This window comes from Tamandua tetradactyla, chromosome 1 (genome assembly GCF_023851605.1).
Source record: "Tamandua tetradactyla isolate mTamTet1 chromosome 1, mTamTet1.pri, whole genome shotgun sequence".
Classification (NCBI taxonomy): Eukaryota; Metazoa; Chordata; class Mammalia; order Pilosa; family Myrmecophagidae; genus Tamandua; species Tamandua tetradactyla.
In genome coordinates this window covers 22,369,021-22,513,199 of record NC_135327.1, presented here as the reverse complement: position 1 = coordinate 22,513,199, position 144,179 = coordinate 22,369,021, and the positions used below count along the sequence as shown (strand labels likewise).

General features: G+C 40.0%; 1 protein-coding gene across 3 annotated transcripts; it reads left to right on the top strand.

Moving 5' to 3' along the window:
* Positions 1–40,782: 40,782 nt before the first annotated feature.
* Positions 40,783–139,343, top strand: CSNK2A1 (casein kinase 2 alpha 1). 3 transcript variants are annotated; one of them, XM_077112055.1, is made up of 14 exons: positions 40,784–40,922; positions 89,925–90,076; positions 103,159–103,365; positions 105,257–105,368; positions 122,677–122,778; positions 123,298–123,348; positions 124,546–124,605; positions 126,456–126,539; positions 131,727–131,837; positions 132,858–132,959; positions 134,120–134,220; positions 134,999–135,147; positions 136,274–136,360; positions 137,958–139,343. In XM_077112055.1, the coding sequence occupies exons 3-14, from the start codon at positions 103,265–103,267 to the stop codon at positions 138,071–138,073; spliced, it is 1,176 nt and encodes a 391-aa protein (XP_076968170.1). In that variant the 5' UTR covers positions 40,784–40,922; positions 89,925–90,076; positions 103,159–103,264; the 3' UTR covers positions 138,074–139,343. The 3 variants fall into 3 exon arrangements, with proteins under 3 accessions (XP_076968172.1, XP_076968170.1, XP_076968169.1); XM_077112054.1 differs by lacking the exon at positions 89,925–90,076 and having other exon boundaries at positions 40,785–40,922; XM_077112057.1 differs by lacking the exons at positions 89,925–90,076; positions 103,159–103,365; positions 105,257–105,368 and having other exon boundaries at positions 40,783–40,922.
* Positions 139,344–144,179: the final 4,836 nt, after the last annotated feature.

The following is a 144,179-nucleotide window of genomic DNA, read 5'->3' as shown; positions in this document are numbered from 1 at the left end:
GAAGGGGTGGGAGCTAAGCCAGCCTGGGGCAGGGAGGATCAGGGAAGACTTCTCAGAGGAGTGACCCCTGGGGTGACATTTGAAGGATGCAGAGGGGATGTCCTGGTAGGGGAGAAGGCACATACACTGCCTTGGAGGAGAGAGGGAGCCTGAAGCAGCAGGAGGACCTCAGGTTCGGGGGTGAGAAGAGAAGAAATTGGACAGCTGGGTGGGGGCGGAGCAGGCCGTGGGAGCTGTGGAAGGGCCCTCACCATGGAAAGGACTGGTCAGACCTGCAGGCGGAAAGAACCTCCGATGGAGGCCAGGTGAGGAGGAGCAGAAGGGCCATTGGGGGCCATTGTCCACATAAAAAGATGGCCTGAACTAGGTCGTCATGGTGGTGGGCAAAGAAGGGAGCAGCTTGGAGTGATATTCAGGAAGCCTCATGGAGATAAGTGCCCCGGTGGGGAGAATGACTGGGTGTGGAGAGCTAGAAGGCCAATTCACGTCCCTCCCTGCTCTGCCGTCCAACGGCCTCCCATCATCCTTACAACCATATCCAAAGTCCTCCCCTGGCGCGCAAGCTCTGCTCATCTCCTTTGCTTTCTGGGCTCCAGACACACTTGGGCTTTGTGGCCTCTGCCTTTGCAGTGCTCTCTGCCTGGAATGTTCTCCTTCCAGACAGCCTTAGGTCTTCCTACAGCCCTTCTTTCAGGTCCTGGCTCAAATGCAAATGTCACCTGCTCAGCAAGGCCAGCCCTGACCACCCCAGCTGAATTAGGCCTCCCTCCACCCCTTTATCCCCTTTCCCCCTTCTTCGTGTTTTCTTTTTCATAACAATTATCATGACCTGACCTTATGATATTGACTTATTTGTTTTTCATGTGTATTGCCTTTCTCCTTTGACTGGAGTAGAAGCTATAAGAGGGCAAGGATGTTGCCAGTGTTGTCTGCTATGTCACCAGCTCCCAGGGTTTTGGATAAATTAACTGATGAAAAGTATCCCCCAGAAAAGAGGGTGTCCGTGGAGGGAGACTGAATCCCTGCACAGTCAGGGCACGTCGCTCCTTCCCACCACTTTTCTACCTGCATCCTACCCCACTGGGCTCCGCCACTTCCCTGCGCTGTTTTATGGTCAAACCTTTGCCCGTGTGGCTCGCCTCACTGGAAATATTTTTCTTCACCTTATTTGTATATCAAAATCCTCTTCATTTTAAAAACCTTGTTCAACTCCCATCTCCACAAAGAAGGGATCCCAGACAAATCTCCATCCCCCTCCAAACCCAATCTCTCTCCTTTTCCAACAGACACACAACACTGTTTCTGCCTGGAATTAGTCAGGCCTTTTTTTTTTTTGGTTGTAAGTGACAGAAATCCATCTCGAAGAGGCTAAAGCAAAAACAAAAATACAAGATAAATTAGTGGCCCCAGAAATTGAGTTCAGGAACTCTGATTTCAGGCATGGCTGGATCCAGGCGATCACATGCAATCATTAGCATTCTCTCTCACTCTTGCTTTCTCTCCATTTCTCATCCCTGCTTTCCTCCATGTCAGCTTCTTAGAGAGTGTGTCTCCGCTTTCTATGACAAAGATGATTGCCACAACTCAGTATTATGACCTATCAATTCAGCAACCTCTAGACAATAGGCCCTTTCCTCAGAGGTTCCAGCAAAAGCCCCTGGGGAAGACCTCCACCTGCCTGCGTTGGGTCACATGCCCAACCTTGAAGCAATCGCAATGGATGCTTCAATCGCAAAGGGTCAAAGTGTTCTGATTGACCAGGCCTGGTCATGTGCCCACCTCTGAAGTTAGTCTAAGGCTTGCCCTAAGCCACAAGGACAAAGAAAGGAGAAAGGGTGGTTTCCCATTTTTAAAAATGGGGGAATGGCCACTGAGCAGGCAAGGACTCAAACGTCACTAAAGGTGTCTCTGCTGGAGCACTTACGCTGCTTTCCCCAGAACTCGTGTCACTTCTGTAGGCTGTGTCTTCCCCATGAATCTATGAATTCCCGAGGGGCAAAATCCAGCACCCCGGCAGGACCTGGTACATGGTCAATACCACCTGGTTTGTGCTCGATGAACCCCAGTGTCTTCCCTCCCTCCATCAGGACCCCTTCAGGTCAACATCAAAAGGTTCCAGGTGGTTTTTGCTCTGGCCTGTGACTTGGCCAGCTTTGAAGGGCCCTGAGCAGCAGATGGTTCAGTGGCCAGGCCTGAGTGCCTGCCCTTCTGGCACACAGGAAATCCCCCACTACAGGGGGACCAAGAGGCCAGGTTCTCAGTCCAGGTCATTGCGTGGCCTTGAGAAAGTCCCTTCCCCTTTCTGAGCCTCAGTGTTCCCTTCTGTTAATTGCGGGGTGGAAGAGGCATGTGACCTGAGAGGCATTTCCTCCTTTTCAGCCTCTCATGTGCCTCTTTATAATTTTTTCCACGTCTGGGGTACCACCTGTGCTGCTAGTTACATTTTTTTTGTCTTTAAATCGGCCCTCTTTTTAAAAACATAAATATATTCATTTCAAAAGGAAACTTTAGATCCCTCCAAAAATGGAAAACCAGTATCTCAGGCCATAAATAGAAAGCAACCATAAAAATAAGTACAATGAAAACAAAACAATGCCATTAAATTCTAGCCAGTCCCTGTTGCCTGCCAAAGGCTCTGAGCCGGAGGTCTACTCTCTGCTAAAAGGGAAGAGGAGCAAGTGTGAATGAGAGAGGTGTTGGAGACACACCAGCATTCGACAGAGACTTTCTCCTTCATGGCAGGTTGAAGGAAAACTGCACAGGGAGGAACTCTCTTGCTCTGGTCTTCGATGTTCTTCAGCCAGATGTGGCTCCACCTAGCAGCAGCTCAGGTGTGACCTGTGGCGCTCAGCCCACCAGATGGTCTCATGTCTCATAGGGGCTGAACTTTCTCCTCCACACAGGCAGGGTGGGGAACTCAGAGCCCGAGCCAGGATGCAGCCCGGGTTTGGGGACCTGCTGTGTGTTTCAGGGTCAAAATGATGACCATGTTGAGAGGGCCAGTAACAGATGGACAGACTAGGTCCTCTGACCTTTCACCACAGTTCCTGCCACCACAGCACAAGCGGCCCGTACCAAGGATGAGCTGCGAGAATAACAATATGGCCAGTTTGAAAGGTTTATGAACCCTAGAAAAGCCAGGTTTTAATCCCTGTCCATCTCGTGGAGGCAGCTGTTTCTTTGAATCCCTATTCAGCACTGTAGGTGGAGGGTTGATTGAATTATCTCCACGGGGATGTGACTCGTCCAATTGTGGGTATTAACTTCTCTGGCATGGCAGGCGAGAACTCTGCCTGTGCGGAGCCATCGTGGCCCACCCAGGGTATTAGCTTTTGTTTACAGGAAGTTGTGACTCCACCCATTTCAGGTGGGTCTTGATTAATTTACTGGAATCCTCTAAAAGAAGAAACATTTTAGAGAGCGCAACCAGAAGCAGAGAGCCACGAGAATCACAAGAGCCTATGCAGCCTTTGGAGGTGAAGAAGGAAAACACCCCCAGGAGAGCTTCATGAAACAAGAAGCCTGGAGAGAAAGCTAGCAGATGGCGCCATGTTCGCCCTGTGCCTTTCCAGTTGAGAGAGAAACCTTTCTTTAGTGAAGGTAACCTCTTGTTGGTGCCTTAATTTGGACATTTTTATAGACTTGCTTCAATTGGGACATTTTCTTGGGCTTAGGAATGTAAACTTGCAAATTAATAAATTCCTCCTTTTAAAAAGCTGTTCCATTTCTGGTATATCACATTCTGGCAGTTAGCAAACTTGAACACAATATATATTTAATTTGCATAAAATTACATTAAAACGGGAAAGATAAGAAACTAATTATATATGGGGTTCAGGGATAGAGAATAGTTCTCTGATGCCCAGTTTATAACAGCCCTTCAGTGTAAGACAAAATCTTTTCTGGAAGAAAAGGCAAATTAAATAAATAGAAGAAGGAAGGAAGGAAAGGAGGGAGGGAGGGAAGGAGGGAAGTAAGGAGAGGGGAGAGGGGGAAGAAAGAAGGGAATAAGGAGGAAGTAAATTAATGATGACAAATGATGTTGCTCTCTGGTAGAAATAAACTGATGACATTCAAGACATGCCCCTCTTCTCCCTTTCACCTTCCCAACTGCAGGCACCATCTGTACTCACCAAAGAGATGATGGAGGCCAAGATGCTTTGTGAGTTGTTGAGTATTCAGCTGAAGGAAGAACGATTCCTTCCTCCACCCACACTGCCTCCTCCTTTCCAGACTTGTCCCTGCCCCTTCACCCAATCCAGCCCTCTTGCAGTCACCTTCCTGTACCTCTCTGCTGTTTCTGGCAGCCTCCCAGACGCCCAGCCTGACCTTTAGCCTCCTCCACTTTGCTCAACACCGGGCAAAGACCTCTAACCCACTTGCTCTGGCTCCATCAAATCATAAAGCTCAACCCAGGGTCTGAGCTAAAAGCTCCCTCTGGGGAGGTCTCACGTGAGAGATGACACATATCCCTTTGAAACCTTCGCACACTGGAGGATTGCCCACGTGTTCTCTTCCCGTCTGTGGCGAAGATGTCAGAGGCCTCTTGTATCCATTCTCCTATCTACTATGGAAATAAAACTTAGCCACATAGGTGAAGACTACATTTCCCAGCCTTCACCTTGCAGCTAATTAGAGGCATTTGACTAACTTCTAACCCAGTGGGATGTGAGCAGAAGTGATATGAGCAGGGCGGGCCGCGGTGGCTCAGCGGGCAAAGTGCTTGCCGGCTATGCCGGAGGACCTCGGTTCGATTCCCGGCCCCAGCCCATGTAACAAAAACGGAGAAACAGAATACAAGAAAATGTTTAAAAATGTTTCCCTTTCTTCCTTCCTTCCTTCCTTCTCTCTGTCTTTCCTTTAAAAAAAAAAAAAAAAAAAAGAAGTGATATGAGCAACTTCCAAGCCATGGCTGCCCCTCTTCCTTTCCTCTTGTCCATTGGCTGTGATGAAGATATGGGGGAGGAGTTTTCTGGGACACCTGGGGACAAGGACAACACCCTGCAGATGGCAGAGCTACAAGGAAGAAGCTGAGACCCTGACACCACTGAGCTACCTACCAAGACCTAAAGAAAAATAAAATTCTATCTTCTTTATGCCATTATTCCTTTGGATTTGGGTTAGAACAGATGAACCAATACCCCCTATATTCTAATTAATCATTCTTTTTCTTTTTTTTTCTTTTTGCAGTAGAATTCAAGAAAAATAAATATTCATTGAGTGCCTACTCTGCCAGGCACTGTTTAAAAGTCTGGGGAGATAGAATATTCAGTAAGATGAGGGTGTCATTAGTAAAAGTTTAATTGTGTCTGAGCTACTTGAGATTCCTCCCTTTCTACTCCTTTCCCTGCCCCCTGCCCCTCATGCTCAGTGACTAGCACAACCACATATCATGCCCAAAGAATGATGAAAGGAAGGCAGCAAAGAGGAGTGGAAAGGACATGGAAGTTTGAATTCAGATGGACTAAGGTTAAATCTCTTCTTAGCCTCTCAAAGACTCAGTTTCCTCATCTGTGTAATGGGGAAAAAAGTAATAACTGCTTTTACGGTTGCTGGGGGGGGGATAGTGCATGGAGTGAAGGCTAAAAGGTAATATTAGGGGTCGCTTTTCTGATCCAACATCACCTAAGAAGCATCAAAAAGTGCTCTTCACCTCACCCCTTCCCCGTCACACTTCCTCTCTCCCAAGACCATTCTTTCCTGTCCTTTATCAAATCTGTCTCAGTTCCTGAGGTGCCTGCTGTAACTTCTCTCTGAATGGAGGAGCTGAGGTCTAAGGAAATCCCCTTCTCCATTCCGTCTACAGCCAGATCCTGAAGCAGCAGCCTTCTCCCTCTGCTTCAAGATAGGTTGTCTTTGTTAGTTGCTTCCCTAGACTTTGGAAATGGAAACAGGACTGGTCCGGGAGGCTGGAGACTTGGATTCAAGTCTCTGCCCAATTTGTCCGCAGTCACTTGCCCACTTGAGGTCACAGTTTCCCCACTGCAAATTTGACTGCCATCCCCTTCGTGAATCCTTCATTTCTTCAGAGTTTGTAGCTTTCTCCTCTGATCTCTCTTCCATGGTGCTTTGTTCAATCATTCTCTGTTATAGCAGCCAGCACGTTATGGATAATTACTTCTTGGCTTGTCTTTCTCTACTAGATTCTGACCTACTTGAGGACAGATTATAGCTTATTTCGTGTGTATCCCTAGCACATTAATCTGGCATATGATATGGAAAATTATACATAAATGGATGAGTAGCTGGGTGGTTGGATAGACAGATGGATAATGAAACTATTATATGAATTATATATGGTTATATAGAATGGAAGTGCATAGGTAACGATAGATGTGGCTACTAGATAAAAGATATTTAATGAGGATACCTACAATGGTAGATCTAAAGAGACAGAAGCTACAATTAGTGAACTGGAGGATGGAACATCTGAATTCCAAAAAGAAACAGAAACTATAGGGAGAAGAATGGAAAAACTTGAGCAGGGGATCAGGGAACTGAATGACAATATGAAGCGCACAAATATACGTGTTGTGGGTGTCCCAGAAGGAGAAGAGAAGGGAAAAGGAAGAGAAAAACTAATGGAAGAAATTATCACTGAGAATTTCCCAACTCTTATGAAAAACCTAAAATTACAGATCCAAGAAGTGCAGCGCACCCCAAAGAGAATAGACCCAAATAGGCGTTCTCCAAGACACTTACTAGTTAGAATGTCAGAGGTCAAAGAGAAAGAGAGGATCTTGAAAGCAGCAAGAGAAAAACAATCTGTCACATACAAGGGAAACCCAATAAGACTATGTGTAGATTTCTCAGCAGAAACCATGGAAGCTAGAAGACAGTGGGATGATATATTTAAATTACTAAAAGAGAAAAACAGCCAACCAAGACTTCTATATCCAGCAAAATTGTCCTTCAAAAATGAAGAAGAAATTAAAACATTTATAGACAAAAAGTCACTGAGAGAATTTGTGACCAAGAGACCAGCTCTGCAAGAAATACTAAAGGGAGCATTAGAGTCAGATACGAAAAGACAGAAGAGAGAGGTATGGAGTAAAGTGTAGAAAGAAGGAAAATCAGATATGATATATATAATACAAAAGCCAAAATGGTAGAGGAAAATATTATCCAAACAGTAATAACACTAAAAGTTAATGGACTGAATTTCCCAATCAAAAGACATAGACTGGCAGAATGGATTACGACCCAGCAATACCACTGCTAGGTATCTACTCAAAGGACTTAAGGGCAAAGACACAGATGGACATTTGCACACCAGTGTTTATAGCAGCATTATCTACAATTGCAAAGAGATGGAAACAGCCAAAATGTCCATCAACAGACGAGTGGCTAAACAAACTGTGGCGTATACCTACGATGGAATATTATGCAGCTTTAAGACAGACTAAACTTATGAAGCATGTAATAACATGGATGGACCTACAGAACATTATGCTGAGTGAGTCTAGCCAAAAACTAAAGGACAAATACTGTATGGTCCCACTGATGTGAACCGACATTCGAGAATCAGCTTGGAATATATCATTGGTAACAGAGACCAGCAGGAGTTAGAAACAGGGTAAGATAATGGGTAATTGGAGCTGAAGGGATACAGACTGTGCAACAGGACTAGATACAAAAACTCAAAAATGGACAGCACAATAATACCTAAGTGTAATGTAACTATGTTGGAACACTGAATGAAGCTGCACCTGAAATATAGTTTTTTGTTTGTTTGTTTGTTGTTTGTATCTTTTGTTTTTGTTTTTTTTCTTTTTCCTTTTTATATATATATATTTTTTATTAGTATTATTATTTTAATTCTTTTCTCTATATTAACATTCTATATCTTTTTCTGCCGTTTTGCTAGTTCTTTTCCTAAATCAATGCAAATGTACTAAGAAATGATGATCATACATCTATGTGATGATACTAAGAATTACTGAGTGCATGTGTAGAATGGAATGATTTCTAAATGTTGTGTTAATTTCTTTTCTTTTTTTTGATTAATAAAAAAAATTTAAAAAAAAAGATATTTAATGAAAGAGTGAATGAAGGGTGGATGGTTAATGGAAGAGGAATGGATGAAGAATAAAGGGGTGGATTGATGATTAGCTTAGATGATAGATATAAATAAATGAATGGTACAAAGAAGGAAGGAATAGTAAATAGACGAGAAATAGATATTGGGTGGACACTTGCATGCTTGAGAAATGGTGGATGGATATATGATGAATAGAAGAACAGATGAATGGATGAATAAAGGATAGATGGATATATGTGTGAAGGATGGATGATGAGGAATGATAGAACTGCATGAGAGATGGTGGAGGCTAATGACTGGTGAATGGATGATAGGTGAGTGATGGATGTATGAATAATAAATGGATGAGAACTAGGCAGACAGGTGGAAGAATGATGGCTGGCTAGCTGACTGAGAAATAGGTGGAGGAGGAGTGAAGGTAGAATGGATGATGGGTGTACGGATAGTGGGGTGGTGTTGAAGGCATGATGATGGATGAGGAATAAATGGTGGATGGAGGATGAATGGACGTTTGCTAGATGGATGGTGAATGAGTGATGAATAAGTTGTTGGTATTTGAATGGATGTATGAAAATGGATAAATCATAGCTGGAGAGATTAATGGATGATATGCCAACAGTGCATGAGCAGATGTGTGTGCTACCATGGACATTCTTTGATAGTCCTTCCAGTCCTGATATTTTGTTAGTCCCCTCTCCTGGGGACTTCAGGAAGGAATGGAACCAGTACCAGGCATCCTAATGGATTCTTAACTTGTATCATCTTAAATAATCATTGCAACCACACTTCAAGGCGGGTTTGTTACACTCATTTTACAAGCAAGAAAATAAAACTCGGGGAAGGGAAATGATTTGCTCAAGGCTGGTCCCACCTTGCTTCTGTGTCTGCTTTCTCGTTCTTCCTTCAGTTGGTACTTCATCCCCTCTGCTAACCATTTTACACACCCTCACACTTTCATTGCCTGCCTCCTCCAGGAGCCTCTGCACATTTGGGTTCTCAGGGATCTTTCTACTGTATGCTCGAGACCTCCTAGCCCTAACCTCCCTACTTTTCACCTGGTTCTTACATGATTCACAGCCCTTATCAAAACAATTATCATTTATAACACTCAATATGTAGAATTTCAGAAACTCTGATATCTGTATCTATAGATTTTTTCCCTCCTTGCTTTAATTTTAAATTGGTTTATGAAACATATTGTACAAACAGGTTTTACAATGATTACTTAGATTTTATTTAATATGCCTATGGATAAGCTAAGATACCATTTTAGGTGGTTAAGATTTTTGTTTGTTAATTGCAAAAATATTTGCATCTTCATATTTTCCTGAAATTAGGAAAATGTTTAGTAACATGGTCATTACTATAGCAATGCAGATATTCATAAGAACTTTCTACTTGGTATTTTGAGAACATTCACAGTTTTGACAGCTGATCAAATGGTATTTAAGTTAGTGTTTAATATTTAGAATTTAAGAACTATGCTATCTGAATTTGTAGATTTTTTTCCTTTTGCCTTAATTTTAAATTGGTTTATGAAACTCGCTGCACAAACACATGTTTTATAATGATTATATGGATACCTTATTTAGATATGCCTGTAGTTAAGCTAAGATGTCCACTGTTGGTGGTTCTAAGTATATTGTTTGTTTTCTTAAATTAAAAAAAATGTAAAAAATTAAAAAAAAACCATCCCATCATTTATTGAGTGCCCATCATGTGCTAGGTATGGAGCTTGTACATATATAACCTCATTTTATTTCCAAAAGAGCCCTAAAGGTAAGTATTATTATCACCATAAATGGGTGAAAGCCAAGACCCAGAAAAAAGGTAATTGCAAGGTCACATTGCAAGATAGTGTTGTAATTCAGGTCCTTCGACTCCGAAGCCTGCATCCTAAACCTTAAGGCTGTATTTCCTCTTGGCTACTATGACGTTTGCTTATCCACAGTTGTTTATTTAAGTGTGTATATAAATGTATGGCTGTGTGTTTGTGTCTTGACAATCCATGGATTGGAACAGAGACTCTTTATCACACTTTTCCTGAATCCTCCTCAGTGCCAGCCACAGAGAAAAACCACAGAAGGTGAGTGCAGAAAGACCCCTTTGGACATCCTGGAGTTCAACCCCTTATATTTCCAGAGCCCTCACAGGGGCTCAGAGAAGCTATGTAACAATTTCAAGGTCACACAGTAAATTGGTGGCTGGTCTGGGACCTGAGCCTAGGCCTTAGTGCTCAGCAAAAATTTATTGATGAAACTCCACCTCCATTCAACCCTCTGGCACTGCCAGGCTGGGGTCCTAGAATAATAATAATAAAATGTGAAGCTGGTACAACTCTCAGCCCACACCCAAAATAAATAACCTCCATTCCACTGGATGGCAGAAATGGAATCTTGGGTCATCTCTGGGTGTCTTCTCTCAGTTTTTCCTTCTTGTGTGCACAAAAAGCATCGTAGCCTGGGGGGACTGTCTGCACAACCATGCAGGCATCTAAACTCTGCTGGAAGCATGGAACTGGAAGCATTTCACTGCTTCCTTAGGCTCAACCCAGGAGTAAGGTCTAAGCACTCTCTGATGCTCTGTGTTACTCGGAATGCTAATTCAGCCATTGTAACAAAAGTCAAACCAACAGCATCCTAAATAACAGAGAAATTCATTTCTTTCTTTAACCAGCAGAGTAACCAGCAGATCAGGCTGATATGGAATTCCATGGTGTCAGAGACCCTGGCTCCGTCCATTTTTGTTGCTCTACATTCTTCTTATGTGGCTGCATTGGGTGTGGGGTTGCTGCTCTAGCTCCTACCACCATACCAAATCCTAGTTGGCAAGAAGGGCTGAAGACAGGGAGGTGAGCACGACCAGAAGTTGCAAACATCATTGGGTTCACATCCCCTTTGCCTGAACCTCATCACATGACCACATCTAGCTGCAAAGGAGACTGGGAAATGTAGTCCTTAGCTGTGTAGCCCCTCCAGCTATAGGAAGAGGGGAAGTCAGATAATGACATGACAACTAGACATCTCTGCTACACTTCCCTTCTTCCTGCTTCATCCAGATAATCTTTATCTCACTTCCTAAAAATGAAAGCCAATTTTGACTCATCTATTCTCACCTATTATTTACAGTATAAATTGTATACCTTCAACTACTCAAGGCTTTGACTAAATTTTCATGATTCTTGCAAATCCAATGAGACTCAAAAGCAATTTCTTCCATTTCTGCCTCATTATCGCCTCTCAAAGGTGATGAAGACCCCTATCAAATAGAGGAAAGGTAAAAGGTGCAAAGAAATACAGGAGATGCTTCAAAAAAATTTTATAGTTCCTGGTATGACTCAGACAGCTCTTTCCTGCTAAGCCTTTTTAATGACTTCCCCTGCACTTAAACTCTTTTAGTCTTGACTTATATGACAGCTCCTCAGAGAAGTCTTCTCCGTTCCCCCACCTCCATGTGTTGCCTTCCTAATGGACATCACAATATGTCATTTGAAAGTAGATACACACTTCATTTGGCTTGTGAACGACGTGAGTGAGGGGACCATATCTGTCTTGTCATCTTGGCATCCTCCCTGCCTGTTGTGGTGCCGAGCACACAGTAGGTGCTCAGCAAATAAATTTGATTGGATGATGAATGCATGTAAAAGGCCCCAAGAGGTGCAAAAGATGGCCAGACCCTTCTGCAGGTGACTGGAAATGGAGTGGATGTGACTCTGTTTACTGTTGGTAGTACAGAAGGAGCCATGCTTCTTGGACACCTGGAGGTTAAAGTATCAAAGTGAACAGGACTTTTTCCAATGGATGTCAGTGTGTGTGTGTGTGTGTGAGATGGGGAAGCAGGCTGGAGGACTAAGTGAGCTGGTATATCTGGAGAAATAGCAGTCACAGACCCCCTCTTTTTCCAACTAGTGCTGCCTAGAGGCCCCTGCCAATCCAGGACTTAGATCAAATCCAAGAAAAAAAAGAAGGGTAAAGTTTCACTCAATCGAGTTCAACTTTACTTGAAATTATTAGTTTTTGTCTGGATTTGATTGAAGTTTGTGTTTTCTGGCATCAGAAAAGAAAAAAAAACCACAGGAGTTCAGTAGAAGCAAAAATTCAGTTACAGAAAATAGAGTGTTGCATTTCTTGTATATCTGAGTAAAGGTGACAGATATTTTGAACACGTTAGGATGACATCATTCTAGCATCACAAACAGGTTAATTTGTGAAAACATGTAATCCCAGAGAGTTAAAGTCCTTGAATCTTAGAATCACATAAGGATAGAATCATAATTTGAAAGAACATCACAGATTGTGCTAATTTGGGTTCCCCAGTGAGCAGGGCCTGAGACAAAGATCAGGTTGCCAGTAGCCCAGAGAGCCCCTGAGGGATCTGGGAAAGTGAGACAAGGAAGGAAGAAAAGGCAATAAAAAATGAGTTACTGAGCCAGTTTCCAATGCAGGCAACCAGTTTCCCATCTCACTACAGACTTTCTAAGCAACCATGCGGCACACACGTCCAGTGGACAGAAGGCTGGGGGCATTCATCCACCAACTTCCATCCTCCAGTGACTCAGGGGTACCCGTCGAGGGATCAGCTGTCCTCAGCTCCTAGCTGAGAGCTCCCAAGGCTTTGGAGAAACTTGGAGAGGGGAGAGGCGCGCCGCCCGCCAGGGCTACAGCTGGAGTCAGAGAAAGGCTGGGGCGAGGAGGTAAGGACATCAGTAACAACTAGTGAGCCAACTTCAACCCTGAACAAGAGCATCCTTTTAGAAGTCCAGACTGGTGGTCTACAGGCTGCATCAGGCCGGCGGATTCGTTTTGTTTGATTAGCACCACACTGAGAAAGTCTCCACTTTGCCATAGGCCCCGCCACTCCCTGTGGCTCACTTGCCTTCACATCTCCATTGCCAGTCTGGCCCCCAGAGGCATTTGGCTTCGAGTCTCCTGCACAGCACCTTTCACGCATGGGTTATGGAGTGCTTAAAGGCAAGGACCTCACCTCTCATCTGTATCCCCAGTTCCCTAACACACAGTCTGGCCCATATTAGGGCCAATAAATGTTTGCCAGTTGATTTAGCTGCTGCTTGCGTATTTTCTTGACTGGGAGCTCATTCCTTTCAAGGCTGCCTGTTGTATTGTCTGCTGCCTCCTCTCCCCGCCGCCCCCCGTCCTTCTACCCCCCCCCCACCCTCCCAGTCATTCCCAGTAGGGACTGGGGGTGAAACTCCCTGCTTGGGGTGAGCAGCAGGTTAATTTCCTCCTGGAGCTTCCCTCGGCAAACAATGAGACAATGGCGAGCCGGAGGTGGCCTGCGTAAGACAGCCTAGGAAGGGAAGTTGTAATCTGCGCGTGAAGCCAGCGGCCGGGCAAAGGGGGCGAGAAAAGCAGCCCGGGCCAGACCGGGCCTCCGCCCAGCTGGCCCCTGGGACCTCTGCAGGCCCCAACCTGAAGGTCACCTGAGCCGCCCTTGAGGAAAACAGCCCCAACCACCATCCGTACAGAGAAAACAAGAATGGGTGGGGCTGGCCCCTCACCTCTTCCCTGTCCAGGAATGGTCCTAGCTCCTCTCTGCATAACCCCATCTGTTCACCTTCTGCACCCGGCTTGCAGGGAGACACCCTCACACAGACCCTTCCGATTCTGGCTGTTTCTGGCTGTGTAACTGGGGCACGTTATTTAACGTCTCTGTGCCTTTGGTTCCTCATCTCTGAAAGGAGGACGCTATAACTGCCTTCCTTTGCCCGTCAGGAGAACTCCATCCCTTCATTCAGCCAGTCAGTGTTTAGTGAGCACCTGGTCTGTGCTTGAGGGAGACCATGTCTCTGCCCTCGTGCCACGCAACCTTAAGCCAGAGACTCTATAAGCAGGCAATTGCACAGACACATGTGAAATTACAACAGTGGGGGGTGTTTCCAGGAGAGAAGAAGGGACTGTTGAGCCCATGCAACATGAGACACAATCTAGTCTGGGGTCAGAGTGGGCTTCCTCTAGGAAGAGGGGGTTTTCTAGCCAAAGAGAAAAGGGGCAGGGTATGGTGCAAAGTGCCTGAGGCTGGAACAAACTTGGCATCAATGAGGAGGATCCAGGGGCCCGTGTGCCTGGGACACAGAGGAGGAGAAGGAGGAGAACGTGACAGTTGAGGCTGGTGAGGTGCACAGGGCCAGGCCCCTCACCCCCACCCCTGCAGGAGTGTGTTTTTTATCTGAAGAGCTAAGGGAAGACACTGATGGCTCCCGAGAGGGGATATGGTCCCGACTGCTTTCAGCTCCAGCTTAGGAAGGGCTTGGCAGGTGCCTGGGCAGGTGGGTATCCTCCTCTTCCAGTGCAGGATCCTGTCCAAGCACTTCACATGTGACAAACCACATTTCCCCAAAATTCAACCTCATTGCCAGGGTTAGGGCTTGCTGTGCCCACCCTACAGATAAGGAAACTGAGGTTTGGGTGGGGGAGAGTGGAAGGTGGAGCACAGCTGTGTGGAGCCCATCCTGAGGCCTCAGGGAATGAGGAGGACCTCTGGCCTCCTCCCACCCTGTGCCTAGAAGGAGAAAAGCGTCATGGACGGCTCAGAAAGGTCCTCATCCCAGGTCATGACCCCAGACACCCCCAAGGACCGAGGGTTCACAGGGTTCAAAGAGCGTCCTTGGCTCTGCCACCAGTGACCTGGCCCTGGGCCAGTGGCCTTGCTCCCAGGAGGCTCATAGAAAGAGTAGCAGCTACGCCCTTCACGTGCCCTTCCCTGCGAATCGTCAGAGGGCTATGAGCCCCTCTCTCCGCCTTCACCGAGGAGGAAACTGAGGCTAGAGGAGGATGACTGTCTCGGCCATGGGCAGAGCCGGGAAGGGGCTGTGCCCAGGTTCCAAGCGGATGGGCCTCCAACTCCAGGCTTTTGTCCCCTACGTATGCCCCTCCTGAAGGACCCCACACAGGCCATTTTTATAGATGTGAGTCAAGCCAGGCCACTGCTGGCTCAGAGCCCTTTGGTGACTTCCCAGGACCTCTCTCTGCTCCTCTCCCCCGACTCCAGCCAGGGCTTTCCTTCCTCACTTAGACGCCCCAGCCCTGAGCTTTGGACACCCACTGCCTCTCCCACCAGGACCCCCGGCTTCCTCCAGGTCTTCCTGCCTCTTTAACCTCTGCTCACACGGCAGCCCATCAGAGAGGCCATCCTCTCCACGCGCAGAAACTCTGTCCCCACGCGGGCTCTTGTCTGACAGCATTCATCACACGTCCCCTCCCCCCTCCCCACGGAGGCATTTATTTGTCCAACCACCTATTGTCTGATTCCCAAGAGGCTGATGCCGACTTGGTCTCTGCTTCACTGCTGAACCTCAGGGCCCCGCACAGGGGTAGGTGCTCAGGAAGTGCTGGCTGCGTGGAAGAGTGAAGGGAGCAGGGTTCCAGTCCCAGCCCTGCCCCGACTGCACCCTCCAAACTCCAAATCCACAACCCCAGGCTGCCCCCAACACCTCACTTGCTGGGTGGGACCAGGTCTCCAGGTTTGGGGACGGCCCCCACATGGTCATCGCCTCCCTGGGCTGTCCGGGCAGCCTGGGGATATACTGACTGTGGCCCCCAGGCCAAGGCAGAGGAAACCAAGGCTCTGAGAGGATGGCCGTTTGCCCAAGAGAATAGGGTCAGGACACCCTGGGAGGACGTTTCACTGTCCCCTCCGCTCCCCCCCCCACCACAGCAGCCCACTCACTGCTGCACGGATGCCTCCCGCAGGGAGCCCAGCGGGATGGGATTGTGAGGCTCCTGCTTACCCTCCCCCTCTTTCTCCAGGCGCAGTTGGCAAGGGAGGGGAGGGGGCGGGGGTTGCTCTGTGGCCAGCGGCTTCCCTCCTCCCAGTGCTGGGACTCCAGCTCCGCGTGTTCCAGGAAATCCAGGCCACATTTCCCTCCCAGAGCCGCCGCCCAGAGGGACCCTCTGGGGAGAGACACAGCATTTTTGAGGAAAAGGGATGGGGGTGGAGGGTGGGAGAAAAAGTCACCAAAAAAAGCCCAGTGGCTGGGCCAGGAATGTGCCGGGGTGAGTGGGAGCCAAGACTCCTGTCACATCCACAGCTGTGCGGGCCAGGCCAGAGTGCAGGGCGCAGGTGGGGCAGGGTCACTCTCAGGACAGGACGCCAGCTGCCAACCTGCTCTTGGCCGCTGGGTGGGGTCCCCTGGCACCAGCCTGGTCAGGAGGAGCGAGGCAAGAGCCTTGGGCCAGGACTCAAGACACAGAGCTCTGCACTCCAGGACAGAATGACCCTGGATCAGTCGCTTCCCCAGCCCGGACCTCAGTTTCCCCATGTGTGTCCTGACAAGATTAGGAGACATGCTGAGATGGGGAGGCTTTTCCGTAAGAGACTGGTTGAATAAAGTGAGGGTCAGCCACGCTTTTCAGTAGGGGTTCTTAACCTAGAGTCCAGAACTCGGATGGGAAAAAATAAGTTTATATTCACCAACCTCTAACTGAAATGCAGCATCTGCTTCGAGTATGAATGCGGCTTGTGAATCCCAGTTATGCCAGCAATGACTTTGTCCCAATAGGCACCGAAGGTATTCTCATTTCACAGAGCGGTCATTGCAGACGCCTCCACCTGGTGTTTGCGGGCACGGTGAGCTGAGCCCACCTCCGCATCTTGTTAGTTAAGGTGTGAATAAAAATAAGAAGCTCATCTATGACTCTACTGCAGACCCTCTTTAATATTGCAATAAGAGTTCTCTGTTATAATTGGTTTCCTTGGATACTCTATGCAGTTCAGTTTATGCGCTTAAAAACATTATTATGAGAAGGAGGCCATCATCGCCAGATGCCAAGGGGGTCCACGGTGCAAAGTGCTAAAAGTCCCTGCTTTATATACAGCCATTTACATTTTTAAATGAGGAAGTGTTACAATACCGATCTGGAACAATCTCAAAATACACCATGAGCAAAAAGTGAGACGCAAAGCAGTGTGTACAGTGAGGCAGCATCTGTGTAAGAGCCAAGGGGGCATGTAAGGTGGTTGGATGTTCATAAAAAAATCTGCAACTCGTAGCAGCAAGCATCTTTAGGGTCTGAGGGATGCCCTTCACTGAGTAACTTGAGCACCGGTTAATTTTTTTTCCATTCTGTGAACCTATTTATTTGGAGGCAAGGTGCTGCTACCCTGGCCGGGCCCGTGGTAGAAGCACAGTTTTGCAGTCTTCTCAAAGCCCTGCATAAAAACAGGCAAAGCAGCTCAGCAGCAAAACTGAAAATCCACGGACAACATTTACAACCAAACTAGGTGACAAGGTGTCCCCACAGACCTCAAAATACAAGTGGGTAGGGACAAACCTGCAGGATGTCATGGTCTACACACGAGAAATAACCAGGCCATCTGTCAGAACCCAAAAGAGGGGAACCACAAAGCACAAAATCTACTATTCCAGTTTTTTTTTTCTTAAATGAATATTTGTTTACTTAGCACCTACTATGTGCCAGGCTCTGTGCACACTCGCAGGATACAGGGACTAAAGTCAAAATCTCAGTCCCCCCCCTAGGAGTCTAGGATAAGGGGGGTCACAGACAATCACACACACATAAAGTTGCAAATGTGATGAGGAATTCTAAGAGTGAGGAGACTGAAATATTTTATAATAAAAAAAGAAAGAAAGAAAGAAAATGGAGAAAATAAGAAAAAGATCCTGGCAGACAGAAGCAATACGCAATAACTCCCTCCCTTGCAGGAACAGCCCAGGGGCCGTGGGTGGCACCTGAGACCAAGCAGCTGCCTGCCTGCAAGGGGCTGGGGGGCTCTGCTTAGCCCCAAGCTTCAGGGCTTCAACGCCCCACTGCCCAGACGTCTTCCTTTGTGATGAATCATGTGTTTATGGATTAAAGACAGGGTTATCCCAGCCAGGAAGTCATGGAGTCATCTGCGTGGAGGCAGCCGCTTGAGCGGAAAAAACACGGTGCTCAGAGACTGAAGACACGGGTTCGAGTCCCAGCCGGGCCACATGACTCACAGTTTAATCCCCCACCAATTGCAGTGAGGCAGAGAAGGTAGCTGCTGGGACTCAGGCTGCAGCCCCTTTCAGTTGGGCGTTCTGAAAGTTTGGCAGGTCCTAAAGGTGATTTTGAGAATAAAGTCCCACCCTTCTCAGGCTCTTATGGTACTCAAGCAGCCCTAGCTCCAGGCAGGATGAGGACAGAGTTCTCGAGACCCTTTTGCTCACTCTCAAGAGCAACCTGGCGGGTATCATAATCCTCATTTTACAGATGGGGAAACTGAGACTCGAGGTGTGGAAGAGGGCCGTCAGAGGCCACCGCGGCATTATGTGCTTTGACCCAGGTGTCCTATTGAGTCACTTGGTTGGGGAGGGGAGCACAGCACCCCCAGGGGCAGCTCTGTCTGTCCATCTGTCCCGGCGACCCCGACCCCACGCCGAGCGTAGAGGTCCACCCAGGGGTGGGGCCCGTCTCCCTGTGAACAGGCCTATTTTTAGTGTCAGCAGCAGGGGCTGGGGGCCAGGCCAGGAGTGACAATGGGGGGAAGGGGGTGGGGCTGCTGGCGGCCGCCCCCGCACTCAGCAGCCGCCCCATTTCCTCGAGGAACCAGGCGGCGCACAATACAAGGAAAGCGGAGTGGGGAGCGGCTGGGGGCTCCCGTGGGGGGTTGGCCCAGCCCATCAGGGCAGCTGGGGTCCCGGAGGAGCCCTCCCGACCCGGGGGGAAATGGGTGATTAGTCCAGCACCTGGCCTGGGCAGACGTGACCTTTCAGGCACTACACACATACACACACACGCTCACACTCATTCTCACTTTCGCACATATACTACTCCTCTCACATATGCTCACACTCATTCTCTCTCATGCAGGCTCATTCTCCTAGATGCACTCACTCATTCTCACACATATACTCATCCTCTGTCTCATATGCACACTTATTCTCTTTCACACACGCTCATGCTCACACATATATCCATTCTCTCTCTGACACAATTGCACTCATTCGTTCTCACACATGCACATTCTCCCTCCCTCTCTGCCTCACGCATGTGCACACACACGCATGCACACACACACACACACATACACACAGTTCCTGTATTAACTTCTGGGCCCAGGCCCGGCCTCCGCTCCAGCTTCAGAGGCAGAGAACTGGGCCTGGGGGACACAGTGAGGTGAGGTCTCCATAGACCAAGCAGGAATTGATCTGGGGGACTGGTTTGGAAGCGCACCCTGCTATGGGGTCTGGCCTCCTGCGAGGAGCCCCCCAACTTGAGGAGCTGTGTGACACAAGCAGGAAGGAGATTTCCCATAACCTGGCAGCAAAGGCTCCTTCCCTGTGCTTCTGAAAAGGTAGGTCCAGTTTTGCCTGGACAAGGGTCCCTGGACTGAATTTGATGTCTGAGGTTCTCGTGTGTTCTCCCATCACTTAGGGGAGATTGCTTTGCCTTCTCCCTGTCCCAGCAGTGACAGCTACCCCAGACCAAACACCTCTCCATTCCACCTCCACACCTTTGATTAGGCCATACCCCCTGCATGGGGTGCCCTCCTCCACTCCTCAGTCCCTCATCACCATTGAAGCTCCAAGAAGGCAAGGACAGGGACACTTTTGTCCACCGTCACATCCCTAGAACCAACGGCGGCACCTGGCACATAGTAGGAGCTCACTAAATACTGTGGAGTGAAATCTTTGACTCCTCCAGGAGGCCTTTCCTGGGTCCAGTCCTCAGTGTTCTCTTCCCCCTACCTACCCCACCATGGGCAAAGTTGTCTCATCACACCTTCTAGACTGCCCAGGGAGGCCAACACATTCATCTGCACTTTAGGGAAGAGGAGATTGAGGCTCAGTGGGGAGACATGACTTACTGAGGATCATTGCACACTGCTTTGTTTTCTGCTTTTTGACCATCTTCCCCACGCGATTGGGCAGTGCACAGGCAGGACCCATATCTAGACCTGGGAGTCCTCATGTGTTCCCACAAGCCCACAAGCACCCGGGCCATCGGCTCCCAAGTCTGAGATTGACATTCCTCACTTGGCCGCACAGGGTCCCCTGACACAGCAATCCAGCTGGAAGGCAAAGGGGAGGGGGATAGGGCAGATGGGATAGACTCCAGGTGGACATTGGAGATGAGGCCAACCCAACCATCTGGTAGACCAGGAGTGGGGGACAAGGTAGGAGGAAACAGGAGGCCCCAAGATACTGGGCCTGAGCAGTTGCATGAAAGGTAGCCCTTCTCTTAAAGCAGGGAAGACTGCAGGAAGAGCAGGTTTGGGCATATCAAGGGGCAGCTGGATGGTGACATCTGGGGTTCAGGAAAGAGGCTGGATCTCCATCTTACAATGGGCTGGGTGACATCACCTGGAGTTGAGTCTACAGAGGAGAGGAGAGGAGATTACTAAAAGGGTAATCAATGTTAGCAAGAACAAGATTAGTTTGTCTTTGAGGGGGTTCACCATAAGAATCCCCTCGGGGTTCCTCTGCTCTCCCAGGACCCAGCCAGAGTTGTGTTCTCCTTTATACAGGATGGAGCTGCAACCCCTGGCCAGGGAGGGAAAGTAAGGACAGAGGGTCTGAGTCATGGTTGGGTGGCGGTTATACTTGGAAAGGTTAAAACTCATCAAAAGGTACACTTAAAATGGAAAAAAATGGATGCATTTGATTTTGGTATTTATATCCCAATACAGATGATTTTAAAAATTGGCACCATCCTTTCAACCATGAGGGTTTTGAGTGTGTACGAGTCAGTCAGCATTCTTTCTGATCCTGGACGGTGCCTCCTCCAGGTCATTCCAGGAGGCCCAGCACTAAGGTTGCATTTACATATCTGCTTAACTTATTTCCAGGAGTGGAGAGTGCAAAAGGTAGGCTGGCTGCTGTTTATTGAACACATATTCCAGGCTGCACTCCTGAGCAACTCACTTTCCCCAACATCCAAGGAGGCGGAGCTCTTATTACCCCCACTACACAGGGGGAGGGAAAAAATGGGAAGTGCTGGTCTTGTCCAAGGTGGGAGGAGGGGGATTTGAACTCAGCAGCCTGGGTCCAGCGCTCCATTCACGGGAGCAGGTCCTGGGGCCCGTGCAGCCTTCCCAGTGATCTTGTATTCCCTGTTCACTGGCCCCAGGCGTTTCCCACGCCCTCTACAAAAGCCAACAAGGGGTGCAGACCTTCTGAGAAGGCAGTTTGATGCTTTCACCTCAGGGTACCTGCAGAGGGCTCAAGCCTATCCCCGGAAACTTGTCAATATTTTCCTCCCCACATCTTGTTGCATTTCTTGGGGCAAGTCACTCCCCATCCGTGCCTCCTGCCTCCCTGTGTTCACCTATAAAATGAGGCTGAGCATACCATCTATCCTTAACGGGTACAGGGTTTTCTTTTGGGGTGATGAAAATGTTTTGGGACTAAATGGAGGTGGTGGCTGCCCAACATTGTGAATGCAATAATTGCTACTGAATCATTTGTTTGAAAATGGCTAACTTTATGTTATGTGAATTCCACCTCAACCTTTAAAAGACAAAATAAAAGAGTCTGTGCAGACACAAATAGACATATTCATTTAAAAAAATGCTAATCACCCTAAAAGGTGTAGGGAGGATTAAAAGGCAGGAAATATCAAACACTTACAATAGTATCTGACCCAAGAAAGCGTACAATAGCTATTTTTATTTCCATGGATATTTAGCACCCCAGAGCCTTGTCCAAGCTGCCACCCTCACTGCCAGCTGCTGCCCGGGCCTCACTGGGCTCCTGTTTCAGCCTGGCCTGCCCCCCTCACACCAAGCCTTTTCTCCAGTGTCAGCCGGAGGGAGGGGAGGGCCTGTCAGATCGCAGTTCTCTGTTCAGAACCCTCCGACTCTCCACATGCCACGGGAGTAGGAGCTGGAGTTCCCTATAGCAACCTGTGGGACCTCCACAATCTGTCCCCAACCCGTGCTCATCTTCCATCACCACCCGTGGCTCACCCGGCTCAGGCGCCCCTGCTTCCCACTGCCACCCTATGCCAGGCCCCCCACCTCCGGGAACGCTGGTCTCCTCAGGTTCGCACAGCTGCTCCCTCTCCTCCCGGTCCTTGCTCAAATATCCTCTCCTGCGAGGGGCCCTCCCTGGCCACCCTACATAAAAGAGCTCTGCTCCAACGGCCTATTACCCCCTCCCCCAGCTTTGTTTCATGTTGTCGCTGAGCTCTCATCTTTTCGATAGCCGGATGTCCTACTGTGCACTGCTTTGTTTTCGGCTTTTTGTCCATCTCCCCCATAAACATGGGAAGCTCCCTGAGAGGGACTTAGTTTCTCTTCAGAGGGATTTTGTTCCCTGCTGGGAGCCCTGCCAGGCACATGGCCGACCCTCATAGGTCTCTATTGAATAAATGAATGAGTGAATGAATGACTTCCTGGACCAGTGACCAGTGAGTGACCCACAGTTCATTCAGCTGGGCTCAGAGCATGTGAGCCACAAGGGTAGGGGGGCGTCCTTGGGTTCACCCCAGTGGCCCCAGTATTGTCTGTGACACAGGAACGATGGAAGCCGCTGTTAAGGGAGAGCTGCCAGCTGGGTCTGGGGCAGAGAACCTTGGCCCACCTCCACCCCACCCCTTGCCCTCTCCCCTGGGACTCTCAACTCTGTTTCCTCCCCTTGCAGCTGCTCCTTCCGCTTCCCAGCCTCTTCCTCTCCTCCTCATCTGGGCCCTAGCGACATCTCCTCAGGCCTTTATCTTTCCTCTCAGCTGCCATGGGGCCCGCCCAGCTCCCTCCTTCCTCTTCTTTCTTGCCTCCCTGGCCTTGGGCTCTAAAGCCTCCCCTGGGCTCAGCACCCCATCCTAGGTTCTCCCTCATCTCCAGCCACTTGGTGGGGGGAACTTAGGGAATCGGGGACCAAAGAGGAGTGGCCAGGGGAACATCATGTCCAGAGGCCTGTCCGCCTTGGACTTCCTATGTGACCTCGGCAAAGTCCCTGCGGCTCTCTCGGCCTCCAGAGCTCCAGCTCTCCACTCAGAGGCCACCTCCGAAATCAGACTCCAGGCCCAGCTCTGCCACTCACCAGCCACATGGTCCTAGACACGTCTCTCAACTTCCCTGTGCCTCAGTTTCCTTGGCTGAAAAATGAGAGTCAAAACAACACCCACTTCAAAGTGTTCCTAGAAATTTGAAACAAGTCATGTCTTCTTAGCCCAGGGCCCGACTCACAATAATTTGATAATTATTTGACTTAACACAAGGATGCAACGGCAGTCATGTAGATTGCCAAGCCCTAACCACCCTTCGCTGTTATTTGTTTCATGTTTCTGCACAACAAACCCAGAGCTCTGAACAATAGCCTCCCAGTAGCCTCCAATCTTTACCAGATTTATCTTCCATCATTATCATTACCATTACTTGTTCTTTAACAGCCTCAGGTTCCAGAAAGTCCACACAGTCAAGGGCCATCTCCTCTGAGACAGGGGTAAGGTCCAGGGAACACTCCAGAATAGCACCCCTCCAGCTGAGCCCACTCTCCCAGGGACTTTGTGATAATCCAAAAATGGGACCAGTCATTATTCTTCCATTTTACAGACCAGGCAGCGGAGCCCAGAGAGCTCCAGGCTGCCTCACTCGAACACCCAAGCCCCATCACTGCCCCTGGCTGGCAGGCGCCGGTCTCTGCCAACCTCTCCAGACAAGCACCCACCTGAGTGCCTCCTGGGGCTCCCTGGGACTTCCTTGGCGCTCCCCCCACTGAGGGAGGTGAGTCCTCTCCCCAGTTGTTTCTAGGCACCTGCCATCCTTTCAGGCTGGGGACGGCTAATACCTGATCAACAACACCTTTTCCTCGATTCCAGAATAGGAGAGGTTGGTGCCGCTGAGAGCCTTGGGATCTGGTAGCCCCAGGCCCAGATTTGCTCATAAAAATGACCAACAGCTACACATGGGAGGGGCCCATATGTCCATTTTAAACTGTGGCCCAGAGAATTTAGGGGACTGATTTACCCAAGGTCACATAGCTAGGGAGTCAAAACCCAGGGTCTGAGTGCAAATTATGCAGAATCAGCCTTTGAATAACTGGGGTAACTCTGGGTAATTTGGTCCCCAGCTCTTGTCCTCAGTTACTCCTCTCTTCAAATGGAGATAATGCTTCATGGGATGTGTTGTGTTGTGAGGGTTCAATTGGACGAGTTTTTAGAGAGCTCTGCCCAGCACTGGGTGTGGCATCGCTGCAGGATTGGGGGCCGTGAGTTCAGGCAGACCTGAGGTCAAGTCCCAGCTGTGCCACTTCTGCTCAGGACCCCAGTCCATTATTTCACCTCTCTGAGCCTTGCTAGGCCCATCTAGAAAACAGGGACTGTCAGCTCTTTCTTGCAAAGATAGTGCTGGTGCCAAAGTTTTTTTAAAAAGTGAAAACATGCTTCATGTGCAAATAAAAAGTGAGAATGTGCCAAAATTATGTGTAACTCGTTAGCATGAACTCATCCCAGGATGGTGAAGCTGGTTCAAAGAATGTAGGAGAGTCTGAAATGTGTTTGGTCAATGAAAGACACGAGGCTGAAGTAAGATTGTGAAATGAATCATAGAACTGGTTAATGTGCTACAGAACAACGCAATTACAACCTTTGGGGTGATCCTTTCTACCGGAAAAATATCATTTGCAATTTAAGTCTTCAAGTGAACATATAACTTGCCCTTGTTTGCATCCTAGTAAATGAATCAACAAGTCAAAGGTCCATTCCCCTAGAAAGTTAGATAACCCTTGGGTGGGCCTGTTGGGCAAGGCTCCAGCGTGGCAATGAACGGACAGGCAGTCTGCCTCTTGCATTGTTTCCAAGTTTGAATCAGTTTTTCCTAACCTGAGATGCAGTGCAATAATGGGTAGCTGAGATTTATAAATTTCAAGGTCCTGAATGCCTCTCGGTGTTTTCTATCTGTGCATTGTCTCTAACCATCAACGCTCTGAGCAAGTCCCTCCCAGCAACCCCTCACCTCCCCAAGTGAGATGGATAGTGAACTAGGAGCCCTCACAAGATTGTAAATTAGTTGCAGAAATGGTCTTATTCATCCTTGTCTCCTTCCAGAGCACACTGAACGTCAGGGCTGGGACTCGGGGTGAGGCCAGCAAGTCCAGCCCTGCTGAACCACACAAGCTCTCAGTGCCCTCTGCGTGGAGTTTCCGCTCACCAACTGACCATCGGGGCAGGTCTTTAGTTTCATGTATTCCCCAACTGTGTCCTCCTTGATGCCTCATTGATGCCAGGCACTGTACTGGACACTTGGGATGAAATAGTAAGTGAGGCAGAGCCAGTCCTGGTCCTCCAGGGCCTGAAGTCTGAAAAACAAAAAGACCAGATATTTAACTAAGACAGAGATTCAATCATTACAAGTCACGATAAACACTAAAAAAGGAAAAGGGATTTATGCTGTAGAGAGGGCTGCCAGGGAAAGCCTTCCTGAGCATGTGACAGTTCAGTTAAGGCATGAAGATTGAGGATTCGTGCCAATGAAAGGGTTGAGGGGAAAGGCACCCCAGGCAGAGGGCACAGCATGTGCAAAGGCCCAGAGGCAGGAACAGGCTTCAAGGAACAAAGAGAACACTGTGGCTGTTGTTTAGAGAGTGGCAGGAGATGGGGTGGGAGAAGAAAGTAGGACCTGAATGGTGGGGCCGGTGGGGCAGGGACAAGAGATCTGGGTTCTATTCTAAATGGATGGGAAGATATTGAAATCCCTTGAGCAGAGGCCGGGTGTTTCCCCACCTGTGAATGGAGTGTGGTTCTAGATTCTACCTCAGGGCTCATCACTTAAGACCGGTTAGAAATGCAAATTCTTATACCCCATCCCAGAAGTTCACATCTGACGCTCCGGGGGTGGGGCCCAGCCATCTGTGCTTCATCCAGCCTTCCAGGTGATTCTGATAAGGCTCAAGTTTGAGACCCGCCCCTCCAAGAATCAATAACCCACAAGCTAGAACACGACCCAGTGTTGCCACCTGGTGGTACTTCCTGAGAAGTTTTCAACTGCAGCCTATTGACTCTAAGGACAGGACACCCTCTGCCCAACAGGCCCAGACTACTGTCATGGATGGAGGGTGGCTTGAGAGTGTGTCCAGACCCTTTTCTCACGTGAGGGCTTCCCCAGTGACACAGGAGGACTTCCCCAGTGAAGAAGTCCCAAAGTTTCCTGTCTGCCACACGGGGGATAAAACCCAAACTCTTGATGCAATCTGACTTCTCTGTCCTCATTTCCTCTCGCCTCTACCTCATTCCCTTGCAGCCACACTGGCCCTTTGCAGTTTCTCAAACACACCATTTATTTGATTTCTGTCTATCCCCAACATGAGACTGTGAGCTCCAATCGGACCAAGATGTCTCTTCTGTTCACCGCTATATCTTCAGTGCAAACAGTAGGTGCTCAATAAATATTTACTGAGTAAATGAGTGCCTTATTCTGTGAAGCAAGTATTACTACGGAGGAGGGAACCAGGGCTTGGTGAAATGACATGACTCACGCAGGTTCACACAGTGATTGAGTGGCTGGGATCCAGATTTAGGTAGGATTTTTGGAAGCTGAAGTGTGATCTTTGCCCGCTATGACACTTGGAGGTTTCCTGGAGCTGGGGAGACTTTTCAATCAGGCTGCCATATCTCCATACCCAGCATCAACAAGCAACCAGATGGCTGCAGGTTCTAAGGGAATGGGGGGTGTGGGGTAATCCCCAATGATGGGGGAGGGGGTGCCCCTGGCATAGAGCGATTCGGGTAGAAAGAAAAGGTGCAGACATCCTGCAATGCATCCCTCACAGTGTTCACATCTCCCTCTGGTGATCCGTGTAGGTGGAAACCCTATTTATAATGATCTGAGCTAAGGTCCGAATTCCGTCTTACAGGTAGTTAGAAAGTGCTTCTTGCTTAGTTTTAATATATAGTGTATCTCCCATGAAAGAGACCTCCACATAAATTGGAGACAGGGAGGACTGGGTTTGGTTCTGAGCTTTCCTTTGGAATATCCCAGCCATGTGGTCTTACCTGGTCCTCGAGCTGCCTATGCAGCCAGCAGAGGCACTGTGACTTGCCTGGAGCCCCGCCCTGCCCACCACTGCCTTATGTCTTCCCCTGTAGTGTGCCTGGGAACTTCGATATTAATTTATTCTAAATTACTTTCATTTTCGTTTCATTTATATTACAAATCAAGTACTAATTATTTTTAAATGATGTCTGCTGGTAGGCTTTATTATTTATGGACCTCACTTGAGAAAAGTAAAAGAAACATTAAAACTATTGTTAAATGGGCTATTGTAAAAGCCTATTGTTTAACTATTGTTAAAGCCTCGGGTCCACTAGGCTTTCAAACCACAATTATGCTGCCTCATAATCACAGCAGCAGCAGCAAGTGCCGATGGGGGCTGGCACCTCAGAAGGCGTCAGGTGAGGTAGATGATGCCTATGCACGACTGTGTGCATGAATCTTACTTCCTCACAGCTCCCTGCAAGGTGTGTAGTGTTATTCCCATTTTACAGAAGGGAAAACTGAGGTGCAGACAGAATAAGACCCCTTGACAGGGCAAGAATTTGAATCCAAGAAGTTCCTACTCCTAACCACTTAGTTGCCCAGCCTTGGGTTTCCTGGTGAGTTCAGCATCCCCAGGTAGGCCTGGAAAAGCCGGGCAAAGGAGAGCAGGGACAAGTGGTGGAGCAGAGCGGTCAAGAGCTTGGCCTTGGAAGCTAGAAAAGCCTGGGCTCCAATCCTGGCTCTGTCATTTACTTATGTGTGACTCTGGACCAGTCACTTCCCCTCCCTGAGCCTCAGTTGTCTCAGCTGTAAAATGGGGGTGACATGGGATATCCCTCCCCATATCACCAGTGAGGAAACTATGGCTTAGACAGGGGAAGCAACTTGCACAGGGTTAAATGGGGTGTATGTGTGTGTGTGCACGAGTGTGTGTGTGATGGGATGGAATGATCCACTAAGGCCACTTTCCAAGCCCCATTCAAGACTCGCAAGTCACCTGGGAATGGTCAGGGTTACCTGCTCTGGCCACCCACCCCCAATCCAATGCCAGCCATGTGAGCCCACAGTACTGAACTATCTGAAAACCCCCAATAGAGCTACGGTCTGGCCTTAGAATCACGGGCCTCAGTTTCCCCATTGTGGACTCCAGCTCCATAACAAACCCCAAATATACTCACTCCTGTCCATCTCCATCGCTTCCCCTCTAGTCTGTGCCACTGATACCTGTCGCCTGGACCACCCCCACCCTCCCTCCTGCTACCCTACTCTGTCCAATTCACTTCCCACCAGGAGCCAGTGAGATCTTTAATAAATGTAACATCACACGAAGTCGCTCTGCTGCTTCAACCTTCCATGGCTCCCTATTGCTCATAAGCCAAACTTCTCTACGCAGTGCACAAGACCCTGCCCACTGACCCCCTCGTCTCTCACATGCTCCCTATTTATCTTTAGGCCGCACTAGTCTTGATGTGCCTTTGACACACTAGGAACTTCCCCATCTCAGGACTTTGGCCCATGTGGTTCCTCCTCCCAGATCAGCCCCACACCACCCCTTCCTGCCCCTTCACTGGGAACAGATCAGCTTTCCTGGCTATGCACTCTCCCATCCCACCTGCTCGCCGCTCTTAGCACTAACCCCAGTTTGCAGTGATGGATTTGTCTGATTATCTTCTCCCTACTTGACTGAGCTCCGAGGGGCCAGGGACACTGACATGTCTCCTGTTGAGAGCCAGGAAGCATCTGCCCCAGCGTAGGTGCTCAGGACAGAACTGCTGAATGGCAGACTGCGGGCAGAAATGCGACAGCCCATCTCCTCCACCCTGTGGGCTGACATCCACGGCAACGTGAAGGGGAGGAGGAAGCTGGGAATAAATGGAAGGCAGAGGGCTGCCTTGGCCCAGTTCAATACGTTGGTCAACCTTAGCTTACATGGGCCAGTTAGACACCATGCTGTGTGCAGGGACAGCGGAGCTTTGCTGGGGAAGTGAGAGAACAAACTCTCAGCCACACGGCCCAACCCACTACTCACTCGTTGTGTGATCTTGGGCCAAGCACTAAACCTCTCTGAACCTCAGGACCCCAGATCTGAGGCTAATCACTATTTCTGCCACCCTCTTCCACTTTTAAGAACACTTGTGATTACACTGAGCCCAACCAGATAATCCTGGATAATCTCCCTATTTTCCTTTTTTTATAAAATAGGAAATATTCCAAGAACTTAGTAGTGGTACTAGTAAATTCTCAACAAATATTAGGCATCATTTCATTAGCAGAGTATTAACTATAAACATTTCTATTATTAAAATTATTTTTAATGTGTGCCTCCATCAAAATTAGCCATGGTTTTATATCGACTATATATTATTTTAATCCACTTGAGTATAAACATTATGTATGTGTGAGTGTACTAGTTTTTTTATCAATTTTATTTACAAACATTCCATATGCACCAAACAAATCTTTTTATTTTAAAATAAGAAAACCCCAGAAAAGCCAGGTTTTAATCCTGATCAAATCTTTTGGGGCCAGACCTGTGGTTTGGGGTGGAAACCTTTGATTAGATTGTTTCTGTAGAGATTGACCCACTCAATTGTGACCTTTTGGTTAGATCACTTCCACGGAGATTGACACACCCAATTATGTGTGTGGTCTTTTAGCTGGAGGTGTCACTCTGCCCATTCAAGGTGGGTCATGATTAGTTTATTAGAGTCCTTTAAAAGGGGAAACATTTTGGAGATTTCTCAGAAGCAGACCCTCGGAGAACAGCTGCTTCAAAGCCGAAAGAGAATGACTCCTTGAGCTGCTTCAGGATGCAGGAAGGAACTATCAAAATTTGTAAAGAGCAAGAAAAAAAAGGAAGAAGTAACTCAAGGATGCCAATTAGGGGGTCAGTAAGGGTGTCTGTAGGAATCCAGAAAGCAAGCAGTTGTGTGGTGTTGGAGAGGAGAGGAAGCAGTTCCACCCTGAACTCCAGCAATGAAGGACTGAGAAACCCTGAACAGAAGGAAAGTAAAGGATTTAGCGGATCAAATCTGGGAGCACTATAAAGTAGCAGCCTTAAAATGAAAATGAATTAAGTTATAACTAAATAAATAAAGAGGGTATGTTCAATCAACTTATCTTCTTAGGTACAGCTTTAGCAGAAGTAGGGTAGATATCCTTCTCATAAGTGACACTCCGAGTGTCCCCCAAATGTGCAAATTCAGATTTTGCACGGTGGATTTTCTTAAAGCCAAGTCACAAACCTTAATGTTTTCGTTTTATTTTTTTTCTGTTGTCTTTTTCTTTCTTCTTCTGAATTGATGCAAATGTTCTAAAAAATTATGAGGGCGGGCCGCGGTGGCTCAGCGGGCAAAGTGCTTGCCTGCTATGCCGGAGGACCTCGGTTCGATTCCCGGCCCCAGCCCATGTAACAAAAAACGGAAAAACAAAGTACAATAAAACAAGAAAATGTTTAAGGATGTTTCCCTTTCTTCCTTCCTTCCTTCCTTCTATCCTTCCTTCCTTCTCTCTGTCTTTCCTTTAAAAAAAAAAAAAAAAAAAAATTATGAATATGCAACTATGTGATGATATTGAGAATTATTGATTATATATGTAGAACGGAATGATCAGATGTTAATGGTTTTGTTTGTTGTTAATTTTTAAATTAAAAAATAAATAAATTAAAAAAAAAGATATGGCCAGCTTTAGGGAGCCAGTGTTCTGCCTACCACAGGGCTCCTTATAGATGAGTCAGGAAGGCAATTCTTCCAAACATTAACTGATATTTGCATTCATAAAAAATAATAATAATACCAATAACTACATGTGTGAAAATGCTATAGAGGAGGAATTGAGGGACTAACAAGGAGAGAGTAACCTGGTTTGGGAGAGTCATGGAAGTACTGAATTGAGATTCAAAGGATGCAAAGGAGTTAACCAGGTGAAGAGAAGGCAACAGAAAATCAACATGTGCAAAGGGCCTGAGGTCAGGGCTCACTGAGAGAAGATGTCCCAGGACTCAGAACAGGGGTTAGGCGTGGGGTCTTGGAAGTGGGGCAGGCCTGGGGGATTCAAGTCTGGCACCTCATCTACTTGTGGGTCCTGACTCAATCTGCCCTGCCTCTCTGAGCCCTAGTTTCCTCATCTGCCCCAAATTTTGAAGTCACCTTTTATATCTTTCCTTTGCATCCCGCACCCAATCCATTAGCAAATCCTCCAAAACATATCCAGAATGTGACCACTTCTCTCACCTCTACCACTTTTACCTGCTCCAAGTCACCCCTATTTCTCACCTGGATGACCACAGCCTCCTTCCCGGGCCCTCTGCCTCCACACTTCAGTCAAGAGGAACCACTTGAATATAACTCAGACCCAGCCCTTTCTCCCCTCAGACCTCTGCCATGGTTCCCATCTCGCTCCAGCCTGGCCCCATGATCGGCCCCTCCTTTGCTCTGTTCCTCCTCTCACTTCTCCCCACACTCTGCCTCAACCACACCGGCCTCCTTCCTGCTTCTCCAACTCGCCACTATCATCCTGCCATAGGACCTTTGTCCTCTTCCTTTTGCTTGGCACGTGTCCCCCTAGACACTGCTGTGACTCCTTCCTTCACTCCAAGGATGTCCCTGCTCAACTGTCCCCTCCTCAAGAGGCCCTCACTGACCACTGGATCCAAAGTGGCTCTGGTTCACACACACTACCAGTAGAAGCACCCTAGCCCCTTTGCTGTGTTATCAGTTTACCCCCTGTGCTGGTTTGAAAGGAAGTATGCCCCCTAGAAAAGCCATGTTCTAATATAAATCCCATTTCATAAAGGTAGAATAATCTCTATTCAACGCTGTATGTTTGAAACTGTAATCAGATCATCTCCCTGGATAATGTGATTTGGTCAAGAATGGTTGTTAAACTGGATTAGGGGACGACATGTCTCCACCCATCTGGGTAGGTCTTGATTGGTTTATTGGAGCTCTATAAAAGAGGAAATATTTTGGAGAATGAGAGAGTCAGAGAGAGCAGAAAATGCTGCAGCACCACGAAGCAGAGAGTCCACCAGCCAGTGACCTTTGGAGATGAAGAAGGAAAACGTCTCCCGGGGAGCTTCAGGAAACTGGAAGCCAGGAGAGAAAGCTAGCAGATGACGCCGTATTCGCCATGTGCCCTTCCAGCTGAGAGAGGAACCCTGACTGTGTTTGCCATGTGCCTTCTCACTTGAGAGAGAAACCCTGTACTTCACTGGCCTTCTTGAACCAAGGTATCTTTCCCTGGATGCCTTTGATTGGACATTTCTATAAACTTGTTTTAATTGGAACATTTTCTCGGCCTTAGAACTGTAAACTAGCAACTCATTAAATTCCCCATTTTAAAAGCCATTCCGTTTCTGGTATATTGCATTTTGGCAGCTAGCAAACTAGAACACCCCCTCTGTGTTTCGGTCTTCTCTTAATCCCCAATCAGTCCCCCCAAGCTCCTGCCTTGCTTCCTAAAACAGGTGTTGTTGGCCCCAGTCCCTTTCCTTTCCCAGGATCATGCCAGTTGCCTATTCCAGGATTAGTTCCTCAGATATCCCAAGGATGATACATAACTAGCACCGTTCCAGATGCAGAGGAGAAAAGTTACATCATCACAGAAAACAGATGCCTCAAGGCATTGGGGTTCATACTCCCTGGTAATCCCCAAGGAACCCACACTTCTGCTTGGTGACTACTGCTGAATTACAAGTTACCCCAATATGGAGTGGTTTAAAACAACCATTTCATCTTGCTCATGGTTTTGTGGGTCAGGATTTGGGAAGAGATCAGCTGGGCAGTTCTGGCTTGGCTGCATGCAGCCTGACACTGGCTGTGGCCATGGCCCTCTGAAGACTGGCTCTCTGGCCAGCTGCTGGCTGGGTACCCCCGTGTGGTCTTCCACTGCGGCGTACTCAGGGTGGTCCAACTATTCCATTCATTACTTGTGCCCCCTCCATTATCCCGATTCAAAGTAGCCAGTTCAATGGCCATCACCTCCTATCCTTCCAGTCCACTCTTTCCAGTTCCCCAACTCCAGCAATCCTCCAGCCCTGTGGGATCGCTAATCCATTGACCCCACCTCGTTTTCCCTGTCCTGCACTCCCCCCATGCCCTCCTTCCCTCCTCGCCCAGATTAGAGCCCCCGGTTTATCATTATCCCCACCCCACTGCATGCTCTGAGATTCTCTGTCCCTTTCTGGCTAAACACCCACCGGTTGGCTCCCACCCTCTGTGTCTCTGTGCTTGTCTCCTGCAGTAAAATGGGGCTGGGTGGCAGGCAGGACCCACCACCACGTAGCCTCCTCTTACTGACAAGACATTTGGCCTCAGTGGGGTCCTCGCACCGCCTGATAATTACGCTACATTGTCGTGATTCATTCATTTTCCCTAAGCAATCTCTTCCCACCTTTTCCTCAAACCTTGGTCACCTCCTTTGCCATCCTCACTCTACGCTGAGACCCTGCTTCCGATTTCACGGAGGAAATTGTAACAATCAGAAAATACTTCCACAAGCTTCCCCTACACAGCTACCCACTTTCTCACATCGGTAACCAAATACTCTGCCCTCACTTCAGAGACCATAGGCAAGCCACCGTGCTCCAAGCCATGATCTGACCCTCCACTTGTGTGGTCCCAACTTTCTCTCTCTGCAGAGACATTGTTTTAGCCACTCCTCCTCATGCATCATCATTTCCCCCCAATCTAGCCAATTATTCCATTAGCATTAAAAAACTGTTAATTTTTCTGCATTTAAATTAAAAAATACCTGTTAAGCCCATTTTGCTCTCTGCCTACCACCCCATCCTCAGTCAGCAAAACTTAAAGATTGTCTCTACTCACAGCTCCAGTGTCTCCATTTCCTCTCCTCCCCTTCTCTTTCCTTAAACTTTACTTTGACATAATTTCACTTACAGAAAAGTTACAAAAATAGTACAAAGAATCCCCATATATCCCTCATCCAGATTATTCCCTACGATTACCGCCTTTTCTTTGTCATTCTCTCTCTCTCTATCTATCTGTCTCACTAACTCATTTTCTTCTGAACCCTTTTACAGTGTCAGGTATGATTTCCTTTTACCCTTAAAAACATCAGTGTGCATTTGCTAAAAGCAGAAAACGTTCTCTTCCATAACCACAGAATAATAAACAAAAAATCAGGAAATCGGGGTTTAATATTGATACAGTACTACGATTTAATCTACACACTTTACACAAATTTACCAGTTGTCCCACTAATATCCTTTATAGTGAAAACGATTATTTTTCAGGTCCAGGAATCAACACAGGATTCCCCATTGCATTTAATTGTCATGTCTCTGTAGTCTTTTTCATCTAGAATTTTCCTTGGTTTTTGTCTTTCATGACCTCAACATTTTGAAGAATGCAAGCCAGTTATTTTGTAGACACAGCCCTCAGAAATAAAACTGAAGGAATGCTGTGTCCTTCTCAGTGCATCACATCAGGAGGCACATGATGTCAGTTTGTCCCATACTGTTATGTTCACTTTGATAGCTCGGTTGATGTGGTACCTGCTGGATTTCTCCACCGCAAAGTTACTATTTTACCTTTTGTAATCAAAAAGTATCTAGAGGGGAGATACTCAATGATTATACAAATACACTGCTTCCCATCAAACTTTAACCCTAGTGTTGCAGCATCCATTGATGATTCTTTTCTGAAACAGTTTTTACTATGATGGTTGCCAAATGGACATTTTCAGATTTCTTTTCTTCTACGTTTATTAGTAGGCTTTCTACTCTACAAAAGAATCTTTCCTCCTCTGTTTGTATGTATATATGTATGTAGATATTTATACCTTCTCCTACACTCTCTTACCCCATCTCAATCAGGCTTTTGCTCCCACAATTATACCTAAACTTTTCCTATCAAGGTGACGACGCTGTCCACTTTGCTAAAGCAGTTCTCAGTTCTCATCCTCCTGGCCTCTCAGCAGCATTTGATACAGTTGATCACCTCTTCCCCCTTGAAATGGTCTCCTTATTTAGTTCCCAGGATACTGACACCACAGGCCACTCCTGTTCTGCCCCTTTTGCTGGTTCTTTATCTCCCCAACCTCGTAATATTGGCCGTCTCATACTCTTTGCTTCTCTTTCTGCATGCTCTCCCTTGGGGACTTTATCCAATCTCATGGCTTTAGAAACCATCTCTCCACTGAGGACTCCCAGAATCACATCTTCAGGTTTCTATATTGTGTGAACATATCTCAATAAAATTACATTAAAAAAAAATTACATCTCCAGCCTGAACCTCTCTCTGACTTGGACTCACATATTCAACTGCTGACGTGGTATCTCTACTTGGAAGTCTCATGGGCACCTCAAATTTAACAAGTCTCAAATGGAACTGCTAATCCCCTCCTCCCCTCGCTTTCCCCACAACAAACACAAATATTCTCTTCCTATAGACTTCCTCATTTGAGTTAGCAGCAAATTCATTCTTTCAGTTCCTCAGGTCACCCCATTCCAGCCCACCAGCATTTTGGCTTTAAAATATCCCCTAAATCTAACTGGTTCAAATTACCACCATCTCTCACCCAGATTATGGAAGAAGCCTTTTACCAGGTCTCCCTGCTTCAAACCTTGCTCTCTTTACTCTAGATGCAGCTGCTGGAGAGATTCTCTTAAGTCACAAAGTTGGTCCTGTCCCCGCTCTGGTCAAAACCCTCCAATATCTCCCCATCTCAGAGCGGAAGCCCACGTCCTCTCAATGGCTTACAAGGTTGTGTAGAACCTAGCCCCTTGGGAATCTCTCAACATTGTCTTCCCCTGCTTTATTCAGCATCAGGCACCCTGTCTCCTAGCTGTTCTTTAAGCCCACCAGGCCCGTGCTCACTTCAGGGTCTTTGCACAGGGTCTTTGTTCCCTCAGCTTGGAACAATCTATTCCTACATACCCTCAGGCCTCCCTGCTTCGCCTTCAGGTGTTTACTTATGTTTCAGTACTTTCTTTGATTAACCATTTTAGAATTGCACCCCAACACTCATGTCTCCCTTCCCTGCTTTACTTCCCTCCTAACAGCTCATCAACATGTAACAATCCATACATCTCTTCGAAGAACTTGAGGCCCAGGAGAATAGGGACTGTCTGTTTTGTCCACAGCCACATTTCCAGTGATAAGAACTCACATTGACTGCGCGCTTGCCACGTGCCAGCGCGTTTTAAGGGCTTTGTTGAATTAATTCATTTAACCTGACAAAAGCTTATGAAGTAGGAATATCAGTTAGTCATTGCTGCAACAATGTCACATAACAAACTACCCGCAAACTGTGCGTTTACAGCAAGAGACGTTGGTTTCTCTCTCTCACCTGCAGTTGGCTGGCTTTGGGCTGACCTGGCTGGGCTCTGTTGGGTTAGGCTTGGAGTCCCAGTTTCAGTTCCTTCTGGGACCGTACTATATAATGCTGGAGATTTGGAACTAATGTTTTCCTAACTTGACACCCGGCATTCTCTTCTTACAGGTTTAGTTTCCTGTCATTCAAAAGAGATGTAGTTCATGAAAAACTACAATGTTAAATTTAATACAAACCAAACACTAAAATGCATAAATACAAAATTATTCTTATTTTAGACTTGACACAGTGACTTTGATTGTTGGGACCCTGTCTCAAAAGCTCTTATTCACCAGTGACTGCCCCACCTCTCATTGAAAGGGTCAGAAGTTCCAAGGGGGACAAATGAAAACAAGAAAGACTCTTTAAGGCCTAGGCTGGAACGTGTACATTGTCACTTCTGTCCACATTCCATTGGCCAAGAAAGTCACATGGCCAAGCCTGAAATCAATGCTACAGGCATATATGTGTAGTGCTGCATCACCATTTTTTCTTTCATTTTTTTTTTTTAATGCATGAGGAAACTGAGGCTCGGAGAGGTCCAAAGATTTGCCCAAATTTACACTGCTAGTAAATGACAGAGATGGAATCCAATCAACTTGGAGTCAAATTTATATTATATTTAGTACACCTGGCCAAGAAGTTTGGACTTCCCCTGCAGGTGATGCAATGCCATTGAGAGCTCTCACACAAGAAAAGTGGCCAGTGAACTTTCCCCTCACGACAGTGTCCAGGACAGACTGGAGAGGAAGGGGAAACAGAGAGGTCTGCAAGGTGGTCACAAAACTTCAGGGCAGAATTGATAAGACTCTGGATGAGGGTGATGCAAAAACAAAACAAAACAAAACCAGTCTAAGTAAAAACGAATAGAAAAAGACAGAAGTGAGGGACAAGCATTGCAGGACATTTTAAAAAAGTTCTTCTATATGGGGCTTTGAAATAAAATTTCATGATTGTGGTAAAAATTCAAACAATGCAAATAGAAGTGCTTAAAGTAAAAGTTCCCTCCACTTCACCTCTTCACAGGCAAGCTCCACTAATAGTCTGTGGCAGATCTTTCCTGACCTTTATCTCAAACTATGTAATGCATGCACATCTACCTATTTTTTAACGTATTCTCTTTATGTGTTCCAACCAAACTGTTGCTCTGTTTCTTGCTTTTTTATTGTGTAGTCTTATTGTTCTCATTCTTTTTCATCTTTGCCACTCACTGCGTGACTGCAGACAAGTTCTTTAGCCTCTCTAAGACTTGGTGCGCTTAATCTCTAAAATGTAGATTATTTCCCTCTCTGTATCTGAGCTGACCATGAGACTGGCTTTGATCAGTAGAAACGCAGTAAAAGTGATGCTATAGCATGAGTGTAGGCCTCAAGAGGTCTTGCTGCTTTTATTCTCTTCCTTTCGGAGGCTGCCCAGTGAGGAAGCCTGAGCTAGCTTTCTGGGAAGAAGCCACGTGGATGAGAACCAAGGTACTCAAGCCAATAGCCGTGGGCAACTGGTGGGCATGTAAATGAGGTCATTTAGGACTAATCAGCCCCAATTGACTTGCTAACTAACTGTAAATGTGGGACTGAACCCGGGGAAGACACAGACAGCAGGAAAGAACTGATTCAGCTGAGATATATCCAAACTGCCAATCCCCGAAAGCACAAGCAAATAAATAACTGCTGTTTTAAGTCACTATATTTCCAGGTCATTTGTCATTTATACAGCAAAAGATAGCTGATACACTTGGGTTCTTATTGCTGTGATTAAGACCCTAATGGCCCAGGTCGATTAGGAGCTTCAATCCTGGCATGTGACTTTGGGCATGTCCTGTGCTCTCCTGTATTCTCTCTGAACCTCACTTTCCTCACTGGTGCAATGGGATCCTTTTGGATCCTACTTCATTAGGTTGATGTGAGTATTAAATGAAACGATGAACACTCAGTGTATAGCACGGGGCCCAGCCTGGGTCAAGTAGTTGCAACATCTTAGCTGCTGCTGTTGTTGTCCAAAGGAAGACTAGCCTGAGAGTTGTTATTGGAGGGGGGAGGGAGATGGTGGTGGTTTCAGGAAGATTAAATGTTAACAATAATAAAGATGGTCTATGAAGGGTCCATAATTGGGTAAGCATTGGGGATTGGGGGCTTCTTAGGACCAGAGACCTATACCAGGCTAGCCTAGGCGATGCAAGGTCAGAGTCTCAACTGTGCCCTGCATGAGTGTGAAGACTGTATGAGTGCACCTGGGCAGGCCCCCTGAACAAGACATGGATGGAGGATGGAACTGGGTGGATGAAGGGCAAAATGATCCTATAGGAGGGGCTGAACTCATCAGAAAAGCATGAGGGATAAGCCTTCAGAAATTCCCCCATTCTACTCACAGGAAAACCAATGGCCCAAATGCCCTGCCTTTCTCTCCTACCATATTTCCTATCCTTCTTCTCCTCACTCACAGTGCTTCTGTCACCTTGGCCTCTTTCCTCAAACTTACCAAGCTTTCTTGCCTCAGGCCCGCGTCCTTGCTGTTCTGTCTCAGAAGAACCTTTAGAACCACTCAAGCAAAGGTCCTCCCCTCTTTTTGCTCTTATTTACAACTATTTAATTTGTTTCCTTTACAGCACTTATTGCTACCTGAAATTATTGTGCTTATTCATTTGCTTACTTGCACATCATTTGTTCCTCACTCTAGGGTGTTTCTGTCTTCCTAACACTATACCCCTAGCACGTAGCACAGTGTCTGGCACATCGTTGTGAGTTGAATAAATGTGAAAAAAAAACTGGAGAAAAGGGAGTGATGAGAGCAGAAAAGCCATGGTCTGAGAGGTAGGTGGAAGACCAGTCACTTCTCGGAGGACATGCTTCACAGAAACCCTGGGTTCATCTTGTCTAACCTCTTCAGTTCACAGATGTGGAAACTGAATCCAGAGAGGATGAATGTCCAGTCTGAGGGCACCCAGAGGGTCAGTGCTATGGAGTCCCAGATGATTGGGTCAAATGCCACACCTATCTGACAGATTGAGGTCCTGAAAGGGTCACAGCACCTCCCCGAGGCCATTATTATTTTTGCACTTTCCCTTCCTCCCCACTCCCCATCACACACGGGAGGAAGTTGTCTCTTTGGGAACAGAGGTGCCAGTCAGCTGACAAATTGTGCAAAGAGGGCTGGAGAGGGTGGGAAGGCCCATCCCTCAGCCAGGTAGCGATTCTGAGGCACCTGGATAATGCACTTAGTACCAAAATAACCCAGCCTCCTCACCTTTGTTCCAGCCCTCACACCTCTGCCCTGCCAGAAGTGAGGCTAACCCTTGAATTCCTCTCTACGACACTTTTACACACCAGCTTTTAGCAGAGCCTGCAGGAAACAGTGTGGTCATCAGACCCAGCCCTGCTCACTGGGGGCTCACAATCTGGCAGTGGAGGCACACTAGGTACCAGTCAGGCTGCTGAGTGGTACCTAGTGTGTTCAAAAGAGAGAAGATTTCCAAAGGAAAGGACCCTGAGTGAGTTCAATGGACATATAGAAGTTAGCCATTCCCTGATGGTGATGAAGGCATTCCCTGCAACAGAAGAATCTGTCAGTGCCTTTGCAAGGAGGCAACACAAATAAGTTCCAGGAATAGTTTGCAGTTTTGGTGGGTGGGAGCATCAGAGATTCATGACGAGAGTGGTGAAATAAGAAGGTGGGAGTGGGGTGCGGGTGGTTTGACCAAATTCTGTTGGTCCTTGAATGCCAAGCTGAAGAGCTTGGGCCCTCTTTTGGTGTGCAAGAGAACCATGGGATAGCCTTGACCAAAAGGATGCCATGAGTAGGTGTGCACGGTAGAAAGTGATTTCTGGTTGCTCTGGGAAGGTCGCCAGGGAAGTGAGGAGGCTGGGCCAGATTGAAGGGAGAGAGCCCTTTATTCAGGATGGGCAACTCTCCCATCGGAGACAGGAATTGAGCCTTGGTTCCTACAAGGATAGTACTGTCACTTCCCAGACTTCGGCGCCACTCTCCTTCCGGGGTCCAACTTTCCTTTCACTTCTTCCAAACTCTAAGTTTGAGCAGAAAAGGATGCTGCTGGAATCCTAACCCTAGACTAGAACACCGACAGAAGAGACTTCAATTCCCAGAATGCTTCGTTCTACAGCTCTACAAGTTCCGCATGCTTATTTTCAAGAAAGGTGGGGCCTGCGTGTAGGCTGATGCGACGCTCCAGTTGGGCGAAGTGCGGAAAACCTGGAAGCCGCCATCTTAACTTAGGTCAAACCAATTATATACTTAATAGTAGGTTCGAGGGTCCTCTCTCGTCAATTCGGAAAGCTGTTGAAATAAAACGCGCCTAATTAATACAAATTTCTTCATTATGCTTTTAGTCGAGAAACCCTCCTATCTTGCGCCTAGTCTGCAAATGAACCCCCAGGGAGACAATAGGCCATCCCAGCATGGCTGCCTTCAGTGAGATTCCGCTGGGGGCGGAGTCGGAAGCGGTCCATCCCGCCTCCTGGTAGGAGGGGGCTTCCGCTTCCGGCAGCAGTGGCTGCAGCCTCGCTCTGGTCCCTGCGGCTGGCGGCCCAGCCGTGTGTCTCCTCCTCCGCCGCCGCCATATTGTCTGTGTGAGGAGAGGGGAGAGCGGCCACCGCCGCTGCCGTTTCCACCAAAGGTACCGTGGGAACCGCCAGACGAGGTCGTTGGGGAGTGGGGGTGGGTCTAGGGTGGGACGGCAGGGCACGACCGCCCCCTACGCCCACTGCAGGCTCCTAGCGGCGCGTAGCTCTCTTCTCCTCCCCCCACCCCCCGCATCAGCCGAGGCTCCTGCAGCCTGTCGGGGAGGCCCGGGGCCACCACTCCAGGGCAGGGTGTGAAGCTTGGGGACAGAGGCCGATGTGAGGGTGGAAACCGGCTCTCCGAACCCAGCTTATTGCAGGAGAGAGGGCTGGTCCGGGGCGGGGACTAGGGAGCAACTTGGGTGAGGGGGGTCGCCTGAAGGCGAGGAGAGCGTGAGGGGTGGGGCCGGAGGGGGATGCTTGCGGAAGGTGCCGAGGGGTGTGGTGCCTGCTGGGTAGGGTGAGGAGAGCCCTCCCGCGAAGGTGAGCAGCACAAGTAGGGACCTTCCAAGGGTCCTTCGGGGCGGGGCTGGGCTTGCCACCTGCAGATTGGCGTGCGAGATGGAGAGAACCCCGGGTGGGGTCCTGGGGAGAATGGGAGAGGGGATCACGGAGCCGGGCAGAACGGGTGGAGTTGGAATTAAGGGTTGGTCGGGAGCCTCTGTGGAAGAGGAGGGTTATATAGAATGAAGGGTTGGCTAAGAGTGTGTTCGTTAGTGACCTTTTGGAAGAATAGGACTTTTTAGTTTTGTTTGTGTTTTGTTGTTGTTTTCTTTGTTATTTGCAACGTTGGAATAGTTCTAGTCCAGGTAGGTGATGGGTGGAGCTTCTTTAGTTTGTTTTTGGGAAGCCAAGTCTGAATCAGGAGAAGTTGTTTCTTGACTCCCCCTTTTGTTGGGAGATAAAGAGTTCTGAAAAGAAAGTGGAAGGTTATTTGGGAAGACTTGGTTACTCCTCAACTCCTAAATTCTATTTAGAAGAAGGAAGTGTGGGGAGAAGAAATGAAAAAAAAAAAAAAACAAAAAACCAACTAGAAAGAGAAGATGAGGAGGTGACCTCATTACATCTAAGGAGTGGTAATAGAGGCCAGTGATTAAGAACTAGACTGCCTAGGTTCTTGAATATCAGTACCGCTGTTACTTAGCTGTGTGACCTAACCTCTGTAGGCCTCAGTTTTTCTATCTGTAAAATGGCGATGATGATATTTTCTAGCTCATAAGTTTATTATGAGAAGAAAATGAGATAGTTCATATTGAGTGTTTACCACAGTACCTGTCAAGTAGTAAGTGCTCAAAAGATCTGTGTGTCGTTGTTAATAAAGAAACTAGCTGGTATATTTGGGGTTCCTCTGTTCCAGGTAAAATTTGTAGTGGTATACAAGGCTTCAGAATATTAATCTTTGTAGGTGCTGCAGTTCTAAGTCAGTTGGCTTAATTGGCTTGGTACATGGAGCTGAAAGACCAGTACTAATAGTAGTTCTGTCCCATTGTCATTTCAGAAAGTTCTCCTGCAGTCTTACCTGGGGAGGATTTCCTTCTATGACTTTGAAATACTTGGCTTTCATCTGCTATTGGGTAGGAGGTATAACTTGGAGAAAGAACGAATCTTGGAAGCAGCTTATGTTGATTTATCAACTGATTACAAAGTTAGGTCATCCTAGGATGACTTTTAAATTTTAAAAAAAGGGTGCTTAATTATGCTTTTTTTGTATAGAATAAAGTGTGGAAAATAAGTATATATTTAAGGAGCATGGGCTAGTTTCTGGGTAATGAGTGCGTTGCTGTTTGGGTATAAAACGGGTGACAACTTCTTTTCCACAGTGTATTTTTAGTCCTCCTGTTGCCTATCCACACCTTCCCGGATGACTTCTTGCTGCTTTACTGTTGTCGCTATCTCTGAACATACACCTTTACTTCCCACACTCTTTTGAAAAACATGGGAGATTTTCCTTAGGAAATGAGTTTAATGCCTTACATAGGGTTTGAAGTTTATAGTAGTCAGAATGCTACCCCACCACCAAATATGTCCTAATAATCCCTGGACTCTGAGTATGGTATTACATGGCAAAATGGGCTTTGGAGGTATAGTTAATGTTAACAAAGTTAAGATAGGAAAATTATCTTGGATTTTTTGGGTGGGCTCAATCTAATCACATGACTCAAAAGAAGAGAACTTTCTCCATCTGGAGTTAGAGAGATGGGGCAGAAGGCGAAGTCAGATTTAGAGTATGAGAGGAACTCAGCTTGCCATTGCAGGCAAGCTGTAGGGGACACAAGGAAAACATAAGAAGAAATGTAGGCAGCTTCCGGAAGCAAACACTGGCCCCTGCTTGAAAGCCAACAGGAGACAGGGACCTCGTTCCTACATCAGCAAAGAACTGAATTTAGCTAGCAGTCTGAATGGTTGAAAACAGATTCTTCCCCATAGATTATAGCAAGGAACATAGCACAGTGGACACCCTGATTATGGCCTTGTGAGGCATTAAGCAGAAGACCTAACTGCGCCCAACCAACTTTGACCTACAAAAACTGATATAATGAATTTGTGATGTTTTAAGTCACTTATGTTTGTGGTAATTTGTTATGGCAACAGTAGAACACTAGTTTAGATTTTGGTACCAGGAGTGGGGGGCTGTTACCTAAAAATGTAGACTTGGTTTTGGAATTGGGCAGTGGATGGAGGCCAGGAAAATTTCGAGGGGTATGAGAGAAAAGACCTAGATTGCTTTGACCAAATCGTTAGTAGAAATAAGGATATTAATGATTCTGCTAGGGAAGGCTCAGCAGGCCATGGTAAAAAAATTTGAATCACCTTAGGAAAATACCTATGTCATGGTGAACAGGCTGTTAGTAGAAGTGTGAACATTAAAGGTACTGCCTATGAAGGTTCAGAAGAAAGTAGGGTACATATTAATGGAAACTGGAAAAAGGAGGATCCTTTTTATTGGCAAAAAAAGCTTAGCAGAATTATGTCTTGTGGTCATGTGGAAAGCAGAACTTGTAAACAGTGAATGTGGATGTTTAGCTGATATTTCTAAGCAAAGTTTTGAAAGTTCAACCTGATTTCCTTTTGTTGTTTATAATAAAATATGAGAGAAATTGTAAATTGAGGGAAGAAATGTAAACAAAAAGGACGCAGGACTTGACGATTTGGGAAATTCTCAGCCAATTCAGATGGTAAAAGACACTGAAATTAAAAGATTGCTTCTGAAAGTATGCCATAGTGAGAAAGGGGAGTGTGTACCTCACAGAAAAGGCTTTTTGAAGAGATTAAGGGTATGACTCACAGATCCTCTTAATCAAATTAGGGTCCTCTAGGAAGCTTAAGGATAGCGTCCCTCACAATCTTGGAGAAGCCAAAGATAGGAAATCTGTTATCTCAAAAAGATTTATGAACATGGCTTCTGTCCAATGGTATGAACCCCTGTGAAATTCATGCCAGCCCACAAGGTTTTTGAGAATTTTGTAGCAGCTTGTATTGAAAGGGACAGAGTAAGAAATAAAAGAAGGCTTTCAGAGCCCCCAAATTTTACTGGCCGAAGGCAGGCTGATAGACTACTCATTTGTAAATACACTACTTTTCATTTAAAAAACAAAAACAGAAAAAGAGGACTCAGAGGGTGGAACCCAGAGTCCAGAAGGCAGAACCAAAAGCCACAGAGATTTTTTTCTAAGAGTTTGAAACATAATGGAGTTTGCCCAATTGGATTTCGAAACTGCTTTGGGCCAGTGACTCCATTTTATCATATATTTGCCCTCTATTTGACTGTTATTCTGTGCCTGCCCAACCATTGTATATTGAGAGCAGATAACTTGTTTCATTAGGAATTGTACCTAATGGGTTATACCTATAGCCTCAGTCACACCTGATTTCAATGATGAGATTTGGGACATTTGAAATGATAAGACTTAGGTGAGATTTTGGGGGAACTTTGAGTTGATACTATAATGGTATGAAACCTTTTGGGACCTTGGGATGCAATAAATATAATTTGCTTTGGGGAGGGGCATAAATCTTTGGAGGCCAGAGAGCAAGTTTTGGTAGTCAGAATGACTCCCCAAAGATGTCCATGCCATAAACCCCTGGAACCTGTGAATATTTTCTGTTACATGGCAAAAAGGACTTTGCAGGTGTAATTACTGTTAATGAGCTTGAGATAAAATTATCCTGGATTTTCCGGATGAGCCCAATCTAATTACATGAGCTCTTAAAAAAAGAGGACCATCTCCATCTGAAGTTAGAGAGATGGGGCGGAAGAAGTCAGAGATTTGAAACATGAAAGGGACTCAACCTGCCACTGATGGAGAGGACCACATGGAAAGTATAAGAAGGAATGCAGGTAGCATCCAGGAGCAAGCCCTGGCCCCGGCCTGAAAGCCCACAAGAAAACAGGGACCTCATTCCTGCAACTGCAGGATTCAGGTTGAATTCTGAATGGTGGAACAGTGATTCTTTGCCAGGTTGAATTCTGAATGGTAGAACAGTGATTCTTTGCCAGAGTTTCCAGCAAGGAACACAGCCCAAAACTTGGTTTTGGTCTTTTGAGACCCAAAAGTAGAGGACCTGGCAAGCCCACCCAACTTACAGAAACTGTGAGATAATAAATTTGGGTTGTTGTAAGCCATTACATTTGTGGTAATTTGTCACAGCAACATTAGAAAACTTGTTTTATTTACTATCCTTAGACATAGTGTGAAGGGGCTAGATCACCAGCTTGCTAAAATGTAAATTCTAGAGTTCTAGACCATTTTGGTAGGACTTCTAAAAGTGTTGATTCTTTTATATCTGTAATAAACTTCTTGGGTAAATGACATCATTTCTTCATTAATTTTTATTAACTGACTAAAACAATGGCTATATATGACAACCTTTTAAAGAAATTTCCTTTTTTTTTTCTTTCTTTTAAAGAAGATAGAAATAGGTGATATGTTATTTGAATTGATATCCACCTTTACAATGATTTTCTCTCTCACATCTCCTACTCCACAGTTGTAAAATCTTTTCTCCCTGTTATTGTTATTTGAGATTGGGAGTCAGATTTGGGAATCATAACTATGGAATAGGGTTTCTAGCTATTAATAAAAGACCTTTTTTTTTTATTTTGTCAACTATCCTATTGATTGAATTCACAAAATACGAACTCTTAAGTTTAGCGAGGAAGATTCAGAAGATAGAGGAAATGAAACAGTTATTTTTTAGTTAATTACCTGAATGGAAAGATGGTTACAAAATCAGAACATTTCAGAGTATACAAGATTTTGAGATTTTCTGTTTAACTCCAGGGCTTAAAATAAGGGAAATTGGGCCACCTGAAAGTTAACCTAGGTGTCCTGGCCCTGGAGCTGACCTATAATCCCAGTATAGGCAGTGAAAACTCATGGCTTTGAACTACATTCTCTGAGAATCTCTGCCTTGCCTCTTTTGTAGATATTAACTTGGACAGATTACTTTATCTCTCCTTGTCTCAACTTCCTCATGAAGTTATTGTGAGGATTAATTGAGATAATGTGTATGATACACTTAGCGCAGTACCTAACACAGTAAGTACCCCCAAAATATTAACTGTTAAAACATGTATGATAGCTGTTACAACAACTATATGACAACGTTTCTTAATAGTATGATTTGTACTGATGTGATTTGCCATTTTCAAGGCTTATGTAAAGGCTTAGCATTTTAAGGTAATAATAACACGTGTGACACTGGATTTTAAAATGAGAACCTGTTCTCACAGTTCATTGAGTGAGCTAGGCCAAGTTGTCCACCATCTTAGTTTCACAATAGTATTAGTGTGTTCATACACCAAAATTTATTTGAACTCCTAAAATGGGTAATCATTTGGTTGTTTCTTAGTAGCGAGAAATCTAGGCCAGCTAACTTTTCATAAGAAGAGATTCCTTTAGGATTATTAAGGAAAAGGAACTTCTCTCATGTTACAAAGGATAGATCTGTATTGGGTTAAAAGTTTAGGGTGAAAAAATTCACATTATCACAGGATATTGCCAGGAGTGGCATTTCATTGGTTTTTACAAATTCTGTGTCTTTCCAGGCTTATATGTAAGAAATCTACTTAGCAACAGTTGCTATAGTGAGCAAGCTTTCTTTACATTAGTGATGATAGTGTTTTCCTGCATTGAATACATTATCCAAAGTGAGGGTTTTAGGGTTAAACATCAGGTTATAGTTAGATTAACTTTTCTTTAACTTTTTATTTTGAAATAATTTCAAATTTATAGGATAGTTGCAAAAACAGCACAAACCCCAACATATCTCCCACCCCCAGGTACCCAGATCCACCTATTCTGACATTTTGTTACCTTTGTCATATCATTCCATCCATCGATCATCTATCTTATCCATCTATCAGTCCATCTGTTTTCTGAATATTTGAGAGCAGGTTGCACACATCATTCTCCTTGAACTCATATTTCCATGTACATTTTCTGAAACCAGGGATATTCACTCTGTAATCACCTTAAGTGCAATTGTCAAGTTTAAGAAATTTAACATTGATATAAAGCTTACATTCTGTATTCCAGTTTTTTCTTATATCCCAATAATACCTTTTCTTCATTTTAAGTTACCATCCAGTATCCTGTGTTTGATTGTAATTATCTGTTTAGTTTCTCCTTTTTATGATTGTGTAAACATATACAACAAAAATCTTCCCATCCTATTTTTGTAACAGAGAAGATAAGACTACCTATAATTATGCCTAAGAGTTACTTCCAGGAAACCTCTTTTGTTGCTCAAATGCAACCTCTCTCTCTAAGCCCAACTCTTCAGGAAATGTCATTCCTTCCCCCTACCTGGGACATGACTTCTGAGGATGAGCCTGTCCCTGGCACCGAGGGATCAACAATGCCTTCCAGACTAAAAGGGGGGAAAGAACATAACAAAATAAGGTATTAGTGGCTAAGAGAGTTCAAATGGAGTTGAGAGGCTACCCTTATGCAAGCTTAAGCTAGATATTGCTAATTGTCAAGGTTTGCCAAATCCCAAACAGCATCATTCCTGTTAACCCTAAAGAATACCCAGGGCTCTATCTGAGGTTCTGCAAAAGTTTCACATACTAGGTTTACTTTTCAGAAACCTAAAACCTTCAGTTGGTTTTCAGGCCAGATAAGTCCTGAAACCCAGAGGTGCCAGTCTCTCCAAGAACATAAAGCAGTTCATCCCCATACTCCATATTGTGAACACCTCTTTTTAACATGAAAAAGTTAGAATGGTCATAGCCCAAATATCCCTAAAAATTGGGAGTAGGATCAAAGGAAAAAGGAGAAGTTATAACAGAGAAGTTAGGATTTAACAACTGAGTATGACTACTAAATCATTATATTGATATTTATTTAGTCTTAAGTGTCTTGGAGCAGCTAGAAGGAAAGATTGTGGAGCTGTAACCCAGAACAAACTTGGAAATCTATTCTATAAGTACTTGTTAAAATGCTTAAAGTTTATTGTTTTTTTTTTAATATGTTATATCTTACAATAAAAAAAGTTAAAAAAAAAAATTCTCAGCCCAATCTCTCCATACTATTCAGAGGGATAATCACATTCACAATTTGTGGTACCCTCCCTACCATCCATTACCAGATCTGTCCCTTCACCCCAAACAGAAACCCTACGCTCATTTTGCATTTAACTCCCCATTCCTTCTACTCCTATTACCCCTCGTAATCTTTACTCTACTTTCTGTCTCTGTGAGTTTGCATATTCTCTGATACTTTCTTTGTGGTTACCATGGGGCTTTTTTTTTTTCTCCTGTGGGGTTTAAGTTTAACATCCTAAATCTATTAACACTCTTGTTTGCTTTGATACTACTGTAACTTCAATAGCTTGCATAAACTATGTTCTATACCTTTCCATCCCCCGCCTTTATGTAGTTCTTGTCATAAGTTACATATGCATGATGAGTTCAAAACCACTGATTTATGCATGTGCCTTTTAGATCCTGAGAGAAGTAAAAAGTAGAGTTACAAATCAAAAAATAGTACTAGTATTTATATTTACACGTCATTTTTTCTGTCAGAGATCTGTTTCGTCTTGTGGCTTCTGTCCATTTTGTAAGGTCTTGTCCTTTCAATATGCAGAACTCGTTTTAGCATTTCTTGTAGGGCTAATCTAGTAGTGACAAACTCCCTCAGCTTTTGCTTATCTGGGAATGTTTTAATCCCTCCATCATTTTTGAAAGACAGTTTTGCCAGATACAGAGTTCTTGATTGGTAGTTTTTTTTTTTTATTGTCAGCATTTTAAATTTGCCTTACCACTGCCTTCTTGCCTCCATGGTTTACGTTGAGAAATTAGCACTTGATCTTATTGAGGCATCCCTGTATATGACATGTTGCTTTTCTTGCAGCTGTCAGAATTCTGTCTTTATCTTTGAGCTGTGACAGTTTGATTAAAACATGGCATGGTGTGGATCTATTTGGGTTTATCCTGTTTGGAGTTCATTGAACATCTTAGATGTATGTGTTTATGTCTTTCATTAAATTGGGGTTGTTTTCAGCTATTTCTTTGAATATTCTCTTTGCCCCCTTTCTTCTTTCTCCTTGTAGAACTCCCACAATACATATATTGATATGCTTGATGAGATACCACTGGTTCCTCAGGCGCTGTTCACTTTTCTTCATTCTTTCCTCTGTCTTCTCAGACTGGATGATTTCAACTGTCTTATCTTCAAGTTAACTGATTCTTTCTTCAGCCAGCTCCAATCTGGGGTTGAACGTTTTATGAGAGTTTTAATTTCTGTTATTCTGGTCTTCAATTCTGCTTGTTTCCTTTTCATAATTTCCACCTCTCTGTTGATAGTCTGTTTGTGGTCATCTGTCATTTTCCTGATTTCCTTTAGTTCTTTGTCCATGTTTCCCTTTAGTTCTTTGATCATATTAAGGACCTTTTATTTATTTATTCATTTATTTATTTTAATAATGTCCCAGGTCTGATCCTCCTCATTGATGGTTTCTACTGTTTTAATCTCCTTTGCTTGGGCCACTGCTTCCTGTTTCTTTGTATATTTTGTAATCTTTTGTTGAAATGTGAACATTTTGATATTGTATTGTGTTATCACTAGAGTTTAGACCCTGCTACATCTGTTCCTTGAACATGTATCCAGCTATTCTTATGGCAGAGCTTTCCTTAAATACTAGGAGCGAACAGAAAAAAAAAAAAGCAGTAAACACCTTTCTGGTGTTTATAAATTGACCTGTGTGAATACTCCCCTTCAGAGCTTTTCCATACACTGAGTTTGGGGAATAGTTCCAAGCCAAAGCATAGGAACCTCCATGATCCTTTCTGCACATGTGTTTTGTCTTGGGAATGTGCATTTAACCCTAGCATTTACATAGCTACAAATGTTACCTCTTTTCTAGGAAATAGTTTCCTTATGGTCCTGGGCTGCAATCTCTTGCCCCTGGCAGCACAACTTGACAGCTCTCCCAAAGCCTTTCGTAGGAGACCTCTGTGGGCCACCTTCTATACACAGGGCAAGTTCTGGAGCAGTAAGTCCCTCAGCCCACTGCTAGGCAGATTGAGCCAGACATACATGTTCCCAGTATGTATTGCTCTGCTCCCTCAAAACTAAGGCAGGCTCTGTGCCAAGCAGGTGAAGGGATTGAGGAGTGACTAGCCAGGGAGGGGCCAGCCCCCAGGAACTTACCATTCTTGATTTAGTTCTCACGCATTAACTACAGTACTTTAACTATTTTCTGGAGCTTTTAGAAAGATGTTTCTGCCAGTTCTTCCTGGTTGTTCATAGCTTGGAGGGGGAGGAGGGGGGCTGGATCAGAGTCCTAAAGTGTCACCATTTTGATCTGGTCTTTCCAGCCTTTTGAGGACAGGGACCATAATGGAGTCTTCCCAGCCTACTTTCAGCACTCCACATTCTTTTTTTTTTTTTTTTGCATGGGCAAACACTCCACATTCTTAATGTATTTTTTATAATTTTATACCTGTCCCATCTTGATCACCCTTATATTGACTGCTTTTTTTCTTTTCTGTTTTCTTTTTTTTGCATTTATTATCTTGTGGATTTTTTGAAGGATTTTGAATGTTTTAATCTGTTTGGAAAAGGGAGCACTTGGAATTTTTCTGAAGCTATGGCTGATGCAATAATGGGCATTTCTCCATTTTCCTCAAGATTACCAAGAGTATTTTTAAACTTCAAATTTTCGTTAATGCTGTATAAATTCTAAGAAAGCTATCTTATTAAAAATGAGTGGGTAAATTATTTTCCAAAAAAACTGGATCATGTCACATCAGAAAGTACAAAATGACCATTTAGGGTATTAGATTTGTAACTAGTCAAATGATATTATTCATTTAACAGACCCTAAGTACGTGTTTCAGGCCGGTATTGTGTTGAGGATTTTCCAGATTGGCTCTGCCCTCAAGTTCACAATTGAGTGACATTTTGTAATAATGGATGTATTGTAATTATTTCTGGGGTGTTTTCTTATGAAAACTCCTATTTGCTTTGTTTCTTTCATATAGTTTCTGAAACAGCTACAGATATTTGGAGGGGAGAATTGAGAATTTCTTATCCTTAATGAAATTCTTTAACTGGATATTGAGGGAAGAAAGGCAGTGGGATAGGGGGAAAGATTTGGAGTGAGACAGACTGAGTTTGGAGAAGATTATTTGCCCTCTCTTCTTCTTTGAGCCTGGGTTTTTTTTTCATCTCTGCAATTGGGTTCAAAACTCCTTTCAGTGAGTTACATATTAACCTGTTTGCTTCATCTGTAAAATGGGGATTAATAGTACCTACCTCGAAGGGTTCTCTTGAGGATTAATTATTAAAGTATCTACAACAGTGCCTGGGATTTGGTAGGTATTATATGTGTGTTATAAGTTAATATTATCTCAGGGGTTATTCTGTATATTAAAGAAGATATTTATAGAGTGCCGAACATGTGGTTACCTGACTAATATTTAAGTTTTTTCCCTTCTTTGTAAGTGAAGACATTATGTTCATGGTCAAACCTTACTTTCATTTTCTGTTGCTAGGAGTTCTTATTTTTAGTGAGGCTTTTTGACTTGTATTTCCTGTTTCTACTGTGGCCTGCCTTGGTGTGTGCAGTACTGAATTTTAGGGGTGTGTAAGTATGTAATTCATGCTCAATTTAGATTGTCTCTTTTACTCTTGTACAGTGGACATTGCTGGAGTAGTTTTCTAGTCTTGGTAAATCTAGAATTCTCTAGTATGTAGATGAAGTGAATCTTCCCATCTTAGACTTGGGAAAAATTTTAGGTTTGCCCACCTTATAGATGTGAATCTGAATCTGAAATCTTATTCCCAGTGTTTCTTTGATCACAGCTTAGGACTGACCTGAATTGTATGTTAGGGTTATGTTTGAAGGAGGAGTTCTTGCATTTACATTTTCTCTACATCCTGTCCTCTGAGGTAATCTACTTCTTTTTGGGGAGGGGGGGCGGGGGCGGGGACGGGGGGAAGGTGCATGGCCTAGGAATCGAACCTAGATCTCTTGCATGGAAGGTGAACATTATACCACTCAACCAACTGTACACCCTGGTAATCTACTTCTTAAACCATTAACTAGTCGGGACAGGGACTTGTTTTTATCAGTAATTTAAAGTAGTTCATGTGTTTTGTGTAGACTATATATAGAATGACTGTATATGGCCATGTACTGTGGAATTGTGTGGCCTGGGAACAGGTAAGAGATCACTGTTGAAACACTCCTTTCCCCCTACCCCTTAACCTCCTGTGCTTGGGAAATTTAAAGCAATCCATTTAATTCTAGTGTTTGTAATGCTGTTAATAAATCAATTTGTAAAATTTGGGGAAGTAATATTGAATTAGTAAAAATGACCTATCCAGGCTTTCCATTTGAAACAGACTTGGATTCAAATCTTGCCTCCACCATTTTAAAATTTATTTATTTATTAATTTAAAAAAATTTAAGAAACGAACTAAAATGTTAATATGTGATCATTCCGTTCTACATATATAATCAGTAATTCACAATATCATCACTTAGTTGCATATTCATCATTTCTTAGAACATTTGCATCAATTCAGAAAAAGAAATAAAACGAAAACAAAAAAAAAAGATTATACATACCATACCCCTTACCCCTCGCCTTCATTGATCATTAGCATATCAAACTAAATTTATTTTAACATTTGTTCCCCCTATTATTTATTTTTATTCCATATGTTCTACTCATCTGTTGACAAGGTAGGTAAAAGGAGCATCAGATATAAGGTTTTCACAATCACACAGTCACATTGTGAAAGCTATATCATTATCAATCATCATCAAGAAACATTTGCCTCCACCATTTAGTTATCATTTAATCTCATTTAACCTCTGAACTTGTTTATGTCTAAAATAGAAATGTGCACCTCATACCATGCCTGGTTTATATGAGACGCACAAATGATAAGAGTATTTAATACATATACTAATGCTAGACTATAGTTTAAATTACTCTGAGTCCCAAATGGAGTTTTTTATTTTTCTATTTTCTGGTTCCAGAGATTGTGACCAGTGGAATAAGCTTAAGACTATTTTGCTTATGTTACCTGTCAAAAAGTTACACAGATGATAACTCCTTCTGCCCTGCATCTGTTATATTCTGTATTATGGGAGATCGTACTAACAATGAAACTTTGTCAAGTGTTTGGAATAGAACTCTGTTAATCCAAATCAAATTTACTTATAATAAATACTTCCCTTCAGTGGAAAACCTCCCACTATTATTATATCATTTATATGACATTGACACTTTGATCCCTTTTAAGGCTTAAATGTAGCAAACTGAAAGTCACACAGAGGGCCCAAAGGCTAATATTTTTTGTTGTTGTTCTTATGCTGTACTTCCTATTTGTGTGTTTTTTTGAAACATGTGAGTGTATTGTCATTTAAAATGGCAATGTTGTAATTTTTGTAAATAGAAATAAGAGCAGAAGGCAACGGATATATTAGGATGTAATTTCTTGAAGTTAAATATCTTCAGGTTTTAGCAAGCACTAACTTTCTGAGTTAGCAGGTATTATTATGCATATTTATATTTCAGATCTAAGCTCTCAGTAGAGCCAGAAAAACTTACAGTGTTACCTTTGAACAGGTCATCTCCTTGCTTGTTCACTGTGTACTTGAAATCTTAGAATTCGAAGGTTGGAGCGGATCAGGGAAGCTGTCAAAGAGCTCATTAACCTTTTGAGCTATATGTTTTCCCCCAATTAAAAAAACAACAACAACGTATCACTGCTTATGTGGCATTAGTTTGATAGGTGAGAGAGAATATAGGCTTTGAGACAGGAAAAGGGAGCCAGTATAAAGTAGAGAAGAATAATCAGAAGGTATTGGCTAAGTCCTTTGAGGGATGAAAAGAGAAATAGGAAACTATTAAACTTTACCACTGGAGAAATCCCTGATTTCTAATGTCAAACATTAGGGACACTCAAATCAATAGGTCAACTCCTTGATTTTAAGGGTTGCTTTTGTGAAGCTTTTGTGAAGCTTATTTGTGTAGCGGAGAAGCTTAGCTTAAATGTGGTCTCCCTCTCTCTAAGCCCAGCTCTGCAAGTGAAATCATTGCCATGCCCCCTACATGGGACATGACATCCGGGGGTGAAAGTCTCCCTGGCAGCGTGGACAACAACTCCAGGGATGAGTCTGGCCCTGGCACTGTGGGATCAACAATGCCATCCTGACCAAAAGGGGGGAAAGAAGTGTGAGAAATAAGATATCGATAGCTTAGAGAATTCAAACAGAGCCAATAGGCTACCCTGCAAGTCACTCTTACGCTAGCTTCAGTTAGACATTGCTACCTATCATAGCCTGCCAAACCCTAACCAAAACCATTCCAGCCAATCCTAAAGAGCACCTAGGACAATATATAAGATTCTACAAAGGTTCCATATACTAGGGTAACTTTCCAGAAACCTACAACCTCCAGATAGGTCCCTGGACCAGATAAGTCCTGAAATGCAGAGGAACCAGCCTCTCTAGAACATCAACTAGTTCCATCCCCCATCCCCTATTATAAACAGCCCCTTCCAACTTGAAAAAGTTAGAATGGACATAGCCCAAATACCCAGATGAGTGAGAGACAGATCAAAGGTGATTGCTAAATTATTATATTGATATTTCTTTTAGTCTCCAGTATCTTAGAGCAGCTAAAAGTGAAAACCTAAAATTCTGAAATTGTAACCCATACCAAACTCTGAAATCTGTTCTACAACTAATTGTTGCAATGTGTGTTGAAATTTATTGATTTTTTTGTATATAGGTTATTTTTCACAAAAAAAGAGAGAAAAAGTTGATTGTGATGATAAATTTTATATATTCCTTCTAGCCTCCAGTGTTCTGGGGCAGCTAGAAGGAACAATCTCAGATGATGGAATGTAGCCCATGACAGACTCTAGGGTTTATTCTTTAATTGTTTGTTGAAGAGTGCTTTTAAAATTACCGCTTATTTTCCTCTTTGCTTTGCATATCTGTTATATTATACAATAAAAAAAAATTTTTTAAGTGGAGAAGAAGACATAACTTCAATTCATCTTTACATTTATTTTTACCATTAATCTTTTTTTTCTTCTTCTATTTCTTCTGAATTAGGATTAGGAGGTTTGGTTTGTGTTTTTTTGTTGTTTTTTGTTTTTTTTGTCCCAGTAACTTCCAAATAGATGATCTCCCAGAAGAAATGGTTGCCCATTAGTAATATATCTGGACTGCACTTGAAGGCCTCAAGAGGTGATTATCTCTTGAAATGAAAGGAATTGTGAAATAGTTTTCTCAGCCTCCTGTGTGGATTTTGACTACTGGTTTATAATCTCTACAGGTTATTTAAACCAGGATTTGTCAATCAGTATACTGTGATGGCAGTTACGGAAGTGCAGAGATGCTGGTCCACTCAGCCTCTGGCCAGTCATATGGGGCACGGGACATCCAAGCCGATTGCTTTAGGTCAGGAGCAATCTGGATCATTTACTCCAGTTTGCTATTTGAATATTTTTTCTCTGTGTCTTCACTTAAAAAAAAAAAAAAGTCTGGGAAGCACTGATTTAGGAGTTAAGAAGATTCAGTAGTTGGGTATCTTTTAATAGTTTTAATATTCGAGAGGCTATCAATCTTAAAATTATTTTTAGGTTTAGAAAAGATCATCTAAAGTGTCTTTCTGATCCCCAACTAATTTTTTTTCTACACAGGATTCAAGGGATATACTTAAAAATATAAAACTCTAAAAAGTTTAAGATTAGATAGTTGTGAAGAATTCAAGTTCTTATTTTTAAAGCAGTAATATGAGATAAAAATAGTTTACTTTTGAAAAAAATGTTGTCCTTACCTAATTCTAAATGGCACTGTATCTTCTGTGAAGCTGATATTTTATTAATATTCATCAAGCTTGGGACTCAAGACCAGGATACGTTGTTGTCTTCTCTTCCTTCAGGAAATATATATATATATATGTGTGTGTGTATTTGACTTGAGAAATTTAATATTTTAATAACACGTAAATTATCAGATTGCCTTCTTTTAAAAATTGACCTTTTACAGTGTTAAAAATGTACACTTCCTGTTTATCTAACATAGCAATTCTTAATTCTGGTGGGGTTTACAAATTCCTTTGAATGTCTAAGCTGTCCTGCTTTTCTTCTAAAAATGTACGTGTACATGTTACTTTGTGTACACTTTCAGGGAGTTCATGGAGCGCTGGGCTCACTGATGAACTCCCTTTTCAGTGTCCTAATTTGTATAGTCCAAATAATATTTTCCCCTTTTCATGATTTTAAATACATGACATTTGCCTGATTTATCTTGTCAAATTATTATTTCAACAGATATAAACCATTTTCTATGTCAGCTTTTGTGGTAGTCTCTTCAGAATATGGAGGCACTGTTCTCTTGTTTAGCCATAGAGGTGGGTGTGTAAACAGTACAGTATAAGTGCTAAATAGAAGAAGTAAACAAAGAATGCTATTGGAGTACAGAGAAGGGGCCTTGACCATTGGAAATTTCCTGTAAATCCATGGTCATTTCTGTGTTTCTTAATTGGCAAAAGGTGAATTGTAAACTACTTCAAGATGCTTAGAAAGAGTTCTGATTGGAGTAGTAATGGCAAGGGGCACATGGTCCTAAATTGAAAACTGTAATTATTTGCCACTGCATGTAATAATGCTAGGAGTTTTCTTTGCTTTTTTGTTTTCCCAGTTGCTATTAATATAAAGCAGGGATTGCTTAAGGGAGTCAGACAGGCAAAAATAAATGATGGGAGCTATCCAGATTTACATGTGCATCTTGAGTGCATGGGTTCTTTGTTTTGTTTTAATTAACTTTTTTTGATATATTTATTTATATTTTCAATTCTTTTAAACATATAATCAGTAATTTACAATATCATCACATAGTTGCATATTCATCATCATGATCATTTCTTAGAACATTTGTATCAATTCAGAAGAAGAAATAAAAAGACAACAGGAAAATAAATAAAACGAAAACAGAGAAAACAGATTATACATACCATACCCCTTACCCCTTCCTTTCATTGATCACTAGCATTTTAAACTAAGTTTATTTTAGCGTTTGTTCCCCCTATTATTTATTTTTATTCCATATGTTTTACTCGTCTGTTGACAAGGTAGATAAAAGGAGCATCAGACACAAGGTTTTCACAATCACACAGTCACATTGTGAAAGCTGTATCTTTATTCAATCATCATCAAGAAACATGGCTACTGGAACACAGCTCTACATTTTCAGGCAGTTCCCTCCAGCCTCTCCATTACATTTTAAATAACAAGGTGATGTCTACTTAATGGGTAAGAATAACCTCCAGGATGACCTCTTGACTCTGTTTGGAATCTCTCAGCCATTGACACTTTGTCTCATTTTACTCTTCCCCCTTTTGGTGGAGAAGTCTTTCTCAATCCCTTGATGCTGAGTCTCAGCTCATTCTAGGATTTCTGTCCCACATTGCCAGGAAGGTCCACACCCCTGGGAATCATGTCCCATGTAGACAGGGGGAGGGTGGTAAGTTTGCTTGTTGTGTTGGTTGGAGAGAGAGGCCACATCTGAGCAACAAAAGAGGCTCTCTTGGGGGTGACTCTTAGGCCTAAATTTTAAGTAGGCTTGACCTATCCTTTGTGGGGTTAAGTTTCATATGAACAAACCCCAAGACTGGGGGCTCACCGTATACCTTTGGTTATCCACACTGCTTGTGAGAATATCAAGAATTCAACTTGGGGAGGTTGAATTTCCCCCTTTCTCACCATTCCCTGAGGGGGACTTTGTAAATTACTTTTCCACTCACTGATCAAATCCCTCTGGGATTCATTGGGGCATTGCTGTGGACAAACCAACAAAATCTCATGTCCTACCCAAGGTTCCATGTACTTATGGTGTTCAACCAAGCTATCTACATGAGTTATATTAGGAAATGCATTAGTCAAAATACAAATTTTGGGGCCACGGTGGCTCAGCAGGTAAGAATGCTTGCCTTCCAAGCCTGAGGACCCGGGTTCGATTCCTGGTGCCTGCCCATGTAAAAAAAAATTAAAAAAAAAATATATATATATATAAATTTTGTACCAAATGAACATTTTTTTAGTCTCACATATAAGTTGAAATTTTAAAATATTAATTACCATGTATTTTCAGCACTCTGCAGTAATGACATTCCTTTGTTCTTCCTCATGCAAAAACACTTTTAATATTTGTACATTTAGTCACTATCATTATACACTCTAGGCATTCCTAGATTATGCCATCTCAGTCTTTATCATCTGTCTTTCTTTCTGATTTGCATGGGTCTTTTTTGTTTACTTGTTTGTGTGTTTTGCAAGGGCAGGCACCAGGAATCAAACCTGGGTCTCCAGCATGGCAGGCCAGAATTCTGCCTCCTGAGCCACCATGGCCTGCCCAGTGCATGATACTTTTGGTCCCTTTGTTTGGAAAATCACAGTAAAGCAAATTCACCTGTTTTTTTGTCATGCAGAAATGCAATCATTGTTACCAAGCAGCCCGTACACCCTCCTTTCCCTCCCTTCCTTACAGTGAAGGTTGATTTTTAAAAGTTATTCTTTAAATGTTAGCAACTAAGTCACTTTAAAAATAGTTATGAAAATTTTTAATATGTAAAAAGAGAGGATAGGATCCTACCACCCAGTTTCAATTTAATAGTTGATACACTTTTAAAAAATATTATATGAAAAGCTTGTATATGAATGTTCCTAACAGTATTATTTATAATAGCCAAAAAAGTGGAAACAAACCAAATGCCAGTTAACTGAGAGATATACAAAATGTGATATATCCAGACAACAGAATATAAAAAGGAATGGAGTACTGATACACATTGCAACATAATTGAATCTTAAAAGTGTTATAAGAAGCCAGACACAAGGCCATATATTGCACAATTCCGTTTATGTGAAATGTCCAGAATAGACAAATCCATAGAGACTGAAAATAAATTAATGGTTGCTGGGGGGTGGTAGGAGAGGGGTAATGGCACTGACTGCCAACAGGTACGGATTTCTTTTTAGGTAAAAGAAATGTTTTGGAATCAGTAATGGTGTTTGCATGAAATTGTGACTATTCTAAAAGAATGTGCTGAAATGTACATTCTAAAGTGTTAAAATTTATGTCATATGAATCTTATCTCAGTTTTTAAAATTTCAAAAGAAATACTGTGTGAGTCAAGTATAACTTATATTTGGCAATTATATTCTACAATCTTTACTATAGAGCAGAAAGCATAGGGTTTGAATCCAGACAACTTTTTTTAAATCACAGCTTCTCTGACATTGGAGAGGTTGCTAGTTTTCCCTTCTTTAAAATGGGAAAGATAGTGTCTAGGTTCTTGACTTTTCAGTTAAAAGTGATAAATATAGGGCGGGCCACGGTGGCTCAGCAGGCAGAGTTCTTGCCTGCCATGCTGAAGACCCGGGTTCTATTCCCAGTGCCTGCCCGTGCAAAAAACAAATAAACAAAAAGTGATAGATATAAATCTCAAGACTTGGTAACTGGCCCACCATAGGCAATCATATGTAATATCCTTAGAAGTGAAAGCTACCCTATGCTTGCTGCCCTCAATTCCAGCCCATTTTGCAATATTGACAGGTCTTGGAATGACCAACCCTGTAAATTATTGCTTATTCATCACTTGCAAGGATTTTGGTTATTTCTTATGTAACCTACCTCCATGTCAGTAAAGCAAGGAGTGGAAAGGGTTAATTCCTATATCCTGCAGTTTCCTAAATGTTATCAGATCTTTTAAATGACATATCAAAGGTCACATCTAGGTCTTAGTGGTTTCAAAGTTCTTGTTCTTTCTACAACCTCATGATGTCTTCTAAAATCCCTGGTTCATATTATCCAGTAATAGAGTGCTGAACTCTTTCCGTGGCTTTATCAAGGCCTGTCAAGCACTGGATAAATCACATAGCCTGGAACCTCATAAAACTTTTGGCTCCAAGAAGCATCTGTCATATATTCTGACTAGTTTCACATCTCTTTGGGAAGTGATAATATTAACTTTCGATTGAAAGATAACATTTGCAGTTGAGACTGAAGAGCATCTTTAAAATAAGGCATAGATCATATAAATTGAGTCAGATATCCATCATACAGTCAGACTTCTCTCTCAGTTTTGAAAGGAAAGATCCAAATGCAGACACGATGGATTTTTGCAAAAATATAGCTCAATACTGTCTTGTTTTTCAGTTCAGCAAACATTCATGAAACACTTTATCATGTTAGGCTCTGTGATAAACACTTCATCGTCCTTGAATGTATAATCTAATGAAAAGAAAGATATATGCAAACAAAATGCATTCAGTGTAATAGAGAATATCCATTCTTTTCTTTGGTTAATTATTTACAGCATATATTTTTTTCCATGCCCCCGAGAGGACATACTCAGCTCAGTTTGCAGAGGCATGGGAAGGCTTCATAGTGGGTATAATAAAACTTGGTAGTTCTTGAAAGCTGAATTTCCCCTAGCAGTATTGGAAGGCGTAATCAAAGTCTCAGGGCAACAGACACAGAGGTGGGTGTGTGTGTGTTTGTGTATAACAATGATTTTAAAATGTTAAGCTGTGCAGTACAGTGACAGTATAGAACAAAGGTCAAACATTAGCACACTGATAGCCAGTGTAACTGGCATTGTTGTAGATAATGACTGTATTCATGGTCTTGGAACTATTTAGGCTTCCATTTCTTCTTGTGTCAATTTTGGTAAGTTTTTTCCTGTAGGATTTTCAACTTTATTGTCATAAAGTTCATGATATTCTCTTATCTTTTTAATATCTGCAGGATCTGTAGTGATGTTCACGTTTCAGTATTCTATATTGGGTATTTACACTGCTCCCCCTTTTTTTGGCCCATCACACAAGAAATTTTTAAAACCAAATTTATGAGTCTTTTTGTAGGACCAGTTAATATTTTTGATCCTCTCTTCTATGTTTGTTTCTTATTCCTTTACTTTCTGCTGTTATCCTTCTTTTTCTTTCTCCTTTCTTTGGGTATATTTTGTTTTTATTTTTAAATACATTGAGATGGTATGTAGCTTCTTAATTTTTAGCTTTCTTTTCAAATATTATCCACTTAAGGCTATAATTTTCCAAGTCCTGACTTACCTGTATCTCACATGCTTTGTATTGTATTTTTTCATTGTGATTAGGTAATAGTATTTTCTTAATTCTATTATGATTTTTAATCTAATGTGTTATTAAGAGGTGCATTTCTTAATTTCTTAACATGGGAATTTTCTAGTTAACTTATCATCATTGTTAGCTTGATTGCATTGTAGTCAGATAACATTCTGTGGTTTAAGCCTTTGAAATGTGTTGAGACTTTATTTGTGTCCTGTATAGTTAGTTTTTAAGTGTTCCAAATGTACTTGAAAAGAATGTGTCCTTCACAATTCTTGACTGCAGTGTTCTGTATTTGTCATTAATTATGTTTTTCAGATCATCTGTATCTAGCTTTCCTTTGGTTAATTATTTGCATCACATATATTTTTTTCCATTCTTTTACTAACAATCTATTTCTGCCGTGTGTTTTAGATGTATTTCTTGTAGGCTCATGTGATTGGATGTTTTCCCTTTAATTCTTTCTTTTTTAATTGAAGTTTACATTTTATTTATGTGGCACTTTACACGCTCTATGCTTTTGTGGTTATATTTCCCACGGTAAGCTTTAAACACCAGGGCAGATCTCCCCAACAGAACCCTCTCCACCAAATTCAAATGAAGAAACAAACAAAAAATCTTTCCTGTAACGATCCTTTTTAGAAAAATACAGTCCATACATGGTGTATAATCAGTGGCTCACAATAGCATCACATAGTTGTTTATTCATCACCTTGATCATTTTTAGAACATTTGCATCACTTCAGTAAAAGAAATAAGAAGAAAGAATTCATACATCCCATATCCTTTAAACCTCCTAATTTATTTTACCCCTTATCACCCTAATTTTTTTTAATCCATATTTATCCATATTTTTAAACTCATCTGTCCATTCCCTGGATTAAAAGAGGATCAGACAAAAGGTTTTCACAATTACATGGTCACATTGTATAAGTCAAAATCGTTAAGATAATTGTTTTCAAGAGTCAAGGCTGCTGGAACAGCTCAACAGTTTCAGGTACTTCCTCCAGCTACTTAAATACACCATAAACTAAAGGGGGCTATCTATATAATGCATAAAAATAACCTCCAGGATAATAACCTCTTGACTCTGTTTGAAATCTCTCAGCCACTGAAACTTTATTTTGTCTCATTTCTCTCTCTTCCCTCTTTTGGTCATGAAGGCTTTCTCAATCCTTTGATGCCAGGATCTGTTGGACATTGCCAGGGTGATTTACACCCCTGGGAGTCATGTCCCACATAGCGGGGAGGGCAGTGAGTTCACCTGCCAAGTTGGCCTAGAGAGAGAGGCCACATCTGAGCAACAAAAGAGGTTGTCTGGGGATGACTCTTAGGCCTAATTTTTTTTTAATTAATTTTTTAATATTTTTAAAAATTCCGCAAAAAATACCAAACGCAAACATTCATGACTTTTGATCATTCCATTCTACATATATAATCAGTAATTCACAATATCATCACATAATTGTATATTCGTCATCATGATCATTTCTTGGAACATTTGCATTTGTGCAGAAAAAAATTAAAAGAAAACAGAAAAAAATTCATATATACCATATTCCCCACCCCTCCCCCCCATTGATCACCAGCATTTTTACTCTAAATTTATTTTAACATTTGTTCCCCCTATTATTCATCTTTATTCCATATGTTTTACTCATCTGTTGATAAGGTAGATAAAAGTAGCATCAGACACAAGGTTTTCACCATCACATAGTCACATTGTGAAAAGTATATCATTATACAATCATCTTCAAGAAACGTGGCTACTGGAGCACAGCACCACATTTTCAGGCAGTTCCCTCCAGCCTCTCCACTACATCTTGACTAACAAGGTGATGTCTATTTAATGCGTAAAGAATAACTTCCAGGATAACCTCTTGACTCTGTTTGGAATCTCTCAGCCATTGACACTTTATTTTGTCTCATTTCACTCTTCCCTCTTTTGGTCGAGAAGTCTTTCTCAATCCCTTGATGCTGAGTCTCAGCTCATTCTAGGATTTCTGTCCCACGTTGCCAGGAAGGTCCACACCCCTGGGAGTCATGTCCCACGTAGACAGGGAGAGGGTGGTGAGTTTGCTTGTTGTGTTAGCTGCAGAGAGAGGCCACATCTGAGCAATAAAAGAGACTCTCTTGGGGGTGACTGTTAGGCCTGATTTTAAGTAGGCTTAGCCTATCCTTTGCAGGAATACGTTTCATAGGGGCAAACCGCAAGATCAAGGGCTCAGCCTATTTATTTGGTTGTCCCCAATGCTTTTGAGAATATCAGAAATTCTCCAAATGGGGAAGCTGAATATTTCCTCTTTTCTACCCAGCCCCCAAGGGGACTTTATAAATACTTCTTTATTCATTGCTCAAATTACTCTGGGATAGATGGGGCATCATACTAACCTGAACAAACGAACAAGATTTCATGCCCTATACAAGATTCCACGTGCTTATGGTGTTCGACTAAACTGACCATACAAGTTAAATTGGATAATGTGCTACCCAAGATATAAATTTTGCACCAAATAAACATCTCTCCCTTTGGTCTCACACAGAAGTTGAAGTTTTACAATATGGACAATAGTATCCTTTACCCTGTAGTTCTGATCTACCCCAGTCCTATCCAGGTCAGCTTCATTCATATCTTTAGTTGAAGCCTGATCACTTTTTCAGCTTTTTAAACAGTTCCTGTATGGGGTATTGCTGACTTTCATAGCTTCAGAGGTCTAACTCTGAGTCTCAGGGGTTGCATAAATACCCGAAGTTTCAGGGAACAACCACGTTATATACAAACAGCTCAGTATCTCAGAATTTAGAAATAACAGTGTAACAGTCATTTTAAAATCACAAAGATTACACTCGTTTCTGGATTCCAAACCCATGGGACTGCTATGGTACCAAACTGTAGCGTACCAAAAAATACCTGGGTTTTCACACTGCTAGATTAAAATGCTGTCATTTTAAAATCACATCCAAGTTTTTTATGATGCTCTTGTTTCTGAGAGAACAAAGAAAAAAGCATTGTGAACAACAGATCCCTATGTTAAAAAGAAAGGGAAAACGCACTGGAAAGGAACATACAAGAACAAGTTAAGGAAATACCAATCTCTATGCAGTACTCAATTTAAAAAAAAGTTAAGAAGCAATATATCATGTAAATGAAACAATTTCAGGTAGCTGGGGAAAATTTTGCTAGAATAGAATGATTTTTTTAGAAAGGAGCCAGTGTTTGCAAACCAACATATTTAGTTCAGCCTAATTGCTCTATGTTTATGTATGTCTCTGTGTGTGTCTATATGTATTTTTATATGCATGTATGTATATCTCCTCTATTTTTTTTCCCCAGCATGACTCTAAACTATAAAAGCTAGAGATAGCATTGCAGAGCAAAATTTTGTAGAATCCTGTGTATGTGCTAAAGGAACAATTATGGATACAAAGGGGGGGATGGGATTAAGCAACAATTAAATAATATTTGAAGTAGATTTTGGACTACTTAGAATTAAAATCAAAACAATAAAAATGATGAATGATTTTACATCTGAAGTGAATCACTGGGCTTGCCATGTATAATATAGACCAGATTGCTTTGAATAATTCATACTCAGATATTAAACTTACAAAAAAAAATTCCCCTTATATTCATGATTTAATGTGTAATTCACATTATCTTTAAATCATGCTATACTTATTTATATTCTAATTTCAAATACTCTCATTAGGTAAAAAACTCATTTCATGAACATATACTCAATGTCTGTATTCTATTATACTTCTAAAGCTATAAATATTTCAGTGGTTTGTATAGTGGCTGAACAGTTGAGAAGAATGAGCTAGAGCCTTAGGAATTTGAGTCTTAACAATGGTATAGGAAAATACCAACAGATTTAGTTCTGGGGAAAAGAAAAGTCACGTCTGTGCTGTATTCAAAATTTCTATCATTGCCAACCATTATCAACTCACTCTGACATCCCTAATCTGCAGTGATCAAATGTATATAGACCTGCTAAAAGTAAGTGTGATCTTGGTATGTAATATTAAATAAGATATCTTCTTTCTAGAATGTGTACAACCCAAACACACACAGAACACAGGACAGTGCTCTAATGTTATGTGAGTATTTGGTACTTGTTCTAGTTTGCTGGCTGCCGGAATACAATATACTAGAAGTGGAATGGCTTTTAAAAAGGGGAATTTAATAAGTTGCTAATTTGCAGTTCTAGGGCCCAGAAAATATCCCAATTAAAACAAGTCTATCGAAATGTCCAATCAAAGGCATCTTTCCATCCAGGGAAAAATACCTTGGTTCAAGAAGGCAGATGAATGAAGCTCAGGATTTCTCTCTCATGTGAGAAAGCACATGGCGAACACAGTCAGGGCTTCTCTCTCATCTGGAAGGGCACATGGCGAACATGGCGTCATCTGCTAGCTTTCTCTCCTGGCTTCCTGTTTCATGAAGCTCCCTGGGAGGCATTTTCCTTCTGCATCGCCAAAGGTCGCTCGTTCGTGTACTCTCTGCTTCGTGATGCTGCACCATTCTCTGCTCTCTCCAAATCTCTTCCATTGTCCAAAATGTTTCCTCTTCTATGGGGCTCCAGAAACTTATCGAGATCCACCCATTTTGGGTGACATGTCGCCACCTAATCCAGCTTAACAGCCACTCTTGATTAAATCGCATTTCCAGGGAGATGATCTGATTACAGTTTCAAATATGCAGTATTGAATAAGGGTTATTCTGCCTTTATGCAGTGGGCTTTTCTAGGGGACATACATCATTTCAAACCAGCACAGTGCCAAAATGTGAATGTGTCTGGTGAGCACAGTCTGGTGATTCGCTTCGGTGGACTTCTTCTGCTCCTTTCTCTGCTTTTCTTCTTGCCACCTTCTTTGAATCCTGCTGAGTAAATGGAGGGATTCCATTTGCTGTTGACCTGAGGTTTATCTTATCATCATCATCCTCACAGTATAGTTAGATATTTGGGTAAAGTGGCAGGTCTGTGAGACTTTAACAAACAGACATTGGCTGGCTGGGAAGGCAAGGCATTTTGTCTGCTTCGCCTACATTCTTCTGCAAAGAAGAATGCACACGCCATTTATTGTTAAGGACTTTAACTGGCCATCTTCTTCAACTTTCTTGACCATTCTCGGTAATCCTTTTTCTGATGATTTTTTGCCATTACTATTTTAGTAGCAGTTGATATAAATTTGAAGTGGCCCATCCTACTACCACCAGAGGATGTTGAAGAAAATGAAGTAAGGCCTCCATGCCCCAGTGAACCAAATGAAGTAAATCCTGTGTCAAAAGAAGAAAATTCACCTCGAAAAGATGGAACCTCACTGAAGACAGAGAAAAAAAACCCTATGCCCCGTTTCCAGTTCCACGGAGGCCTCTTCAGTTTCCACAAAAAAAAAAAAAAAAAAAATTCCTCAAATGGGTCTTTAAAGAAGTCAAGTGAAAATGGATTCCTTTCACCAAAAATTTACTGAGGTTATCTGGATTATGGAATGTAAAGCCAAACTCAAATGGACTGTCAAAATGACTTCCACCTTGGGCGGGCCTCTGTGGCTCAGCAGGCACGAATGCTCACCTGCCATGCCAGAGGACCGGGTTTGATTCCCGGTACCTGCCTATGTTAAAAAAAAAAAAAATTACTTCCACCTCCACCACAATTTAATCTTCCTTTGACGTATTTGTCACAGATGTCCCATTGTTTAACATCTGATAATACCTCATATGCCTTAGCTACTTGTTTGAATTTTCTCTCTTCTTCTTCTTTATTCTCAAGATTGTTATCAGGGTCCACTTGAGTGCCAGTTTACAAGATGCCTTTTTAATATCCTCGGGTGAGGCATGTGTCTGCATGCCTAGAACTTCAGAGTAATCCACCATGTTTTAACAGATTGTTGGAACAGGTCCCAAGGAGGTTGGCAGCTAGGAGAGGCTGGGCACTGGGACCCACAGTCTTCTCTCATCTCTGTCATGGCTGGTGCCGGTGTAGGCAATCGAATTCTATTTTTAAAATTAATATGCAGTGAAACTGATTCCTTTTTGTGTGAATAGTTCTGTGAATTTTACCACGTTTGGATTCAAGTAACTACCACATAAAGAGGACACATACAGGTCTCTTCTCACCTTCCTCATGTTACCTTTGGTAGTCATACTTGTCTTCCACCTGTAATCTTTGGCAACCACTGTTCACTTCTCAGTTAATGTAATTTTCTCTTTTCATGAATGTCATTTAAATGGAATGAAGCAATATGTAACATTTTGGCACTGCCTTCTTTCATTCAGCATATTACCTTTGATATTTAATCCAAGTTGTGTGTATCAGTAATTCTATCTTCCTACTGAGTAATAATATTACATTGTATGTATGGACCATATTTTTTATCCATTCACTTTATTTGTTTATTTATAATTTTTATCCAAGTAATATGTACAACCTAAAATTTTCCCTTTTAATCACATTCAAATATATAATTCAGTGCTGTTAATTATTTTCATAATGTATGCTCCCATCATTATCATCCATTACCAAAACTTTTCCATCACCCCAAATAAAAAGTGTTCAATTTAAGCATAACTCAGCATTCATTACCCCACCCTGGTCCCCAGTAACTTATATTCTAGTTTCTGAGTTTATGAATTTAGTTATTCTCATTTCATATCATGAGATATGTCCAATATTTGTCCTTTTATATCTGATTGATTTCATTCAAAATAATTTCTTCAAGGTTCATCCATGTTGTTACATTTTTCATAACTTCGTTCCTTTTTTTTTGATTAATTAAAGAAAAAAAAGAAATTAACACAACATTTAGAAATCATTCCATTCTACATATGCAATCAGTAATTCTTAACATCATCACATAGATGCATGATCATCATTTCTTAGTACATTTGCATCGATTTAGGAAAAGAACTAGGAAAACAACAGAAAAAGATATAGAATGTTAATATAGAGAAAAAATAAAAATAATAATAATAGTTAAAAAAAACACAAACAAACAAACAGACAAACAACAAAAAAAAACCTATAGCTCAGATGCAGCTTCATTCAGTGTTTTTTTTTTTTTTTTAATTAACGGAAAGAAAAGAAGAAAAAAAAAAGAAATTAACACAACATTTAGAAATCATACCATTCTACATATGCACTCAGTAATTCTTAACATCATCACATAGATGCATAATCATCGTTTCTTAGTACATTTGCATTGGTTTAGAGGAACTAGCAACACAACAGAAAAAGATATAAAATGTTAATATAGAGAAAAGAAATAAAAGTAGTAATAATAGTAAAAACAAACAAACAAACAAACAAAAACCCTGTAGCTCAGATGCAGCTTCATTCAGTGTTTTAACATGGTTACTTTACAATTAGGTATTATTCTGCTGTCCATTTTTGAGTTTTTGTATCTAGTCCTGTTGCACAGTCTGTATCCCTTCAGCTCCAATTACCCATTATCTTACCCTGTTTCTAAGTCCTGTTGGTCTCTGTTACCAATGACATATTCCAAGTTTATTCTCGAATGTCGGTTCACGTCAGTGGGACCATACAGTATTTGTCCTTTAGTTTTTGGCTAGACTCACTCAGCATAATGTTCTCTAGGTCCATCCATGTTATTACATGCTTCATAAGTTTATTCTGTCTTAAAGCTGCATACTATTCCCTCGTATGTATATACCACAGTTTGTTTAGCCACTTGTCTGTTGATGAACATTTTGGCTGTTTCCATCTCTTTGCAATTGTAAATAACGCTGCTATAAACATTGGTGTGCAAATGTCCGTTTGTGTCTTTGCCCTTAAGTCCTTTGAGTAGATACCTAGCAATGGTATTGCTGGGTCGTATGGCAATTCTATATTCAGTTTTTTGAGGAACCGCCAAACTGCCTTCCACAGTGGTTGCACCATTTGACATTCCCACCAACAGTGGATAAGTGTGCCTCTTTCTCCGCATCCTCTCCAGCACTTGTCATTTTCTGTTTTGTTGATAATGGCCATTCTGGTGGGTGTGAGATGATATCTCATTGTGGTTTTGATTTGCATTTCTGTGATGGCCAGGGACATTGAGCATCTCTTCATGTGCCTTTTGGCCATTTGTATTTCCTCTTCTGAGAGGTGTCTGTTCAAGTCTTTTTCCCATTTTGTAATTGGGTTGGCTGTCTTTTTGTTGTTGAGTTGAACAATCTCTTTATAAATTCTGGATACTAGACCTTTATCTGATATGTTGTTTCCAAATATTGTCTCCCATTGTGTAGGCTGTCTTTCTACTTTCTTTTTTTTTTTTTCTTTTTTTAAATTAATTAAAGAAGAAAAAGAAATTAACACAACATTTAGAAATCATTCCATTCTACATATGCAATCAGTAATTCTTAACATCATCACATACATGCATGATCATCATTTCTTAGTACATTTGCATCGATTTAGGAAAAGAACTAGCAAAACAACAGAAAAAGATATAGAATGTTAATATAGAGAAAAAAATAAAAATAATAATAATAGTAAAAAGAAAAAAAAAAGACAGACAGACCAAAAAAAAAAAAAAAAAAAAAAACAAACCTATACCTCAGATGCAGCTTCATTCAGTGTTTTAACATGATTACTTTACAATTAGGTATTATTGTGCTGTCCATTTCTGAGTTTTTTTTATCTAGTCCTGTTGCACAGTCTGTATCCCTTCAGCTCCAATTACCCATTATCTTACCCTGTTTCTAACTCCTGCTGGACTCTGTTACCAATGACATATTCCAAGTTTATTCTCGAATGTTGGTCCCATCAGTGGGACCGTACAGTATTTGTCCTTTAGTTTTTGGCTAGACTCACTCAGCATAATGTTCTCTAGGTCCATCCATGTTATTACATGTTTCATAAGTTTATTCTGTCTTAAAGCTGCATAATATTCCATCGTATGTATATACCACAGTTTGTTAAGCCACTCGTCTGTTGATGAACATTTTGGCTGTTTCCATCTCTTTGCAATTGTAAATAACGCTGCTATAAACATTGGTGTGCAAATGTCCGTTTGTGTCTTTGCCCTTAAGTCCTTTGAGTAGATACCTAGCAGTGGTATTGCTGGGTCGTATGGCAATTCTATATTCAGCTTTTTGAGGAACCACCAAACTGCCTTCCACAGTGGTTGCACCATTTGACATTCCCACCAACAGTTGATAAGTGTGCCTCTTTCTCCACATCCTCTCCAGCACTTGTCATTTTCTGTTTTGTTGATAATGGCCATTCTGGTGGGTGTGAGATATCTCATTGTGGTTTTGATTTGCATTTCTGTGATGGCCAGGGACATTGAGCATCTCTTCATGTGCCTTTTGGCCATTTGTATTTCCTCTTCTGGTAGGTGTCTGTTCAAGTCTTTTTCCCATTTTGTAATTGGGTTGGCTGTCTTTTTGTTGTTGAGTTGAACAATCTCTTTATAAATTCTGGATACCAGACCTTTATCTGATATGTTGTTTCCAAATATTGTTTCCCATTGTGTAGGCTGTTTTTCTACTTTCTTGATGAAGTTCTTTGATGCACAAAAGTGTTTAATTTTGAGGAGCTCCCATTTATTTATTTCCTTCTTCAGTGCTCTTGCTTTAGGTGTAAGGTCCATAAAACCGCCTCCAATTGTAAATTTCATAAGATATCTCCCTACATTTTCCTGTAACTGTTTCATGGTCTTAGACCTAATGTTTAGATCTTTGATCCATTTTGAGTTAACTTTTGTATAGGGTGTGAGATATGGGTCTTCTTTCATTCTTTTGCATATGGATATCCAGTTCTCTAGGCACCATTTATTGAAGAGACTGTTCTGTCCCAGGTGAGTTGGCTTGACTGCCTTATCAAAGATCAAATGTCCATAGATGAGAGGGTCTATATCTGAGCATTCTATTCGATTCCATTGGTTGATATATCTATCTTTATGCCAATACCATGCTGTTTTGACCACTGTGGCTTCATAATATGCCTTAAAGTCAGGCATCACGAGACCTCCAGCTTCGTTTTTTTTCCTCAAGATGTTTTTAGCAATTCGGGGCACCCTGTCCTTCCAAATAAACTTGCTTATTGGTTTTTCTATTTCTGAGAAATAAGTTGTTGGGATTTTGATTGGTATTGCATCGAATCTGTAAATCAATTTAGGTAGGATTGACATCTTAACTATATTTAGTCTTCCAGTCCATGAACACGGTATGCCTTTCCATGTGTTTAGGTCTTCTGTGATTTCTTTTAACAATTTTTTGTACTTTTCTTTATGTAAGTTTTTTGTCTCTTTAGTTAAATTTATTCCTAGGTATTTTATTCTTTTAGTTGCAATTGTAAATGGGATTCGTTTCTTGATTTCCCCCTCAGCTTGTTCATTACTAGTGTATAGAAATGCTACAGATTTTTGAATCTTGATCTTGTAACCCGCCACTTTGCTGTACTCATTTGTTAGCTCTAGTAGTTTTGCTGTGGATTTTTCAGGGTTTTCGACGTATAGTATCATATCGTCTGCAAACAGTGATAGTTTTACTTCTTCCTTTCCAATTTTGATGCCTTGTATTTCTTTTTCTTGTCTAATTGCTCTGGCTGGAACCTCCAACACAATGTTGAATAATAGTGGTGATAGTGGACATCCTTGTCTTGTTCCTGATCTTAGGGGGAAAGTGTCCAATTTTTCCCCATTGAGGATGATATTAGCTGTGGGTTTTTCATATATTCCCTCTATCATTTTAAGGAAGTTCCCTTGTATTCCTATCTTTTGAAGTGTTTTCAACAGGAAAGGATGTTGAATCTTGTCAAATGCCTTCTCTGCATCAATTGAGATGATCATGTGATTTTTCTGCTTTGATTTGTTGATATGGTGTATTACATTAATTGATTTTCTTATGTTGAACCATCCTTGCATACCTGGGATGAATCCTACTTGGTCATGATGTATAATTCCTTTAATGTGTTGTTGGATTCGATTTGCTAGAATTTTGTTGAGGATTTTTGCATCTATATTCATTAGAGAGATTGGTCTGTAGTTTTCTTTTTTTGTAATATCTTTGCCTGTTTTTGGTATGAGGGTGATGTTGGCTTCATAGAATGAATTAGGTAGCTTTCCCTCCGCTTTGATTTTTTTGAAGAGTTTGAGGAGAGTTGGTACTAATTCTTTCTGGAATGTTTGATAAAATTCACATGTAAAGCCATCTGGTCCTGGACTTTTCTTTTTAGGAAGCTTTTGAATGACTGATTCAGTTTCTTTACTTGTGATTGGTTTGTTGAGGTCATCTATTTCTTCTTGAGTCAAAGTTCGTTGTTCATGTCTTTCCAGGAACCCGTCCATTTCATCTAAATTGTTGTATTTATTAGCGTAAAGTTGTTCATAATATCCTGTTATTACCTCCTTTATTTCTGTGAGGTCAGTGGTTATGTTCCTTCTCCATTTCTGATCTTATTTATTTGCATCCTCTCTCTTCTTCTTTTTGTCAGTCTTGCTAAGGGCCCATCAATCTTATTGATTTTTTCATAGAACTAACTTCTGGTCTTATTGATTTTCTCTATTGTTTTCAATTTCATTTATTTCTGCTCTAATCTTTGTTATTTCTTTCCTTTTGCTTGCTTTGGAGTTAGTTTGCTGTTCTTTCTCCAGTTCTTCCAAGTGGAGAGTTAATTCCTGCATTTTTGCCTTTTCTTCTTTTCTGATAGAGGCATTTAGGGCAATAAATTTCCCTCTTAGCACTGCCTTTGCTGCGTCCCATAAGTTTTGATATGTTGTGTTTTCGTTTTCATTCGCCTCGAGGTATTTACTACTTTCTCTTGCAATTTCTTCTTTGACCCACTCGTTGTTTAAGAGTGTGTTGTTGAGCCTCCACGTATTTGTGAATTTTCTGGCACTCTGTCTATTATTGATTTCCAACTTCTTTCCTTTATGATCCGAGAAAGTATTGTGTATGATTTCAATCTTTTTAAATTTGTTAAGACTTGCTTTGTGACCCAGCATATGGTCTATCTTTGAGAATAATCCATGAGCACTTTGAGAAAAAGGTTTATCTTGCTGTTGTGGGATATAATGTCCTATAAATGTCTTTTAAGTCTAGCTCCTTTATAGTAATATTCAGATTCTCTATTTCTTTATTGATCCTCTGTCTAGATGGTCTGTCCATTGATGAGAGTAGTGAATTGAAGTCTCCAACTATTATGGTATATGTGTCTATTTCCCTTTTCAGTGTTTGCAATGTATTCCTCACGTATTTTGGGGCATTCTGGTTCGGTGCATAAATATTTATGATTGTTATGTCTTCTTGTTTAATTGTTCCTTTTATTAGTAGATAGTGTCCGTCTTTGTCTCTTTTAACTGTTTTACATTTGAAGTCTAATTTGTTGGCTATTAGTATAGCTACTCCTGCTCTTTTCTGGTTGTTATTCGCATGCAATATCTTTTCCTAACCTTTCACTTTCAATGTATGTTTATCTTTGGGTCTAAGATGTGTTTCCTGTAGACAGCATATAGAAGGATCCTGTTTTTTAATCCATTCTGCTAGTCTATGTCTTTTGATTGGGGAATTCAGTCCATTAACATTTAGTGTTATTACTGTTTGGATAATATTTTCCTCTACCATTTTGCCTTTTGTATTATATATATTATATCTGACTTTCCTTCTTTCTACACTCTTCTCCATACCTCTCTCTTCTGTCTTTTCGTATCTGACTCTAGTGCTTCCTTTAGTATTTCTTGCAGAGCTGGTCTCTTGGTCACAAATTCTCTCAGTGACTTTTTGTCTGAAAATGTTTTAATTTCTCCCTCTTTTTTGAAGGACAATTTTGTTGGATATAGGAGTCTTGGTTGACAGTTTTTCTCTTTTAGTAATTTAAATATATCATCCCACTGTCTGCTTGCCTCCATGGTTTCTGCTGAGAAATCTACACATAGTTTTATTGGGTTTCCCTTGTATGTGATGGATTGTTTTTCTCTTGCTGCTTTCAAGATCCTCTCTTTCTCTTTGACCTCTGACATTCTAACTAGTAAGTGTCTTGGAGAATGCCTATTTGGGTCTAATCTCTTTGGGGTGCGCTGCACTTCTTGGATCTGTAATTTTAGGTCTTTCATAAGAGTTGGGAAAGTTTCAGTGATAATTTCTTCCATTAGTTTTTCTCCTCCTTTTCTCTTCTCTTCTCCTTCTGGGACACCCACAACACGTATATTTGTGCGGTTCATATTTTCCTTGAGTTCCCTGGTACCCTGTTCAAATTTTTCCATTCTTTTCCCGATAGTTTCTGTTTCTTTTTGGAATTCAGATGTTCCATCCTCCAATTCACTAATTCTAACTTCTGTCTCTTTAAATCTACCGTTGTAGGTATCCATTGTTTTTTCCATCTTTTCTACTTTGTCCTTCACTCCCAGAAGTCCTGTGATTTGTTTTTTCAGTTTTTCTATTTCTTCTTTTTGTTCAGCCCATGTCTTCTTCATGTCCTCCCTCAATTTATTGATTTGGTTTTTGAAGAGCTTTTCCATTTCTGTTCGTATATTCAGCATTAGTTGTCTCAGCTCCTGTATCTCATTTGAACTATTGGTTTGTTCCGTGACTGGACCGTATTTTAATTTTCTGAGCGTGATCCGTTATCTTCTGCTGGCGTCTGGGCATTTAATCAGATTTCCCTGGGTATAAGACCCTGCAGTTTGAAAGATTTTTCTGTGAAATCTCTGGGCTCTGTTTTTCTTATCCTGCCCAATAGGTGACGCTCGTGTCGCTCATCTGTCTGCCGGTCCCACCAGTAAAAGATGCTGTGGCTCCTTTAACTTTGGAAAACTCTCGCTGTAGGGGGTGTCGCCAGCCGAAGCGGCTTGGGGGAGTGCCAATCCGAATCTCCCAGCCGGCCCGGGGATCCGCGCGCGGGGAGGGTCACCAGCCTCCGCGGTTTGGGGGAGCGCCTGTCCAAATTTCCCAGCCGGCCCGGGGTGCCAAGCGTGGCGGGGGGGCGCCAGCCACCGCGGCTTTGAGGAGTGTCTATCCACCGTTCCCAGCCAGACCGGGAAGCCATGTGTTTGGAAGGGACCCCGGTCGCCGTTCTCCGTGGCTTGGGGATCTCCGATCCAATTCTCCCAGCTGGTCCGGGGGGCCACGCGTGAGGGAGGGGGCTCCAGCCGCCATGGATTGAGGGGACCGCCTGTCCAATTCTCCCAGCCGGCCTGGGAAGAAGGGAGGGAGGGACTCTGGCTGCCTGCCGCCCCGGCCCGGGGAAGCCCGCACCTCTCGGCAGTCTCACCGGAGCGGGTTCTCCCAGCCAGTCAGCCATTCCAGAATGGGGTACGCTGTCTTCTTGGTCTCTTTCGTGGCTCCGGGAGCTGTTCTGTATTGTTTCTACTTCTCTAGTAACTGTTCTGGAGGAGGAACTAAGACCCGCGTGTCTTACTAAGCCGCCATCTTCTCCGGAAGTCACTTCGTTCCTTTTTGTGACTGAATAATATTCCTGTGTGTGTGTGTGTGTGTGTGTGTGTGTGTGTGTGTGTGTTTATACACCACCCTTTATTTATCCATTTATCAGTTGATGGACACTTGGGTTGCTTGTGTCTTTTGGTGACTGTGACTATTGCTGGTATGAACAATAGCAGTAGTGTGCAAATATCTGAGTCCCTGTTTTCATTACTTTAGGGTAAATATCTAAGAATGTGCTTGCAGGATCGTATAGTAATTTAATTTTTTCTGAAGGAGTGTACCATTTTGCATTCCCACCAATGATGAACAGTGTTCCTGTTTCTCCAACACTTGCTGTTTTTATTTTTTTAAAAGCCATTTTATTGGTAACAGAGTTCAGCAGGAGTTAGAAACAGGGTAAGACAATGGGTAATTGAAGCTGAAGGGATACAGACTGTGCAACAGGACTAGATACAAAAACTCAAAAATGGACAGCACAATAATACCTAATTGTAAAGTAATCATGTTAAAACACTGAATGAAGCTGCATCTGAGCTATAGGTTTTTGTTTTGTTTTGTTTTGTTTTGTTTTGATTTTACTATTATTACTTTTATTTTTTTCTCTATATTAACATTCTATATCTTTTTCGGTTATGTTGCTAGTTCTTCTAAACCAATGCAAATGTACTAAGAAATGATGATCATGCATCTATGTGATGATGTTAAGAATTAATGATTGCATGTGTAGAATGGTATGATCTCTAAATGTTGGGTTAATTTCTTTTTTTCCGTTAATTAAAAAAAAAAAAAGAGAAGGGATAATTGGAGATGAAGGGATACAGACTGTACAACGGGACTGGATATAAAAACTCAGAAATGGACAGCACAATACTACCCAATTGTAATGCAATTATGTTAAAACACTGAATGAAGCTGCATGTGAGGTATAGGTTTTTTGTTTTTGTTTTTTTTGTTTTTTTTCTTTCTATTATTGTTTTAATTCTTATTCTGTTGTCTTTTTATTTTTTTTTCTAAATCGATGCAAATGTACTAAGAAATGATGAATATGCAACTATGTGATGTTATTAAGAATTACTGATTGTACATGTAGATTGGAATGATTTCTAATTGTTTTGTTAATTCTTTTTTTAATTAAAAAAAAAAAGCCATTTTAGTGAGTATGCTTTTGATTGGCACTTCCGTGATGACTATTGAACATCTTTTTGTGTACTTTTAGACCATTTGTGTATCTTCTTGGAGAAGTGCTTATTCAAGGCCTTTGCCCATTTTTCTTTACCGGGTTGTTTATCTTTTTGGTGTTCGGTTGTAGGATTATTAGACCCTTATTGGATATGTGGTTTCCAAATACTTTCTCTCATTCTGTAGGTTATCATTTTACTTTTATGATGAAGCCCTTTGATGCAAAAAAAATTTAAATTTTGTTGAGGTCCCATTTTTATATTTTTCCTTTGTTGCTTGCGCTTTTGGTGTAAACTCTAAAAAACCATTGCCTAACACAATTGTCTTGAAGATGCTTCCCTGTGTGTTCTTCTAGAAATTTTAAAGTTCTGGTCCTTATATTTAGTTTTGATCCATTTTGAGTTGATTTTTGTATATGATATATTTTTGTGCATCTGGGATAAATTCCATTTGATCATGGTATATAATTATTTTAATGTGCTGTTGGATTTATTTTGCTAGTATTTTATTGAGGATTTTTGCATCTATATTCATAACCAATATTGGCCTATAATTTTCTTTTCTTGTAGTATCTTTATGTGGCAGCTTTAGTATTAGGATGATGTTGGCTTCGTAGAATGAGTTAGGAAGTGTTCTTTCCTCTTAATTTTTTTATGGAAGAGTTGAGCAGGATTGATGTTAGTTTTTCTTGAAATTATTGGTAAAATTTACCTTGAAACCATCTACTCCTGAGCTTTTCTTGTTAGGAGTTTTTCATTGACTGATTCAGTCTCTTTTACTAGCTATTGATTTTTTTGAGGTCTTTTATATTTTCTTGAATCATTGTAGGTAGTTTATATGTTTCTAGGAATTTGTTCATTTCATCTAGTTATCTAATTTGTTGGCATGCAGGTTTGTCGATTTTATTGATCTTTTCAAAGAACCAACTTTGGGTTTTACCTGATTCTCTATTTTTTTATTTGCAATTTTATTTTTCCATTCTAATTTTTTTATATAAGTTGAAATTTATTGCTTTTTGTGTATATTTCACAATAAAAAATGTTTAAAACAAACAAAAAGGGATAGGAAATAGTGGGAGTGGATTTGAGTTATAAGTAAAGTGTTTATGATCTGCTTTTTTCCTCTGGAAACTTTTAGAATCTTCACTTTATTTCTGGTATCCTGAAATTTTGTCATTATTTGACTTGTTGTTGGTTATTTTCATTCACTGTATTGGGCACTCAGTTGCTCCTTTAAATTTGGAGACATATGGCTTTTAGTTCCTGGAAGTTGTCTTATATCATCTCTTGGGCTATTTTTTCTTCTCTTTATTAACTGTTGGATTTGAACTTATTCTGTAATGTTCTTTTCTTTTCGTTTTTTATTTATTATATTAAATTTTGCTCTTTAGTTTGAGAGTTTTTTTTTTTGCCCATGACATGTTTGTTTTATTGGTCACACACAGTTCTTCTTTTTTTAATTGGAATGTGCTTACAACACTTTTTAAAGTTTATTTATTAATTAAAAAAATAAAGAAAATAAAACAACATACATAATCAGTAATTCACAATATCATCACTTAGTTGCATATTTATCATTTCTTAGAACATTGGCATTAATTCAGAAAAAGAGATAAAAAGACAATAGAAAAAGAAATAAAATGAACACAGGAAAGAAAAAAAAAAGATTATACCTACCATACCCCTCACCCCTTGCTTTCATTGATCACTAGCATTTAAACTAAATTTATTTTAGCATTTGTTCCCCCTATTATTTAATTTTATTCCATATGTTCTACTCCTTTGTTGACAAGGTAGATAAAAGGAGTATCAGACACAAGGTTTTCACAATCACACAGTCACATTGTGGCAGCTGTATCATTATTCAGTCATCCTCAAGAAACATGGCTACTGGAACACAGCTCTACATTTTCATGCAGTTCCCTCCAGCCTCCCCATTACATCTTGAATAACAAGATGATATCTACTTGATACATAAGAATAACCTCCAGGATAACCTCTCGACTCTGTTTGGAATCTCTCAGCCATTGACTCTTTATCTCATTTCCCTCTTCCCCCTTTTGGTCGAGAAGGTTTTCTCAATCCCTTGATGCTAAGTCTCAGCTCATTGTAGGGTTTTTCTCAATCCCTTGATGCTGAGTCTCCGTTCATTCCAAGATCTCTGTCCCACGTTGCCAGGAAGGTCCACCCCCCTGGGAGTCATGTCCCACGTAGAGAGGGGTAGCATGGTGAGACTGCTCGTCGTGTTGGCTGGAGAGAGGGGCCACATCTGAGCAACAAAAGAGGCTCTCTTGGGGGTGACTCTTAGGCCTAAATTTTAAGTAGGCTTGACCTATCCTTTGCGGGGTTAAGTTTCATATGAACAAACCCCAAGACTGGGGGCTCTGCCTATAGCTTTGGTTGTCCACACTGCTTGTGACAATATCAAGAATTCAGCTTGGGGAAGTTGAATTTCTCCTCATTCTCACCACTCCCCAAAGGGGGCTTTGCAGATACTTTTCCACTCACTGATCGAATCACTCTGGGATTCATTGGGGCATCACTCTGGACAAACCAGCAAAATCTCATGTCCTACCTGAGATTCCAAGTACTTGTGACATTCAATCAAACTATCTATATAAGTTATATCCGTTCTAATATTTTGTTATTTCCTCCTTCTGCTCACTTTGGATTTAGTTTACTCTTCTTTTTGTAAATCCTCCAGTTGTTATTAGGTCTCTGATTTGAGATGATTCTTTTTTCATGTAAGCATTTAGAGCTATACATTTCCGTCAGCCTTTGCTGCACCCCATTAGTTTGTTATGTTGTGTTTTCATTTTCATTTTCCTCAAGATATGTCCTAATTTCTTCTTTGACCCATTGCTTGCTTAAGTTCATTGTTTAATTTCTGAATTTTTGTGAATTTTCAAGTTCTTTCTTTTATTGATTGCCAGCTTTATCCCATTGTAGTAGAATAAGATACATTATATGATTTCACTAATTTTTTGTTTTTGTGTTTTAAATTTATTGAGACTTGTTTCATAACCAAGTATATGGTCTATCTTGGTGACTGGTCCATGTGCACTAGAGAAGAAGGTATATTCTGCTGCCGTTTCATGAAGTATTCCATATATGTCTGTAAGGTCTAATTTGTTTATAATAATGTTCAAGTCTTTTATTTCCTTATTGATCTTTTGTCTAAATGTTCTATCTGTTGTTAAAAGTGATGTAAGTACTGAAGTCTCCTATTAATATAGAACCATCTGATTCTCCCTTCAGATTTGTCAATATTACTTAATATATTTTGGGGCGCTCCCAGTAGGTGTTTATATTTTTACATATATGGAAATTGGCTCCTTAATCAATATCTGGTGACTTTCTTTGTTCCTGCTAACAGTTTTTTACTTAAAATCTATTTTATCTGATATTAGTTTAGCTACCCAAACTCTCTCCAGGGTACTGTTTGCATGGTAAATTTTTTTCCATCCTTTCACTTTCAACCCACTTGTGTCTTTGAATTTAAGGCAAAATTCTTGTAAGTAGATAAAGTTGGCTTATGCTTTTTTTTTTATCCATTCCTCCAATCTGCCTTTTGACTGGAGACTTTAATCCATCTATACTTAAAATAACTACTGACAATGCAGGACCTTCTTCTGCCATTTTGCTATTTTGTTTTTGTAACTCTTAAGCCATTTTTGACCCTCAGTTCTTCCATTAATGCCACTTTCATATTTATTTGATTTGTTTTTTGTATTCTACCTTTTGAGTCCTTTCTGATTTCCTTTTTAAATATATTTTCTTTATGGTTACCATAGGGCTAAAATATAAACATCCTAAATCTATGCCAGTTACATTTGATTTGAAACCAACTTCAGTTATCCGTTCACTTCTTGAAGGACCTTTTGTTTTCCTGTTTTTGGGTGACTGAATAGAGCTACAATTCAGTGTTATTAATTGCATTCACAGTGTTGGTGCAACTAACATCATCATCCATTCCATAATTTTTCTACCAACCCCAACAAAATTCTGTACCAATTTAAACATAAGTTTTCATTTCTTCTAATTACATAGAGTGGGATTGCTGGGTCATGAGATAACCATATTATGTGTTATTTGAATTTTACCAGTTTTACTACTGTTTTGGTTTGAAACTGTTATATACCCCCAGAAAAGCATATGCTTTCAATCCTGATCCAATTTTGTGTGGTCAGAGCTATTGTGGAACCACCCAGTTATGGGTTTGACCTCTTGATTAGGGAAGATATGACTCTGCCTATTTAAGGTATATCTTGATTAGTTTACTGGAGTCATTTAAAAAGGGAAACATTTTGGAGTTGCTACAGAGGTGACACAGATGCAGATGTTTGGAGGTGCAGACGCCTGAGGAGACACCAGGAACTGAGAGAAGCAATGTAGATGCAGACATTTGGAGATGTTTGGAGTGCTGAAGAAGATGCTTGGAGTGCCGACAGAGAGCTCAGACACGTAGACATGGACATTTGGAGATGCAGGGCCCTGCAGATGTTGCCATGTGCCTCCCCATGAGATGTAAGCAAGCCATAAACTGGAAGGATCCACAGGGGCTGAGAGCTGTTTGAAACCAGAAGCCGGAAGAGGATACAGATGCCAGCCATGTGCCTTCCCATGTGACAGATATCAGCCTTTCTTGAGGCAAGGTATCTTTCTCTAGATGCCTTAGTTTGGATATGTTTATGGCCTTGGAACTGTAAACTTATAACAATAATAAATCCCCTTTACAAAAGCCTTCCTATTAATGAGACAAAGTGTCCATAGCTGAGAGATTCCAAACAGAGTCAAGAGGTTATCTTGGAGGTAATTCTTAAGCATTAAATAGGTACCACCTGTTTAGTTAAGGTGTAAGGAAGAGGCTGGAGGGAACTGCCTAAAAATGTAGAGCTGTACTCCAGTAGCCATGTTTCTTGAAGATGATTGTATAATGATGTAGCTTTTGCAATGTGTCTGTGTGATTGTGAAAACCTTGTATTGATACTCCTTTTATCTCCCTTATCGATAGACGAGTAAAACATGTGGATTGAAAATAAATTAATAAGGGGAACGAATGTTAAAATAAATTGAGTAGATCGAAATGCTGGTAATCAGTTGAGAGCAAGGGGTAAAGGGTATGGTATGTATGGATTTTTTTCTGTTTTCTTTTATTTCTTTTTCTGAATTGAGGCAAATGTTTTAGGAAATGATCATGATGATGCATTTACAACTATGATGCTATTGTGAGTTATTGATTATATGATAAGAACAGAATGATCATATGGTAAGATTGTTTGTGTTTATATGTGGTTATGTATCATAAATAAAAATTTTAAAAAATGTCATGCATTATGGAAAAAAAAAAGCCTTTCCATTTCTGGGATACTGCATTCTGGCAGCATTAACAAACTAAAACACCTACCCATGTCTTTTTTCTATTCCAGCATCCAATCCAAAATATTACATTGCATTGACATCATCAGTTCCCCTTAGTCTTCTTCTGTCTGTAAGAGTTTCTCAGTCCTTTCTTCACTTTCATGACCTTAACACTTTCAGAGAAGTCTGGTGAGATATTTTGTAGAATGTCCTTCAGCTTAAGTTTGTCTTTTGTTTTCTCATCATTAGAGTACAGTTACAGATTTTTGAGACTACTGCAGAGATGAAGTGCCCTTCTCATTGCATCGTATCATGTACATGATGTTAGCATGACTTATCACTTGGTGATAGTTTAGTCTGCCAGGTGTCTCCACTGTAGAGTTACGGTTTTCTCCCTTTCCATCCTTACTAATTAGAATGGAGTTCCTAAATCCGAGAAAGAGGGGAAAATTAACCTCCACCTTCTCAAGAAGGCATATCAAAGAATTTGTGAACATATGTTAAACCTCGACAGCAATAATAAATATTTTGGAGGAGATACTTTGAGACTATGCAAATATCTTGTATGGTAGTTAGGTTCAGGTGTCAACTTGGCCAGCTGAAGGTGCATAGTTTTGTTGCTGTGGACATGAGTCAGTGGCATGTGAAGCTCATCTGTTGCTAATTATGTCTGCAGCCAGCTAGGAAGCATGCCTACTGCAATGAATGATGTTTGAGTTAATTGGCTGGAAGCTTAAATGAGAGAGCTCAGCGTAGCACAGCCCAGGCAGCTCAGCATACCTCCTCTGGAGATGCAGAAAGAAACCACCCCAGGGAAAGTTGTTGGACTTAGTCCTGGAGAGACCAGCAGAGATCGCCCCGTGTCTAAGAGATTGCCCTCTGTCTTCCCATGTAAGAAAGAACCTCAGTTGAAAGTTAGTTGCCTTTCCTCTGAAGAACTATAGTTAACTAAATAAATCCCCTTTTATTGAAAGCCAATTGTCTCTGGTGTGTTACATTCTGGCAGCTTTGGCATACTGAAACATCTTGTTTCACCTACTAATATAGCATGGAACAGTGGATCTTGCCTGCAGCAGTTACTGTTGCAGACTCAATATGATTTTCTGCTTATTTATTTCTTCCTTTATGTATTAGTTGAAATTCTTCTGTGTGGAAGATTTGTCTTTTCCCTATTTTCAAATTTATTCTGTCATTTATTTGTATAGTATGGACTCAGAGAAATTTATTTTATTCTTTGGGTGTTACATCCAGTATTTTATTCAAATTGTTGCAGTTTTGGCTATTGGAGCTCCTTTAGATTGGCTCCCATGCCCCTTTGACTGTAAGATGTGCCAGGGTATTTTCTCTTTTTTCCTGCCCTAGTCCTAGAATGAGCCATTTCACCAAGGAGCCCTTCTTCCTTTTAATGGATGGTGGTATTTAGAAACCAAGATGTGAACACTAGGTGTGCTCATTGCTACTGGGTGTCATCACTTCTAGGTCCTCTCAGTGAACAGAGCTAGGAATTTGAATTCAGTGAAGTCTACTCTTTGTAGTGTACAATTCCATGATGTTTTGATAATCCATAGAATAATATACCCACCATTACAGTACTAAAGAACAGTTTCATTGCTCTGGGGCAATCATTCATCTATTCTCTGTGGTTTTGCTTTTTCTAAAATGTCATATAAACAATATGTAGCCTTTTGGGTCTGGCTTCTTTGCTTAAGAAAATGTATTTAAGGGCGGGCCGCGGTGGCTCAGCGGGCAAGAGTGCTTGCCTGCCATGCCGGAGGACCTCGGTTCGATTCCCGGCCCCAGCCCATGTAAAAAACAAACAAACAAACAAAATATAATAAAACAAGAAAATGTTTAAAGATGTTTCCCTTTCTTCCTTCCATCCTTCCTTCCTTCTCTCTGTCTTTCCTTCCCTTCCTCCCTCTCTCTTTAAAAAAAAAAAAAAAAAGAAAATGTATTTAAGATTTCATCCATATTGCTGCACAGATGAATAGTTTGTTCCTTTTTATTGCTCAGTAGTATTCCATTGTGTGATTATGGAATTGTTTATTCCTTTATCTTTGAAGGACATCTTGTTTCCATTTTTTCACAATTACAGATAAAGCCACTATAAGCAATCACAAGTTTTATGTGGATGTAAGTTTTTAATTCACTTTTGTAAAATGGTTAATGTGTGCTTGACTTCATAAAAAACTGCCACGCTGTTTGCCAAAGTGACCATTTTGTGTTTTCCAGCCATGAGTTTCTGTTACTGTTTCCTTACTAGAGTTTTGTATTGTCAGCTTTTTATTTTTTTTCATTTTAGCCTTTTTAATAGTTCTGTTGTGGTTTTTCTTTGTGGTTTTAGTTTGCATTTCCCTAATGATTAAGAATAATGTGCATCTTATCATGTGCTTATTCATATATCTTCTTTTGTGACGTGTCTGTTCATGTATTTTGCCCATTTTTAAATTGGGCTCTCTTGTGGGTTCTTTATAGATTGTGGATGCAAGTCCTTTATCAGATATGTGCAAATACTTTCTCCCTGTTTGTGACTTATGTTTTACTCTCTGAACAGTATCTTTTTCAGAGCAAAAGTGTTTTAGTAATAAAATCCGATTTATCAATTTTTTCTTCCCTGGCTCATGTTTTTGTTGATATGTCTAAGAAGTCATCTTAAACTTAGGTCACAAAGAGTTTCTTCTAAAAGTTGTATAGTTTTATATTTTATATTTAGATCTACTATCCATTATGAATTATTTTTTGTATAGATGTGAGATAAGGTAAAAGTTCATGATTTGACATATGACTGTGCCAAGTTTTCCAGCACCATTTGCAAAAATGATTATCTTTTTTGTCATTGAACTGCTTTTGCACTTTTGTCAAAAATCATTGGTCGTACCTGTGCGGGTCTTTTTCTGGCTTCATTAGTCATTATCATTCCATTGATCTATATTTTTATCCTTTGCAAATACTGCACTGTTTTGATAACTGTAACTTTATAAAAAGTCTTAAAACTAAGTAGTTTTATTCTTCCAACTTTGTTTTTCTATTTGTTTTTACTGTTTTAATTCCTCTGAATTTTTTAAGTCCAGTGTAACAGTCTTTGTCTTGTAACAGGATAATTTATTCATTTATATTTAACATTAAAATTACTTCATTTTTCATCTCTGTTTCTTATGTTCTTTAGTTTTGTTTTGGTTTGGTTTGATTTTCCTCTCCTTTCTTACTCTCTTTTGGATTGTTTTTATCATTCCTCCATCTCCTCTCCCTCCTTTTCTTGTTTGGAAATACGTATTGCTTCTGTTCTTTTAGTAGATACCATTGTAGGTGTTATAATTTGCAGCCATAACTTACCGAAGTCTAATATAAATAACTTTACTCTCTCTTCATATTATAAAAGGAACTTGAATGTCATCCTTTCAATATAATATGCTAATGTTGTCATACATTTTAATTCTTGTCTTTTAAAATTCTCCATTATATCATCAGTATTTGTGTGGAGTTTTCCATAAATTTATTCCTTTTGCTCTTCATTTTCTTTCAACTCAAACCTTCCAATTGGGATTACTTTTCTTTTGCCTAAAGTACGTACTTTAGGGCAGGTTTGTTTGTCACAGGCTCTCTCAGTTTTTATCTGAAGAGATTGTTTTATCTTTTAGTCTTCAGAGATTTTTTTGTGGCTGTAGAATTTTTGGTTTGGCAGTTATCGATTTTTTTCAGCACATAGATGGTATTTCACTTTGTTGGCTTCATGGTTGCTTTTGGGAAATCATCTGTTCAAATGTTGCATCTTTGAAGGTAATTTGTCTTTGTCTCCTTTTCAGATTTCTTCATATTTATCTCTTCTGTATTACTGTCTTGTGTCTAGTTGTGGATTTCTTTTTTTAAAATGTTTTCATTGTGAAAAATACATACAAAGAAAAGAAAGAAAAAGCAAAATTTTCAAAATACACTTCAGCAAATAGTTACAAAATTGATTTCAAAGTTTGTTATGGGTTACCATTCCAGTATTTCAGATTTTTTCTTCTAGCTGCTCCAAAACACTGGAGGCTAAAAGAAATAGCAATATAGTGATTCAGCAGTCATACTCATTTGTTAAATCTTTTCTCTCTGTTATAACTCCTCCTTTTCCTTTGATCCTTCTTCCAGTCTATAGGGATTTTTAGGCAATGTCCTTACTGATTTGTTCATGTTGAGAAGGAGTGTCAACACTAAAGGATAGGGGGATGTAATTAGTTGATAATCTTAGAGAAGCTGGTCCACTCTGGATTTCAAGATTTATCTGGCCTAGAAACCCTCTGGAAATTATAAGTTCCAAATATAATGCATGTAATTTTTTAGAGTCTTAGTTAGACCCCTAGGTGTTGTTAAGAGTTAACAGAAGTATAGCGGTTGGGGTTTAGCAAACCATGGCAATTAGCACTGTCTGACTGAAGCTTGCATAAGAGAAGCCCCCAGAATAGCCTCTTGACTCTATTTTATCTCTCTCAGCCCTTGCTACCTTATTTTATTACACTTCTTCTCCCCCTTTTGGCCAGGAAGGTGTTGTCTGTCCCACGGTGTCAGGGCGAGACTCATTCCTGAATGTCATGTCACATGTAGGGGAGGGGTAATGTTTTCCTTGTAGGGTTGGGCTTAGAGAGATGCCACATCTGAGCAACAAAAGAGGTTTCCTGGAAGCAACTCCTAGGCCTAGTATAGGTAGTCTTAGTTTGTCCACTACAGAAACATAAGGGCAAGCCTCAAAATCTAAAATAGACTTAGCCTGTTTTCTTGGGAGTCCCCAGTGGTTGAGAGGGTACCTGGGGTTTCCCAGATGGGGAAGGTTAATAGTTCCATGTATATATATATTTTTTTCTTCAGACTCTCAAGGAACTCTACCAGTACTTTTTAATTATCAGTGCACCATAGTCTGAAATGTATCTGGGATTTGCATTAAGCTATACAGAATTACAAGGCCTCATTCCTATTTTGGACTCTTGGAGTTTGAATTGTTAAATGAGCTATCCAGACAAGTTAAGTTAGAATGTGTGTTTACAGAAAATTTAGGGTCTAGACACAATAAGCCTTTGGTCTCATACACTAAAAAGTTTATAATACATACACCATCATCTTTTACCCTGTATTCTGATTTACCTTAGTGCCAGCCAGATTGGCTTTGTTTTTATCTCTAATTGAGAGGCTGATCTCTCTTTCAATTACATTATCTGTTATTGTATGTAGCTATGCTAACTTTCAGGGCCGCAGCACTCCATCTCTGGGTCTTAGGTGTCACTGAGTTACTCAGAGTTACAGGGAAATACCAGCTGATATGCATACAGCTCAGTGTCTCAGAATCTAGAAATACACTTTACAACTTCAGACCGAGTATGGCTGATATCTAGTCTCCAATTTTTTTATGTAAGTATTTTCAGAAAGATATTTTAGCGTATTTAATTTTTGTTTCTTGCTTATTTTGCACAATACTTTGCATGGTTTATACAGTTTGTGGCGTGCCTGTTGACACCCTTCCTTTTTGTTGCTGCATCATATTCCATCATATAGTTACCAGTTTGCCATTCTGCTTCCCAGTCATTGTACCGGTCAGCTCCCTCCATCTATTGGGCATAATGTCCAAAATAAACCATGCCTTAAACTATCCTCACTTGGTTGTACAATCAGCAGCACTCTCAATTTTAGATACTTTTAATTGGTACATAGAGACAACTGACAAACACAGCCTCATCAAATATCAAATCCAAGCTCCCTTATCTCTTGTCCCCCTACCCCCCTTAGTTGCCCCTTGATAATGCTGTGGTACTGTTGATGTCTTCCTGTTAACTATTGGCCGTAGCATGCAATTTTAGTTTTCCCCCTATTAATAGTGGATTTATTTTTATTTTTCGTCTTCGAAACTTACTGGCTTCTAAAGTGTGATTGATGTGTCTGGTTCTAGGAATTCCTATACCTCTTTAAATATTGCCTTTGCCTCATTCTCTCCTTCTAGTATTGATTTAAAGTATAGCAAACCTTTTCAGGGTATTATCCCTCTCTTATTTTCCATAATTTTTTCTTTCCTGTTCCATTGTGGGAAATTTCTACCCAGTTTTCCAATTCATTAGTTTTCTCATCTTCTTTGTCAAATCTATTGTTAAATTGGCCCATTTTAGTTATGTTTTGTCTATTTTTTTCCCTTTTTGATCTTTCAACATCTGCCCTGTTAGTTTTTAAAAGTGTCCAGTTCCCTGTAGACATCCTAAAGCTTATTTTTCATTTCTGTAAGTGTAGTTAGCACAGCTGTTTCATAGTTTTTAGTCTGGTAAGATCAGAAATCTCTTTTTTGTTGTCTGTTCTTTCTGCCAGTTCTTATACTTGGAGTCTTTTCCTTGAATGCCTGGTTATCTTTGAATACAGTCTGGACGTTGTATTTGAAAAATTATTCATAGGAATCTTTTGAAGCCCGCCGCAAAGGTCCATTTCTCCACAGGGAGTTTGCTTAGGCTGAGTATCTGTGGATATTACTCATCCAGGGATTACTGTAAGACAAGTTTTTCTTTTATTCTCTCCAGTATGGCTGTAATTCCTCCCTGTTTTCCCAATTCACCCTCAGCCCTGATAGTGTAGCCCTCTGGAGTCCCAGCTTGTTAGGGAGAGTCTCCTATTAGACTCCACATCTTGTGAGGGCACTGGGTTTTGATTTCTGTCAAAATAAGGTTCTGACTTTCAAAGATCAAAAAAGACCCTTTGGGCTTCTTTGCTTGCTTGCTTTTCTGGAGTCTCATTTTCTCTTTATGTTTATTATGATTCCTTATCTGTCTGATTTAAGAATGAATGTGTTTGCATGTTTAACCATTCTTTTTAGTTTTCCTCAGTGGGAGGGTTGATCCAAATAATTTAGCCCAACATTAATGAAAACAGGAAAATTGCTTGCAAAAATCTTGATTTCTTACTTTGAGAATTAAGAATCTCTAATTACATATTCAGAAACATCTACATCACCAGCTGCTTGTCCTATATAGGCATTTTGCTTTCTGGTTTTTTGTTTTTATGGAGAATGGAGAGAGGAAGAGAAAGAAATCTGAATTGCAATGGTTTTGAATTAATAATTCTATTTCTTTTAGGTATATACAACAACATTAGAGTACAGGGGACTAATATTCTGCATATTAGGTACAAAAAAGTTGCTGATCTGATTGATGTGCTTCTTAGGGAATAACAGGATGTGCTGGTCTTTTGTCATGTTCAGGTAAAACAATTTATAGGCCTTGAAAATTTTTTGCTATTTCTTAGTGTTATTCATCTGGATAACTCCTATGCATCCTTCAAAACTAAGCTTAGATGTTATTTTCTCATTAGCAGCTTTCCCCCAAATATCATAAATACTTCATAAATATTTGTTAAATGAATGATGGATTGGTGGGTAGGTGGTTTAAATTCCCTTCAGTGCCTGCATAACACTCTGATGTATCTTTCAAGCACTGATCACTTGAGATTGTAATGGTCTCTTTTCTTTGTCTGAGGGCAGAGATACCATCTCTCTTTATTCTCCAGGACCTAGAGAAAGAACCCTTCCTGGCAACCAGGCACACATTTCCCTGGCATATGTTAAGTGTTCAATAAATGCTTACTGAATATGCATTCAGCTCTTGACTTGAAAAGAAGAGAGAATTGGAAGTTAAAATCAACTACAGAGATTGAAACAGGTAATTCAGACAGTATTAGCTACGCATGCTTTCTTGTGTTCATTTGGCCTTCTAATCAATGCCATCAATGCCATTTTTTTTTAAGGGAAAAGACAGGCAGGTTCGCATGACCAGACTTTTATCTTTGCTTCTACAAAAAGAAAATTAAGCTCCCCCTGATTTTGTTCCACAGATTTTATCTTTTACCTGTTTGTACTGCCTGGCTGTTAGGAAGAAGGGTTCATTCCCTGTAGCAGTGCTTAAGGGGTGTGTTTTTTCAAACAGCTACTTTTTTTTCTCTAAGCAATCAGTGCAATCTAAGCACATGTCTCTTTACTATAGAAATCTTTGTCCTATTTGAATGATTATGTCTTGTTTATTCACTGTCATTGATCTAGGAGCAGGAAAGGATTTCTTTTTTAAAATGGAGATCCTAATAAATCATAAGGTTAAAAGAGCTGATTAAAGTGTATTACACTTTGGGGCAGGCAACCGTGGCCATGCTGGAGACCCGGGTTCGTTTCCTGATGCGTGCCCATGTAAAAAAAAGAAGTGTATTACAATTTGAAAATGGAATTGACTTTTAAAATTTAAAGTTCCAGAAAATCTTTTCCAGTTATAATGCTAGGAAATACATCTATAAAAATATATTAGTGCATGAGAAGTCCACAACTGTTTAAGTAAATCTTAGTCACAGAACTCATTGGAAAACCTGACTCCAATGTCAGGACGGACACTTAGATACATCCCCATCGTTTCTTTCAAGAGGGAGAAAAAGGGTTTCCCTGGGGCATTCCAGTCAAACCTATTCAGTGATTTCTTTCAAATTAGAAGCTTTACTGTTTTTAGTTCTCTTAATCCCCTTGGTTTGTTAAAACCAAAACTACCAGAGTATGTGCCTCCGTAGTTTTCATGTTATGACTATGCAAACAATATAATGCCCCCCACCTTAAATGAAGCTTTTGTACTGCAGAATGCCTAGCTATAAGTTTTGTTTTTTTTTTTAAAGCAAGACTTCTTTACTACCTTTAAGATGTAGGATGGTGGAGAATGAAAGATCATTCTATGCAGACTTCAGCCTTTTGTAAAAGTTTTACTAATGAGTATGAACTAGAGTTAGAACATTTTGTTCCAAAAATTGTTAACCTTTAAAAAATTGCTGCTAAAAAAATAGAGTGCTGTTACACTTAAAGTTGGTACCACATTTTGAGATAAGACCTTGTGCCATAAATGCAGCTGAACTAAATATAAACTTTAGGTCACAAATTAATGCTGTCAAGGGAATGAGTAAAGTAGAAAATAACCGATGGCATAATTTCATTCTAAATTATGTAGTATAATCAAATATGATCATCCAGAATTTTATATTTTTCTTTGTACAGAAGCTATGTGTTCTGGGTGTTTTTTAAAAAGGAACAAAATTCCACAGTTGATACTTTGTATCAGTCTTCAATGGGCTAGGTTTTTTTTATTTGTTTGTTTTAGTAATCAAAGTTCTTTAAATTATATACTTAACACAGCAGAGAAACTGGATTGTTTCTTTATATAAGACTGCTTCCACTTGGAATGCTGTCACAAGTATTGGGGGAAGATTTCTCTTGTATATGATAGTCTTAGAAATAATGCATGATCTTATTTTATAAACTCTTGAGCTATGTATTTGATGTGTAAAATATGTACAGTATTGATATAAACCATCTCTTAAAAAGTTAGCCTATAAATATTGTTGTATGATTTTCTTTGGTCAGAAACATTTGGACTAAGTAGTGCCACTTGGGTCAAGATTTTCTTCAGTGCCATTTAGCAAACAATCATCTTTTTAGTCTAGGCAACTAGCAACGTTCCAAGGTCTTCTATTTGTATAATACAACAGAATATGTTACAGTTGTCACACTGTGAATTTGTGGGGGATTCTTGTGGAACCCAGTCTAGCAAAATTAGAGGAAAGGCCCTAAGGAAATTTATTTCTCCTAAGAGAAAAGGCCAACATTTTCAAATTTAACAGTTGAACCTACCACAGATAATAATGTTTACTATCTCAGCCCTCCAAAGTGCACAGTGTTGGGACCGTCATTTGTACTTTTTGTTTGGTAGTTGGATAAAATTGGGCAGCTGAATTGTTCAGTCCCATGCATCTCCCAAAAAAAAAAAAAAGTTATTGTCAATTAAGACTTCAAACATGAGGTGTAGAAACTGTCCTGCATGTTTTGTAAACAGGTGTCATTTTCCACTGAGCACAGGCCATTCAGTTTTCTATTGATTACACCGCTATATGAAATAGCAACATTGAAGTGGGGCCAGTGATTGTTGTACACACTTTGAATTACTTTGCATGGTCTCATTTGAGATAATTGGTGTAAGAATCTGTGGCTTTTTTTTTTTTTTTTTACATTTGGAAACATCGAATAAAAATGAAAATAAAAAAAGATTTCTTTTACTGTAAATAAGTGGATATTTTCAACACAGACAAAATTGTGAAGTTTTATTGGGAAAGATAGCATCCTTTTCATGTGCAAGTACCTATCAGTAACAAACTTTTTACTTAAATGTTTGTAGCTTCCTAGTAGACATTGTTCTATGAAATGAAAAATGTAGTATGGTCTGTAGCTTACCACAATTGGAAAAATAGTTACAGATAAACATCACCATAAAGTATTCACAACATTATAAATAGTTGTAAGTAAATATTTCACATTATCAGACCTGTACAATAAAAAGTAAAGTTTGTAAAAAAAAAAATAGTACAAATGACTAATTGTACTTACAATTTTCTGGTATTGGACTGTTGACTAAGCCTCTGATTTTCATTTTACTCTTTTTTTTTTTTTACATGGGCAGGCACGGGAATCGAACCCGGGTCCTTTGGCATGGCAGGCGAGCATTCTTGCCTGCTGAACCACCATGGCCCTCCCTCTGAATTTCATTTTAGTTGCCAAATTGAAAAGTAGGAATTGAGCAGAGAGAAGAGATTAGAAGGGCAAGAGGAGTTTTTATTTAAATTAAGTCTTCTGTTGCTTATGTCAATAAACTTAAGATTTTGGCAGTACATAATTATGCCTTATGGTTAAATGGGAGTTTATTTTAATCTTCTTGTATCTTTATTAAAGAATAGGTCGTGCAGAGCCATGTAATTGACTTCTGGTCATAGGTGTGGTCTAGCTTTAGTAGGGAAAAATTTATTGACAAGATAATTTTTCATAGCTGGTTAATAGATTTCTATTAGGCTAAACACTGAACAAACAAAGCTTAGCCTGAGGGCTTTTAGAAGTAGTGGTCTGAAACTGTTAGCCACTAAAGCCAAAGAAGTTGCTTTAGTGGCTAACAGTTTAATTATTTACTTAAATAATTTAGAATGGAAGTTTTGATTTAATTAAAAAATGAAAATTATTGGGAATGGTAGTATTTTTCCAGTAACTCAGATTTTCATAAGATATTCTTGTATATGAACAGTGGGTAGAATTAATATTCACAGTATCTAGGACTCAGGCACTATTCCCAACTTCCAAATCAACTATTGTAAAAATTACATCAAGTTTCTGTAATAGTCCCTTAATTTGAATTACTGGAAAAAAAATAACAGGTCTGTATTGTAGCCCTACTATGGCAAAGAGAACCATTACTCGAGAACCCTTGACTTTGTTTTCCACATCTCCTAGTTCTATACCAGAGGAGCAGAAGTGTGTAGAGGCACACTTTTTGTAGGAAGCTTCATTTTCATTTCATTTTTTTAAATAAATGAACATTTTCTTGAACAAATGGTACTTGGAAAACTGGGTATCAATGTGCAACAGAATGAAAGTGGACCCCTACCTCATACCATGAATAAAAATGAACTCAAAATGGATGACAGACCTTAAATATAAGTGCTAGAACCGTAAAACTCTTAGAAGAAAATATAGGGAAATAATCTTCACAATCTTGGGTTAAGCAATGAATTCCTAGACTTTACACTGAAATTATGAGCACCAAAAGAAAGAATGGATAAATAGAACTTCCCTAAAATTTAAAACTTTTGTGCATCAAAGGACATTATCTAGAAATTGAAAAAAAACTGCAGGATGGTAGAAAATAGTTGCAAATCACATATCTAGTAAAGTTTTAATATCCAGAATATATGAAGAATTCCTAGAACACACCAACAAGAAGACAAACAACGCAATTAAAAATGGACAAAGGACTCGAATGGACATGTTCTCATATGCAAATATTCAGTAAGCACATTCAGTAAGCACATGAAAAGGCACTCCTTAGCCATCAGGGAATGCAAATTAATGCCACAATGAGATACTACCTCACACCCACTAGAATGACTATTATTTCAAATAATAGTAGTAGTAGTAGTAGTAGTAGGTGATAATAATATTGAGTGCTGGTGAGGATGCCGAGAAATAGGACCGTCATGCTTTATTGGTGGGAATGTAAAAATGGAGCTCTTAAAAAACAGTTTGGGGTTCCTCAGAAAATTGAACAGAATTACCATATGGTATGGCAATCTCACTTCTAGGTATATACCCAAAGGAATTGTCAGTAGAAACTCGAACAGATATTTGTACACCAGAGTTCATAGCAGCATTATTCACAGTAGCCAAAAAATGTAGGCAACCCAAATGTCCATCAGCAGATGAATGGATAAACAAAACATGACATTTACATACAGTGGAATATTGCTCAGCCTTTAAAAGGAATTAAGTTCTAGTATGTGCCACTACATGGATAAACCTTGAGTGAAATAAGTCAGACACAATGGGACAGATTTTATAGAATTCTACTTATATGAAATCACTAGAATGTGCAAACTCATAGAGACAGAAAATAGAGTATAGGTTACAGGGAGGGAGGAAGAATAAGGAGCGAATGCATCATGGCTGTAAGGTTTCTGTTTAGGGTGATGGGAAAGTTCTAGAAGTGAATGGTGATGAGGTAGCACAACATTGTGAATGTAATTAATTTCCCTGAATGGCATGCTTGGGAGAGGAAAATTTATGCTGTATATGTGTTTCCACAATTGAGAAAAAATAGCAACTAAAGAGACAGTGACAAATAAATGCAGTATGTGGTACTGAACTGGTTCAATAATGGAGGAGAAAAGAGTCAAAAGAACATTATTGGGACATGAAAAACTAGAATGTAGACTAAGCTTTATATCAATTTACTTTCTTGCATTTGCTAACTGTACTTAACACTGGTTATATAAGTGAATATCCTTGTTCTTATGTATGTTGAAGTACCACGTATTTAAGATGCATAACATATATGACCTACTCAGTGTTTAGACTATGGATGCATGGATGGATGGATGAATAGACGAATAGATATGTGTTGCAAAATGTTAAAATTGCTGGGTGTGTGGGTATCTGGTGGGAGGGGTGATTATAGGAGTTCTCTGTATGGGTTTTGTATTGCTTTTGCAGCCATTCTGTATATTTGAGATTATTCCAGAATAAAAACTTTAAGTTAGAAACTTTGAAGTACCAACAGAACTAGCTGAAACTTCTTTCTCAAAGCTCCAGAAAACATATAAAGGATTGCTATTACAGGGCAAGCACTTGAATCAAGGAAAAGGTTACTTAAAAGGAGTTGTATCTCCTGGAGCCCCGGTTGCCTATCCTCCTGCCCCCTCCACTGGCTTGGCAGGGGGTGAGCTCACATTCTCAGTGAGGATCCATGCCCCCAGTTTCAGTAGGAGCAGAGTGACCCTCATGCACATACTAGGAACATGTATGTCTGGCTCAGTCTGTCTTGCAGTGGCCTGAGGGACTCGCTGTCCCAGAACTTGTCTTGTATGTAGAAGGTGGCTCACAGAGCTCTGTAATGTTGTGGGAGAGCAGTCAAGTTGTGCTGACTGGGGCAAGGAATTGCTGGTTGTATGTCTGACATATAAGAGATTGCTGCCCAGGGCAATGAGGAAACTGTTTTCTAGAGAAGAGGGGACATTTGTATCTGTGTAAATGGGATAATTGCCAGGGTCACACACACATGCCCAAGACAGAACACATGTATGGAAAGAATCATTGGGCCTCTATGCTTTGGCCTGGAGTTATTCCCCAAATTCATTGTATGGATAAGCTCTGAAGAGGTGCACTCACAGAGGCCAGTCTGTAAAGGCTGGGAAAGATGTTTTCTTTTTTTCCTCCTTTTTTTTGGGAGTGGGGGATTAACTCCTGGCATTCAAGGAAAACTGTCATATGACTAGCTGGATACATACCTAAGGAACAGTTGGGCCCAGGCCTAAACAATAAAATATCAAAGTGTTGGGATTTCAGCAAAAGATTACAAAACATACAAAGAAGCAATGTGGTAGCCCAAGCAAAGGAGAAGATTAAAGCAGTAGAAATCATTAATGAGGAAGATCAGATGAGGGACATTCCAGAAAAAGACTTTAAAAAAAAAAAAAAAAGTCCTAAATATGCTCAAAAAACTTAAGAAATCAGGGAAATGATAGATGACCACAGAGAAACTATCAATAGGGAGGTCAAAATTATGAAAAGGAAACAAACTAAAGACCACAGTAACAGAAATTAAAACTCCTATAAAGGGTTCAACTTCAGATTGGAGCTGGCAGAAGAAAGAATCAGTTAACTTGAAGATAAGACAATTGAAATCATCCAGTCTGAGGAGCAGACAGAGGAAAGAATGAAGAAAAGTAAGCAGTGCCTGAGGAATCAGTAGTATACCATCAAGCATGTCAGTATATGCATTGTGGGAGTCCTAGAGGGTGAAGGAAGAAAGGGACAGAGAGAATATTCAAAGAAATAATGACTGAAAACTCCCCAAATTTAATGAAAAACATGACTAAACACATCAGGATGTTCAGCGAACTCCAAACGTGATAAACCCAAATAGACCCACACCATGCCATATTTTAATCAAATTGTCCCAGGTCCAAGATAGAGAATTCTGATGGCCACAAGAGAGAAACAATGTGTTACATACAAGAGAACCTCAGTAAGATTAAGCACTGATTTCCCACTGAAAACTATGGAGGAAGGCATATTTAAGTGATGGAAGCGACAAATGCCAACCAGAATTTCTATGTCTGACAAAACTCTTTCAAAAATGATGGAGGGATTAATACGTTCTCAGATAACAAAAGCTGAAGGATTTTGTCACCACTAGATTGGCCTTACAAGAAATGCCAAAGGGAGTTGTGCAGGTTGAAAGCAAAGAACACACAAAATTGATAGAAGGCATGTGAAGAAATAGAGATCTCTGGGTGGTGTGATGGTGGCGCAGTGGCAGAGTTCTCACCTGCTGTGCCAGAGACGTGGGTTCGATTCCCAGTGCCTGCCCATGCAAAAAAAAAAAAGAAAAGAAATAGAGATCTCTGATAAAGATGTTCAGAAAATAGAGGTTCCAAATAAATCTCATTAAAATGTAAAATTATTGTTTTATACTTATCAATTGAGGTGTACAGTACAAATCTCTACAATCTATTTAGTAGGGTCTTTCACTTTTTCATTTATTTCCTTATTTTATAAATGTGATGAATGTATTACCTTTCTAATTATACTGAAAAGGAAAATTTAAGTATATCTGAACCAAGTTAACTTCTAAGGAGGTAGCAACTGTTTTATTCAAAACCCTCAAATAAAGGAGTTTTATGATTATATATATATTACTGAGATGTCTGATATTACTGTTAGAAATTCAAATGAAGATTTCATGTACGGTTTGCATTTAAGAATAAGCTATCATAACATGACCCAAATATTTTCTTTTCCCAATGTCTTTGACTTTTAGGGAGAAAACAGTATCTGACGTGTGCATTAAGATACACATAAATCCTCAAGAGAGTGGGAAGGCAGTTACTGAGGATTATAGTTGGTCCTTTATGAGATGACCAAAGGTGGTCAACACCCAAGTCTTGGTAAATGAAAAATATAAATAAGCCAAATTCCCACTCCATCCTTTAGCCTCACCCTTCCCTGGGGTAGTCATTGTCATTAGGGTGAATCTTGGAAATAGGGTAAGGTCATCTGTTTATAAATTACTTAGTTATGTATAAAACAGCTGAAAATGTAATGGTTTGATTTTTTAGACCCACATCAAAACGGCTGGCTTAAAGTAGCCAAGTCAAAAAATTCTAGGTGTCAAAATTGCTGCATAAAAATGTGAACTGAAGTTGAAATTAAGTGTTGCCTCTTTGAGGGAGCTATCCAAGATGCCCCCAGTCAAAATTAATTACTCTCCTTCAACTGCTATTGTCCTTACTCTGTTATTATAAAAGTTATTTTGTATTTCAATAAACTGTATAATGGTGGGGAAAAAAAAAAGAAGAAAGAAAATAGATGGAGGGAGGGAAGGAAGAAGAAATACCACAAATGTGCCAAAATATTAAAATGGGTGGGGCTGGGTATTGTATGTTGGAGTACTCTATATGGAGTTTGTATTATTTTTGCAACTGTCCTGTAAATTTTAAATTATTTCAAAATTAAAAGTTAAAAAAAAAACTTTAAGAAAAAAAAATGAACACTTATTGTTGATTTAGTCAACAAATATCCACTGAACATCCTGCAAAATGCAAAGCCTTGTGCTGGATACTATAGAGTAAAAAGTTAATCATATGTGGATCTTGACATCAGTGAGTTAATAGAACCTAAGGGTCTATTAGGGGAATTATAATTTGGAACCTAGTTTATATAAGGTAGAAAGAGATAAATTCTATAGAAATGAAAAGACTTGAGCCTTGGAGTTCGGAAGACTTGCCTTGGTATCCCAGCTTCATTGCTACTGGATGTTCTTGGTGAAACTACTGCGTTTACTTAGCTGTTTTCTTGTCCGTAAATTAGGGCAAGTAATGCCTGCCTCATAGAATTGTTGGGAAGATGGGCTTAGATACATGAAGCTGAGAAGCTCTTTCAGCTCCAGACTTGTAGTATGTTACTGCCTAATTACTGTCTCCTTTTGAATGTCTCAGTGCCTTTTTAATGTCAAGTCGAAAACCTAACTTTGTGAGCTCTCTTCTAGAGTTTTGTCTGTTTCCGTGAATGACACCCAACAACCTATCCAGCCAAAAATCTGAGCATCACCTCCTACTCCTACCCCATTATCCAGTCCACCCAGGGCTATTGATTTTAAACCATACATTTTTTCCCCTCAAATTAATCCTCTTCACCGCTACCAACCTAGGTCAATCATCTCTCTCACCGGCTGCTATAACATCCTATTCTCTGCCTGTCCCACTCCAAGCCCTAGTAAACTTTTCAAAGCATATATATGGGTCAATTTCCTGCTTAAAACTCTCCAGTAAGTTTCCATTATCAACAATCTGGAGATAAAATCCTTAATGGCATGGTGTTACTACTTAGTTCTGTGTGATTATTTGATTAACATCTCATTCCTGTTCTGCCTTTATCATTATTATATTCCTACATCCTACACAGTACTTTTTATAGTTGATGCTCAGATATTTAAGGGGTGAATATAGGAAGGAATGTATAAAAGAACCCAACCAATAATTAGAAATTTAGGCTGTGTCTGTATTTCCTTCTTGTTATGCCACATACAAATATTTGTACACATTCACAGAAATACAGATACAATTTCTGAATCAAATAATGGTCATTTTTTAAAAAATTCTCGTTCCATATCTCCCTTTTATTCTCATTCTATCATCTCCGTGCCTCTTGGCACAATTTTACTCATCTGGAGTTGCTGAGCCACAGTTCAAGAACCGCATATAATTTATAAGTGAAGTACAAGCATGTGAAATTTGTGAGTATTTGTTATGCATGGCAGTATTGTGAAGCACCTCTTTGGAGTACTGCAAAATAGTTAACTAGTTATCCTCCCAGTGGAGAATTACATCCACCAGTTTATAAACTAGATCCCAGCTGGTGAGCCCAAAGCTGCAAGGGTCATTCAGACAAGTACTTGAGAATCTTGAGAGTTTCATTAGTAATTTTTCCTGCTCTCCTCTTTATAGAGAATGCTAAGACCTCAAGAGGGCAGATGAGGATGGATAATAAGAGTGTGCAAATTGATCTATTAAATATTATATAAGAGTTGGGGGTATTTTACATGTGTGTCAGGTGGTTTCCAGGGAGATATAAGACCTTGTTTTGTAATGTTATACCACATCATGAATTAACCTTTTAGAGGCTGAGTATTAACCATCTCTCCTATATTTTTTGTATTTTAAAGGAAACTAAGAATTATGACACCAGCCTTTTAAGATAGATTTCTGCTTATTAGTTTTCACTGAGGAGCTATATCATAGTAATGATTTACATATTTTTGGTGTTACTGAGTCCTTTCTGGGCCATCATCTCACTCGATCTTCCCTTTAGTCTGTACATACAGTTACGAGCTAGGCATGTTTTATAAGTTGTAAGTAGTAGTCTAATTGTGGTCTTACAGCTAGTTGGGGGTTTTAACCCAGGACTACACTACTTTTTTCGTCATCCTGTTGTATCTAGACCCAGTTGTTAAATTTGTGTTGATTTTACCAACTTGTTAAGTTGATAGAAGGGTTTTGAAATTCATGAGTAAAAGGTGTCTTACAGGTTAGGTTTAAAATATCAACTAGAAGAGTAAAGTGCCTGTAAGAGAATGTAGAGACCAAAGAGGAAAATGTTTTTCTCAAAGAAGAATCTGGGACTTTTAAAGTTTAGTGCCATTAAAAGTCATAAATTCCTGGGGCATTGTTTCTGTATTTCTGCTTGTTTGATGCTGTTGCCTGTACTGTTGTATTTCACACACATACACTCACTTTTATTTACCATCGAGTGTATTGCTGCTGAAAATGTAAGCATAGTAAGCACTAAAAAGTCAAATGACCTTGTTTCTTTGGGAAGAAGAAAAATGACAAGAAAAGCTATCTGATTTTTATTTGTTTTGTGTGTGTGTTTATACTTTTAACCAGTATTAGATTAAGATAAATTAGATTGATCACTCAGATTTTGTAAATCCAAGAAAGTAAAGTCTTGGAAATAATTTTAAACACTGTTTTAGTTTACATTTTAATAAATACTTTAACAACTTTGTTTTTTCTGGCCATTGAGATTATACATTCATGGGACCTCAGAGGGTTTGAGTTGAACAGAGGTAAGTTATAGGAATTTTATGGATGGGAGATCTTTTGATCTCATATAACAGCAGTAGGGGTGGGAGCACAAGCATCACTGATTTGTATTTGTCATACTTCCAGAGTACAACATTAACCTCCATCCCAGTCTTGCTTTTCCTCGGAAAGCTTTAAATCAACTGAAATTATGACTTAATCATAATTACTGAACATCCCTTCTGGCTTACCCTCTTTAGACATGATAGCTAAACTCCATCTTAAATACAGCCTTTGAAAGACAATTTATCACAAGCTAGTCTCTTTAGAGTTCTCAAATAGGCACAGTTCTGAACACAATGTAGTGTTCAGAATAATAAATAATAATAAATGTATATTAACTCATTGAATCCTCACCACAGATACTATTCCGTATTTTATAGTTTGAAGCCAAACTAACTGGATTTGAATCTAGGCTCCTCCATCAGCTGTATGTCCTTTGGCAAGTTACTTAACCGTTCTTTCCCTCAATTTCCTTATCTGTAAAATGGGGACAGTGGTAACTTCCTCACTATTTTCTTGTGTGGTGAAGATTAAATGAAATAGTCCATATAGCACTTAGAACATAGAACAATAAGTGAATGCTTGTAAACGTTAGCTGTTGTCCAATGTGTGATTACATGGTTAAAAAGATCATTGATACAGGAATCAGAACTTGGTTTTTGATCCCTGCTCCCCTGTTAACTAACTGTGATTGTTGGTAAAATCTCCCTTTTTCTGGGTTTCCAGTTTTCGTATACCCATTGTTTTAAACTTATTTGGAAATACTTTCAAATTTACAAAATCTGTAAAAGTCAAATAGTTCCATGAACATCTTTATCCCCTTTTCCCAGATTTACTTATCATAATATTTAAACTCCTTTGCTTTATTATTTGTACATATGTTCTCATGTGGACTCTGTATATGTATGTATGTGTGGGGTGAGGCCCATGTTTTTCCTGAACCATTCAAGGATAAGTTCTACATCAAGGCCTTTTACTCCTAATTCAGGGAGATTTCTTAAGAACAGATGTATTCTCTTCAGTACCATTACCATGGTTATGAACCAACTTCAAAAATTTATATCAATAAAATCCTTTTATCTAAGCTGCCGTCTATATTCCAGTTTTGTCAGTTGACATAATAGCATTATCTTTTATAGTATTTCTCCCCTCCAACACTGGATGCAATCTAGAATTTTCCATTTAGTTAGTATGGCTCTTCAGCCTATCTTTGTCTTTTATGACATTGACATTTTTGAAGACTACAGTAAACTACATTTTTAGTTAAATGCAAAGTAAAGAGAATTAACAAATGCTATAGGAATTTTAGAGAACAAAGATTACTTGATTGAAATGGTGAGGGAAGACATTAAAAAGGACATTTGGTTTATTGAGATTTGACAGAAAACCTTTTTCTAAAATTTTACCTATTTTCCCCAAAGTCAGTGTTTGCATTATCTCAGCTAATATATATTACTGTCTTCTACTAGTTTTTGTTAAGCATTCTCCTGCATTAACTAAATCAAAAGAGAATTACTAATTGTTATTTCTAAGTTTAATGAAATAGCACAGCTTAGTCTTTTAAACAACGTTGACGTTTCATCACTTTCAAATGGTGATGAAGGCTCTACTGATTATTACATAAGGTTCCCTAAATGAATTGGATCAATATAAAATGGCAGTGAATTTCAAAGTATGAGAATAGATTTTTATTCCCTTCCTCATTTCATCAAAGATTAGAGTCAGACTGACAGTTTGGGTTCTCAGCTTTGCCACCATTCTAGAACCTTTTTAGCACCACTATTTAAGCTGAAGAAAGTTACTGAAAGGAAAGTACTGTTTCCTTTTATTGAATTTTAAGTAGTATAAGTTATTTCTTGAGATTTTCTTTACGTGTTATAGGAAATGCTGTGGTTGACATAGTTGAGATCTGTTCATTGGTTAACAGATGGGAGAGCTAGAGGTATATTTGAGACCGTCACTGTTTGTAAGGTATTTTTTTCTTCTCAAATAGTTTTTAAAAATAATTCCGTGGCCTTTGTGCATTTTATTTCTGCAGTTGAAGAAACAGGTCTGAAACAAGGTCTTGCCCCAACTGCCTCTGAACTCAGTGACTGCCAGATCTCCAAACATCAAGTTCAGCTTTGTCCGCCAACCTGTCTGACATGTCGGGACCCGTGCCAAGCAGGGCCAGAGTTTACACAGATGTTAATACGCACAGACCCCGGGAGTACTGGGATTACGAATCACATGTGGTGGAATGGGGGTAATTGTTTCCATTTACTTCATTACACTCACCCAAAGTGCTGACGCTTGTGGATTATTGAGTAATTCATGTTAGAAATCTCCCTCTCTATAAACCTAAAACCTCAAAATTGAAGTCCAATTGGTGTTTTCTTTTGAGCTGCAAGGTTTGTTTCTGATTTATATATTCTGTGTTCAAAGCTGGTAACAAAAAGTTTTCATCTTACTTTTAAGCTAAGGGCGTTTTAGTTAGGTGAGAATTGAAAACTTGAAAGACTCCAAAAACACCAAACTGTTACTTGAAAGTATTTTTGAGGTCAGAAAATTTTGTCCCATGATAATAAGTGAAGGATGAAATAGTTCTTCAGAAAGGTGTCCTCTTTGTGATAAGCAAAACTATGACCTTAAACATTTGCCCTTATCTCAAGACTAGGCATGAGTAACTTAGAATTCAACCCAAATTCTATCTTAAATAGTTATAGTCTGCCTGAAAACAGCTATGTTTACCTTCCTCATTCTCTGTGTGGTCTCATTTGCATGTTGAATTTCCTGTCCCTTTGTGGTATGTATTTAATTGATCAGATAATACTTTTTTGTGTTAAAAGCATTTTGACATTTGAATGCAAAAGAACACAGTTTAAAAATTCATAAAAGCTGCTATTCCCACACTACATTTTTTACCTGTCCCTATGTGATTTGTACAGCCTATAAGTGCTTGAAGACAGTTTGTCTCAATGAATTGTCATGGGTTGTATTTTTTATCCTGATTACACCAAGATTCTTAGACATAAGTACATTGCCTCTTCATAAGGAAGCACTGTGTGCTCTAAAGATACCACCAAGAACCACTGAAACAATGCCAATAAGTGTCATTACTGTTGATAATTTAACGATTCCTCTCTTATATCATAGACTTTGGACCCTAGTTAATACCTGTATTTCCTACTGCAGAAATTTCAACCACTGCCTTAAAATTGGGTGTTTTCCACTTAGTTCTGCTTATGTGGGACTCAATGGTCCTTTGAGTTATGGACTTGCTTGCATTCGTTTTGTATGCCCACCCACAGGAGAACTGAACTTACCTAGGACTAAGAACTTCCTTCCCCTAGATCTGCCATCGTTGTTATATTACCCATTAGTTCTTAGTACCTTTTTCCTTCTCTGTTCAGTAGCTTTCCTTCTAGCTGCTTTAGAAAAACCAATGGCTGATTTGTTATATACTGTATTCTTAATGTCACCAGCAGAAGTAGGCCTTATTATAGGGACCTTGTTTAGAGCAAAATCCTTCTCAGTTGGAAGCAGGGGTAGGAGAAAGTAGAGGAAGGAACCTGTAACTGATTCACGATCTATAATGTGGTTTATAAACTCCATTACATGGACTTTGTCAGAGCTTTCCCTGGAGGGCAAATAGGAGGTCAAGACTATATGTTTGAAAACCATTTATCTACAAAGAGTCCCATTAAAAATCAACTCCCAGAGTTTGGTTGAATTGAAATAGTCTTACAATATGTTTTGAGTTCCTGCTAAGTGCCAGCAGTGGGCCAGGCACCAGTGGACAGAAGTATATAAAAATGCGTTGGTGCTCTTAAATTCTTCAGAAGAAAACTATCTCTTGAAGACATACATAGCAAACGCTAATGCAAGCTAGTTCTGTGTGGTATGCCAATAAAGATAGATGTAAACAATTTCAAAGACTAATTGAAAGGCTTAAATTTTTCCAATTCTAGGATTTGGAGCACACATATTTTTAATTGGCGCAATTTAAAAACAAAAACAAATATGATGAAGCCGATTTGAGAATTATTTGAAATAACTACTTCTTTTACCCTTACCAGTGAGTTGTCTTAGTTGGATTGGTGCTTGGTAATTTGAATTTTTAAAATAATTGTAACCTTGACATATTTTGGTCACAGAAATCAAGATGACTACCAACTGGTTCGAAAATTAGGCCGGGGTAAATACAGTGAAGTATTTGAAGCCATCAACATCACAAATAATGAAAAAGTCGTAGTTAAAATTCTCAAGGTGAGTGAAAGAAGAAGTTATGATTTCAGAGGTATTTAGAATATAGACTAAAAATTAATATTGATGCCCCTTTTTATGCAATTTTACTGAGAAATGTTCACACACCATACAGACCATCTGAAGTATACAATCAGTGGCTCACAATATTGCCACAAATTGTGCATACATTCCATGATCAATTTTAGAACATTTTCATTACTCCAGAAAAGAAATAAAAAGAAAAAAGAAAACCCAAATCCTCCCATACCCATAGTCCCTCTTCCCCCTGCCGTTATTGACTCATAGTATTGGCGTGGTACACTTGTTACTGTTGATGAAAGAATATTAAAATATTGCTGTTAACTGTAGACCATAGTTTGAAATTGGTGCATTTTTTTCTCATATACCCCTCTATTAACTCCTTGTAATAGTGTCATACATTTGTTCCAGTTCATGAAAGAACTTTTTTATATTTGTAAAGTTAATCACAGTTGTTGTCTACCACAAGATTTGCTATGTTATACATTCCCATGTTTAAACCTCCAGCTTTCCTTCTGGTGACATACATGACTCTAAACTTCTCCTTTTTAACACCTTCACACACCATTTAGTACTGTTAAAATTATTCTCACAGAAAAATAGAGGGAGGAGGCCTGGGGGCACAAGTGAAATCAGAAGGAAAGATAGACAACAAAGACTGAGATGGTATAATCTAGGAATGCCTAGAGTGTATTATGATAGTGACTAAATGTACAAATTTGAAACTGTTTTTGCATGAGGAAGAACAAAGGAATGTCATTACTGCAGGGTGCTGAAAATAGATGGTAATTAATATTTTAAAACTTTAACTTACGTGTGAGACTAAAGCAAAAAATGTTTATTTCATACAAAACTTGTATTTTGACTAGTGCATTTCCTAATATAACTTATTTGAACAGCTTAACTGAACACCACAGTACATGGAACCTTGAGTAGGGCGTGAGATTTTATAGGTTTGTCCAGAGTGGTGCCCTGATAAATCCCAGAGTAATTTGAACAGTGAATAAAAAAAAGTATTTGCAAAGTCCCCTTGAGGGAATGGTGAGATAGGGGGAAAAATTCAACTTCCCTAAGTGAAGAATTATTGATATTCTCACAAGCAGTGGGGACAACCAAAGCAGTGGGCTGAGCCCCCAATCTTGGGATTTGTTCATATGAAACTTAATCCTGCAAGGATAGACTAAGCCTACTTAAAATTAGGCCTAAGAGTCACTCCCAAGAGAACCTCTTCTGTTGCTCAGATGTGGCCTCTCCCTCTCAGCCAACATAGCAAGCAAACTCACTGCCCTCCCCGTCTCCATGTGGGACATAACTCCCAGAGGTGTAAACCTTCCTGGCAACGTGGGACAGAAGTCCTAGAATGAGCTAGGACTCAGCATCAAGGAGTTGAGAAAAGCTTCTTGACCAAAAGGGGGAAGAGAGAAATGAGACAAAGCAAAGTGTCAATGGCTGAGAGATTCCAAACAGAGTCGGGAGGTTATCCTGGAGGTTATTCTTATGCATTAAATAGATATCACCTTTTTAGTCAAGATGTAATGGAGAGGCTGGAGAGAACTGCCTGGAAATGTAGAGCTGTGTTCCAGTAGACGTCTTTCTTGAAGATGATTGTATAATGATACAGCTTTCACAATGTGACTGTGTGATTGTGAAACCCTTGTGTCTGATGCTTCCTTCATTTACCTTATGGACAGATGAGTAAAACATATGGACTAAAAATAAATAATAGGGGGAATAAATGTTAAAATAAATTGAGTAGAATGAAATACTAGTGATCAGTGAAACAGGGGTAAGGGGTGTGGTATGTATGAATTTTTTTCTGTTTTCTTTTTATTTCTTTTTCTGAATTGATGTAAATGTTCTAAGAAATGATCATGATGATAACATTTACAACTATGTGATGATATTGTGAGTTATTGATTATATGACAAGAGTGGAATCATCATATGGTAAGAATGTTTGTGTTTTTATGTGGATATGTTTCATAAAAAAAGAAAAAACTGCATTTGAAAAAAAATTATTCTCACAATAATGTGCTACTGTCACCTCTATCCTAGTTAAACATTCTGTACATATTCAGCAGCCACGGTGATGCCTTTTTAAAATATCACTTTAAATGTTTTTGAAGTGCTTTAATATTTTTATTGTGTCTGCTGAGATAGATACAACAGATATTTTCATTTGTCAGATCAGGAAACTGACACAAGAGAAGTGAGTTGACCCAAGCCATGTAGCTAGACATAGGAGGGGATAAAGGTTAGGTCTCCTCTCTCTTAGTTCTTGCCTAATACTAATTTTCTATATTTGTAGTTGTATTACATGCTTTTGTTTTCAGTAAATACATTATTACCTCTATTGTGTAAGGATGAGGAGTCATAAACTCAGCCTTAAATGAAGGGATAGGTAGACAACATGAACTCATCTAGTGCAAATGCCTGTGCTTTTGAGTTGTAGGAACTGTGGTAAACTGGAAATTACATGCCTCTTCCAGAGGAGGTAGCTGATCTCAGCTCCAGCTGATTATTGCTCTGTGATAATGCAGGTCCAGTGTTGCTCAATACTCTATTTTTTGCGAAGAGAAGCCAGAAATTAATATTTGTATATGAATTCTCGCTATTTTTAAGTGTCCACTCAAGAGTTTTAAAAAATGCTGTATGGGCAAGATTTGCCAGTGGGCTACCAATATACCTCTTGTAATTTAATTATAATTGAACTATGCACAATCATATACCAGGAAATTAGCATGTAGTTCTTTGCCACAGGAACTTTTCCATATTTGATACTAAAAACAGAGATTCCCAAACTTTGTCAATTTACAGCATCCCTAATGTCTCAGTAATTTTTTCAGGGTACTCCAAACCATAAGAAATACCTAATAGTACTGCATATTAAGTAGTTAAGTCCAAATTACTAAATAAGTATTGGGGTTTAATAAGTTGGTAGCCATTGATAAAGTTACACACATAAATTGAAGGAAAAAATAATGATTTTATTTTGTTCGTAACTACAATTAGTTACTAATGGGGTATATACACCTGTTAGACACTGCATGGCTTCTCAAATGTTGAAATCAGATTGGCCATTGTCACCTTATTCTTGTTCCACATTGATTTTTATACAGTACTTGGTTTTTATCACAGTAACCAATTAAAATATGGCTTTACAAAGATATAGTATCATCAGAATGTGTCGTAATCTCATATTGTAACTGTGTACTACCTCAGGCTAGTAGTTCATTCCGTATCAAATAGATATCACATATTGGTGTGTTTTCCTCAAAAATTTGAATTATCCCACAGTTTCTTTGCGAGTTTTCTGGGATACCTCGGTGCACCATTTGGGAACAAAAGAGTGTAACTATTTATATCTGTCCTACTTATCACATGGAGAAAGAGAACTATGCTAGAAATTAGAAGACTTGAATTCTAATCCAAATTCCAAAGTAATTGGCCATGCTAGTCCTTTTAACCTAGGACATATTTGTTCGTCTGTGAAAATGAAATAATTTGGCTTTACCTACATTTCTCAAAGTTGTTTTGAAGGCCAAGTACAAAAGTGTATATAGAAATATACTTTGGAGACAGATGTTGTGTAATTGTGGGGAAGGTACATGATAGAATGAGGTGATCTGTTAGAGCCACATGAAAGACACAGATAATTTGTCTGGTAAAATTCAGAAGAGGGCAGTAGTTAAGAAATGTTCCCTGGAGCTGTTTTCAGGCCCTGAATGAAAGGAGGACTTTGGATAGGTATAGGAAGGAGTTGGGGAAGCATGTTCTAGGATGTGCCAGGGAAAATAAATAAGTGTGAAAAATATTTATGTGGAATATGCTATCTGATCATACACAGGAGCTATTCTTGGAAAGAGAGATTAAGTTGAAGGCCTGCAAAAGATAATGTACTCATTTCCATGCAGCCTTAAGAATTATATGACTTTATAAAGCCATAGTGGTTGGAAAAGCATGATGCTGGCACAGAGCAGTATTGACCAGTAGAATATAATCAAGAGTGCAAAGATAGACTACCAAATCTATGGATAACTGATCTTCAGTAAGGCCCCCAAATCCACTGAACTGGGACAGAATAGTCTTTTCAATAAATGGGCATGGGAGAATTGAATATTAATAGCCAAAAGAATGAAAGAGGGTTCCTGTCTTACACTCTAGACAAAAATTAATTCACATTGCACTTAAGACCTAAATGTAAGAGCCAGTACCATAAAACTTCTAGAAGAAAATACAAGAAAACATCTTCAAGATCTAGTAATAGAAGGTAGCTTCTTAAACTTTACACTTAAAGCATAAGCAGCAAAAGAAAAACTAGACAAATGGGAATGCCTTAAGATCAAGAGCTTCTGTGCCATAAAGGACTTTGTCAAAAAGTCAAAGAGGCAGCCAACTCAATGGAAGAAAGTATTTGGAAACCACATATCAGATACAGGCTTGATATCCTGTGTACATTAAAGAAAGTATATAGCTCAACAACTAAAGAACAAACAACCCAATTATAAAATGGGCAAAGAATATGAATAGACACTTCCCTGAAAAGCAAATACAAATGGCTAAAACACTTGAAGAGATGCTCATTTTCATTTGTCATAAGGGAAATGTAAATCAAGATGACAATGAGATATCACCTCACACCTTTAAGAAAGGCTGCTATTTAAACAACCAAAAAACTACAGATGTTGGAGAGAATGTGGAGAAATTGGAACACAACTTACTGTTGGTGGGAATGTTAGATGGTGCAACCTCTGTGGAAGACAGTTTGGCGATTCCTCAGAAAACTGAGTATTGAGTTGCCCTATGATCCAGCAATACCAGTACTTACTATATACCCAGAAGAACTGAAAGCAGTGACCGAACAGACATTTGCACACTGATGTTCATTATTCATTCATTTCACAGTTACCAAAAGATGAAAACAATCCAAATCCTTATTAACAGATAAGTGGGTAAACAAAATGTGGTCTGTGCATACAATTTTATGCAACAGTAAGATGAAATGAGGTTCTGAAGCATGTGACAATGTGGAACATTGAGGCCATAGTGCTGAGTGAAATAAGTCAGACAAAAGGATATACTGGAGGGGGGCCAACATGGCCGCTTACTAATGTGCGTGCATTTTAGTTCATACTCCAGACCAACTACTAAATAACCAAAAACAGTACAGAACAGCTCCCGGAGCCACGACAGTGACCAGACACACAGTGTACCCCAGTCTGGACCAGCTGGACCGGCTGCGAGTCTCCGGAACAGTGAGTTTCCCAAGCCACAGCGCCCGGCGCCCCTCCCCCACAGGTGGCTTCCCGGAGGAAAACGAAAGAGTCTCTAACAGTAGCAGAAACTGAGTCCAACCAAACACCAATAATGGCATTAATAAACAAATTCTGACTACTAAAAATAGGTCCCCAACGCAGCCGAAACTGGTCAAGGCGGAGGTCGCCTATTGGGCTAACTGAAAAAGAGGAAAGGGGACGAAACGGAGCCTTCTGTGGCTGTATCTGCGGAGGCTTGGCTGCCTCTGGATTCAGCGGTGGGATTACACAGGCTGCAACTGCCCCAAGTATACGCAGAAACAGGCTGCTTTCAGGGCTGTCTCCCGCCTGAACCTTCCCCACGGGAGGGTTGAAACGCAACTCAGGTGGAATCCCTCTCTCAAGGAATTCAGACCCCAGGGCTTTGCAATTTGAAGCCATTAAAACCAGCCTACAACCTTTCTTCTGTCTCCACCACGCCCCCAGCAGGGAGAGCCTTCCAAAGTTAAAGGAGCCACAACATCTTTTGCTGGTGGGACCCGCAGACAGACAAGTGCCATATACTGGGCAGGATAAGAAAAACAGAGCCCAAAGACTTCACAGGAAAGTCTTTCAACTTGCTGGGTCTCACACTCAGGGAAAACTGATGCAGGTGATTCCTTCCCCCCGAAAGGAGGCCAGCTTAGTCCGGGAAAACCCAGCTGGAGTCTGTAATACCTATGTAGACCCTCCTAAGGGGGGGAGGGAAAAGGCACCTTACAAGCAGGACAAGAAACAAGAAAACAAGAACTGAAAAATTACCCTCTGTTAAACAAAACTTAAACTAGAGGCCCAGAAAAAGCTGAACTGAAGGTCAATGAACAGATAGACAACAAACTCATCGAGCAAGAAAACCCTAGGTAAGATAAGTGAAAGCAATCTCCAGAATAAACTAATTGAGGTAATTAAATGTCCAGACGCCAGCAAAAAATAGATCACACCAGGAAAATTGAAGATATGTCCCAGTCAAAGGAACAAACCAATAGTTCAAATGAGATACAGGAGCTGAGACAACTAATTCTGAATATACGAACAGAAATGGAAAACCTCTTCAAAAACCAAATCAGTGAATTGAGGGAGGACATGAAGAAGGCAAGGAATGAACAAAAAGAAGAAATGGAAAGTCTGAAAAACAAATCACAGAACTTATGGGAATGAAAGATACAGTAGAAGAGATGAAAAAAACAATGGAAACCTACAATGGTAGATTTCAAGAGACAGAGGTTAGAATTAGTGAACTGGAGGATGGAACATCTGAAATCCAAAAAGAAACAGAAACTATAGGGAAAAGAATGGAAAAATATGAGCAGGGGCTCAGGGAATTGAATGACAATATGAAGCGCATAAATATACATGTTGTGGGTGTCCCAGAAGGAGAAGAGAAGGGAAAAGGAGGAGAAAAACTAATGGAAGAAATTATCACTGAAAATTTCCCAACTCTTATGAAAGACCTAAAATTACAGATCCAAGAAGTGCAGCACACCCCAAAGAGAATAGATCCAAGTAGACGTTCTACAAGACACTTACTAGTTAGAATGTCAGAGGTCAAAGAGAAAGAGAGGATCTTGAAAGCAGCAAGAGAAAAACAATCCATCACATACAAGGGAAACCCAATAAGACTATGTGTAGATTTCTCAGCAGAAACCATGGAGGCAAGCAGACAGTGGGATGATATATTTAAATTACTAAAACAGAAAAACTGCCAACCAAGACTCCTATATCCAGCAAAATTGTCCTTCAAAAATGAGGGAGAAATTAAAACATTTTCAGACAAAAAGTCACTGAGAATTTGTGACCAAGAGACCAGCTCTGCAAGAAATACTAAAGGGAGCACTAGAGTCAGATACGAAAAGACAGAAGAGAGAGGTGTGGAGAACAGTGTAGAAAGAAGGAAAGTCAGATATGATATATATAATACAAAAGGCAAAATGGTAGAGGAAAATATTATCCAAACAGTAATAACTCTAAATGTTAATGGACTGAATTCCCCAATCAAAAGACATAGACTGGCAGAATGGATTAAAAAACAGGATCCTTCTATATGCTGTCTACAGGAAACACATCTTAGACCCAAAGATAAATATAGGTTGAAAGTGAAAGGTTGGGAAAAGATATTGCATGCGAATAACAACCAGAAAAGAGCAGGAGTAGCTCTACTAATATCCAACAAATTAGACTTCAAATGTAAAACAATTAAAAGAGACAAAGAAGGACACTATCTACTAATAAAAGGAACAATTAAACAAGAAGACATAACAATCATAAATATTTATGCACCAAACCAGAATGCCCCAAAATACGTGAGGAATACATTGCAAACACTGAAAAGGGAAATAGACACATCTACCATAATAGTTGGAGACTTCAATTCCCCACTCTCATCAATGGGCAGAACATCTAGACAGAAGATCAATAAAGATGCAGAGAATTTGAATATTATAATAAATGAGCCAGACTTAACAGACATTTATAGGACATTACACCCCACAACAGTAGGATACACCTTTTTCTCAAGTGCTTATGGATCATTCTCAAAGATAGACCATATGCTGTGTCACAAAGCAAGTCTCAACAAATTTAAAAAGAATGAAATCATACACAACACTTTCTCGGATCATAAAGGAATGAAGTTGGAAATCAATAATAGGCAGAGTGCCAGAAAATTCACAAATACGTGGAGCCTTAACAACACACTCTTAAACAACCAGTGGGTCAAGGAAGAAATTACAAGAGAAATTAGTAAATACCTCGAGGCGAATGAAAATGAAAACACAACATATCAAAACCTATGGGACGCAGCAAAGGCAGTGCTAAGAGGGAAATTTATTGCCCTAAATGCCTATATCAAAAAAGAAGAAAGGGCAAAAATTCAGAAATTAACTGTCCACTTGGAAGAACTGGAGAAAGAACAGCAAACTAACCCCAAAGCAAGCAAAAGGAAAGAAATAACAAAGATTAGAGCAGAAATATATACATCATGACCAAGTAGGATTCATCCCAGGTATGCAAGGATGGTTCAACATAAGAAAATCAATTAATGTAATACACCATATCAACAAATCAAAGCAGAAAAATCACATGATCATCTCGATGCAGAGAAGGCATTTGACAAGATTCAGCATCCTTTCCTGTTGAAAACACTTCAAAGGATAGGAATACAAGGGAACTTCCTTAAAATGATAAAAGGAATATATGAAAAACCCACAGCTAATATCATCCTCAATGGGGAAAAGTTGAAAACTTTTCCCCTAAGATCAGGAACAAGACAAGGATGTCCACTATCACCACTGTTATTCAACATCGTGTTGGAAGTTCTAGCCAGAGCAGTTAGACAAGAAAAAGAAATACAAGGCATCAAAATTGGAAAGGAAGAAGTAAAACTATCACTGTTTGCAGATGATATGATACTATACGTCGAAAACCCTGAAAAATCCACAGCAAAACTGCTAGAGCTAATAAATGAGTACAGCAAAGTGGCGGGTTACAAGATCAACATTCAAAAATCTGTAGTGTTTCTATACACTAGCAATGAACAAGCTGAGGGGGAAATCAAGAAACGAATTCCATTTACAGTTGAAACTAAAAGAATAAAATACTTAGGAATAAATTTAACTGAAGAGACAAAAGACCTATACAAAGAAAACTACAAGACAGTGTTAAAAGAAATCACAGAAACACCTAAATAGATGGAAGGGCATACCATGTTCATGGATTGGAAGACTAAATATAGTTAAGATGTCAATTCTACCTAAATTGATTTACAGATTCAACACAATACCAATCAAAATCCCAACAACTTACTTTTCAGAAATAGAAAAACCAATAAGCAAATTTATCTGGAAGGGCAGGGTGCCCCAAATTGCTAAAAGCATCTTGAGGAAAAAAAAACGAAGCTGGAGGTCTCACGCTGCCTGACTTTGAGGCATATTATGAAGCCACAGTGATCAGAACAGCATGGTATTGGCATAAAGATAGATATATTGACCAGTGGAATCGAATAGAGTGCTCAGATATAGACCCTCTCATCTATGGACATTTGATCTTTGATAAGGCAGTCAAGCCAACTCACCTGGGACAGAACAGTCTCTTCAATAAATGGTGCTTAGAGAACTGGATATCCATATGCAAAAGAATGAAAGAAGACCCGTATCTCACACCCTATACAAAAGTTAACTCAAAATGGATCAAAGATCTAAACATTAGGTCTAAGACCATGAAACAGTTACAGGAAAATGTAGGGAGATATCTTATGAAATTTACAATTGGAGGCGGTTTTATGGACCTTACACTTAAAGCAAGAGCACTGAAGAAGGAAATAAATAAATGGGAGCTCCTCAAAATTAAACACTTTTGTGCATCAAAGAACTTCATCAAGAAAGTAGAAAAACAGCCTACACAATGGGAGACAATATTTGGAAACAACATATCAGATAAAGGTCTGGTATCCAGAATTTATAAAGAGATTGTCCAACTCAACAACAAAAAGACAGCCAACCCAATTACAAAATGGGGAAAAGACTTGAACAGACACCTACCAGAAGAGGAAATACAAATGGCCAAAAGGCACATGAAGAGATGCTCAATGTCCCTGGCCATCACAGAAATGCAAATCAAAACCACAATGAGATATCATCTCACACCCACCAGAATGGCCATTATCAACAAAACAGAAAATGACAAGTGCTGGAGAGGATGTGGAGAAAGAGGCACACTTATCCACTATTGATGGGAATGTCAAATGGTGCAACCACTGTGGAAGGCAGTTTGGCAGTTCCTCAAAAAGCTGAATATAGAATTGCCATATGACCCAGCAATACCATTGCTAGGTATCTACTCAAAGGACTTAAGGGCAAAGACACAAACGGACATTTGCACACCAATGTTTATAGCAACATTATTTACAATTGCAAGGAAATGGAAACAGCCAAGATGTCCATCAACAGATGAGTGGGTAAACAAACTGTGGTATATACATGCAATGGAATATTATGCAGCTCTAAGACAGAATAAATTTATGAAGTATGTAACAACATGGATGGACCTTGAGAACATTATGCTGAGTGAGACTAGCCAAAAACTAAAGGACAAATACTGTATGGTCTCACTGATATGAACCGACATTAGTGAATAAACTTGGAATATGTCATTGGTAACAGAGACCATCAGGAGATAGAAATAGGGTAAGATAGTGGGTAATTGGAGCTGAAGGGATACGGACTGTGCAACAGGACTGGATACAAAAACTCAGAAATGGACAGCACCATACTACCTAACTGTAATGTAATTATGTTAAAACACTGAATGAAGCTGCATGTGAGAATGATAGAGGAAGGAGGGCTTGGGACATAAATGAAATCAGAAAGAAAGATAGATGTTAAAGATCTAGATGGTATAATCTAGGAATGCCTCGAGTGTATAATAATAGTGAAATGTACAATGTACAAATTTTAAAAATGTTTTTGCATGAGGAAGAACAAAGGATTGTCATTATTACAGGGTGCTGAATATAGATAATACTTCAAAATGTCACATTATGTGTAAGACTAAAGCAAAAAATGTTTATTTGTTACAAAATTTAGATTTTGACTAGAGCATTTCCTAATATAACTCATGTAGATAGTTTGATTGAATGTCATAAGTACTTGGAATCTCAGGTAGCACATGAGATTTTGTTGGTTTATCCAGAGTGATCCCCCGATGAATCCCAGAATGATTTGATCAGTGACTGGAAAAGTATTTGCAGGCCCTCTTCGGGGAATGGTGAGAGTGGGGAGAAATTCAACTTCCCCAAGTTGAATTCTTGATATTCTCACAAGCATTGCGGACAACCAAAGCTATAGGCTGAGCCCCAGTCCTGGGGTTTGTTCACTTGAAACTTAACCCCAGAAAAGATAGGTCAAGTCTACTTAAAATTTAGGCCTCAGAGTCACCCCCAAGAGAGCCTCCTTCGTTTCTCAGATGTGGCCTCTCTCTCCAGCCAATATGATGAGCAGTTTCACCACCCTTCCCCTCTCTGCGTGGGATATGACTCCCAGGGGTGTGGACATTCCTGGCAACGTGGGACAGAGATCCTGGAATGAGCTGAGACTCAGCATCAAAGGACTGAGAAAAACCCTAGAATAAGCTGAGAATTAACATCAAGAGACTGAGAGAACCTTCTGGACCAAAAGGGGGAAGAGTAAAATGAGACAGTGTCAATGGCTGAGAGATTCCAAACAGAGTTGAGAAGTTATCCTGGAGGTTATTCTTACACATTAAGTAGATATCACCTTGTTGTTCAAGATGTAGTGGAGAGGCTGGAGGGAATTGCCTGAAAATGTAGAGCTGTGTTCCAGTAGCCCTGTTTCTTGATGATGATTGAACAATGATATAGCTTTCACAATGAGACTCTGTGAATGTGAAAACCTTATGTCTGATGCTCCTTTTAGCTACTTTATCTACAGAAGAGTAGAACATATGGAATAAAAATAAATAACAAGGGGAACAAATGTTAAAAGAAATTCAGTTTGAAATAGTGGTAAATGAAAGCGAGGGGTAAGATGTATGGTATGTATAGTCTTTTTTTTCTCTATTATCATTTTATTTCTTTTTCTGTTGTCTTTTTATTTCTTTTTCTAAATCGATGCAAATGTACTAAGAAATGATGAATATGCATCTATGTGATGATATTAAGAATTACTGATTATATATGTAGAATGGAATGATTTCTAAATGTTTTGTTTGTTAATTTTTTTTAATTAATAAAAAAGTTAAAAAAAAAAAAAGGATGTATTGCATAACTCCACTATTATGACTCTGACAAAGACCTGTGAAAATTGTCTGTAACTGAGTGTTGCTGGTGGTACAACTAAGGATACTTTATAAGACATGGTGTGTTTATTTTGTCTTATGCTTGGTGCTCAGTAGATGAAGGGGGCCAATAACAAACTGTAATACATTTATATGATGGAATATGGTGTAGTTACAAAAAGTAAGGATGTTGAGAGGCATGCAATGAACTGAATAAACCTTGGGGACGATGTGTTGTGCAAAATAAGCCAGAAACAAAAGGACAAATATGCAAAGATGTCTTTCAGAAAATATTTGTAAGAAAATTTGGAGCCTAGATTATAAGCCCTAATTGCAGCCACACTTAGTCTGAAGTTGTAAATGTATTTCTGGATGCTGAGATGCTGAGTTATATGTGTATCAACTGGTATTTCCCTCGAACTTTTGAGTGACACCTGGGACCCAGAGATGGAGTGCTGCAGCCCTGAAGGTTAGCGTAACTATGTAAAATAACAGTTAAAGTAACAGAAGGGGTGATCAGCCTCAGAGTTAAAAATGAAGCCTATCTGGCTTGGTCTAAGGTAAATCAGAATATAGGGTAAAAAATGATAGTGTATGTACTCTAGACGTTCATCTACTATATAGGACCAAAAGCAGAAAGGTTTATTGTATCTAGATCCTAAATTTTCTGTAACACATAATCTAAATCAACCAGTCTGGATAGCTCATTTAAATGACTCAGACTCCTGGGGTCCAGGGTGGGAATGAGGCCTTGTAGTTCTTTGTAGCTTGGTGTAATATTGGGACACATCTCAGACTGGTGGGCTGAGAATTTGGACATATGTTGGTGGAGTCCCTAGAGGATCTGAAGGAGAAAAATAAATGTATATATGGACTCTTGAACTTTTCCATCTGGGAAACTCTGGGTACCCTCTTAACCATTGAGGACTCTCAGGAAAATAGGCCAAGCCCTGGATTTTGAGCCTTGCCCTTATGAAACTTGTTTCTGTGGAGAAGCTAAGACTGCCCATGGTGAGGCCTGGGAGTTGCTTCCAGGAAGCCTCTTTGTTGTCCACATGTGGCCTGTCTCTCTCTAGGCCCAACTCTGTGGGGAGAGTCATTGCCCTCCCCCACTACATGAGACATGACATTCATGGGTGAATTCTCCCTGGCAGTGTGGGACATGGTTCCCAGGGATGATGTTTTAGTTTGCCAGCTGCCAGAATGCAATATTCCAGAAACGGAATGGCCTTTAAACAGGGAAATTTAATAAGTTGGAATGCAACACACCAGAGATGGATTGGCTTTTAATAAAAGGGGATTTATTTTGTTAGTTCTTCAGAGGGAAGGCAGCTAACTTTCCACTGAGGTTCTTTCTTACGTGGGAAGGCACAGAATGGTCTCTGCTGGCCTTCTGTCCAGGCCTCTGGGTTCCAGCAGCTTTACCTGGGGTGATTTCTTTCTGTGTCTCCAAAGGCCTGCACTGAGCTGCGAATACTGAGATGAGGTATGCTGAGCTGCTTGGGCTGTGCTACGTTGCACTCTCTCATTTAAGCAGCAGCCAATTAAGTCAAACGTCATTCATTGCAGCAGGCATACCTCCTAGCCGACTGCAGATATAATCAGGAACAGATGAGGTTCACATACTATTGGCTCATGTCCGCAGCAACAAAACTAGGTGCCTTCACCTGGCCAAGTTGACAATTGAATCTAACCACCACAGATGAGTCTGGGCCTGGCACTGTGGGATCAGCAACACCTTCCTGATCAAGGGAAGAAAAGAGGTATTAAAAGATGCCTAATAAAATAAGGCATCAGTGGCCAAGGGAGATCAAGTGGAGTCAAGAAGCTATTCTGGGAGCAACTCTTGCAAGCTTCTATTAGATAATGCTGATTATCCTGGTTTGCTAAGCCCCAACCAGCATCGCTCCTCTTAACTCTTGAAAACACCTAGGACTCAAACCAAGACTCTACAAAGGTTTCATGTACTAAATTTGCTTTTCTGGAACCTATAATTGCTGGAGGGTTCCTAAGTGAGATAAATCCTGAAACCCAGAGGGACCAGCCTCTCCAAGATTTTCAGTTAATTATATCCCCTATCTTTTAGTGTCAACACCCCTTCTCAACATAAAAAGGTCAGAACGGGTATTGCCCAGAGATCTGTATGGATTAGGAGAAGGATCAGGGGAGAAGGAGGAGGTATGACATAGAGAATAGGATTTAACAATCAAGTATGACTGCTGAATCACTAGATTAATATTCCATCTAGCCTCCAGCGTTGAGGAGCAGCTAGAAGGAGAAATCAGAGATGGTGAAATAGTAGCCCATGACAAACTCTGGGATCTGTTCTATAATTATTTGTTGAGTTATATTTTACAGTATGTTTAAAAAAAATTTATGTGACTTGATCTCTTCTAGGTAGTTGGGAGCCATTAATGGTTTTGAATGGAGGGTAATTTGAGATTTTTATCAGCTTAGTCTTTTCCTAACTACTATGTATTTTACTATCATTGTATAGATATATTGTACTAAGTATAGATGAATTTCCTTCATGAACTATATTTAAAATTTTTAATCTCTCCTGTTCATTTAAAAGACAGATTAGGGTTTTAGTCACCTACCTGGTCTGTCATGAACCAGCTTTTTAAGTTTATAGATTTTAAGGATTCTATAGAATACAATTTTACAAACCAGTAACTTTTAGCCTTAGACCAGCAATTGGAAAATAGTGATTTAGTTGAAATAGGAAATGTATTGATAGGTTATTCTCTGGAAGGTGGAAAGATCTTCCAAGTATTCTACCAGATCATAAAAATTCAAATGGTTGTAGCAAGATGGCTTTGTAAACTAAACATCTGATAGTATCTCTCTTCTATCTAAAAGCCTTCATAGTCCCCATCACATAATGAATAGAATCCCAACATCTTAGTGTGTTATAGATGCATATATAACATACTGGCCTGGTGCTTTAGCTTTATTACTCAGTCATGCCTTTTACAAGCCATTTCATCTGCTCTCTCTGCCTGGAAAATCCTTGATTTTTCCTTCTTTGACAGCTTAGCGAACTCCAACTCACCTATTGTAGATCTCTTCCTCTATAATATTCCCTGTGAAACTCTGTATGGGAAGATGCTTATTCATATATCATTGCTTCTATTAGAACTCGGCACACACTGGGTTGCAACTTTATGTTTGTTTGCCTGTCTCAGTTTACTAAGCACTTCTTGGAGCAAAGAATATATTTTATTTTTGTTATCCCAATTTTTAGCACAAAGCGTAGTCCTCATAGAAATTCATTAAGGTTTATTGGCTAAATAAGAAAAGAATTTTCAGAATGTTTGAGGAATAGAAATGTATGTTTTGGTGAATACTTGCTTCAGCTATGCTTGTAAGCTTTGGAGAAGGCAGTTAAAAGGTGAGTCTACAAATAAATTGAGTGTGGACTGTTTGCAAGTTATAGTGAGTGAAATGTCTCCCATTTACTGGGGTGTGCTCTGCATTAGCCCCTGTAATAACTGGTGCATTTGTCACACAACTCTGCAAAGCAACTGTAGTGTCTTTTAGGCAGTGATAAAAATGAAGTTCAGTTATTTTCTGAATGCTGCACAGTTATAAAGCCAGGTTTTGATGAGTATGGTTCCAAAGTCTGTTTGGTTTTTTGTTGTACCATACTTCCTCTTAGGAGGTATTTAGTAGTTAAGACAGCATTGAAAGAGTTTACAATATTATCTGGTAGTTCCTAGCCTGGATCATCAACCTGGGAAGTATTTAAAAATTAATCCCTGGTCCCATTCTCTAGATTCTGATTCAGCAAGTCTATGTAGGTCCTTTAGTATATTAAGAAATCCAGGTGATTGTTGATCATGAAAGTTTAGTAACCACTTATTTCTTTAATGAAGAGACTTAAAACAATTTCTAAGAACTGTATTTTGTGTATCTGAAGTTACAGATACCCTAAGACTTCTGAGAAAGACACCAGTATATGTAAGTCTGAGGTCCATTGCAGCAGCCACAGGCCATATGCGGGTATGGAACACTTGAAGTGAGGTTAGTCCAGACTGAGATATGCAGTAAGAGTAAAGTATACCCTAGATTTCATAGGCTCGGTACAGAAAAGAATGTAAACTAGCTTATTATAATTTTTTAATATTGATTTATATGTTAAAATAATAAAATTTGGCTATGTTGTGTTAAAGTATATTCAAATACATATATTTAAAATTTTAGTTGTATTTTATATAAATCCAAATATATAAAAAGTATATTAATTTATTTCTTTTTACTTTTTTAATATGGCTACTAGAACATTTAAAATTATACATGTGGCTCACATTATATTTCTATTGGACCAGCACTGTTTTAGAATATTCAGAAAGAAGGCTTTATGGAGGAGTTACAATTGGAGCAAGGTCCTTCTCAGAAAAATGCAAAGGATGGCTATTAAAGAGCAGATGTGGAAATGATGGGTGAGGACAAAGGAATGTGAAAGATGTACTCATGGGACTTTGCATGTTGGCCTTTTTAGAATGGAGGGATTCATTCACGGAAGTATTGGTGATAAGGCTAGACAGAGATTATCATTTGTTATATCTCACTTAAACTTTGAGGGCTATTCAGATATCTGACTTGATTTTGGCGACAGTCTTCTAAAATGGGTACTCTTGTCATCCGTTTTATACATAATAAAAGGCTGAGAGAGTTATGTAACTTGCCTCCTGGGCACACACATGCTAGCAGGTAACAAAGATAGGATTCATATTTGGCAGTTTGATAACAGAGCCCACATTTTACCCACAGAGTTTTACAGCAGAAAGTGATTTGGTCATCCTTGCACTTGATGCTGATCTCCTTCATCTCTACCAATGTTTTTAGACAGGAGAGGGAAAAAAGGACCTGTGTTTCATTCTAATTGGTAACAAAATTTGTAGGATATCCTTTATGACCATTTAAATTGCTAGTTTGTAAAATTTTTAAAAGTTAAGAATAATTATTAAGTGCTAGTTCTATAGAGGTCTGGTGTTTGGAATGGAAATCTTTTTTCTTTCAATTCAATATTTGCTAAGTACCTGCAGAGTGCTTGGCACAGTACCAGGAGAAGGGGATTCAGAGACAAGCCTGACACATTTCCTTCCTTCAAGGAACACTTCTGAGTAAGCCATTTATGTATTATACTACCTGCTAACATACTCTTAAATAATCTGTTTAACACATGTACTTTTAAACTTTCAGCCAGTAAAGAAGAAGAAAATCAAGCGTGAAATAAAGATTTTGGAGAACTTGCGAGGTGGTCCCAACATCATCACACTGGCAGACATTGTAAAAGACCCTGTGGTGAGTATATAGTAGGTTTAAGCAAGGCCTACCAGGGCTGAGGTGATGTTTGACCCAGAGTACAACTATCTCTTTTTGTTCCCCCCTCTACCATTAAGTCCTGCTTTCAAAGTGCTTAATCACATCCACCATTTAACTAGCTTGGGGTCTTTCTTTCAAAGAGATCTCCACCCACAGACTATTTCTTATTTTTCTAGGCTAAGAGACTGATAGCACTGGAAACTGAAATGTGTTCATCCATTTTGCAAACTCAGGTCCGATGCCAATGGGCAATGGGCGCGCGCTGTCAGGCTGCCTAGAGCCTGATGAGACTTCAGCTCCTTGTCTTCTGTTTGAAATCCGTCCCCAAAATGACCTAAGTGGTGATGATCAGAGTGGGGAGGGCTTGCAGCAATAGAGGGATTTCTACTACTGAGGCAAGGACTGCCAAATTCACCATAGTCCACAAACATTATTTCCACCAGTGCTGCTAGGGCTAGTGCTGATATGTAATGTGTGTTTTCTTTTTCTTTCCCCTAGTCACGAACCCCTGCCTTGGTATTTGAACACGTAAACAACACAGATTTCAAGGTATAATATATAACCAACCATTTCAGTTCTTGGGTTTTTAGACTACCTGGAAAGCCTTATTAAGGGTCATACTGTTAGAAAGCTTCTAACTTAGTTAGAAAGAGCTTTTCATCCTTACAGTGCTAAATTACGAAATACAAAAAAATCCTGTGCAAGTAGTGGCCACTCACTGTATGTCAATATTTTTGCCACTGTATTTGTTCAGTGCTCTTTTAAAGGACAATGACCACTTTTTCCACTCATTTGAAAGTTTCCACTGATGTCCAACTTAATGAAGGCAACAGTACCTGTTCAGCCAAAATGTCATCTTATGGCACTTCACTTTAAAACAATAGTAGTCAAGAATCAATATGTTGTATATGTAAAAGCAGGGACTGTTAATGCCTTAGGATTTCTAAGAAACTCTGGGCTATAGATTATAAAAGAAGGAGTGAGGGTGGTGTCAAATTCTACTGTAACTTAAACCTCTACAACAGATAGGTCTGAATTCCAGTCCATCCAGTGGCCTTCTTATTTTAAATAGTTCTAAATTCAAGTACAACAGAAGAATGTAGGCAGTCTCTTAGAGTACACATTGTAAAGGTATTTGACCTTCCTTTACACCGTAAGTCCACTAGCAAGAAGGTTATATATCAATAAATGGGGAAATATTTTTGCTGAGAGGGTAAAAAATGGAAAAAGAATTGTTTAAGAATCAAAAGGGTAACTTTAAGAAATACCTTGTCTGAGAGCATCACTTATCTTTTAAAAGATAACATATTTTCTGCAAATCTTTAGAAACTGGAGAAGATACATTACAGTGTTCACAAAGTTTACTGTCAGATTGGGACAGAAATAGATCTATTAAATTGGCTTAACAGGTTTAGCAACATGCCAATCTGCATGCCCACAAGTGATCTACAGTGCTGGCAGGGTAAACCAAAAATATGTTAATTCCTTCCTAATGAAGGTATTTTCCAAAATGCCTTGTATGAAAAGTGAGCTAAGTTGCAAATGTATATTGCCTATGTAAGCTGGTATGTTCCTAACAGTAGATTATAACTACAACAATATGAGTTTAAGTAGTTCTTCACTTTTGCATGCAGTGTTAAAGAGAGACAGTGAAAGTCTTGGTTTGAATTACTACAAATGAGAATGAGTAATTACTTTCCTGGCAGCATTATTTCATGGTTTCAATGTTTTATTTGTCTTTAACAGCAATTATATCAGACGTTAACAGACTATGATATTCGATTTTACATGTATGAGATTCTGAAGGTAAGGAAACATTAGATACTCAAAGACATAAAATTGATCTTCCTTTTGTTAAATAGTCCATTTGACAGGGGAAAGTCTAGTGAATTAACTTTGTAAAATATATTGAAAGAATATATAAGTTTTCACAAGTTAATAGCTTTAGAACCCTTGTGCTAAGAATTATGACATAAAGTCTAGAAGGGGTATAATTAAGAATGCATACAAAAGGACATTTGGGGGGTGTGAGGGTAGTTCATGGGTAGAATTTTCACCTGCCATGCAGGAGACCCAGGTTCAATTCCTGGTCCATGCATTTCCCAACAAACAAACAAACAAAATTCAACAAATGGTGCTGCAATAATGGGATACTCACATGGAAAATAATGAAATGTGACCCTGCTATACAGCATACAAAAAAGGGAAAAAAAGTACATTTGGAAGAGAGTTGGGATCCCTTAACAAATATTTGTCAACTCTGCCATGTCCCTAAGTACACAAAACAAGTTACAGTTGTTATATTGTCAAAATTTATAAAACAAAACAAGTCCTGGTCTGCCACTCCTAGTGTTCTTTATTTCACTTACAGTTCAGTGAGCAAAACAATAAACTTTAGGCCCGCAAAGGATCATTGTCCTCAGGATTGTGTAAATCTCTGCTTAGAGATTGCTGATTGAGCATGGACTTTGATTTCTGGAGTGGGATTACCAAATACCTTGCTCCCAGTAGTCAAAATGTCAGACAGAATTCTTGCCTGCCACGCCAGAGACCCGGGTTTGATTCCTGGTGCCTGCCCATGCCAAAAAAAAAAAAAAAAATCAGCTTAAAATTGAAAAAATTGCTAAGAATTGGCTAAAGTTTCTTACTTTAGGGTGACATAATTGAAACCTGTTGTTTCACTAAAAGTACGGTGAAGGGATCACGCCAACCAAGATACTCAGTCTTCCCAACCAAGATTGGCTCAGACAGTCTTGTGGTGAAGAGGACTTCAGAAAGCCGTGAATATGCTTACTTAGCTCTGGGAAGCTTCAGGTAGGACAGGGACTTGAGCACCTGACAACAGCTGACTAAAAGGCCAGGATTAGCAAACCAAGAAGGTTATGCCACTCAGTTCACCTAAGTTTGAGATTGGAAGCTGTAACGTTGAATTTGATGTCATAAATCAGGGGTTGGCAGACTTCTTTAAAGGCTTTGTCACACTACTGTGGTAGCATAAATGCCAACCAATAGGTGTGGCTCGATTCTAGTACACATTCACAAAAACAGGCAACAGGTCAGATTTGGTTCCTGGTACTTGGTTGGCCAACCTCTGTTGTAGATTCTTTTATTTTTGTTTTTGCTTTTTCGTTTTGGGTGTGTGGGTCAGGAATCAAACTGGCATAGCATATGAGCATTCTACCACTGAACCACCTGTAAAGTATGTGTAGTACAGACCCATTTTCTACTTTTGAGGGGTGTGTGTTGGTGAAAACAATCCAGATTTTGGGTGAGAAGGAAAAATGGGAAGGGATACAATTGGTATATACTTTGGGTCTTTTTGAACAGAAAGAATGTTGAAACACCTATGTCAAGAACAGATCCTGGGGCCACAGTGGCTCAGTAGGCAGAGTTCTTGCTTGCCATGCAGGAGACCCGGGTTTGATTTCTGGTGCCTACCTATGCAAAAAAAAAAGAACAGATTTCAAAGTCTAGAGACCTGAGTTTGTTTGACTGTGTAATCTTGGGCAAGTGTCTGAAGAACAGCCATTGGAGCAGTTGTCCTAACTTGACTCTCCAGGGTGTTGTGAGGCTAGAAGGAAGAAAAAATAAGGGACTTTAACTGCAAGGAATTACTCTTACGCAGGCTCTTTTCTTTCTTACCTGTTCCTTCCCAGGCTCTGGATTATTGTCACAGCATGGGAATTATGCACAGAGATGTGAAGCCCCATAATGTCATGATTGATCATGAGCACAGAAAGGTAAAGTCATAGATTGATGAGTCTTATTTATCAGCCTGATGTTAACAGCCATCTTCAGGTACTTTATCCCTGGTACCTGATAGGCACTTAAATATTTGCTGAAGGAATGAGTGAATTAACAAGTCATCATGTTTGAACCATTATTAATATCCCTAGAAATACTATCAAGATCACCAGTTAGTATAGCAGGCAAAGCATTAGTCTGGGGCAGAGGACCTGGCTTCTAGTCTTATTTATTGAATAACTACTTTCTTTGGAAAACTCTCCCTTCTTCCTCTCTCTTACCTGTACAATGGGTATAATATTTGTCCTGCGTATGTCCCTAGGTTATCATGAGAATTAAATGTGCACAGTTGTGAAATGAATTACTATTCAGAAAATGCTGCTTATTAGTGTCATAAGGCCTCTGACTTTAAAAGTACTTTTACATGAGATCTGTACAGGCCAAATGCTTTGTAACTTACAGTTTTTTTTAAGGTGACCAAGCTCTCCTCTTGCAGACGTGACGACCTTATAGGCTTTGGGCATGTAGGTGATTTGTTCATTTATTCAACTAATATTTTTTTGACACATAACATTTTACAGGCACCATTCTAGAGATGGGGGATGTATGAGTAAACAGATGAAAAATGCCTGTCTTTAGAGGTCTTATATTTCAAGGAGGCTTGGTGGGATAGAAAGTTTTAAATGATATGGAAGAAATGTAAATCAGGAAAATAAAATGGCAGAGGGTTTTGCAATTTTTAACAGGATAATCAGGGAAGATTTCATTGAGAAGATATTTTAGAGAATACTTGATAGAAACCATCCATGTAGTCTCTGGAAGAAGTGTGTCTCACGCAGAAGAAACAGCAAGTGCAAAGGCCCTGAGGCAAGAGTGTGCCTGGGTTGTTGGAACAGCAGCAAGAATAGAGCTGGGATAGAGTTGGGGGGGCAGGGAGTGGACAATTCAAAACAGACCTTTTAAATCCTTGTCAGGCTTTTTCTTTGAAGATGGAGCCTTTACAGGGTTGAATAGAGGGTTGGCATGGTCTCACTTGCATTTTTAAAGAATAATTTGAGTTCACTACTCAATTATCTTCTAATACATCTATTAGAAGAGCTAAAATAAAAAATAGTGATAATACCAAATGTTGCAAGGATGCATAGAAACTGGATCTCTCATACTTGGCTGGATAGTGGAAAGAACATTGATACACACAATAATTTGCATGGATCTTGTTTTGCTGAGTGAAAAAAGGCGATTTCAAAGGGTATATACTGAAGAATCTATTTAAGTAACATTCTCAAAATTAAGAAGTAGAGGGAGGGTGTAACTCTAAAGGAATAGAATGAGGGACATCTGTTGTGATGGAATATTTTTGTATTTTGGGGAAGTTTTGTGAATCTACATTTGTAAAAATTGCATAGAACTACACACACACACACAAGTACATGAATAACTGGTGAAATCTAAATAAGGTCTGTGAATGGTGCTAGTATCAATTTCTTGGTTTTGATATTGCACTGGATAAGTTACCATTGAGGGTACTAGGTGAAGAGTACATGGGACCTCTGCTAGTTTTGCAACTTCCTGTGAATCTGTGATCATTTCTTTAAAAAGCTTTTTTAAAAAAACCTTCTGGTTGCTGTATGTAGAAGAGTAACAGACAAGAGAAAGCAGGAAGAGTGGTTAGGAGAAGAGGCTAGTATAGTAAAGATGGTGGTGGCATGGACGGGCACAGTGGAATGGAGGTGACGACAATGGTTAGAATATGGTAGTTAATAGAATTTGTGAACAAATTAAATGTGAAAGAAAGAAGAATCCAGGGTGACTCAACTTTTTGGGCTGAATGACAGAATGGATGGCGTTGCCTTTAACCGAGAATGGGAGGTGAGGTGAGTACAGGTGGGAATCACAGAGATATCTATTCATCACGCCACAAGATCAGAAATAGTCATTGGGGAGTTCTTGTTGGTGGATAGAATGGAGGTTCCAAGAAAGAGCTCTGGGGCAATAATGTTAAGGAGTTGAAGTGAAAGACAGACTGTCTAGGTTTTCTCTTGTTTATTAAAACAAGGAAGGCACTGTACTTAGTAAACAGTGAATTTAGCGGGTCACTGCCAGAGTCCTAGGCATTATTCATTCCTCACACCCTACTGCCCACATTCAGATCATGATCATATTTTGAGCAATAGGAAAATACTGTTGCCTCTAGTCCCTGATAGACCTTTTTCTATTTTTCGGACACATGTTGTAAAACCTGATTCATGGGGCTTTTCTGCTAACTTCATTCACTCAGCAAATATTTGGTGATTTTTCTCCTATGTAGTAGGCATTATGTTGAATTCTAAAAATTACAAAAGGGAATAAAACAGTCCTTATCCTTAAGGATCTTAATTAAATGTTTCAAAAGATAAGGGGGATGTTCACCAAAAGGAATACAGGTTGGAAGCACAAAATGAGATTGTGTTTTTCAGGAACTTTTAAGTCTCTGGAACATAGGAACTAGCTTGAGGAGAGCTCTGTGTCTCAAACTAAGAGGTTTGATTTTCAGCCTAGAGGCAATAGGTAGCCACTAAGGGGGTTCGGTGGGGAGTGACATGGCTGATTGATATATGTATATTTTTTTATTTTTTAACTGTTTTTTTTTAATTAGAGAAGTTCTAGGTTTACAAAAGAATCATGCAGAAAATATATTTCCCATATACCATACCCCCCCTCACTGTTATCATTGTTGCAATTGGTGATAGATATTGTTATAATTGTACTACTGACTATAGACCATAATTTACTTTAGAATTCACCTGTCTTGTGCATTCTATGGTTTGTTTTTTTATTCTAGGAATATATTATGTCTTAAGTTTCCACTTTTAACCACACTGAAATATATAATGCAGTGGTGTTGATTATACTCAAAATGTACCATCACCACCATTGCTAAAACTTTTATCACCCCAAGCACTGAGTTTGTATCAATTAAGCATTACCTCCCCATTCTCTACCCCCACCCAAGCCCCTGGTACCCTGAATTCTTGTTTCTAACTGTGAATTTGCTTCTTCTAATTATCTTATATCAGTAAGAGCATAAAATATGTGTCTTTTTTGGTCTGGTTTAATTTCACTCAATGTGATATCTTCAGGATTGATCCACATTCCTGCGTGTATCATAACTTCATTCCTTTTTTATGGCTGAATAATATTCCATTGTGTATATTTACCACATTTTGTTTATCCAGCCACATTCCCTTGTTGATGGACACTTGGGTTGCTTCCTCTTTTGACAATTTTTGTAAATAAAGACACTATAAACATCATTGTGAAAATTTGTATTCAAGTTCCTGTTTTTACTTCTTGTGGGTATATACTTATTAGCAGGATTATCAGATCATATGACAATTCTATACTTACCTTCCTGAAAAACCGCTGAACTATCCTCCAAAGCACCTCCACCATTTTACATTCCATCAACAATGAAAAAGTGTTCCCATTTCTCCACATCCTCTGCAACACTTCTTTTCTTTCTTCTTTTTTTTTTTTTTTAATAGTAGCCATTCTGGTAGGTATGAAATGGTATCTCATTGTACTTTTGATTTGCATTTCTCTAATTGCTGCTGGTATTTAGAATCTTTTCATATGTTCTTTCGCCATTTGTATAACTTCTGTGGAGAAATATTTATTCTGTTCAAGTCATTTGCCCATTTTTTAATTGGGTTATATGTCTGTTGTTGAATTGTAGAATTTCTTTATATATTCTAGATTTTAAACCCTTATCAGATTTGTGATTTACAAATATCTTCTTCCATTGTCTTTGCTTTCCTGATGAAGTCCTTTAGTGCAGCAAAAGTTTTTAATTTTCATGAGGTCTCAGTTATTTATCTATTTTTTTCTTTTGTTGCTCATGCTTTGATGTAAAGTCTAAGTAACTATTGCTGAACACAAGGTTCTGAAGATGCTTCCCTATGTTTTCTCTAGGAGTTTTATCATTTTGGTTCTTTGTATTTAGGCCTTTGATCCATTTCGAGATAATATTTGTATGGGGTGTGAGGTAGGAAAGGGTCCACCTTTCATTCTTTTGCATGTGAATGTCCAGTTTTCCCAGCACCACCTTGTGAAGAAACTGTTCTTTCCCAGTTGAGTGAATTTGATCCTTCTGTCAAAAATCAGTGGCAGTAGATGTGAGGGTTTACTTCTGAACTCTTAGTTCTTTTCCACTGGTCTGTATGTCTGTCCCTGAACTAGTCCCATGCTGTTTTGATTACTGTTGCTTTGTAGTAAGTTTTAAAATAAGGAAATGAGTCCTCCAACTTTTAAAATATTTTTTTTAATATTCAGGACTCCTTACACTTCCATATAATTTTGATGATTGGCTTTTCCATTTCAAAGCACATCTCAACAATTAGTTGTAGAACAGATTTCAGAGTTTGGTATGGGTTACAATTCCACAATTTTAGGTTTTCACTTCTAGCTGCTTTAAGATACTAGAAACTAAAAGAAATATTGATATAATGATTCAGGAATCATATTCATTTGTTAAACCCTACCTTCTCTTTGTAACTCTACCATCACCTTTGATCTTTCTCCCACTATGTAGGGGTATTTGGGCTATGCCCATTCGAACTTTTTCATGTTGGAAAGAGGTATCAATAATACAGGGTAGGGAGGTAGAACTAGTTGATGTTCTGAAGAGGCTGGCCCCTCTAGGTTTCAAGTCTTATCTGGTCCAGGGACCCATCTGGAGGTTGTAGGTTTCTGGAAAGTTACACTAGTGCATGGAACCTTTGTAGAATCTTATATATCAGTCTAGGTGTTCTTTAGAATTGACTGGAATGGTTTTGGTTGGGGTTGGCAAGTTATAATAGGTAGCAATGTCTAATTGAAGCTTGCATAAGAGTGACCTCCAGAGTAGACTTGTTGTTCCTTTTTGTAATTTCTACCTTTTAATTGAGATTCTTTTATTAAAGTCTTTGGTATGTCTAAAGTTTGGTGTTTTTCATTGATGGTTTTGGAATTTTATGCTTTTCCTTTGGATGTGCCATCATCTCCTGTTTCTTTGTCTTATAATTTTTTCATGCATACTATGTGTTCTAATATTTTAATTCATGGATTTAGTCCCTGAGATGTCTGTTCCTTAAGTTTGTATCTAGCTAGTGTTATGACAAAATCAGACCAAAGCAAAAAATACCTTTTTTTTTTTTGCCTTCCAGCTACGGCTAATAGACTGGGGTCTGGCTGAATTTTACCATCCTGGCCAAGAATATAATGTCCGAGTTGCTTCTCGATACTTCAAAGGTCCTGAGTTACTTGTAGACTATCAGGTGAGAAGAGAACGGCAGATACAATTTTGGTTGTATATTTATATTGCACATAATTACAAAATTGTCATTTTGTGCCGTCCCAGTTGCTTTATGAGTAGGCCCCTTATGCACATCCATGCCTGTCCCTTTTATATGAAATATAAAATAAAGCCTGAACTGTAAGTTATGTTGCTTTTATTGCCGTATGTCAGTAGTATACAATCAGGTCTCCATTTGATCCTACCTTAAGCGAAAATGCAATATGCTTTTATCAGAAATCACTCATTTAGTTTGAGAATTATAAGCTAGGTTTAACCTTAAGGATAAGCTCAAAAGTGTTCTCTCATGGTTTCCCTAAATTGTATTCTACATATAAAGACCCCCCCACACACACACACACACACATTTACCCAGAACAAAATGTCCTCTCTTTCCTCAAAAAATGAACCAAATCAATAATAGTTTATCTAGAATTTAAGATTTGTTTTGGCAGTGTCTTCCATGACCCAGTGATGATAAAAGTCCTCCCAGGTGATCCTTAAAAAGTTTCAGGCTCTTTGTCCTAGAAGTTTCTTTTCTGGAATCTTGAAGATATAGCTCTAAGTTCAAATAATATTTTTTGGCTAAAGACATTCTTTACATTATTTACTTAATTATAGTGAAAAAAAATTGTTCCGTTATAAGGGAAGTTAAAGGTTAAATAAATTCTGGAACATTTATGCAATAAAATATTAATAAATAAAAGTATAATTGGCAGACACTGAAATCTTTCCTCAGGCCAGCAATTTGGAGACATTCTTAAGTTAGTGAAATAAGCAATTTAGAATAGTACATACAAATTGTTTTAAAATGTGAAGGAAATAATGCATAGAAGAAAAGACAGAAAATACATGAAAATTTTATTGGTGTTTTTGACTGAGTCAGTAGAGTGTTTTAGGTTTTTTTCTTTCTTTGTTAACATTGAAAAACAAGTTTTTTAATCTTGGTGACAAGCCTGTAGATTCATGTTGATAACAGTGAGTCTTCTTTACTTTTATACAGATGTATGATTATAGTTTGGATATGTGGAGCTTGGGTTGTATGCTGGCAAGCATGATCTTCCGGAAGGAGCCATTTTTCCATGGACATGATAATTATGATCAGGTGAAATGTTGTTCCCATGTGGGAACTTACTGATATGACCAAATGGTGTCCAAACCTACCTGCTCATTAGAAATCCATATGGTTCTTGCTAAAATACAGACGCCAGCTACTACTTGAGGCCTGTTACTTCAGAATCTCTGAGAGTAGGGCCCTAGAATAATTTTCAATTCTCACTTCTTCAGCCATCCTAACATTGATCCTCAGATTGGTGTTTTGGGAGCTACTAGTTTAGCCTTTTGACGTTAGAATTAATTGCTTGTCATGTTAGTTTGCATTTCTCATCTTATTATGATTGTGTATATATAAAATATTTTATAAAGCACATGCAGTTTCAGAGAATCCTATTGAAAGGTCCAACCATATAACCTCCATCCAGTTTCAGGATTAGGACATTACCCTGAAGTTAAGGTTTCGTTAGAGTTGGGAATGTTATCTCCAGTTTGTTGCTTTGTATGTAGTATTTCTGTGCTCCTTTGGCTTCTGTTACTTTCTATCAAATGAGTTGATGTTTATACAGAAAAATATACATGGAGTTTTTTATGCTAGTTTCAGAGGCCATTCCATTCATGAGGATTTGGAATGATTCTGGGACCTTTTGGAAGGTCCTGTGGTCTTACTGCCTTTGAGCACAATGACCATTTTTATTATGAGTCAAAGAATGAGATCACCCAGATTCGGTTAAAGTCAGCAACTCTATATCAGGTGCCATATGGGATTGGGGAATCCAGAAAAAAGAGTAGTCCTTCTTCTCAAAGAGTACCTAGCTCTGGTAAGGGAAACAAACATACAAGAATAAGGTGTAGTCATAAATGTCAGTGCAGAAGTGTGAACAAGGTACAAAAGGCAGTAGTATTGGAAATGAGTGGTCTGAGTATGCAAAGGGAGCATCCCAAAAAAGAGTAATATCTTTTTGGTTTTGAGGAGGGAAATAAGATGTTACTAGGGATACATTTCAAGGGAAAGGAACCAGGTAATAAGTGGTTTGCTTTTTTCTTTAGACCACCTTCACATTGAGTTCATTTAGGGATTTTTATGTGGAAATCCACTCCTGCTATACACAGAAATTTGATGTAAACTGCTAGGAGGTAACAGTCATACCATAATTAATTGTTGACTCTTGTAATATGTTTATGGTGTGGGTTTTCATCTTTTCAACCTAGTTGGTGAGGATAGCCAAGGTTCTGGGGACAGAAGATTTATATGATTATATCGACAAATACAACATTGAATTAGATCCACGTTTCAACGATATCTTGGGCAGGTAAGTCATAAAAGTAAACAGGCATCTGTAGCTTGAGTACTTGAGGTATAAACAGGCACTTTGGATCTTTAAAATACTTACATTTTCTTTGCCAACACAGCTAAGGCATCATTGGCCCACTGCTGCAGAATACTGCATGAGCAGGCCTGTGACAAAAACGTTGGGTTGAGTGGCCATTTTCCCAAATTCATGTGCAATATCTGAGTGTGGGGGTTATAACTAAGAAGAATCCTATGAAGTGAATGAAATGTGGATTCTAGTAAAAGGGATACAGTTGACTCAAAAGTCAAAATCTCTCTTGATTTAGCCACTCTTCTCCAAATAGCAAAACCCTCTCCCAGAGAAAGAAATGGAAAATGCCTGATGCTATTATGATAACCACTTAAAAGGAGGAGGTAGATTTTTCTTCATGCAAATGCTTTTGCTGGCCAAGTGGCTGAGATGCCAGGAATATGTGTAGGGGTGGGAAACAGACCTAGTTAGCCTTAACCTAGCCACCTGACCTTCGTTTTTGCACAGGAGCATTCTCATCCCATAAATTAGTCTGAATTATGTTTCATGAAAGAATAAGGATCCAATTTCTCTTTTCTGCAGTACCACTATTTATAATCTCACCAATATTCTTTATTGCCTCCCCAGAGGCAGAGTGGTATGAGACTTTTGAGTTTGGACCTGTTTTCTATTGGCTGGGCTCCAAGCCACAAAGGAAAATCTGAGAGAAAAATGGGTTTCTCTACCCATCCTGGTCCATTTCTCATTCCGTATTTTGACTCTGCAGACACTCCCGTAAGCGATGGGAACGCTTTGTTCACAGTGAAAACCAGCACCTTGTCAGCCCTGAGGCCTTGGATTTTCTGGACAAGCTGCTGCGATATGACCATCAGTCACGGCTCACCGCAAGAGAGGCCATGGAGCACCCCTATTTCTGTGAGTCCAGTTACCCAATGTACAGAGCCTGTGTGGGCCCTCCCATGCCCAGAAGATTCTACAAGGCAGAGGAGAATTTGCTGTGAAGAAAGCTCTGGTCCACACTTGCTTAGAACAGTGTTGAAATCCCATCTCCATTTAACTTGAAATTTTGTGACCTTGAGTAAAGTTACTTCATCCACACTGAGCCTCAATTTAGTCAAATGGGTTCATTGATGGCACCTGTCTTATAGAATTGTTGGGACAATTCAGTGAGAAATTAATAAAGTAGATATTTACTACAGTGTAACAGAGAAGATACTTCTAGCAGAATACCTAGCAGATGCGCCTTTCTCACTATGCAGGTGACATTTCTCAGTGGTACTGGCTCATGTGGAGTAGTAGGTTTAGAACAAACAGCATTATAATGTCTCTGGTAATCGGTCATTAGAAAAATGCATTGAGGTTGGAAATCTTAAATGTTGTACAGTCACCCTGACTTAAGTTTGTGAGTATAGAATAGCTGTGTTGTCTTGGATGAAAATGCCACTTGGACCCAACCCATCCTCACTGTGATTTTTTTCCCTGGGGGGTGATGGTATTGTTTTGTGGTGGATCAATTTTACTCTTGCACGGTCTCTTCTCTCTGCAACACGCTGACCGGTTGATTGGGATGGAGAGTGAAGTTGGTTATCATATCACTAACCTGCACATATGTAGCTATAGCTTTCACGTTTTTGACAGCATGCTCTGACTGGCTGAGCTGTAGGCCGCAATAAAACCAGTCCACTCTGATGATATATTTGAGGCATCATTTGATCAGCCAGATCATTTAGATGGTAGGAGCTACTGTTTTGGCCAGGTTAGATTATATTGTCTCCACTAAATCATAAAGGGACCAAGTTTGTTTTAAATTAGTTCTACTGTGGATAATTACCTCATCTTAGCTACCATTTGGTTTAAGCATTGCAGGTATTTCTATTACCTGTGTAATTCACAGTGAAGGGAGTTGTCACCTTAAGTTCTTCTGGGTAAAATACAGTGTATAAATAAAATCTAAGGATTAGGGTGGCTCCTTTAAAGCCCCCAGGCTGTTAGTTCAGTTCATCGAACAAAACATAACCTGACCTTTTCTTCTCTTTTCTAGACACAGTTGTGAAGGACCAGGCTCGGATGGGCTCATCTAGCATGCCGGGGGGCAGTACCCCTGTCAGCAGCGCCAATATGATGTCAGGTCAGTTCATTTGGTAAATTTACTTAACAAAAAGTATAAGTCGGTTACTATTTTCAGCTCTGCCCCTTCCTTATGGCCTCATTTCTTTTGTATTTTCTCTCCTCTGTAATGACAGTTTTATTGACATACTGACCTAGACGTGTTTGTGTGGCACTCCCCACCAAGTTTCAAGGTGCTCTGATACCTGGCATTGCCGTGAATAGGGTATCAACCATCTCAATTTCAGCATCCCTAACTGAAAATTTCTCAGGGGTGGGGATGGGTAGTGTTCAGGTTTGTGTGTATTTTCTGATTTTTCACCAGAGCAACTACACTGTTTCTATTAAATTGTAAAGATTTGTATGAAATTGTTTTTTCATTATTGTTGAATCATTGTGATTTGCAGTGTTTTTTTGTAGTGAGTACACTGTTATTCAAAAGAAACCACAGGCGTGACTCGTAAGAATAATAGATGTAGGCAACAACCAAGTAGATAACACTTGTAGTAGTGAGAGCATTTACTGAGACATCCTCAAAGAATTGCTATGTCCCAGTTCTTTATTAAAGAACTAGCTGCCTTCTAGAATTTATCCTTTCAGTATCTTGCTTATGTGCAAAAGGATGATTTTCAAGGTTATTCTTTGTAGCATTATTTTATGATAGGAAAACAGCTATCAGTAGGGAATTGATTAAATCTATTATGGGATGCAGAGCCATGTCCAAGAGCAAAGAGTAGACAAGAATATATAATCATGTTCTTATATATAATTCTTATTTATATTCTTATAAAATTATGTTAATGTATATGCATAAAATATCTCTGGAAGGATACATCTTCAAAATGGTACCATAAGTCAGCTGAGTTGGGGCAAGAGATACTTTCCCTCTTATACTCTTTTGAACTTTTTATATTTTGAACTATGTGATATAGTACCTGTTCAAAAAAATAAATAACATTTTGAAAGTTAAAGAATTGGCTGACGAAGGTAATCTGACAGGTCATTGTAGCAGGTAGGGAGTGTGGGGGAAGAAACAAAATGGAAATGAATTCCAGCTTACTGTTTTGGTTTGGAGATGGCAAAGTCTCCTTTCTCCACTCTTAATGGCTTTTAGTACTTTTGAAAGCTCTCAGCTAATGGCGCTTCCAAATGAGGCAACTTGGAATAAGAGCACATGAGCTTTAATTCCAGTCCTGTGCTATTCAGTATGGTAGTGACTAGCCATATGTTGCTATTTAAAATCTGTATTTTCAATCATGACAGACACATGTGGCCCCTGGCCACCATGTTAGCACAGATTGCAGTGCATCTCCACCATCACAGAAAGTTTTGTTAGACAGACTTGAGTTGGAATCTAAGTATAGTTGCCACTCATTAGCTGTGTAGGACAAATCTTCAATTTAGATTTCTTTACCTATTTCCCTAAATTTATTAGGTTTTGCCATTTTAACCTGAATTTGTGAGGTTTAGACTTTGAAGTATATGTAAAAATCTAAGGGTAAACCCTCAATAAAGAGAATTACTAAAGAGTGACGCTTTTGAGATAGGTACTATGAAAACTGATAACTGAAATTTCCCTTGTTATTATAACTGGCTCACGATTAGCTGTTTTCTTTCAGGGATTTCTTCAGTGCCAACCCCTTCACCCCTTGGACCTCTGGCAGGCTCACCAGTGATTGCTGCTGCCAACCCCCTTGGGATGCCTGTTCCAGCTGCCGCTGGCGCTCAGCAGTAATAGCCCCTTCTGTCTCTTGATGCCTGAGCAGAGGTGGGGGAGCCCACCCCTCTCCTTGATGCAGCTTGCGCCTGGCGGGGAGGGGTGAAACACTTCAGAAGCACCATGTCTGAACCGTTGCTTATGGATTTATAGTAGTTCAGTCATAAAAAAAAATATATAATAGGCTGATTTTCTTTTCTTTTCTTTTCTTTTTTTTTTTAACTTGAACTTTTCATAACTCAGGGGATTCCCTGATAATTACCTGCAGGTGGAATATTTCATAGACAAATTTTTTTCTCCCCTCCAAATTCAGTTCCTCATTACTGAAGAACAAAAATGAGGCAGCCTCAATCCCGGCCGCTGCATTTGGGCGGAGATTTCTTCCCATTCCCACCACTGTCCCCCACTAGCCCATACTTTGGGGGGTTGTAGCTCCTGCTTTTCTCCAGAGATTACCAAAATGCAGCTTCTCAAGGAAGGCGGGAAGGAAGGAAGAAAAGGAGGAAGAGAGGACCCAACCTGTAAGAGCAGTATATTGCTAATCACTTACATGCTTATATCGCTTTACTCCAAAAGTGCTTCAGTGGGGTTATCCTGGTAAATCTAGTTGAAACATGTTTAATTCCATTGAGATGTTGAAAATCTACCCACAGTGAAGACCGGTCCTAAAAACCTCTGTTCTCATGAATCATGTCTTATTGACTTAACCCTAAATCCAACTTACTTATAATTTTAATTTCAAAATTTAGTTTAAAATTTTAATACTTCCCGCCCCAGGCTCCTTACTGTCCTCACCCTTTTATCTTCCAACACGCCATGCTGTATAGATGGTAAGAGGGAAGGCAGAATCGTGTTCAGTTTTCTTTGACTTGGCCATTTTGAACTCAGTTACTGGACTTATGTTCTTGCTTTTATCAAAAGAAGCAACATTGTCTACATAGGTTTCATGCTCTCAACTCTTGAAGAGCTAAATGGGAGATGTGGCCACACTGAGTTTCATTTTAAGCTTTCTACTTTCTTTCCTCCTACCTTCCCCCTCCTTCGTATGGCATCCTGTGAAGACCTGCCCCCCTCAGTCATGTAAATGTGACCTGAGAGGCCAGAGCAGAGCCACTATCTCCAAGGAAACTGAAAAGTAGATGTGTAATTGTGGGAAAACGATAAACTCTCTTGTTACAGCCCTGCCACCCCTTGCTGTGTGTATATATAATACTTTGTCCTTCATATGTGAAAGATCCAGTGTTGGAATTCTTTGGTGTAAATAAACGTTTGGTTTTATTTATCAAGGTTAGATTTTAAGTTCCCTGTGTAAAGGTCTCGCTGGTTGGGTGTCTCACATTCACATCTGAGCGGCCTGCAGCCCTATACCATGGGGGCTTTGCCCCCATTTTTATACACCCCTCGTTTGACCCCTGGTACTGGGCAGGGCAGAGAGGCCTTAAAAAGCACCACAAGCCAAAGCGTCTCTGGGGATTAAGGATCCTTTGCCATAAAACTCATTTTGTGTCTCAGCAGTGCAGGGATTGGAGATAGGAAAAGTCGCCAGTTTTTGTGTGTGTGTTTGTGTATAAAGTGGATTTTCCACTGCAATCCAACCACCTAAGTTTATCAGGTGCTTCACTAAGGAAGCCTAGTTTTTTAAGCACAATAGCAAAACCATCAGCTCTGTATTTTCTCCTGTTTCATTACAGTAGCTGCTTATGGGGACTAGGAAAAATACTTCCAACATATTTTAAGGCCTAAAGTCTTAGTTCCCCATTCTCCTACCTTTATAGATTCACAAGCCTTTCTCACCTGGGTGTCATAGATAAACAGTTGTTTGGGGAGTTGAATTTAATGAACTTATTTAACTTTGTAACTCATCTTTGCTTTAGTAACTTTATCAAGGTGGTGGCTTTAGTGACTATAATGGAAAACTTTAGATCAAGCTGAAGCCTCCCTTCATAATGCTTCTCAACCAGAGGGAATGCTGAAGGAGAAACATTCTGACAGTGCAGCAGAGTGATTTTCTTCCTTGTGGCCACTTACAGTGGATATTTATTGTACTTGACCCTTTTATGCCCTGGAATGCTGTGAGGGTTACCATGTTGAATATGTGCAGAAGCTAAAAGCACCAGATGTGCCAGAGATGCAATTTGTGATTACGTTTGCACTGGATTGTGATTTGAACAGGACACTTACGACTAATGAACTCTTTCTTTTGAGGTGGTGAGGGGTTATAAATCAAGACTTCACCCCACCCTTGTAGCTCAGAGAATCTAGATGTAGCTGAGGCTGATGTGGGGAGCTGCAGAGAGCTGGACGTCCTAACACCCATCAGACCTGGCAAGAAGCTGAAGGTGAATGCAGAGAACTCTGAAATGCCATCCAAGAGCCTTTTAAAATAAATGTTTTTAAAATGCTACTTAAGGAGTCACTGCAGAAGCATGAAAAAAAAAAAAAAAAGACCCAATTGGGTGGGTGGGTGGGGCAAGGGTTTACAGAGTAACAACTTCTGTGTTGTTGTAAATTACCTCATCTGTATACCTTGTATTGGGACACTTTATTTCTCAGCACTTCCTGTGTCTGCATTGCTTAGATGGCAGGAAATAGTACACCAATATAAGACATTTATGTTGGCAGTTACTCTGAAAGGTTTTTTAAGTATTTTTTAACTTTGTTTGAAGTGGCCCTTTTATTTTTTTAAGTTTAAATCAGAAGCCCCCTTTCCCACCCTGATTTATTCGTTGTAATTGTATTGTAATTGATATACTAAAATCTAAAACATAGCTGTGCTGGGAAGAAGTTGTGCCATGAAGGTCTTTAATTTTTTTTAAATAAAAACATTTAAACAAATGAAATGTCCCTGCAGCCTGAGCAGTATGCTTCTCCATCCAACACTATGCGTGATAGATGGCTTAGTTTTCATGTGTTTTAAATTCAGCAGTGGGTTGATGGTGATCTTAAGTGGGATGGATTTAGGTTGATTGAGGAACATGGGTGCCTAGGAGTTTTTCCAGTAAAGGGCACTTAATGTTGTTTCTGAACAGAACTGGTCTTATCCCTGCCCTTGTCACACAGCTATTTGGCAAGTTATTTAACTTCTGATTCTGAATCCATTTCATCTGTAAAATGGGGCCACTGCTTTCTTGGGATTGATTAAGAATGTATGTCAAGTATCTGGCACCCGTTAGGTCATTAATAAACCTAAATCTATCCCTTTGGTATCAAGTATTAGTCCTTGGTCCTGACATTGGAAGTAATTCACAGTAAAATTTCTGACAAAGGCCCTTCAAGCCTCCACAGGACCTTTCTGTTCAAGGAGGGGTGTGTTTTCTGAGGTCTTTCTCAACTCATTGATTTATGGAAAGTTTTGAGCGGTGCTTAAATGAAAGGTCCCCTGAGACTGTTATTTTAGCAGAAAAGGATAGTGAATCAGTGAATAGTGGTAAGCCCTTTACAAGATCAGCCTTAGAGATAACCTTAGCTCTGGAGGCAGCTTGCACAACTTTGGGGCCTGGAGTGATCGTGTACTGGTGAACTTGTGGAAACATATTTGGCAGCTTAAATAAAAACCATCAAAAGAGTTGGTGAAAGAGGTGAAACAGAGATTAACTGTTTTTCGATACCAAATGGATAATAAAGTCTCTGAGAATATACTTGAATTGCTATTTATTTTTTCTCATGTAGCCACAGTACAAAAATTGAAATCAGAAAATATCAGTATCCCAAATTTCAAATTTCCCTTAAATGTTCATTGCATACTATTTCATGGCATATCCATATATTATTGAGGCTTAAGAAGGGTGGTTCAGATACAAGAAATCATTGTATTTCTTAACTTACATGAACTTTAATTTCTAATATATCTACTCCCATTTTATAAATGAAACAGGAAAATTAAATCATTAGACTAGGCCTGTCAGAGATGGTAATATGATTTGTAAAAGTAGATCTTTCAGTGTACGGCTAATCACTGTAGTTCTTAAATAGAGAAAATGGAAGATTCATTGACAGATTTGGGAATTTTAATTTCATCTTGCTTCACCTATTGTCGTTGTGGTTATAATTTAAAATATAATTGTCATTTGAGCATCTCTGGTTTTGTCACCACTGCCTATAGATTCCCACCAGCAGTTCTCTCCTATGATTAAAATTGGGTTTGAGTAGTTGTTATCACTAATCTTGTGTACCTCCCTGCTTGTATTGCCTCCTCCCTTGTGCCTAAGCTTTAGAGACTGCAGCCGATCATCAGTGATAATGCATTCTAAAGAAGCTGTGTGGCCAGGGCCCTTTACTAGTTGAGGAAAAGCATAAAGCAAAGGCTTTAAGGGACAATAGTCCTTGGTTTCTTTGTCAAAAAGGGCAGTAATAACCTTGATCCTAACTGATGTTCCACCGTGTATAGATTCACCTCTTCCTGCTTCCCCCATTGCCATCATTACTGCCTTGCCCTTCTTTCTCCTCATAACTACCTACCTTAATTTTGTTGTATTTTACCAATTGTGTGTCTCCTTACCATATATAAACTCTCTGATGATAGGAACCTTGCGTGTCTTATCAGTACCTTAAAAAAAAAAATTGGGCCCCATATCTCTTAGGATTGAAGAGGATTGAACATACAGAAAATGCTTAGCACCATACGTGGCTTATGGTAGATGTTCAATGTATTGTAGTTCCCTTCTCCACTACCACTGCCACCCTCCTCCCACCCCCACCCCATAAATGAATGAAAGTTATATTTGGAAAGAGGTCTCTACCGTTGTGAGAAGAACCTTGCCTTGAGGTTTGCAGCTATAATCATAAGCCCCAGGGTAGACTAAATTAACTCGACAAGAAAAATTTGTTTGATGAGCCCTTTGTGAAATCCTGGATGGCTGAAGCTAAGCAATGATTCTGATGAATTTACTGGGCTAGATGCTGAAATCTCCATGCTTGCCACCACTTGTTTACAATAATATGAAAGTGAGACAATTCTCCAAGTAGAACAGATGTCTAGAGGATATCTTGAGATAATCTTGTTCTAGTGTTGATCTGATGCAGGCGAGTCCTTTCTAGACTTTACTAATTGCCTTACTGTGATTCTGTGCTAAATTTAATCACTTCAGAAAGGTAACATAGTGGAACTACATGTCTTGCTTATCAGGGTTTTCCTGTCTCCCTGTCTGGCTATGTGATTTAGCACCAATTACTTAATCTCTGGATCTTCTCACAAGTGATTTTACCTAGGTGAACTCTCATGTCCAACCTATTCCTAGGTATTCCTAGGAATTCCTAGGTATTCCTAGGATGGCCAACCTATTCCTTGGAGAAGTTTCTGAGAGGATTTATTATTTCTGCAAATAATTTCAGCATTTCCTTTTTTGTTGTCCTTACAATATTATCACACAATATTTCAGATATATAATAAAGAAGTTGTAACATACCCATTTATCTACTGCCCAACTTAAGTCTATATTACCAATACAGATGAGGTGCTGTCTTGGCCCTTTCCTGATCATATCCTCCTCTTTTCCTCCCTGACCCAGAGGTCCTAATATTTTCTTCATCTGTAAATTTGAGGTGAGGGCAGTTTTCTGATTAGATGATAAATGCCTGGATAGTGCCTAGCACAGTGTCTGGCACATAGTAGAGAATTTTGGTTTCCGCTCCTAATTGTATGTGTAGTAAAAGGATGACATATCTATAGAGAAGCCATAGAATTGTGCATTTATTCTGACAGTTTTCCAGCAGATGGCAATAAAGCATCTTCTAGGGAAAAAAAATCGATATGTTAGATAACATTTTCAGCAGATGCCTGTCAAGTTTCTAATTTTTACAAAGGCCAGCATTACTGTTCCCATCCTTTCTCCTCTTCTTTTCCAAGATTCTTTCTTCTCTGAATTTTTAATTTCTCCACTGAAAACCTAGTATTTTTGCACTGTAGTAAATTACACACGGGATTTGGCTCCCTGTGGCCATAATCACCAGAGATTCTTATTGGCCTCAATGTAAGAAGCTTTTCCCCAGGGACCTCCAGATAAGAGCCTATAGGATGGCCAACCTATTCCTTGGAGAAGTTCCTGAGAGGATTTATTATTTCTGCAACAGCTTCATTCTTGCATCACCTACTTTTGTGCAGTTTTCTTGGCTCTGCTAAAAAAGA

Excerpts from the sequence above, each read along its gene's own strand:
- CSNK2A1 (XM_077112055.1), top strand. The coding sequence starts at position 103,265 with ATGTCGGGACCCGTGCCAAGCAGGGCCAGAGTTTACACAGATGTTAAT. Across the intron at positions 103,366-105,256 it reads TCACATGTGGTGGAATGGGG|AAATCAAGATGACTACCAAC; the intron begins GTAATTGTTTCC and ends TTTTGGTCACAG. Across the intron at positions 105,369-122,676 it reads TCGTAGTTAAAATTCTCAAG|CCAGTAAAGAAGAAGAAAAT; the intron begins GTGAGTGAAAGA and ends TTAAACTTTCAG.